Source organism: Gobio gobio (assembly GCF_949357685.1).
Source record: "Gobio gobio genome assembly, chromosome: 3".
NCBI lineage: Eukaryota > Metazoa > Chordata > Actinopteri > Cypriniformes > Gobionidae > Gobio > Gobio gobio.
Window position 1 is genome coordinate 44,300,546 of NC_137099.1, and position 144,179 is coordinate 44,444,724.

Here is a 144,179-nt window from a genome sequence, read left to right on the forward strand (position 1 = left end):
ACGTAAGTGATGATTATAACCATGAAAGATATTTTATTATTTATTTGCCATATGATGGTGATTAAAAGTAAAGTAAAAGTAAGAAGAAAAAAAACACCACCATGTTATATTTGTAATAAATTATATATTTGAATACATCAAAGCCCTCTGGATAATTTTATCCCTTTAGGGAGCCCTCACTCACAAAAAGGTTGGAGACCCTGCATGCCCTATATAGGATAAAAAGTGTTCATTTAAGGTCATTATTTACCATTGTTGTTCTTGCACTTTTGCCTTCTAGCTGTCTTCACAGTAGCCCTTGTCTCATGTTATCTTATTCCATTCCATTCGTTTTCATAACTCCTCCCCTTCTATCAATCTTACCACCTACTGTTTTTTTTATTCTTCACACAGGAAAGCGTTTCACACACCTATAGTGCCTGAATTACAAATCAATTTACAGTGCATTGAAGTAACATTAATACTTCCATTATATCTAAATGTTAGTCTTGAACAATAATAGTAGTAATACTAATAGTATTGTATTGAATACAGTATTGCACCCAGGCTGTTGATCAGCGATGCTGGATTTGTTCAGCAGGGTAAATGCAGATTATGAGTAAATTTTAGCATAAGGCAGCAACATAACAAAATGTTTAAAAAAAAATAAAGGGGTCTGAATGCACTGTATAAGAGTCGTTTAAGCAATCTGATCGATCAAGATGAATAAACTGTATAGGCCCTAAATTTAGCATAACTAAATTAACTAAATTCACTGCATCCCAATGACATAAGACTCAAATTTCTTGAAAGGCAGAAAGAAAACTGCCAGTGTAAACATTCTATTGACATGATAACTTTTCTTTTTTCACTTTGCCAGTCCACTCTGTTTCTCTTTCATTTTCACAACCCCTTCTACTTCTCTCAATTTTTTTCTCACGTTTTTTTCGCACATCTTGTTTAGTTATCCATCACATGTGAAACACCTTTAAAACAAATGCAGCCTGATGATAACAAGCTGCTTTTATTATATAGCATTATGCTGCAAGAAGAATTAGTTCATCTAATTTCTCATTCACTATTACAGGTAGACAAAAAATGCCAGAAATAGTGTGTTCACTATCAAATCTTGTTTATGTCCCTCTTTAGATGCTTAAATGTATAACAAAGTATTTAGGCACAGCAAAGTTAAAGTTAAAACAGAAAGTAACATTTTTTGGCCATGTTGTATCCTTAGTTAGTCTAATGCAGTGTTTCTTAAACCTCCAAGGGGGCTTCAAGATGACTTAAAATTATTTAAAATAAGACAAAACAAGCATTAAAATAAACCAAAATAACTAAAAATCAAGATACAGTATTTCGTATTATTTGGTTATTTTTATAACGGATATACATATTTCTAGTTATGTCAAGCTCTAAAATATTTTTCACGGCCCTGGTTGCTAAAAATTTGAAATTTCTTAGTTGACCCCTTAAAAAGCCTGCTAAATTATGAGTACTTTGGTCTATGTTGGTATTACAGATGAGATGCATCATTATGAAATAGATAGTCTTATCACTTTTGACCCAACAAAGTCCAATTGAGCCGCAAGTTTATCCATCACATCTTCATTAACTGACTGCAGCTTCACTGTAAACATGGGCGCCTTTAACCGTTGCACTCGCATGTCATGTCCTTTGCAGCGCCTTGCGCATGACACCGCATTCGAGTCGCGCATAGAACACAAAACTGATGGGAGCTGCTCCAGTGGAGAACAGTGACTTGGATCTAAAACCTTCAGATGACACACAGCTCATATCTCCCTTGCTGTAAGTAACCGAAAGTGAAACCACACACAAAACCCATTAGCAGAGGGGCTCCTGTTAGCAGAGGGAAAACTAGTTGTCCAATCCGGTTCCGTTCACTCAGTGCAAATTTTCAGAGAATAGGGTTGTGAGTACTGAAAATGTACAGGTGTGCGGTCGGTTATAGAATGCGGTTGTCACTCCCGAAAATAACTGTACGGTGTGTGTGGCTGTAACTGTATTAAGGACTCAAATACAGGACTGACAAACATTTTCTGCTGCTGTGTGAACGTGGACTTACTCTACAAACATACACACCTCATTACATTAGTAGACACTATGGGGAAAACTCCTTTTTCTCAGAATACTGAAGCCTTTTTTAATCATGCAGTGAAATGACCACTGGTTTGGCGATGAAGCCCGCCAGAACCCGCCAAACTGGCCGGGGCCATCTGGCTGTATAAGCAGGCATTCTGCCATAGGATTCAGCACAGGCATCTGAACCATGCCCTGAGACTGAGCTAGATGCGCACAGATCCTTGCTCCTCAGCCACTTGGAGTGCCAGGGTCAATTTTGCCAAAAGCTTACTTTGTCTCCCAGCCAGCGAATTTCGTTCCTGGGAGCATTTTTCAACTCGACCCAAATGCGGGCCGCTGTCACGTCAGAGCACGCTCTGAAAATACAGCAAAATTGGAGCCTCTCATCTGCTCAGAACATTTCAGAGGATGCTTGGCCTTATGGCCTCAGCTGGGTCTCATGCACATGTGTCCCCTCCAGTACTAGCTAAAACCTCAAGTTCCAGCCCATGCCTGGCATCACGGACACCTTCATATCAAGGTGAACCAGGCTCCAATTTTCTGTGTCGCGGCCCTGGCCGGGCTTTGACTTCTAAAGTTCAACCCACTGTGCCCTCCTAGTCTGGGCGATGTTTCGCCCCATTATCTTAGTACCTGTTGGCCCAGTGCCTCGTTCCACAGCCATAGCACACCGTGATTGTACTGGGTTCCCCATAGCGTCTAGCAACGCAGTACGGGTGAAATATCTAAAGGCAACATTGTCTGTTGAAAGATTGTCTCTGTTACTCACATAACCTCGGTTCCCTGAGATAACGGGAACGAGCATTGCGTCAGTTGATAATGCTTGGGGGGAAACTCCTGTTTCTCTGAAATTTCTCTGTTTCGCTGTGCATACCGATCAATCAGTGTATGACATTAAAGTACCGCGAGAGCGATTTGAAAGCGTACAAAGCCGTCTGCTCTCTAATTACTCTCACTGTACTTTGAAGTCATACACCTTTCGGTCTGTGCAGCTCCGCTTCAAGTCGAACACACCTATACTAAAGCCTGATTGAATCCTGTCTCATGCAGAGCATGCCGTTTCATTGAATTGTAATTGTAATAATGTCACCATGAAATCATAATTGACACTATACATTTTGCAGTATTTATTATAAACGTCTCGGTTACGTATGGTAACCCTCGTTCCCTGAAGGAGGGAACGGAGACGTACGTCGGACGTACCGACGAATTGGGATCACTTCTGGGAGCCCCTATCAGCTTCGAGCTATCTAGAACCGGCCAATGAACAATTGGCGTGCAAAATTTGCATCTCGCGCTCCGCCCCGCGCCGCGGGTATAAACAGGAAGCGAGAGCGAATGCACGCTGTTTTTCACTGAGGAGCCAAACGTAGTGGCTCAACCTGCAGTGATGGTACAGCAACTGTGGCGACGGGACGTACGTCTCCGTTCCCTCCTTCAGGGAACGAGGGTTACCATACGTAACCGAGACGTTCCCATTCAGTCGGTCACGTTCGACGTACGTCGGACGTACCGACGAATTGGGATCCCTATGGAAAACGCCATAGTTACTACCACTTCCAGCGCCCAGCGATGAGCCCCTCAGACCCCGATCTGATGCGGGCGGGAAAGTTCACGCAGGGAGAGTCCAAGCTGCTGTTCCGCAAGACCCATTCAGCTGACTGTATTGAATAACGCTGGGAAAGCGTGCCTGTGAAGGCCGCTGCGGAAGCCACATCATGCCCAGAGGGAGTTAACATGTGGAGAATACACGTATGGGCTGGCCGTGGGCAACACGTACCTGGGATGGCAGAGGAGACTCTGCCGAGGGAAGACACGGGCTCACCGTAGGGAGCCGTACCGTGGAAGAATACACACATGGGACCGCCGTGGGGGTCACTACATATGGAACCCAGCCTAACACAAGTTCCACCAATGCATACGAGTGTTAGACCTGGCGGGTTGCGGAGGACTCAACAGGGTTCGCCGTTCCGGGGAACTTGACTGGAGCAAAATAAGCGCACGCATCCGTCTACCATAGGGGAGGGAATGGCGCAGCAAGCGACCCTAGAACAGGCACTTCGGTGTTACTGACTATGGGAAGTGAGCACACAGGAAGATACCGGCTCTACACGGAGGCTATAGAATCTAGCGAACGTGTTAGGTGTCGCCCAGCCCGCAGCTCTACAAATATCTGTCAGCGAGGCGCCACGAGCCAGCGCCCAGGAAGAGGCAACACCCCTAGTGGAGTGGGCTCTTAACCCGAGCGGGCAGGGCACGTCTTGGGACTGATAAGCCAAGACGATGACATCCACTATCCAGGGGGCCATCCTCTGCTTGGAGACAGCCTTTCCCTTCTGCTGTCCTCCGTAAAAGACGAAGAGCTGCTCTGAGGTCCAGAAGCTTTGCGTTCTGTCCACGTAAGTCCGGAGAGCACGGACGGGACAGAGAAAAGCTAGGGCTGAGTCTGCCTCCTCTGAAGGCAGCGCTTGCAGGCTCACCACTTGGTCCCGGAAGGGAGTAGTGGGAACCTTGGGCACATATCCAGGCCGGGGTCTCATGATCACATGAGAGTTACCGGGCCCGAATTCCAGGCACGATTCGTCGACCGAAAATGCCTGCAGGTCCCCTACCCTCTTGATGGAGGCCAACGCAGTCAGGAGTATTGTCTTTAATGACAGAACTTTCAACTCAGCTGACTGCAGAGGCTCAAAGGGTTCTCTCTGTAGTGCAGTTAGCACCAGAGTTAAGTCCCAAGAGGGTATGGAGGGAGGACGAGGCGGATTTAATCTCCTCGCTCCCCTAAGGAACCTGACGACCAGATCGTGCTTACCTAGAGATTTTCCATCTACGAGCTCATGATTAGCGGTGATAGCGGCAACATAGACTTTGAGGGTGGAGGGAGACAGCCTTCGCTCCAACCCATCTTGTAGAAAGGTAAGCACAGATCCGATTGAACACCTTCAGGGTTCTTTTCGGCGAGAAGAGCACCAATCGACGAACAGGTTCCACTTCAACGCATAGAGGCGGCTCGTAGAGGGGGCTCTAGCGGAAGTAACGGTGTCAACTACCGCTTGCGGTAGGACACCTAGAACCTCTGCGTCCCGTCCAGGGACCAGACATGGAGTTTCCAGAGGTCTGGACACGGGTGCCATAGGGTGCCCCGTCTCTGAGTCAGGAGGTCCTGTCTCAGAGGAATGGGCCAGGGAGGTGCTGTCGCAAGGAGCACTAGTTCCGGGAACCAAGTCCGGTTGGGCCAATACGGAGCGACCAACAGGACCTGCTCCTCGTCCTCCCTGACTTTGCACAGTGTCTGCGCAAGAAGGCTCACTGGGGGAAACGCATACTTGCGTGCTTGTGTGCGTCCCGACAGCCGGCGTCCCCTGCTGGCGAAGGGAGAGGTACTTGAGGGTGGCGAGGCATGGGAGCGTCGACCACCACCAAGCACGCTCTCTTGGCACCCAGAGATATTGGAAACTGCTCTTTTATTGAAGTTTTGGCGGAACAGACAAACAAAAGATTCTCCCCCGGCCCTCCTCCGGGGGAGGGAGTGGTGCTGCAGCCATCTCCCGCAGAGCAGTTTCCTCCATCTCTGGGCGGCCCGTCTCAGGGTTGCTTGCGACGACGCACCTGGACATCCTTCCCACGGCCGGCCCCACGCCGTCGGCTGGTGTTAGGCTGCTGCGGTGCCTTGGCGGGGGTGGAGGGCGGCAGCGGGTGGACATCCTCGGCGACGAGTAGCCGGAGGCGGTGCCACCGGTGGCGGGGTGGAGGCAGCAGCGGGCCGCCGGGGCAGGATGTGCCTGATCGCCTCCGTCTGCTTCTGGGCGGCCGAGAACTGTTGGGCGAAGCTCTCGACCGCGTCGCCGAATAACCCAGCTGACGAGATGGGGGAGTCCAGGAACCAATATTTATCGGTCTCCCTCATGTCAGCCAGGTTTAGCCAGAGATGACGCTCCTGGACCACAAGCGTGGACATCGCCTGACCAATGGCACGGGCGGTGACTTTCGTCGCCCGGAGGGCGAGGTCCGTCGGCGTCCGGAGCTCCCGGAGGAGCTCTGGGTCAGGCCTACCCTCGTGCATGTCAAGGAGTGCCTGGGCCTGGTGGACCTGAAGCAACGCCATGCCATGCAAGGCGGACGCAGCCTGTCCGCAAGCCTTGTAAGCCTTCCCGGTCAGACCGGAAGAGAAGGGAGAAGGGAGACGGGAGACGTGGGTCACCGCGCCAGTTAGAGGCGGTCGCCGGACACAGTTGCATCGCGACGGCACGCTCCACTGGCGGGATCCCCACGTAACCCTTGGCTGGCCCGCCGTCGAGGGTAGTGAGGGGGGAGGAGTCACTCGGCCGGTTTCTGGCAGAAAAAGGTGCCGTCCACGACCTCGTGAGCTCCTCATGCACCTCCGGGAAGAAAGGTGTCGGGGCGGGACGCTGAGAACCAGCGTGACCCGCCCCGAGGAACCAATCATCCAACCTAGAGGGTTCGGGACACGGTGGAGGGTTCCACACGAGCCCAACCCTTTCGGCGCCCCGGGCAAGCATAGCAGCCATCTCGGGGTCCGGGGCAGCCGTTGCCACTCTCCCAGAGGGAGGCAGTACAACTGACCCTTCATCCTCCGAGGACTGAAACTCCCCCTCCGATGCAGCGATCGACATCTTTTCGTCCGCTGGAGCTCCAAAAGTCACCACTGGTCTCCCGTGGGAGGGTCCAGCGGTTTCTCTCGGAGGCTCTACCGGCTGCGGAGCTGAGGGATTTGGGGCCTGCGGAGGTTCGCTCGGCGGGTTTGCCCCAAACGTAATCCTCAGATCACCCTGGCCATCCAAAGAAGTTGGTCTACTTGGGTTAGGGGTAGAACTAGTTCGTGGGATGGGTACGGGGACTCCCCCAGCCCAGAGGTAGGAGAGTCTTGATCTTAACTCCGAGATAGTCATGTTCCCGCAGTGGGAACATGAACTATCCACAAACGCCGCCTCAGCGTGCTGTGTGCCCAAACACGTGAGACAGCGATTGTGACCGTCAGCAGGGGACAGGGAACGACCACATCCAGAAACGCACGGGTGGTATGACATCTTGAAAAAGACGCAGCGTCACCCGTGAAGCTTTTTTTGTTAGGAAACGCTCTGTGCTGAAGCACTCAGGGGGCAACACGACAGCGCACGGGGTTTAGTGCAGCCCGTGCCTGTACTCAAACAGGGAAAACGCCCACCAGACCAACAGAAATTTGTTGCTGTGAGAACAGCAGTTTTCTCTGTACTACAGAGGCAGCAGATGAGTCTTCCGCGATCCCGCTGGAATGTGCCGTCTCTCCAACACGCGTTTCTCCTCTTCTCCGGTTTCTCCAGTAACTGTCTTGCTGATAGCAGTTTAAACTCTATGTTGAGTCGTCTTTGATTCGCCGTTTGGCTCTGAAGTGAATGACAGCGTGCATTCGCTCTCGCTTCCTGTTTATACTCGCGGCGCGGGGCGAGAGCGCAAGATGCAAATCTCGCACGCCAATTGTTCATTGGCCGGTTCTAGATAGCTCGAAGCTGATAGGGGCTCCCAGAAGTGATCCCAATTCGTCGAACGTGACCGACTGAATGGGAATGATTGATTTTTGTTGTATCATTATTTTTGAATAACTTATGTTCCCTCCAAATCTTATCCAAACCTTCTTGTCCAAATTATATCTCTTCTCTGATGACGTGTTTACTGGCACGAGGGCGGGACAAACTGTCCCTTGCATACAGCAGTAGCAAACCACAACCATCCAAACATCCAACCAATTCCGATGGGCAAAACCAAGTCCAAGTAAACAAACATCTGCACACTGTTGATACTGCTCCCAAAGATTTATTAAAACATGCAACGTTTCAACCCAAAAGGGTCTTCGTCAGGCAAAACCAAGTCCCGCAATACATTTCTTCTTGTTCGAGAAGCCGTTTCACTCAGATACACGTCACAATTGGGAAGAAAAACTATTGCAACTTTTGTTTCATGCCACCTTGAATATAAATTTGTGGAGCAAATGAAGATATGTGAATGTATTATTTTGTTTTCGACAAACACTTTTAACCTATAGTGTGCGGCATAATTGCGAAAGATAAAATCTTTGTTGTTGTTGAAGTTGCGGTCAAAATGCAGTTGGCTCAAACATCTGATCACAGCTTGAATAGGCCTAATGCTTCTGATCTACTTACAAGCTTGCTCCTTTACCACACTAGACCGTTACTGCCATGTGGCTACAGATGCTGAATGACTGTACTGTTAGTCTTGTTTTTCAGAAAATGACTGCAGAGCGTAGGCCTATTATATTATTTTTCGTTTATATGTCAAGATTATGTTCTGTGTGTTTTAGTTCTGTTTTCCTGTGTGACCTGATTTCCAGTTTGCTCCCTTGATTATTCATTCTGTTCACCCTTCATTCAATGAATTAGCTCAATAGTACCCTCATCTTGTGTGGTATATATTCTCGTTTGGCTCAGTTCTTTGCACTGTCTTTTTAGTGTTTTACGTAGTATTTTGTTTCCTGAGTTTTCCTTGCCTGTTGGATTTCTTGAATTAAAGACTTTTTTTGCTGATCTCCTTCATCTTTGCGCACTTTGTACAGCCACACAGGACAATAGAGAATACTGGTAAAACGCTTGTTTTTCCTTTTCTTTTTACAACTCTTTTTACAACAGACTACTTTTCACTTTTTCTTACTGCTTTTAAAACCGTAATACATATTCAGCAGTCTTATGCAACCAACCAAACGCTCGTTTGCTACATTTGTTTGGTCATTTATGCTGTCTCTAATAAAGTTAACCAGGGACCTTATTTTCCTTCTAAATCCAATTTTCAGTCATTGATAGCTTCAGTCAGTTTTGTTTCTCTGTCATAAATCCTTAGTTCAATTAAGAACAATTTATATCAGTAATGACATATACATGTTTTATTGCCCTGAGCCTTCCCATGATCATCAATATTTACAAGCAAATTGGAATTTGGTAGTATAAATAAAGTATTAACAATGTGTACGTTTAGTGGCTGTAATCATGTGCATGGCAAAAGGGAAGTAACAGAAAAAATATTTATTGCTTGGAAAATGCAGGAGAACTCAGGCATCAAAATAATACACAAATAGGCTACATAATACAAAAACGAAACCATACAAAGAACTGAGAGGAACTAAGGGCTTAAATGTAGGCTACAGTTATTAATAGAACTATGAACAGGTGTGCTAATGGTTAACAAACTAGCAGGATAAAATCAAGGTACATTTACACGACAACGATGTAGCCTACTAAAAACAGAAAAGTTTTTCCTTTGTGTTATTTGAGTAGGCTACAGAAGACAGCGACAATCAAAACTACCGTAATTCCTGTTCAAATGGATCTGTGAAAGCGCTGTATTATGCACGACCGGCCAGTAGTTGGCAAGGTCACAAATTTGCGTTTTTTGTTGTTGTTTTTGTTTGCACAGAGACGTTTACGGTATCGTTTTCAAAAACCTGCACTTTTTTTGAAGCTCTTGTTCAAAAGTTTGCACTTTCAGGTCCCCAAAATGCTGTTGTCGTGTAAATGAGCAGCCAAAATGCATTAAAGGGTTAGTTCACCCAAAAATGAAAATTCTGTCATTAATTACTTACCCTCATGTCGTTGGACACCCGTAAGACCTCCGTTCATCTTCGGAACAGAAATGAAGATATTTTAGTGTAAATCTGATAGCTCTGAAAGGCCTCCATTGGCACAATGGCACGGTTCACTCTCAAGACCCTTAAAAGGTACTAAAGACGTCGTTACAAAGTCCATCTCACTACAGTGGTTCTAAAATAACTTTATAAATCGGCAAGAATAGTTTTTGTGCGCAAAAAAACCCCTAAATAACCACTTACATAGTGATGACGATTTCAAAACAAGGCATCATGAAGCTTCGAAGCGTTATGAATCAATGAGCCGAATCATGATTTGGATCGCGTGTCAAACCGCCAAACTGCTGAAATTTGGCGATTCAAACCGCTGATTCGACTCACTGATTCATAACGCTTCGAAGCTTCATGATGCCTTGTTTTGAAATCGTCATCACTATGTAGCCTAAGTCGTTATTTAGTGTTTTTTTTAAGCACAAAAACTATCCTCGCCGATTTATAAAGTTATTTTAGAACCACTGTAGTGAGATGGACTTTGTAACGACGTCTTTAGTACCTTTTAAGGGTCTTGAGAGTATAAAGTGCATTGTGCCATTGTACTAAAATATTTCTGTTCCGAAGATGAACGGAGGTCTTACGGGTGTCCAACGACATGAGGGTAAGTAATTAATGACAGAATTTTCATTTTTGGGTGAACTAACCCTTTAAAAAGATTATTCATTTTTCATTGAAAACTGTGTCGTGTAAACGGCCGAACATGCAAACCGCAACAGCGAACAGAATGAACCAAAAATACTCCTGACAGTGTTAGAAAAGTTCAGAAAAATTGTATCATGCAAAAACATTTTCATCGACTCCAAAAGTGAGTTATACTCTTCTACAATAGCTTTATATTTACAAAATAACAAACACATACAGTTGCATAGCTCCATTTGGGTGTCTACTAAACAATCATCACAATAATACTACTAAAAAAAAGAATACTACTAAACAATCACATTACTAATTGAATATTTTTTTTTACTAATTAATAGTTGTGTCAAGGCCATGCTAACATTGTAAGTATATAGCAGAATTTGAGTATTTACTTAGTTTTATTTACAAAAAATAGTAATTTTTAGATATTTGATCAGTCAGGCAAATAATACATTTTGACTGAGTTTAATTTGATTTGAAGATGATTATAAAATATTATTAATGGATAAGCTAAATACTGTTCTATGTGAAAGGTTCAAGGTCTAGTGAAAAAATGATAAAGATTATGACTGGTATGAAGTGCGATGAATTAATGACGAAATTAGAATGATGTTTTTGGAATCCTTCCCAAGTGCTGCGGTGGGCACTATTAACTGTAACGTTCAATGGAAAATGCTCCGGAATCAGTTGAAAACTTCTCATCAGGTTTGATTGACTGCTGGCTCTGGTCCCTGGTCTTGTACAATGAATTAGCGCTCTGAATATGTGAATCTGATACCTAGAAACAGAGCAAGAGAGAGGCAGTAAGGCCTTAATTGCCATCATAACTGGATAGATGTAATGTTGTAGGCGACTTGCTTAAATGCAAACCTCTTCAAATTTCTTGGCCTTGTACTGGTCAGCTCCTTTCAAGAAGTTAAGCAGAATAATATCACAAAGCACTGTACCCTAAAATAAAGAAAAAGTGTCAGTTTCGTCTACTTAAACAGGTTAACAGTTAAGAATTATTTTCTATTATGAATTAATTTCAGTATTAAACATGAACAATAATAAACAATAAATTATAAACACATTTCGAATACATATACATCCATTATCATCAAGCTTTCATGGAAATATATGCTGAAAATATTCGAGATCTGTTGCGCGAACACAGGAACCTGGTGCTCAGGCCCCTCAGCCATCTGGGGCTTTGGGTCAACTGGGAAAAGAGCAAACTCTCCCTTGTGCAAAGTATCTCTCGACAGGGACCCTCGGCACGGATGCGCTGGTACAAAGCTGGCCCCGGGGCCTACACAAATATGCGTTTCACCCAATGAGCCTGCTCGCACAGACTCTGTGCAAGGTCAGGGAGGACGAGTGTTAATTTCTGCTTTTGTTGGCTCATTTTGTAAACATAAGCAATTACTTTAGACGCGCAAACTGGGTACCAGTGTGGTGAGCTGTACTACTCGGCTAGATTCGCCTGAAAGTTGTGCATCTTCAGATGCGGAGCCATTTCTGGTAATGATAATTTAAAAATCATTTTGGCTTTCGTAAATGTGACTTATATAATGCATTTAACGTCAAATAATCTAAAAAAGAAAAGAAGTAGTAGCACTTAAAGGTTTCTATTGATAGATATATTTTTCATGTCAGTCTGTGCGTCAAGTATTCGCAGTGTTTGGTTCATTTTTGTTAGCCTGGTCCTACCAGACTCTCGTACATTTCATTTGTACAGAGAGTCTGGCCACTCTCCATTGACAAGCATTAACTTCCTTGAAGGCGGGTACTCTCTTGGAGTTTAAAACTATTGGATCTGCCCAGAGTCACTCTGGATCTGCCATAACCAATCACTAACGTTTGGTTGTGACGTATGTCATCTCAAACTAGCGCACAACATCTTTCTCAGCCACTCCCTCTATTCGCTGATTGGACCCGTTAAAATTTGACCGGAGAAAACAAGAGAATATACCGCAATTCCAGACGGAGTACTGAAGGAAAATGAAAATTGAGCGTAAGTACGTAGGAGGGCGGAGCCAGGCTACATTTTTGTGCACGTGAGCCAGAAAGATGTTCAAGGAGATGGAGACAGAAAAGCGCATCCTGTTGTTTTCTTAACTTTTCAAAGGCTTGACATTTTTTAGTCATTTTTAATGTACACAAATAAAATGACTATAAATAATAGTCAGTATTAAGTTGTTTCCACTGCTGAGGGAAAAATCCAAGTGATCGCACCGGCACCTCGCATATGTCAGTAATTTGACATCGCAGCCTGTTCATTATCAAAATAAAATACAGTCAACTGAACATATGCAAAGTTCTGTGGGCTTTATGTTTACAGCTGCTGAGCGCGAATTCCAGCATGACGCTTCAGTTAATGGTCATGAAGTGCAAGATGAGATGTGTAGCTAAACTAAACTGTGTTATGATAGAAGTTTTAAACGAGCGACAGAAACAATCAGTTTGCAAAGACTGTATCAACCAAAGCTCAGCTTTGGGAAGGGGAATATGCAGGTCAGGAAGGAGAAGGGGATAGAGATGAGAAGCAGGTATTGTGCTATTTAACGCAGATATACATATAATTAAATTGCTGACAACGATTTTGGATCGCTATAGGTTGGCCTGTATGTTTGGTATGGTAGGGGGCCCAACCTCATATTCTTTCATAGGGCCCAAAATGGCTAGCGGCGCCCCTGCCTGGGTGTTACATTTTATGTTACAAAAACAGCCTTCTTCCACCTTAGAACCATTGCTAAGCTAATGAACATGTTATCTGTTTCTGATGCAGAAAAGTTAGTTCATGCATTCATGACCTCTAGACTAGATTACTGTAATGCACTGCTAGCTGGCTGTCCTGCCTCCTCAAAAAACAAGTTAGTTAGTCCAAAATACAGCTGCTAGAGTTCTTACTGAGTCAAGTAAATATGATCATATAACACCAATTTGATCATTTCTACACTGGCTACCCATTAAGTTCTGTATCAATTATAAAGTATTGCTTCTGAACTATAAAGTTCTAAACGGTTTAGCTCCTGTGTATTTAACTGATCTTCTATCGCCCTACAATCCATCACAAAACTCTGGGCTTCTGGAAGAACTTAGGATATCTAAGTCCACTAAAGGAGGGAGACCATTTTGCATTTGGGTCTGGAATAGCCTTCCTGATAATGTTCGGGGCTCAGCTCCCAGTTTAAATCTAGATTAAAGACGCATCTCTTTAGCCAAGCCTTCACATAATGCATCTCATAACCTTGTACGCCAGTTATATCAGATCAAATGCACATGATTATTTTTGCTTAATGTTATGAACAGCAGCTATTCAAAATTTCCGTTTGGTTTTCTGTTTTATCTCAGGATGCCCATCCTGAGGTAACTAGAGAGTCCGTCAGCTCCAGTCTGGATCCAGCCTCTCATGAAGACTTCAGATGATCCAACACAGGTCTGTGAAGAGTTGACTCCAACTCTTGCGAGGACTTCAGATCTCTGAATCAAAATGCACCAATGCTAAATTGTATATATCCTAATCATTTGTTAACATGTATTCATTACTTCAATGAGCTCATTGTTTCTTCCTTAAATTAATACATTGCTAGCTAACTGCGTACATTTTTTAAATACATAATTTGGACAAAGTCACCTCTGATAACAGATCACTCTAAATTGTAATGCACACATGCATTTCCTGTAAAGCTGTTTTGAAATGTTATGTATTGTGAAAAGAGTTATACAAATAAATGTGAATTGAATTGAACTGAATCTTGAGACCCCGCCCTGGATATGTGCCCAAAATTCCCACCACTCCTTTTCGGGACCAGGTGGTGAACTTGCAAACGCTGCACTTGGAGGAGGCAGACCCAGCTTTTGTGTCACTGTGTCCCGTTTGCACCCTGGGCATTTACACAGACCGCACACAGAGCTTTAGGAACTCAGAGTCTGCTTTGGAGGTCAGCAGAAGGGAAAGGTGTTTTCAAACTAAGGTTGGCTCATGGATGTCATTGCCTTGGCGTACCAAATTCAAGGCATGCAAGGCATGTTACCTCCTTCTGTCTCGCTTGCAGTGCCATTCCCCTCTAACAGGGGAGATATGAGTGCCTTACAGACTCTCCAGGATGGAATTTCCTCCAAACATTCTTCGGCAGTCAGACGTGGCGGAGGTGTCTGACGCCAGGCCCAGTACTCGATATGCCCAATCGGTCAGCCCCAGTATTTCCATAGAGACCCCAATAGTAATCAATCAGTATTGGCATAATGCTGAACGTCTAACTGAAAGTGGTGAAAGTTATGCTTTCTGTTGCCCTCATTCCCTGAAGGAGGAAATGGAGACGCTCCCTCCTGCCACAACTCTGTGCCCCTTGCTGAATGCCAGGATCCCATCTCGGCTCCTCAGCAAAAAAGCTAAATGAGTGAGTTGCCAGCAAGCTTATATATCCATATATCCAGGGGAGTGGCTTGCCATGCAAATCTCACTCACCAATCTTCATTGGCCCATTTTCCTACTATCCGAAGGTGATTGGACTTCCTAATGAGACCCCAATACGTCAGTTTCGACGTAAAGTCTTCGTTCCCTCCTTCAGGGAACCAGGGTTACAAGCGTAACCGAGACGATCTCTAAATATTATGGTTACACCATTTACCTATTTTCCAGTTTAATTTATACTGTTGTTGATTTGTCATGTTTTATCTGCCATTTGGAGTTCACTTTCTACTTAAAATGATCCAAAACGACCCATTTATAATGTTCATGTTTAATGTTCATGCACACAATCTAGTAATGAAGACACATACCACACCAACAGAGGTGAAGGCAGCAACCATGTTGATTAGAGTTGGTATCATGTCAAATTTTCCAGCCTTTAAAGATAAAATGTAATGAGCAATTATGCCCAGATGCAGAAAAGGCTCAAAAACACACAAACATGTTAAGATGAACTCACATCTCCGTTAACCAGCACATCAAATCTGATGGCGTAGGCTTTCAGCAGAGTGCGATATTCAGTTCCGTTCTCCATTTTAAAATACTTTGCGTACCTAAGGACAAAGATTTAGACATGTTAGCAGATACAGTTTCAGTAAGGATTGTCCAACTTATCAACTTCGAATGATTTGGTGTCTTTTGTAATATTTTATAGTATGTGGCCACTACAAAAAGTCTGATAAACATATGGATGAAGTATTTGTTTGTGCTGTATTGCATACTGCAACATTCTTGATTCAACTTTAAAGTGGAAAGAAAAGGCTCTAGAACCTGAAGTTATATCCCGGAGACACAGTGGTCTTCTCTGACATGGCGTCCAGGCGAGTGAAGGAGTATGCAGGCTTACACTCATCATCTGCCTTGTCTAAATCACACACCCACGATATTTTTATCCCTATCACTCCCCCCTGATTGAAAGAGACAGAGATTACTTACACATTTGACTTAGACATTAGAAATAAAGATAATGCTGTTTTTTGAGAATTAAAAAAAATTGTCTGAAATAATTAGATAAAGCAGTTATTTTATACAACATGTATTTCTTTGGCCTCTTTTGAAATAATTTCCATTGGTGGATGAAAACATGTGAACTAAGTGACCAAACTACTTATGTTTATTAATATTAACTTATAGAGTGGTGCAGGTATGACGTCACTTTGTAGGCCAACCGGCAGTTAGCATCACACTGGTTCCCTCGACAAAAACCCAAGAGGATTTTTCCATTGGCTTTTGGATTATCGCAAAAAAACAAGCTCTGTGATCAACAAAAGTTTATGACACTTACACGTTTTGTCCATCAAGATGATTTTCACAGGTGAACACAATTTTGAAGCCTAAATGCAGTTGCCAGAAGTAAAAAGCTAAAGGTAGGTTATAAACGAACTACACCACGGTCCCCACGACTTCAACGTCACAATCCCTAAGCACCACTAAGCTAAGGAAATCCTAAAAACCAAACTCGTTTCCACATTTTGGCCTACAAAAGTGATGTCATACCTGCATAATTCTGGTAACACACTTTACAGGTTAAATTTGTTAATATTAGTTAATTACATTAGTTAACATTAACTAATAATACCCAATACTTTTACAGCATTTATTAATCTTAGTTAATGTTAATTTCTACATTTACAAATAAATCATAAGTTGTATTTGTTAACATTAGTTAATGCATTGTGAACTGATGCGAACAGACAATGAACAATTGCATTTTTATTAACTAACATCAAAGGTTATTAAATGCTGTAAAATGTGTATTGCTCACAGTTAGTTCATGTTAGCTAAAGCATTAACTAATGTTAACGGATGAGACCTTATTGTGACCTTATTCTAAAGTGTTGTTAACTTTTTTACAGATCTGTTGTATAAAAGCAATTTCACACTCAGCAGTCAATAACAGCAGTCGTGCTTTCGAGATATTTCTATTATCATTCTATTAGGAAAAAAGCAAGGGGGAAAAGTAACAAAAAAAAGATTTAAATAAACACTCACTTTTTGAGCAAGAGTGGTAAAGTCTTGTTGAGCAAATCGGATCACATCACCCACTTTGAATATTGGACAATAATTGTTACTCTCAAAGTCAAAGTTACATTTCTTTATATAGGAGCTATTGATGTTGGGCAAAAAGTTTCCCCTGAAAGCAAAAGAGAAATATTTAATCAAAACCATTATATACAGAAAAGCAGATCTAATTATGAAACGGAGGGTCATACTTCAAAAACTCAAAAACTTGATCAAAACTCCAAAAAGGTTCATTTTTGGATTTATGAATGATAATGCTATTTTTTTTAGTCTTTGTGTTCGATTTGCATTTACTTTGTGAAGTTAAAACGTGGAAAGCGAATGCTGTTCTTGATGAAGATGGTAAAGTTCTCCACCTCCATCATGGGGTTTCTGAGTAAGAAAAAAACTCCATCAGTCCTCTTATTCAACAGTCATTCACACATCTATTCATTTGTTTATTTAAAAGTGGACTCACGGTTGAACTTCATCAATCTCTGCAGGACACCATCCTTTGATCTCACAGGTTTTGTTGGTAGTATTGAAGTTCACACATCGTCCTGTCAGCAACCCTTCGAGATACAACCAACAGATAAGAGCATAACATAGACCGTACAATTTATTATAATGTTAGTAGGTTATTCCTTGACCATTTCAGGATAACAAAACAATCCACAATGAAACACTCAAACGGTTAATCCCACTGCAGTCAATAAATTCATCTTTGATAATCACAATGATATATTTAAAAAATTTTACTGTAAAAATTCTAATTCAATTCACACACCTTCAAACGAATGCAAGAGCACCCTCAGTTGAAATTGTAATAATATTATATTGACAATGTTTTACAATGTGTTTTTGCAGAGGTGAGCAATGTAGCCAATCACAGACATGTTTGTTGATCTCTTGAACGCAGTGGCCAATCACGGGGTGTCTAATTTAGTCAGAATTCACTCACTGGTTAAAACGGCAGAGTTTTTGTTCAGCACTGACGGTAATTGATATGATTAGCCTAAGAGCTAATAATGTGTTGCTAATGTTACACAAACAGCAGACTAGGAGGAAGAGAGGGGTCAGACAACTGCCTTCTAAAAATCAGCATCCCTAAAAATAATAGGTGTGTTCGACTTGAAGCAGCAGCAGTTATGAAGTCAGAATTGTGAGACAATTCTGCAATTCTGAGAAAAGATTGTTTATTTCATAGTGGAAACAAGCTTCCATACTGCACATACTGATTGGTGTATGACTTCAAAGTACCACGAGAGCCATGATTAGAAAGCATACGGAGCCGTCTGCTCTCTAATCGCTCTCATTCGTACTTTGGCCATGTCCCAAATGGCACCCTAAACACTCACGGTCTTCCTCTTCCTCAAGACCGAAAGTACATATAAGTGTGTCAGATTTGGGACAGGGGGGATCACGTGACGCTTCGTACGTGATGGCTGCCGATCTTTAGAGCTCCGAGCACGCTCCCTCTTTTATCAATATTTAACAGGTTAAAATTTACAAATCTAACAGTCTAAACACACCTTTAAACATGATGAATGCCAACAAGAAGGCTGCATCCTCGCCCGCGAAAACCCCGACTGGAAAACGGATGAAATCTTCAACGTGCAGTGAAGACATGGCGGACGCCATTTCTGTGGCATTAACGAAACAACAAGATACGTTGGAAGAAGTTGTCCGGAACGCAGTGCACACTGCGATGAAAGATGTGACACAGTGCATGCAGTCACTGACTGCCGAATTTCAATCACAAATGACTGTTGTGCGCGGGCTTATTGACAAAGTGGATAATATCCAACGTGAGACGAGAGGCCTGAAACAAGACGTAGTCGGCTGCAAATCAGATGCGTCTAAACTTCAAGCAAAACTGGCAGAATTGGAAGATCGAGAAAGACGCAATAATGTTCGAATTGTTGGTCTCGCACCAAACCGTGAGGGAGGCGACGCGATACGCTTTCTCACAGAAATGCTTCCAAAGTGGATCCCCTCGCTCTCAAACAGGCCGATAGAGATCGAAAGAGCCCACCGCATCTATGGAAAGCAGAGGTCCACGGAGACGGGTCGCACTATGATTTTTAAAGTGCTGAGATATCAAGACCGTCAATCTATCTTAGACGGGGCAAGAGAGGTGAGCAAGAGAGGACCAATTCTGGATGGCGAGAATCGGCTGAAATTCTTTGCTGACTACAGCGCCTACACTTCGCAAAGGCGGAAAAACTTTGCGGATACACGGAAGGAGTTGCGAGCTTCAGGAATCCAATCTTTTTTGATTTACCCAGCCATTCTATGCGTCATGCATAATGGTGAGAAACTGTCTTTCTCTTCGCCAAAAGAAGCAGAGGAGTTCCGACTTCAGATCGCAGACACCTCACGGGCAAAACGGCAGCTGACTTTCGGCGATGTCAATCCATACGAGATGGACACGAATCAAACTGATAATTAACCAGCCATCGGTATAACTTACTGGTAGGACTATCCATAGAAGTGAAACTGTATGGTTAAGGACACTACATTTACTTTGGATAAACATAGGCTACCAATAAGCTGAATGTCATTTCATCCTTAAGGTTATACTGCTCTTAAGTTTTTTTTTTTGTTGTTGTTGTTGTTTGTTGGTATTTTGACGTTCAGGACTGGTATCCTGATCTGGGCAGCACTAACTTTGAGAGTATTTAACGCATAAAGGCGTGCTTTTAGTTGAATGTGTAATTTATAGTTCTATTGTTCCTGTTAACCAATGTTTTTGACATTTACACACGGAAGGGAGCGGGTGAGTTTCGGATCAGTGGAACGTATGACTTTGTCACGGTACCGATACACAAGTTGGGGAATATCTAGCGGTCTGGGGGAGGGGGGAGGGGGGAGTTTCATCCTGCCATGTATCTCTTTGTATATGTTAGTAACGAAATGTGCAATCAATAGTCTTGTCTAAAATAACTCATTTTTTAGCCTTTAATATAGTCAAAGTTTACAGTATCTTTGATAATGGTTAATATCTCAATGATTTCAGTTAACATCAGAGGTTTAAATAGTCCTATAAAGAGAACAAAGTTTCTGCATAGTTTAAACAGGCACAACGTAGACGTGGCTTTAGTTCAAGAATCTCATCTAAAAACAAGCGATGTTGCTCGTGTACAAAATAAATTTTATAAAGTCATTGCTGCATCTAGTGATGGAACAAAAACTAAGGGATCTCTTATACTTATTAAAAGAAACCTTCCTCTTGTTATTGAAAGATGTAGTAATGATAAATCTGGCAGGTTGAGCTATTTCTGCACAAGTATTCAAGGCAAGAAAATAGCATTTGTCTCCATCTATGCCCCAGCAGTTTTTGACGTTAATTTTTTTCAGTGGTTAACTAATCAGTTGCTACTCCTGGATGAATATGCCCTTATTATTATTGGAGGGGACATGAATGCACTTGCTGATTTGATGCTTGATAAATCCACTGCTATATACTCCAAATCACAAGAGATAACATCAGCAAATTTTAAGTCCTTTATGCAAACTTTCAATCTCATAGATGTATGGTGTGTTCAGAATCCCTTGGTTAGAGATTACACATTCTTTTCTTCAAGGCATCAGATGCATTCTAGAATAGATTATATTTTATGTTCTCGTGAATTCAGGATGTGTTTTGAGAGCGTTGCAATCCTTCCTGCTGTAATATCTGACCACAACTCTCTTCTGACAAAGTTTAGTTATTGCTCACATGAGAGGTCTTCAAGATGGCAATTTAATATAACTCTTCTACAAGATTCTGCATTTTTAATAGATTTTAGAAATAAATTGAAAGACTTTTTGAGCATAAACCTCAATAGTGTGGATAACCATATGATGGTATGGATGGCTACAAAAGGCTTTATTAGAGATTTCGTTATATCGTTCTCATCACATTTAAATAAAGTAAGAAAATCAAAAATTGAGAAATTAGAACAAATTTCCCTCTCTCAAGAGAAAGATTTGAAGAAGAAATTCTCAAAATCAGTTGAAAATGCTTTAAAGAGTTCCAGGTCCAAGCTAAATGATTTGCTTAGAAGAAAAGCTGAATTCATTATGCATAGAGTCCGGCAGAAGTATTATTATAATGGGCCAAGACCCAGCAAGTTACTGGCTCTACAACTCAGACAAAGTGAAGCTAGGCTATTATTGATACCATTCAGTCACCTACAAAAGGCCTAGTAACAGATCCCAGAGAGATAAACAATACTTTTGCAGAACATTTTAAAGAGCTGTATCAGCCTAAGGATGGTACTGACAAGGTTGAATGTCATACATTTCTACATGACATTGATTTACCACAATTAACGCATAGTGAATCTGAACAAATGAGCCAACCTATAACTCTTGAGGAGCTGTATGCAGCACTAAAAACGGTAAAGAAGGGAAAATCACCTGGGCCAGACGGGATCCCCCCAGAATTAATCCTACATTTTTGGGATATATTAGGGCCAATTATGCATGCTGCAATAAACGCTGCAATCCAAAAGGGACACTTTGAAAAACAAATGAATACAGCTCTAATTTCTTTAATTCCAAAAAAAGATAAGGACCATACTAAATGTTCAAATTTTAGACCAATTTCTTTAATTAACTCAGATTTAAAAATATATGCTAGAGTTTTGGCTTTACGCCTTGGAAAATATATCTGTAATTTAGTTCATAGCGATCAATCTGGCTTCATCCCACATCGTTTGGCTGCAGACAATATACGTTGGTTGTTACATGTAATTCATGAAAGTAAAGATAGAAATTCCCCTTGCGCAGTTTTATCCTTAGATGCAGATAAAGCTTTCGATAGATTAAATTGGGATTATTTATGGATGGTGTTAGATAAATTCGGTTTTGATGAGAAATTTATTAATATGGTACAAATAATTTATTATAATCCATCAGCAATTATAGCAACAAATGGCTTACATTCCCAACCTTTTGATATCTTGAGAGGGACAAGGCAAGGATGCCCCCTCTCACCAATGTTATTTGCATTGTCTCTCGAACCTCTAGCACAAAAAATAAGACAAGACCAAATTTGTTCCATTTCAATCAAGGATACCCAACATGCAATATCTCTCTACGCAGATGACATTTTACTGTATTTTTCAGATTTCGACACAATCCAAAACATACTAGAAACATTCAACTTTTTTGGGAAATTTTCTGGATTCAGGATCAATTGGTCCAAATCATATCTTTTACCTTTAAACAAAAAAGCTCAGAGTACCCAGATACCATCAGTTATTCCAATTATGAATCAGATAACTTACCTAGGGATATTGATACGGCCCTCTCTAAAAGAAATTGTACATATTAATTATGATAAAGTGTTTCAAAAGCTTAAAAGAGATATTGACAGATGGAGGACACTTCCCGCATCACTGCAATCTAGAGTCTCGACTGTGAAGATGAATATATTACCTAGGGTTAATTTTCTCAGTGCCATGATTCCCTTGCCACCTCTTTTAAAATGGTGGAAAAGACTTGACTCTTTAATTCGCACTTTTCTCTGGAATGGCAAACAACCAAAATTAAAATTAGCGACGTTGCAACGTACTAAAATGGAGGGAGGTCTCTCCCTCCCCAATTTTGAGCTATATCATAAAGCATTCCAACTGCGAGCAGTCAAGACATGGTTTGACTCTATAGCCTCCACACCTTGCAGAGAAATAGAAGCAGCAATTGTCAGACCAATTAGACTTGAAGATGTACTTTTTTCTGGACTCTCTTTAAAGTATTGCAAGCAATCCTTCGGTCCCATTGTAACAAACACCATTAACACTTTCATAGCAGTGGAGAAATTATTAAGTTACAATAACAAATGGCACCTACAGACCCCCTTATGGCGTAATAGGAATATTAAATGTGGTTCTGAACCATTCACATCAGAACAGTGGTCAAAGCAGGGAATAAGGACTCTTGCTGACATTTGGAATGATAATGGGATGTTTAGTTTTCAAAATATAGTTGCATCTTTTAATGTACCGGCATCATCCTTTTTTTTGGTTTTGCAACTGCGTTCAGCCCTTAGAGCATATGGAGTCCCATGGGGATCTGCTCTTGAAACACATCCAGTTCATAGTTGGCTCTTTAATCCTTCTCAACAAAGGGTAGTGTCAGCTGTCTATCCTTACCTTCTTGAAGTTAAACAAAAACAATTACCACTGCACACAATTTGGATAAGGGAGTTATCTGTGGACCAGATTGATTGGGAGACGGTATGGAAAAATATTTTCTGTGCATCAAAAAATCCAAACCATCAGTTAATTCATTTCAAATTTTGTCACAGATTGTACTGGACACCAAAGAAACGCTTCCTCATTAAATTATCTGCCAATCCCTACTGTAGTTTTTGTCCCTACCAACAAGAGGGAACATTCATGCATATGGTCTAGGAATCTGAGAAGGTTTATGAGTTTTGGGAAAAGATCTCATCAATACTGTCTGATATGATAGGAAAAGAGATACCAGTTCAACCAGTTGTGTTGCTTCTAAACAATGACTCCAATTTAGGTTTCACCGAGCAACAAAGAAGGATTTGGCTGGCTGGGCTAACCTCTGCCAAAAAGATAATTGCGCAAAGATGGCTTCCTCCCAATACTTTATCTGTGCGACACTGGTTATTTCAGTTTCATGATATAGTAATGTTAGAACTTTCAACCGCCAGAATAAATAAAGCTAGAGCATCAACCCTTGAGGCTTGGGAAGCTGCGGCAGATGAGTTGACAGAAAAGCTTCAAGATGGTAGAATCTAATTTTGTGATATAGTGTGGACTCTCAAACCTCTGATGATCTTTACGTTACTCTACTTATCCTAAGTTTCTTATATTGCAGACTGTATCTGTATTTATTTATTTGTTTGTTTAATTTTATTTATTATTACAATAATTTTTATTTTATTTTACTATGCAGATGTATATGTGAATATTATTTAGTTTTGATTGCAATTTTATGTAAAGGATCAGTGGCCTGGACCTTGGGGACCGCTGAAGGGTGGGAGGGGGGGTTCAGAGGGTCACCTCTCTGTTTGTTTTATTCTGAAGGAAACTGTGGACAATTGTATGTGACCCTATTTATGCAAAAAAAAAAAAAAAAAAAAAAAAATTGATCCAAAAAAAAAAAAAGATTTGGGACAGGGCCTTTGATGTCATACATACACCGACTGCAGTGCACCGAGTGCAGCTTCAAGTCGAACACACCTATGATTGAAAAAAGCCCCTCCATTTTTGAGACGGTCTTTGGTACAGTGCAGTTTTAAAATACTCTTGTTGACTGATGAATTTTCACATGGTTTGTCTTAAAGCATATTAAAAACACCACAGACAAAACTGAACACTTAATTTTCACCACAGGGTTAAATTAAAAATAATTTCCATTTATTATTATTATTATTATTAATTATTTGTTGTAAAAAAATATTCTTTGATCCTTCAATAAACTTAAATACAAATATTTATCTCACAAATAATATATTTTTACCATTGCTAGATGGTTTTGACATCTGCTTCTTACAAGTAGCGTCACTGTCACATTTGAATTTCATCTCACTCTGAAACACATGAACACACACCCGGACAAGAATCAATAAAATGTGTGTACATTAATCGTGACAGATTGCAGTACTTCGACAAACACTATTTCAAAGCAGTGTGTTGTTCTCACTCACCTCTGGACAGTTTCCTTGAACTTGGTTCTCTGTCGTGATGAGCTTTGTGATGACGCAGAAAACTGACGCCCCCTGGTGGACACATCAGCACACACGCGCACACAGACATTTACATGTGTAAAAAAAAAAAAAGACATACTATAATCTGCTATTGTTTTTATTTATAATTACTAACTAAACTAAATCACACTCTAAATGAGTTTTTAACAAAGGGACATGTTTTTAAATTTACCAAATTAAGTTTTTGGATGCATCTTTCACGCTCTTGGCAGGCAGGCTGGACATATAATTACCTGACATGTTTAATCTGAGGGATTTATTAAGTTATTCATGCCTGTTTTGTGCAGCTATTTTGTATTGAAGTCTATGGAAAGTCTAGTTTATTTTCCCATAAAAAAGGGGCGGTGACTACCGGATGTGCCGGTAGTCCGTATATGGTAAGCGGCATGGAAGACGGATGAATGGAGTGACGTCAATAAGCAGAAGCCTACTATTCTTGTTTTGAATTTGTTTAATCAATATAAATAATACGAGCACATAAACCTTCATATGAGGTCAAATAAGATTGAAAATACGCATTAATATGTAAATATTCCTTAAATTGTATCAATGACACAGTACCACAACCAGGTTTTACGTTTAAGTGCCAAATAACAATGACTTCAATACAAAATGTGGTTTTAAAATATGAACTGTATTCACAGACATAAAAAAAATTAATAACGATTACTTTAACTGCGATCCACAACGGGACGTCTCTCTTTTGGTCTGTAAACAGAAACTTCTCATCGTGTTGTCTTCAATTAGGCCTACTTGTCAAAATCTCTCTGAAATCACACTACACTCGTAAATGTATTAATTATAACTTATTATTCAACATAGACAAACTAATGTTAGTCAGCCAGTAAAAACGAAATGACCGCTAATTTTAAAATTACGCGAGTGCGCGTCTTTCTGTGGAAAAAAAAAACGCGTCCTGGGAAAAAAGCGCGTCCTGGAGAAGTAGCTAATGCACAGTAATGAAATAGCCTAAATAAACCCGCGTGCTCTTTTCACTCTATGCTTAACCTTGGCTTGGCTTAATAGCCTATTTTTAGCTATCTGAAAATTATAATGCGTTCTGACTAAACTAGTTTATTAAAAGCTGCATTATAGCCTATATATAGGCTAGTTCATGAATAGTAGCCTAAATTAGCTACTCATTTCAGCATTAGAATGATCTCTGTAGCCTATTGATATCATCTGCAACGTTTTAATAGTTTAGCCTATGGCTATAAAAAAGAAAATCTAAAAATATCCTGCAGTGAACGTTCTCTTTGGGTTATAAAATAAAACCCCAAAATAACCTGCAGGTTAACCTTTATAGGTTACAAAAACACTACCAATAGAGAACATTCCCAGAACGTTTTTATTTGGTTCCCCCCAAAAATAACCAAACGGGAACCATATGGGAACGTTAGGGGAATGTTCAGTGTTTACTGGGTTGTTTCTGTTTCAGAACGTTCAGAGAACATTCAACGTTCCATTCATGTTTTTTTTTTCAAACGGGACATTTTGAATGCTCAGATAACATTCTGAAATAAGGTTTTCCTAACTTAATACGGGAACATTAGCACAATGTTCTCAGAACATATTTTTGTAAGCTGGGTCCTCACGTGTCCCCAAAGGGAGATTTTGTTTTGTTGACAATTTTGACATCAAACTATAGCACACGTGCTATGCTATGTAGGCCTACAAAAACATTAACATGCACACACGTGTAATAAAAATTGGTCACAAAAGATTATAGCCTATATATATATATATATATATATATATATATATATATATATATATATATATATATATATATATATATATATATATATATATATATATATATATATATATATATATATATATATATATATATATATATATATATATATAAATGTTCTAAAATGTGAGATTTACTTGAGTAGGTGTGACATAATCGGCTACATCCATGATCCGGTTGTTATATTCTCCGAAACCTTTCACTTTAGTCATCACTGATGACTCAATAGCTGTGTCTCGCACTTGATATGCTTTCTCGTACAAAAACACCCAGCTGAGAGAGAGAGAGAGAGAGAGAGAGAGAGAGAGAGAGAGAGAGAGAGAGAGAGAGAGAGAGAGAGAGAGAGAGAGAGTTAGGAAAACGGGAAATACAGAGCGACAAATAGGCTCCTTTTTACTTTCTTTAATGTAAAATGCTACATGTCAAAAATATGCACTTTTCATGCACTTGAGAACAAACATTAGTCTCATAAAACTTCGTTGTAGCCTACTTTCAATTATTTAATCACAAAAGGCTAAAAAAAAAACAAGTAGCCTAATTTAATTCCATAGCCTAATTTTAGTCCAACAGCCTAATCATTAATCAAATGAACTGCAATATTTTTTTTGGTAACACTTTACAATAAAGTCCCATTAGAATGCTATTTAATGGATTAGCAAACAACCAGCATTACATTTGATAGTCTTTATTCATCTTTGTTAATGTTAGCCTCCGCTGATACGCCTGTCACCGGTCGCGTCCGGTGTAGGCTATAGCACGAATTGTATTTATCGTGCAATTTATGCGCAAAAAAACATATAGCCTAGCTACACTACGCACTGTAAACCCTTTAGGTAGGATTAGTGGTGTGGGTTACGTGCGTATTCCACGCCATAAAGTGCGTATCATATGAAGACAAAAACAAATTTTTGCATGTAAATTGCACGATAAATACAATTCTTGCTATATACGCACTTTCATGAGATCGTGTTGCGTGAGTTCATGTTAGCTCAGGTCCATTAAATAGATGCAACTTTTGATTTTAATAATGTATTTGTAAACGAAAATAATATTAAGATTAGTTTTTAAACACAAACATGTTTTTTTTTGTTTTATTTTTTTTCTCTATTCCACCACCATTAATAAAATGTTTTGTCAAAACACTCACCCAATGAAATACGTTATGATGAGGAGTTGGACGACACGGTTGATGATGCCGATGGTCCAGCTCTTCACCACCACGGACTTGGTTGTCTCATATGTAAAGAAATCTGTTATACAGCCCCACATTTTTCCTGAACACTTCTGCATTCAAAAAAAAAAATTACACTGAGTGTATCAACGTATTTGCGTGAAACTTTAGTTATGCATAGACTATGCTGGCAATTAATCTGTCCAAATGCTTTATCCTTTGTCTTGTCAACAAAAGTAAAAGAAAAGAAAACTCTTGAGTAATCTTCCTTATTTGTTTCCTTGGTAAAAAGTCTCCAGTCCTTGAGACCAGATGCTTTCACAGAAAGTCCCCTGTATTCCTCCTAGCCACACCCTCTCTCCTCCCTCTTTTCTTATTCTTCCTCCTTTAGTTATTCTGTCCGTTATCCAGATATAAAATTTACATTTGACACTCTTATTTTAGCAGATGCTCTCTTACCAAGCAAATGCACAAATCAAATTACTGGCAAAGTTAAGGCTTAGACCCAAAGAAGTTCCTAACATCTCAACATAAGCATACACACAGTGTCCATAACAAAACAACAGAATCAGACATAGTGTTAGTGGTGCATGTAGAGATGTTAAGTGTGTGAGATGACTGGGATAGTTTAATCTTGATGACTGAAATGCACATTATATCATGACCACCATTAATTAGTAAAAAGCTGTTTCACATAGGAAGCCTCTCTCCAAAAAATAGCTTGGTGGTCTAACTTAAAAAAAAATATGACACCTATTTTCACACAGTTGAACTGATTTATTTGAACTTAAACTGGGTTAATTGCACTGATGAGTACATTTCATCCTAATTGAATGTGATGACCACACCAGTTTGATGTATTCTGTGAATGTTTCCGGAACATAATTTACTTTTGTGGATCCGACCAGTGCTGTTGCTGTTCAGACTGGTGCCCTTGTGCAGAGTTTTCTTTTTTTAAGAAAATGGAAAGACCTGTTAGAGTTTAATATTTAGTTATTTTGAACAATTTTTTTTTGTGTGTGTGTTTTTGTTACCATTGTATTGAAGAGTTGAGTTTGTGGTAAGGTTGTGAGTAGCTGTCGGGCACAGATACATGTTCCATGATCATTTGATTGCGAGGGGTAGAACGGTGTAAAAGATGTGCTGACCCTCAAACTAAATAATTGTATTTATTTCTATAAAAACTAATAGCTAACACGACACTTGTACACATGCCAAGTATAAGATTTGTAGCATGCATTTAATGATCAAGTAAAAAGTATTACAGTTATTTCTCATTGAGAACATCATAGACTTATTAAACATAACCACCCACAGCCATAACCACAAGGTCTACTCTTCACGATAACGGTAACCTCAAAAACTGACATAACATAAACTCTTTTAAATGTCAAATATAACGGAACATCAAACGTTAAGTGGTATTTCCCTTTACTAAAAAACACATTAAACAGCACTTCATTTCAACATTTACTCTCCTGATCCATCCCTATGCAAAGCATGCTGGGAACTAGAAATCCACTGCCCAGTTTCAGTCAATGCAACAGAAATGAATCATAGTCCCAACATAAATGGTTTATGTTAACTTAACAATTGACAAATTTCATTTCATTTAACGCAATCCAATTGAGTGTAAATGACAATTAAGTAAAAAACTAAATACTTGTGTTGTTTCAACTTATTTTATTTAAATAGACTGAGGAAACAGCTAGAATATAAATATTTTTTTGAGTATGTGGCATTAAAGATTTTCCCATGAGGTGATGGATTTTATAATCATTTGCAATATCTAAAACCTCACATTCTGAGTTCTGATAAGATTGAATGCATGGTTTTTACATTTATGCATTTGGCATTAGGCCCAGAAATAATATAATAATGTGAATAATATTATCGGTAATAATATTAGTTGTATTCCTTTAAAATAATATTTATAATATTAGCAATATGATAAAAAATAACCACAACAATGATAGGATAATAATGGTAATATTTTTCTTACCATATGGCAGGGCATAACAAATGGTTTCTCCTTTAGCTTAGATTTAGCACCCAAAAGTGGTGTTTGGGTTTGATTCCCAGGGAACACACTAATAAAATGTACTATAACTTGAATGCAAAATGAATCCAAATGAAATTATTTGGATACCTGTTTCTGCCAAATCAATACATGAAATCAAAATATAAATAGAATCCCTATACGGTCTCATCCACTAGCTGGAGTGCCCATGATACCCACCAGAGGACACTCCTCCTGACTCCTTTGCACCCCGTTATGAACTACATTCTCCATAATTCATTGCCTGGACTCATTAGGATTTGATTTCTCCCAACTGTGGTTGTTTTTGTTTGCCTATTTAAGCTGTGTTCCCCTTTGCTTTCATTGCGTAGTCTTGTTAGTGTCACCACTGCATTTCGGAGCACCTGTATTCTTGTCCCCTGTTTCCCATCACGGATTCCAGTGCTTTCAAGTCTGGTGATCGCTAGCATTGTGCTCTCTGTGCTTCCCAGTCTGGTGGTTCCAAGTCTACAGCCTCTTTACATCATGGCTGCCTCACCAGAGCCTCCAGCCGTCATGGCCGCCACGGCAGAGCGTCCAGCCATCATGGCCGCCACGGCAGAGTCTCCAGCCATCATGGCCGCCACGGCAGAGTCTCCAGCCATCATGGCCGCCACGGCAGAGCCTCCAGCCATCATGGCCGCCACGGCAGAGCCTCCAGCCATCATGGCCGCCACGGCAGAGTCTCCAGCCATCATGGCCGCCACGTCAGAGCCTCCGGCCATCATGGCCGCCACGGCAGAGCCTCCAGCCATCATGGCCGCCACGGCAGAGTCTCCAGCCATCATGGCCGCCACGGCAGAGCCTCCAGCCATCATGGCCGCCATGTCAGGGCCTCCGGCCGTTATGGACAGCATGCCAGAGTCTCCATCCGTCATGGACGCTCCACCTGAAAGTACTAAGGTGGTCCATAGACATTTGAGACTGGCTTCTAATTTGGAGGACCCACCACTGATGTTGGTGCGAACAGCTGGCATCTCAATGGGCCCGCATCCAAGTTCAATGGTCCCGAGTCCAAGGTTCTCAGAGGTCCTTCCATCATCGGCAGTTCTTCCTGTGATGGCAAACTGCCATCTTGCGTGTGTGTGGACCATTCACACTTCATCTACTCCTCCTGAGGTGGCAGCGTCTGAACTCTATCCATGATGACATGACCACTGACCCTGTCTCTGTACTCTCTATCGGCCCTGATATGACAGTGGAGGCTGCCCCTGAACTTCCTGTTTGCCCATATACGACCACTGAGTTAACATCTAAACGTTCCATTTGTTTAATCAAAATAACAATAAAAACAGCAATGACAATTAAGAATATTTATTTAATGTAAAAACGTTTGCAACTGTTTTACAATTTTAAAAAAGTAATTTATTCCTGTGATGGCAACGCTGAATTTTCAGCAGCCATTACTGCAATGTCACATGATCCTTCAGAGCTTATTGATATCAATGTTGATGTAATGTCTAGTGTTTTGGTTTTGTTTCATGTTCTCTGTTTGAGTTTTCCTATCAGGAAAGTTCATAAAGCTTGCCACCAGTGGACCAGTTGAAAACTAAAGCAGCTTAATATTTTTGTGGAAACCGTAATACGTTTAAAAATTATTACTCCCCCGCCACCCCCCTGGTAATGAATTCATAATCAAAAAGACAAGGCAGATATATCGAATTTGATGGAGAATGTTTGAAGCATGTTAACAAGCTGACATTTATATTTTATATTATAATTCATGTTTTTATTTATACATCAGTTCTTAGCACAGAAACATCAAGCTGGATGAGAGTGCCTGACATTAACTCTAATCTCAATTACACTTGAACCACAATTGAGAAGCAACATTTATTGACATGGTCAAGAGTGGAACCATTAACATGTGGTTATCTCTCTCTCTATAAGTTTAATACATCTGGGACTTGCTTCCCCACAAAAACACACACAATGCAGGAGTAACGCATGACAGAGGACCAAATCGAATGAGAGGCATGTGGGGCAACGCTCAAGTACTGCTGGAGTATACGAAGACGTCTATCAGTCAAGGATAATGTTAAGTGTTAGATGTCTCATGCTGATTTGATTGTCTTGAAACAGGATCTTAAGAAGAAGGGAGGGTACAGAGTGAAAAGCAGGGAGAGAGAAAGAGACTGAGGAGAGAGTGAGGAAATGGATGGGACTCAATACAAATTGGTGAACAAAGTCATTAATGCGCCAAATGCAATAATGAGCAAAGTGGTTTGAGAGCCATGATTGAGAGAGAGACAAAATCCACAAAAACGTAACAGATATGAATAAGGGGAGTGATATAAAAAAAGCAGACTAAAGGCAAATGATAGCACTGGGAAAGAGGAGGGGATAAATATAGGAATAACAAGATCAAATAATTTGGAGAAGTAACACAAAAGAAAGAAGTAGAGCCTAAATAAATGTTTTATAGAATATTTCTCAGACATTAAATATGTCACCTAACAGGATCATTCTCAGAATTTTGGCTAGCGTTCTGTCAAGGTTCTCTCAAAGTTAGAAACAAATGCTCATAGTAATGTTAATAGAATGTTTGTTCAACGTTATCTGGTCTTTATTAGGGCTCTCATGTTTTTTTCCGAATGTTACTAAAGTTCCAAAAATGTCTGCAGAATGATAAAATGGAATGTTTCCAGAACGATTGCATTACCAAGAAAAAAACGGTACCTCTAGAACAGGGATGGGCAACTTTGATAGTGACGAGGGCCAACATTTTTTCTCCTTCATACCAAGACTCACACCTTTTACACCGTCTTACTCATTTTACTTTTTATTAAAGGAAATCAATGTATAATTAATATAATTTGTTTTTAAAGATTTTAAACTTGTGCAATTTATACAAATGGGAAACTTTGTAGACAGTTGACAAGCAATATTAGCCTACCTCAAGCAAATATAAACATCTCAATTTCATTGTCTGTAAATTTGAAACAAATAAATGTACTATTTTTGATTACAAGCCTAGAGAATACTCAAATCACCCTCAGAGAATAGTTAAAAAGTGTTTATCCTCATGCATCTGTCAGTGGGCCTGCCTCGCAGGGATCTACACTCTAAAAAAAAAAAGGTTCTATATGGCACCAAAAATGGCTCTTCGTCGTAATCATAGAGGAACCACTTTTGGTGCTATATAGCACCATATCTTAACATGTTCTGTATATGGTAGCAGTGCTATATAGCACCTTAGTTAGCGGTGTTATTGTAAGGCCCGCTAAAATCTTGTTGCAATGCCGGTAACGAGCTGTGGTTGAAGGTTGTTGCGCGTTCGTATTTCAGCTGGGCAAAATGGATTTGATTATAATATTCATTATCTGACTCCATTTATCATATTGTCGAATTTAGGATAGAATGCCAATTGGTTGTTTGGTCATTTATATTTAAAAGTTAGTCATACATTTAATCATCCCGTTTTACCCTTCGTTGCCATAATCTACTTGAGGATTATAGATTAAGTCAGAATAGATCGAAAATGTAACAATTTATTAACAATCAGGTAAATGTATAATGTCAATTACATAATAGACAGAAATCTCTTTTAAATGGAAACACAAATTCCGGTTATGGTTACACTTAAAATAGTTTCAAATGGATGTAAACTTAAACCCTTAATTGTACTCAGTAGGCCTATGCATAGAATGTTACCTGTGAGAGAGAGAGAGAGAGAGAGAGAGAGAGAGAGAGAGAGAGAGAGAGAGAGAGAGAGAAAGAGAGCGAGAGATAGAGAAAAGAGCCAAAGAGCAGCACTAGACAGAGAAAAGCAGAGAATAAAAAGAGACAGAGCTAGATATATGACCCATTCAAAACTAACCAATCAGACCAAAACGTGAGACGTTTGAAACTAACCAAACATTTAGCCTGCAGGCCTTCCTTTGTCCTTAGAAATTCCAAATGGCCCTTCTGATGAGGTTAAGGTGGGGGTTGAGTCAATTTAAAATATCTTGGGTAAGACGGGGGTTGCCAACAGTTCTATTTCAAATATCTTTGATTATTTTCAACCTTACACTATATAGCACCTTAGTCAAAGAACCGGTGAAGAACCTCTGAAGCACCAAAATTGGTGCTATGTAGCACTTAAAAAGGTTCCCCTATTTATTTTTTATTACGAGCCAAGAACCATTTTTGGTGCCATATAGAACCTTAGCAGAACGGTTTGACATTCACGTCAACACGGCCAGCAGGATTATTGCCATCCAGACGCACTTCCTACAACCTGCTTGGAAGCCAGCATCTTTGGGTCCCACATGAAACTGTCAGAGCTCAACTTCCACTAGTTTTCAGCTTTCCCTGACACACAAGTGGTGCTTGGCTGCACTGACATATTCTGCCAGATTCCATCCTCTCTCCTGTTGTAGAGTGAGGTGTTTTCCACTTACAAATCTCATGCTACATTCAAGGCCATGATCGACAACCCCATGGTGCCATTACATTCGTGTCTGGTCTGTATGCAGGATCCATGAGTGACTGTGAGATCTTCAAGCTGTCTGGCATCACAAACCTACTTACACCGGATATGGCAATGGTTGACAAAGGGTTGACAAATGACAAATGGTTGACAAAGGGTTCCTTGTGAACAACCTGGCTCTGTGCAAATTTTCCCAGCCTGCCTTTCTCTCAAGAAACACCCAAATGAGTAGAGAGGATGTTAGGCAGACTCAAGACATTGCACGTCTGAGGGTCCATGTGGAGAGGTGCATCAGGGTGCCAAACTTTTGTGTGGAATAATAGTAAGTATTCAAGAGTACAATAATGATGCTTTGCCTATGGCAAGCACCACTAATTTATATTTATATTTTAAAATATTATTAATAAAAAATAACTTTGATGTTTAAACCTGGGCGGGGATGTAATCGGCTTGGATTGCATTTTCAATTCCACATTGAATTTTCTACATTCATCGCGGGACATTTATGCAAGTGTCTTAACTCTGTGACTAAATACATACCAAATAATTTCTGTAAAACATTTTCATTTTTAATTTTGCAATTTATAAAACATTAAAATATATATTACTGAATTTGAATTAGCATTTTGCTCCAAACGTTGCACATTTGGTATGGTACATTTAAATACAGAAATACATTGCCATTTTAAATATTACATTTCAAATGGAGTATTGCTTCCCATATGCTTCCACATCCTTGACGAGACGCAGCCCTACTTTAGTTTTATGTTTTCATGTTTTGACACAGATTTGGAAAATGTGTTTATCTGCATTAGAGTCGTTCACAAGCTGCCTATGCAGGTGCAATTTTTGCAGATTTGTTTTGGCTGTATGTTCATATTGAATTCTGTTTTGTTTTGTGTTACAAGTGAAAAACCGCTCTAAACAATTCACTGTGTGAGTAAACTCAGATCTTTTTGCTACCCCTTTTGTACAATTCATGGAAAAGAACCCAATTCCAGTGATTTTTAAATGAAAAACTTTTAATAGCTACTAGTCTAAGCAATTTATGCAACAGACCCAAGAAATGCCTTCTGATTCTAGACAACAGAAAATATGATACATGTCATAATTGTAGAAATGTGATTATTCATTTTTTTTAAAGGCAGTGAATTAATGGGGTCCGTATCCCAAGTGAAATTGGCTTGGAAAATTTGCGCCCACAAAATGATGGTGCCCTTGGGTTGACGACCATTATTAAATTGGTGGTTTTCTTTTTCCTTCATCACAAAATATACATGCTGATGTTGATATTCACGTTGTAATTCATAAGCTTTACAACTAAAAGTGAAAGGATGATACACTTTCCATAAAGTTTCGCATCCATTAGCACTCAGTCAATTGTTGGGTTTGTTGGCTTTTACTAATCTTAAATCCTTTTACTGGATCCACAACCACATTATCTTAAAAACCACAGTATTTCCGCTTACATTACAGTGGATGATGAGCATGTGCATGAGAATGAGAAAATGTTTGTGGGTTTTAATGATATGTAAATTGATTATGATATGATGATGATATTGATATGATTATTTTTTTTAATTATTAGAAAAAACAATCTTAAAAACAATAAAATGCTTTTAAAATGTAGATTATTTAATGAATCGACAAACGTGTACAATTAGTAATGTGTGCGCTAAACAACATTTCAAAATACTGTATAAAATAAATGTTGAGCTTGGATCAAAATCAAATATGTTTGATTTTAAGGTGAATACAAATGTAAAAAAAAATTTTTACATTTAAGTTATTTTTCTTGTGTTTCATTACTGTCATTCAATGCAAATACATATAGAGCAAGCTCAATAGATGTGTCAAAGATGCAGTTTCTGTTTGGAAAGCAGCATATCTCTGTACAAACAGATAAACATAGTGATCTGAACAAGTACAGGACAACATAAAATGAATACACACTAATTTAAAGGAATAGTTTACCCTTGTGTTTTTCCAAACCTGTATGAAATGCAGATTCTGATTCATGAAAGAAACATGTGAACTGGATCAACTGATTCATTGAAAAGATCCAGCTCAAAAGAATGATTTGTTCATAAATCAAATATAACTTCTTCTCTCCTGAATGAGCCAAACTTAGAGTGAATGTTAGGAAATGTTCCTCACACAAAACTTGTGTATAGCTCTGGCAAGACTTGGAATATAATGTCCTGGTTGTATGGGCTACCTTAATTATACCTTTATGGTGCCTTTGCATCTTTGAAAGCTCCAGTCCTCATTCAGGAAGAAAAAGTCATACAGGTTCGAAATTATATAAGGATCAGTAAATGACAGAATTGTCATTTTTTGGAGTGCTATTCCATTAAAGTCAACAATACCGAAGGTATATATACACAAGTGTTTTTGAATGCATGTACTATCAGGATTTCATCAGATCATGTACACTGAAATTAGTGTAAGAAAGGGTTTTCTTCCACTCGCCCCTGTCTGGCAGTGTTGTTCAATCTGAGCCGGACTCCTCAGAGCTTGGCGGTGTGCTGGCCACTTCCTCTTCATCATCAGACCCCTGTATAAAAAGAAGCAGAAAATCTATAAAAGGACAATAAAATCTATAAAATTATAGATTCAATAAAGTGGCAGGAATTATGGACGCTGTCACAATCTGTGTGTTTAGTTTCGTTTTCAAGGACTTTTAGTTTACATTCATCAGTTACCTGCTTGCTGTGTTTCCTTTGTTCCTAATTTCCCACCAGTTATCAGTTGTCATGGACACTCATCTAATCATCATACATGTTCATTATGTTGTCATTTTCACTATGTATTTTAGTTCCTCTCTGTGCTCCTTTCAGTTGTCCAGTTGCTGTTGCTACTCTTTGGATAGTCTCAGCCTCAGACGTCACGCCCACGGACCGTTGGCTGAACGTCGGATGCATATGGCACACTTATCTGTAAACACTTCAGGAGTTTCAAAGTCGTCACCTGATTGGTTGAATTCTACATGGTATCAGCGAGACGTGTGTGTTGCGTTCTTTACGGTCTGCCTGGAAACAACTCCCTCGTCAAAGAAGAACAATGTCGTGTATACAACTGTGACAATGAACTCTTACCAGGATCAACTAAACGCTGGATTATCAAAAGTATGTGAAGTTCGCGGCTCCATTGTTGCAGTAAACTTGATCAACGTTCTTGAATTAATAGTTTATAGATGCACGCTGGTCTGTTATTGCAGGGACATCGACTTTAAATTTTCACGCCCCTAAACATGATGCGGAACAAAACGAACTGTTAATGTCAGTCAAATGTCCTCTTGGGCGGTCCTTGACCAATGAAAGCTGCAAAAAAGAGTCCAGACCTTCTGCCGTCAGTCTGAAGGTCTGGCTACGCGAGACTACCCTTTTGATTACGTTGTTTTACTTTATTTAAGTCTGTAAGTTTTGCCTCTTTGTCGCCATCTCTGTTTGAACCCTGAAATTGCAGTTATTTGCGGAGTTATCTTTACGTGGGTTGTGCATCGGCACGGCTCCTCAGCGCAGAAGAATCTAATGTTTTGAGGTGTATGTGTGGGTTGTCTATCAACGCACCAGTTGTCAACGATGATTGTCGTTTTTAATTTTCTATATTACAAGCCTCCATCAAAATGACAAGTTTAATCACATTCCAGCTGCTGTAAGAAGAGGCCACAAACGATTCGCCACCTGCAGCATCCACACACACAATAAAGCCTACTAGCCCGGACTCCTTTATGCATACAGACGTGACGTAATGACACAAAGACGAACGGCGGAAACTCCTATTTCCCGCGGAAAGCTACCAGTATCACTCAAATTATAACACATTATTACAATGCCATAGCGCATTATTCGCGTCTAGCGTGACCTTTTCAACGTAATTGCGTTTTACGTGACGTCACGAGCGTGCATCAATGAACAGATCAAGGCGAGCATTTGTGCTTATAAAACTTAAACTTTATTTATTTTAAAAAAAAAGACCGATCGTTTCGCTAGATAAGACCCTTATTGATCGTCTGGTACCGTTTGATGTGGTTTAAAGCCCTTTTGAAGCTGTACTGAACCTCTCATTTGGACCTTGAACCGTATGGGGTCTATTGACTTCCATTTTATGGAGAAATATCCTGAAATCTTTTCATCAAAAATCTTAATTTCTTTTCGACTGAAGACAGAAAGACATGGATATATTGGATGACAAGGGGGTGAGTAAATTATAAGCAAAAGTTTATTTGAAAGTGAACTAATCCTTGAACTAAATAATTACTATATAATGTGTATCTGATATGAATAAAACACATAGTCAAATTATAACTGTCTGAAAGGATTGTTATTGCCGCTTCCATAGACATCAGTGTGTATTTTTTGCTGGTACTTGTGAGCATTTCAATGTCTGAAACCTAAAATAAACATTATGTGGTTAAAAACACTGAATAATTGTGATATGTGACAAACGCTGACCACGTCAGTCTCTGGCTCGGTGCCAGCCAAAGCGCAAAAGCACGTTTGAATTTAAGTGGCACCGAAATGAGGCACCGAAATCTGCGTTCTGATTCGGTCCGGTACATACCGGTTATATAGGTACCGGTGCCATATAGGTAACAGGTTTCGGTACCCAACCCTAATAATAAGGTACCTGAACTAATAATGAACAGTTGCATTTTTATTAACTAAAGTTGTATTGCTCATTGTTAGTGTGGGGAGGTGGACGAGCGAGAGACATGGAAGGAGCGAGCGAGATCGGTGTGTGTGATTGAGAATGAGCATCACCTGCAAGGCACACCGGTTTCGAGTCCTCTCATGAGGGAGCACGGAGGCATATAAGGACGAGCGACACGAGTGAAGGACGAGAGAGAACCAGGCCTGGATTTTAAGTTGTGTTTTGTTTACGTTTTGTTATGTGTGTGCGCGGCAGTCGTCCGTGAGGGGCTGCCGCTTTTACTTTCATTTTGTTTTAATTTATTTGTATTAAAAGTTGTTAAACGTTCGCCGGTTCCCAACTCCTTCTTCCCACACGACCTAACTCCGTTACAGTTAGTTAATGTTAGTGACTACATGAATCAACCTTAAACTGATGGAACCTTATTACAAAGTTTTACAATTAAATTAATCCGAGTAATACTGTTCTATTTTTTTTTTTTAATTCTTCTTGAGGTACATCTGGAAAGAATTCATTAGTTTAGTTCCTAAGAATTGGACAGAATTTTGCATTATGCTTTATTTTACAGTCAACAGTATGAATGTAAAAAGTCTGTTTGTAAGATTCGTTTTAGTTTGTAGATTTTGAACATCCTAGAGGACTGTTGGGGAGGTGCAAAAAAACAAACAACAAAACATAATCTTTGACATTTGGGCAATACTTTAATGTTGTTTGATAGCCTTGCTTCTCAGTATGTGATATACATAATATTGATGTTGTTTTAAAAATGTAAATTTTGAAAAAACAGTATTTTAGACCGTGATGGAAACGCAGTTCCGGATAATTTCGGTGGAAACGTGGCTCATGTAAAACACTGTTGCTGTGAATTCGTTACTGAGTGAAACTGTTCCCAATGCAGAAACAATTTTGTGAAATGTGTGTTAGTGTGTTACCTTGCGCTTCCGTCCTTTGCCTTTTTCTGACTCTGATGAGCTCTCTTCACTGGATATGAACTCTCGACTCTTAAAGCTGTCGTTGCCTGTTGCTCGCTCCTTCTCTTTTTCCCTCCCACCACCTGACTTCCTTTTCTTTTTTTCTTCATTCTTCCCTCCTTTCTTTTTGCTCTCCCTTCAGAAATAAAATATGAGAAAACAGTGAGACATTGTCAATTATTAATGTTGACGTCATAGTTTGGAACAACGTGATGGTGAGTAAATGACAGAATTGTCATTTTTGGCAATTTTGAATATTTTGACTACTTTTTTGAGCTGCCTGAGGATCCTCCACCACTCTCCTTGTACTCTCTCATCGCTCGCTCATAGTCTTTCTTAGCTTCCTCTGCTTTTCCTTCCCACTCCTGGTGGAAAGATCAAGACACAGGTATCAGTTTAAAGTGTACCAAGACAGTTAGACAAAGAAAACAATCTGAGGCTTTAACATTGTGGAAGGTCCATGTGCGAGTGTACGTCACCTCTTTCTTGTCTTTGCCAATTTGTTTCCACATTTCTCCAGCTTTTTTCGAGATCTCTGTGACAGAGATGCCTGGGTTCTCTGATTTAATGCGGTCTCTGCTAGAGTTCAGCCAGAGCATGTAGGCACTCATTGGTCTCTTAGGGGCATTGCTATCCTTTGCCTTTTTCTACACACAAAAACACATAAAGTAGCACTGAATTTGTAAGTACTTCTGCTTGTACTAAAAAAATAAATGCTAAGTAAATACAACCCCAAATCAGAAAAAGTTGGGACAGTATGGAAAACGCAAATAAATAAAAAAAGAAGTGATTTCTAAATTTACTTTGACTTGTATTTCATTGCAGACAATATGAACACAAAATATTTCATGTTTTGTCTGGTCAACTTCATGTCATTTGTAAATATGCATCCTTTCCTGTCATTCAGACCTGCAACACATTTCAAAAAAAGTTGGGACAGGAGCAATTTAGGGCTAGTAATGAGGTAAAATGGTTAAATAATGATGTGATTTGAAACAGGTGATGTCAACAGGTGATTGTAATTATGATTTGGTACAAAAGCAGCATCCAAGAAAGGTCTAATCCTTTAGGAGCAAAGATGGGCCGAGGATCGCCAGTTTGCCAACAAATACGTGAGAAATTATTTTGAAATGTTTAAAAACAATGTTCCTCAAAGAAAGATAGGAAGAGTTTTGGATATTTCACATTCAACAGTGCATAACATAATTAAAAGATTCAAGGAATCTGGAGGAATTTCAGTGCGTAAAGGACAAGGGCGCAAGCCTGAGCTGAACAACCGTGATCTCCGTTCCCTCAGGCGGCACTGCATCAAGAATCGTCATTCATCTATAAGCGATATCACCACATGGGCTCAGGACTACTTTGGCAAACCTTTGTCAAGTACCACAATACGTAGTTACATCCACAAATGCCAGTTAAAACTGTACTGTGCCAAAAGGAAGCCCTATGTTAACAGTGTCCAGAAGCGCCGTCGACTTCTCTGGGCTCGGAGGCATCTGGGATGGACCATCACACAGTGGAAACGTGTACTGTGGTCAGATGAATCAGTATTTCAGGTATTTTTTGGGAGGAATGGACGCCGTGTGCTCCGGACCAAAGAAGAAAAGGATCATCCAGACTGTTACCAGCAACAAGTCCAAAAGCCAGGGTCTCTCATGGTATGGGGTTGTGTCAGTGCCCTTGGCAAAGGTAACTTGCACTTCTGTGAAGGCACCATTAATGCTGAAAAGTACATATTTACAAGAGATTTTGGAGCATAATATGCTGCCTTCAAGAAGACATCTTTTCCAGGGACGTCCATGCATATTTCAACAAGACAATGCAAAACCACATTCTGCACACATTACAAAGTCCTGGCTGCGGAGGAAGAGGGTACGGGTACTTGACTGGCCTGCCTGCAGTCCCGACCTGTCTCCAATAGAGAATGTGTGGTGCATTTTGAAGCGCAAAATGCGACAACGAAGACCCCATACTGTTGCCCACCTTAAGACTTGTTTGCAGGAAGAATGGGACAAAATTACACCTGAAACACTTCATCACTTGGTGTCTTCAGTCCCTAAACGTCTTTTAAGTGTTGTGAAAAGGAATGGCAACATTACAAAGTGGTAAATGCTTTACTGTCCCAACTTTTTTTAAAATGTGTTGCAGGTCTAAATGACAGGAAAGGATGCATATTTACAAATGACATGAAGTTGACCAGACAAAACATGAAATATTTTGTGTTCATATTGTCTGCAATGAAATACAAGTCAAAGTAAATTTAGAAATCATTTCTTTTTTTTTCTTTTTTTTTGCGTTTTCCATACTGTCCCAACTTTTTCTGATTTGGGGTTGTAGTTTATAGAAACCCTAACGGTCACCCACAATTTATATAATTTCTCACCTCTTTCTTGCGTGGTTTTCTTTCTTTTACAATTTTAGCTTTCTTGGCCGGTTTCTTCTTCCGGTCTTCATCACTGTCCCCGCCATCAGCGCTGCTTTCACTGGCAGAAGCCTTACTGTCGTACCTGGCACACACACAAATATGACTTTATTAGTTATCAGATTTTTGGAAGAACGTGTAGGTTTGATTGCCGCTTCAACACTAGGGTGTTATGAGTGATTTTTAGTATCAAATGTCATTGATAGAATGTTCTGGGTGGTTTTATATGTGTTTTTTTTTTTGTGTTTGTTAATACTTATGGTTATGGTTTGTTCAAGTATGAACAATAGTAAAAGCGATTTTTTTCCTTAGAAAGCACCACTAATTTAAGCTGTTGCAAACAGATCAATGCAAATCCTCTTACTCCTCCGCAATATCGTCATCTTCTTCTCCAGGATTAAATGATTCATCTGAAAAAAAGAAAGAAAAAGAAATCAATTCAAATGTTGATTTTTCTCACACAAAACAATATTCTGGTCAGCCAAGCCAGTTTTAATTTATGACACCCAAATATAGTAGCACCTAGGTGTGGGTGATATAAACAAATTCTTATCACAATATGAGTCATTTTATTTCATGATAACAATATACAATGGCAATATAAGGGCTGCAGTATATATCACATGTGCATCTGCCACAGTCACATCGATGTGGATGTGCGATGTCAAGTGTAGCTATATAGGGATTGTAGTTGATCGCTTCCAGTTCGGAACGCATATGATTTGTGGATTAATTGCAAAATTTAATGGGTTCTGTCAGTTTAAACATCAAGTGCACACAGAGCCGCGCATACAGCACATGAGTGGCAAATTCTTTCTCTTCTTTTGAGCTTGAACAGACTTGTGTTGTAAACAATTGAGAAAGAAAATGGTGTATCATTATATTGGATCTATGATTTTGTCATAAAGTGACAGCAGCCTAATATATCCGCAGCTGTTTGTCACCACCAATGTTAATCAAACAACAAAAGAGAAAGAGAAAATCCCTTTTGTAGCTTTAACAAATATAAATTGTAGTAATTAATTATATTTAATTTATACAGTGAAGGCTATACATTGTTATTTTACATTTGATTATTCAATGTCTGTATCTGAAAACAGTTCGATTTACCTAAACATAAAGCACTACTTGTTTTATCTGTATCTTTGTTCTATTGTATTTATCTATGGTTGTAGTTTGCAATTATTTTCCATGCAGATACACTCTCCTACAAAATCACCACAATCATTATAGAATTATTAATTCTTTACAAATAGAGATATTCATCATCTTGTGAAACTGTTTTCATATCGCAAAAAAATGAAATATCGCAATGTTAGTTTTTTTCAGTATCGTGCATAAATAGCCTAAATAACATAAGTTAAAAGTCCTAAAGCTTACTCACCACTCTCGCCCTCTGAGTCATCACTGTCATTGGCCTCCTCACGGATCTTGCCCTCTTCTTTCATACGCTCCAGGTACGCATCATGCTGGTCGTCGTCTGAGTCACTGTACATGTTATCATTACCTTTCATACCCTGATAGAGTACAAATCAAAATTATACCAATGTAAAATTAACATCATGTCATTGCAAAATTTGTCTTTGTAACAAAGCGGACACAGGAAAGCCCTCTCCAAGCAAAGATTTCAAACCAATTCATGTTCCCTTCCTCACCGGCCTCTCTCTCTCTCACACACACACACACACACACACACACACACACACACACACACACACACACACACACACACACACACACACACACACACACACACACACACACACACACACACACACACACACACACACACACACACACACACACACACACACGTTCATATAAGCAATCAGTGTTAATTTATTCAAAAGCACGCCCTTGAGCAACGCTGTGTTCATAGCACACAGAATTGTCTAGAACACAAAATGTTTTCTTGTAAAGTAACCACAAAATTATATACAGATTTCAGACGAAATACTGTTGCAGTCTTATAATAAAAGTCTGAGTCATCTGAACACAGCGTTCACCTGGTCAAATCATAACCAGTGAGCCTTGCCACCTTTTGGTGGATGAGACATCTGCTTTAAGCCTTCAAAGATAAGAGAGAACACTTTTCACACACGGGTTGTGATTGAGACACGCAAACAAACACCATGCAAGCGAGTTATTGGAGCACCGACACCAGACCAAACCGCAGGGCAATACCACCAACCTTTTTCTACATGAACACAATACAGACATACAGCACAAACACAAAGAGTAGAATAAGTGTCCGTCCACTGTGTGAGGGGTCTATGGACATTTCTATGCAGATGAAAATAATTATTATGTGCTGCTTCATAGGACAGAAAAAGGACTGTAGGTGTACCTCTTTAAAGCCTCTGTTCTTGATGCTTAACTTCTTAGCATTGACGAAGTCAAAGAGTTTCCCATATTCCTCCCTGAAGAAGAAGGTAGAGATATATAACCCGTTCACACCAAGAATGATAACTATAACAATTACTATATTAGCATCCACAACAGCGAACGGTAACATTATTTTTCTAAGAGGACTGCAGTTATGTCGTCTGCCGCTTTAAATGTGCAGTAAGCAATTTTTGAGAAACACTGTTGAAAATTGAAATCAACACCCACACAAACAATTTTGTGAATATTTGCTAAATGTCTGCTCTCAGTGTGTACTGAAAAAAATTGTGTTTGTACATAGTCCTGGCTGAGTAAACTGGAGAAAGAAGTGGATCGGACCAATCAGACTGAGCACCACTCTTGCAGCCAATCAGCATTAGCAGTAGCTTTCCAGCACAGTGGAGTTACATAGAGAGCGGGAAGGCCTGAAAATGGACACCGTGGTCACTTTGTTTCTGCTCTTCTTGGTTTTGATATAAGAAACCAAGATATGCTGTTGTTGTAATATTTGCTATTAGGGATGTTAATGATTAATCGATGATCGATTAATTGTCGATAAAACATTTAATTGATAAAACCTATCGATCATCGATTAATCAGGGTCATGCGCGTGCGTGCTGCTCAACGTGAAATATGTAAATCAGACACGAGGAATAAAGCCTTGTTTATACTCGACGCGTCCGCAAAATAGACTGTAAAAAGGGTCTGCGCGAGGCAAAAATTACATCATCGCAGAGTGCCAAGCGGATGAGGCGCTATGATGCGAGCGCGCCGGAGCTCTGTTTTGGACCATTTTACAGCTAGAGTTATACCTTCATCTTGACTACAAGTTTGCATGTGCATTCACAGCCTTTTGCTTTGTGCAAATGTAAGTTGTAATATTGTGTTTATTTTCCGTGGGCCTTTCTATAGCTGATTTTTTAATCTCATATAGGATGCATCTGGTTAGGAATTAATGCAGCAGTGAAGCGTGCAGTGATCAGCGCATGCAGCTCCAACAGCAATGCACAACTTATAATGACTATGATTGGTACTGTCATGTTACACATCATTATGAAGAGAACAATATTGTAATACATCGTTGTGAATTTACTGGGTCTAGTTGGCGTTTTCAGCACGTTGTTTCAGGAAAAGCGCGCCCACACATTCTGAAGAGCATGCATCTGAGGTGGAGTTGGTGACATATTTGATTATTAAATAAGTAATTAAATTAAAAATTTCAATCACATCGATTCATTTTACAATCCTATAGCCCTTTATTTAGACTAAAAACCATTCTCATTGATTTGGTGAGGAATGGTGTCTTGAGCAGCGTTTGCACACCCTGTCATGCGGTCGGCTATAAGCCACTGCTGTAGGCGCATACTGCATTGTTAAGGATACCGATTAATCGATTAATTGATTGTTAATTTAAACAACGATCGATCATGGAAATTTGTGTAAATTGACATCCCTATTAACTATAGTAACGGAACAATCTGATGCGCCAGCTGTAAGTCATCGCATGTGTTGCATAGTGTGTTTGTTATTTTGGGGGTGGAGCAATGAGGGGAGGGAAGTGGTTTTTTGAGTGTCGATTTCAAATATCAACAGTTCCTCAGAAATTGTTTACTGCACCTTTAAATGCTCAATCTCTTTAAAGTTGGGAGGATTCTGACTGGCTAAGAATGTTTTTATCATTCATCAGCTGGAAATAATCATTCTTCTGTGTCATTATCATTATAGCCGTGGCGTGGACTTCCGTATTCATATAAAATAAAAGTGAAAATTAAAACTTTAAAGTTACAGTTAGTTATTGACGTTGATGTAAACGGGCCGGTACAGGATATTTTAATTGAAAAGTCATGTCAAATCACCTTTATATAGAGCTTTATACGGTCACACTTTAGATTAGGGTCCAATTTTCATTATTAACTGACTATTAACTATGACTTTTGCCTCAACAAACCCCTAATTACTGCTTATTAATTGTTAGTACAGTAAGTATTGGGTAGGATTAGGAATGTAAAATATGCTAATGCAGAATAGACCTTTCACACAATAACCGGAAATACGTAATCGTATTTCCTGTCAAGGGTCAACACATCAGAAAAACATACCCGGGCAAGAGAAAATGGATCAGAGAGTCTACACAACTTCGCTAACAGATTTGCCAAATATTACATTTGATGGAAATGAACAATTAGGACTATTTACATAAGTCTCAGATTACGTAGCTATGAAGAATCAGCGTTACATGACATGTCTTCCTTGGCCTGAATCAGTGTATCAAATCAGCGGTTCAGAGCTCCAAAGTCATGTGATTTCAGCAGTTTGACACGCGATCCGAATCATAATTCAACACACAGATTCGATACGCTCCGAAGCTTCATGAAGCAGTGTTTTGAAATCGGCCATCACTATGCAAGTCGTTATTTTAGTTTTTTTGGCGCACCAAAAATATTATCGTCACTTTATTATATTAATATTGAACCACTGTACTCACATGAACTGATTTAAATGTTTTTAGTACATTAATGGATCTTGAGAGAGGAAATGTCATTGCTGGCTATGCAGGTCTCACTGAGCCTTCGGATTTCAACAAAAATATCTTAATTTGTGTCCCGAAGATTAACAGAGGTCTCACGGGTGAGTAATAAATAACATTATTTTCATTTTTGGGTGAACTAACCCTTTAAACATCACGCAGTGTGCACAAACCTATTTTTTTTACATACAATATAATACTTTTTATAAAATTATAGATATTTGTATTTTAAAAGACAATCTATAATAATAATAATAATATATGTTTACAATTTTTTTTAGAGGAGGCATAGCACTGAATATGAATAAATGATAAAAATGAATAGACATGAAACTAAATATAATAAAAAATAATGTTGATTAACATCACGGTTATATAATTTAAAACAAAATATATTCACAATATGTATGGAGGCATTTTGCAAAAGTGAATTTACTTAATTTGACCATGTTAGAGTATACATTACACACACACACACATGGTGAAGTTCGACGGAAATGGATTCAGGCTAACGTTATCTGGCGGGATGAAGGACCAAACTTTCCTGCTTGTGTCCTACATCCCTTTCAGCGCAAAGCGGCATATGACTCACCTCTGTGGGGAAATATATATATAAATGACAGATATGGCTGCTTTTGGGAAAAACAAGAACAACCCCGTAAGGTACAATAACTCTTGCTCGTTGCTTGCGCCATTTGTTTACCTGTTGCCCTGACCGGGGAGGAAGAAGATTACCACAACGATTGCGTATTTCCGGTCACAAATACGGAAGTTGTGTGAAAGGTCTATAAGGCATTAATATGTGCTAATAAACAGCCAATATCATAGTAATATGCATGCTAATAAGCAACTAGTTAATAGTGACAACTGGACCCTAAACTAAAGTGTTATCCTTTATACAATACAGATTGTTTCAAAGCAGCTTTACAGTGATAACAGAACTGGAAATGCATCTTGGCTGTTGTTCAGCTGAAGTCAGTTCAGTGTTGAAAAAGTATCTTTAGTATGTTATATAGGGAACTTTTTTTCGTGAAAAAGTTTTTCTATATTATCTCATTGCGTATTAGATTTGAAGTGCAGTATGTTTGTTGTGTGTAGTGTTTTTATCGTTCTTCAGTGTCATTACCGTTATAGCGTTATATACAAAAAGAACGTACCAGAATTGTGAAAGAATATGTTAAAGGGATAGTTCACTCAAAAAATGACATCTCTGTCATAATTTACTCACTCTTATGTCAATCCAAACCTGTATGACTTTCTTTCTTCTGTGAAAATTGGAAGAAGATAAGTGTTTTGGACCCCACTGACTTTCAATGCATGGACAAAAACAGACAGTCAAACAGGTTTTGAACGACATGAGGATGAACTGTTTTGCAGCAACTGTTGTTTCAACCACACACATGTGATGTGATCAACTGATGCCTTGGTGTATTGATTGTCATAATATGCCTCCAAATGAAAATACTGTAATGTGCATTAAAGTAGCTTTGTTTTTTTCTCCTTAACATCTAATGTAGAAGGGGTCAGGTCACTAAAAGAGAGTTACTCATTTAAAATCACCACAAAGAGGCAGAGACTTTCTAGGCAGATTGAGGTTAAGTGCTCAAGGACATAATGGCAGGAAGTGCCTTAAAGAGGATATTGGACACTGGTCTTTTCATTACTGGTATGTTCTAGTTCCCACAAAGCTATGTTCAAGGCAATTGGACAAGAATAACATTGGTCTTATGGGTACCTCTCGATGCTGCTGAAGGTGTACTGATTGCCCTGCTTGGTCTCAATCTCGAAATCGAAGGAGCGGGTGGTTGTGGTACCACGGGCGAAGTTCACGCAGGCGATCTCTTCAAAGCGCAGGTGCACGGGGGGCTTGTGCACATAGATAAAACCTCTTTCCAAAGGATACAACAGCCCTGAAGTGGCCTTATATGAACATGTTATACATTGAGCTCCTGAGTGACTACAGAGAAGAAAGGGAGACATAATGACACTGGAAGTGAGCAGGGTTTATCTTTTTCCCACAAAAATACAGACTTCACAAAATTTATATTTATATTATGTTGTACTACATAATGTCAGAATATACACTAATGTTCAAAACCTTGGGGTCAGTAAGATTTATTTTGAAAGAAATTCATACTTTTATGCAGCAAGGACGCATTAAATTGACCAAAAGTGACAGTAAAGATTTATCATGTTACAAAAGATTTCAATTTAAATAGTTTTTAAATATAACTTTCTATTCATCAGCATGTTAGAATGATTTCTGAAGGATCATTTGACACTGAACATTGGCGTAATGGCTGCCAAAAAATTTCAGATTTGCGTCACAGGAATAAATTAAGTTTTAAAATATATTAAAATAGAAATTGGATGTTTTTTAAATTGAAATATTTCACAATATTGCTGTTTTTACTGTATTTTGATCAAATTACTGTAAAAAAATAAAAAAAATAATAATAAATCAGGAAGATGTGGTTCAATGGCAATATTTCAGGCACTAAGGATGGCCTTTTTGGTGTATATTTCATTATATTTAAGCATTTTCTATATTCTTTAATGTTTAAAAACATAATATTGTAACTCAATTTGTAAAAGAAGCTATACATTGTTTTGTTAGATAAAATAAAATTGTCAACATAAATTATGATAACTGATTTATCTATAAAATAATGTTAATTACATGTTTTTTTTTAAATAAAATATATTATTTTCTCTTACCATCGTTTATTGTCGTATTTTTAGTGTATTACTTATATATTTTGTATATGTGTTTTACCCTTGGAAATTTCCAGGCACTGTGATCTTCCTGTTGACCAGGGCCTTCATGACTCTGCTGACCATCTCATAGAGAGAGCCAGACATATTTTTATTAAGTTTCCCGTCAAAACGTCTCTCCACCTCATCCCTGCAGTACATAACAGAGAGAAATTATACTGTGAGTGGATCAGCAAACGACAGCAGAATGTTCATTTCAGAGTTTTCATGAACAATTGCTCCGAGGTTAAAGTCCCTGTAATAAGAGCACTGTAAGTTGCCTGGGATAAAGCATCTACTAAATGAAATAGTGTCATTGACCTTGTTAAAATTGAAAGTTCAGGAAGATTCATTTTTTTCTGACAAAACACTTCACAGAATAAAGCTAAACATTCATTTCTCTTTGGTATCTTTTAGTCTTGGCAGAAAATGTAAAACAGTTTATTTCTGACCCCAATCACATCCTTCACCGGTTTCATCCTTCACTCATTCTCTGTCTCTCTTGCTCTCACTCACTCATTCATGTTGAGAGTGAGGCTGATGTCCTCTTCCTTGGAGAATAGAAGAATGAGAAAATGGTAGCGGGTTTGCCCCTGTTTAATGGGCGGGTCCAGACTGATCTGAAACAGAAGGGAGGTTGCAACTATTAACAAATAACGTAATCAATCAGACACGCAACAAAAATAGTGAAAGTAACGTGAAGCCAAGTATGGTGTCCCATACTCTGAATTTGTGCTCTGCCTTTCACCCATCCAAGTGCACACACAAAGCAGTGAGTATTAAACACAACATTTCCTGCCAGTACCAAGACTCAAACCTTACAAGTCCGTCTCTCTAACCAGTAGGCCACAACTGCCCGTTGTGGAAAATAGATCAATTGAATAGACAAAGCCCTCTAATACTAGCCCTAAAGATGAATCAAATACTATTTTACAGACTATGATGCTCCACTCACCACAAAGAACATCTGCCGCTGGTCTTTATGAGGCAACAGGAAAAGGCGGAGCACTGTGGTGTATGGTATCTTGTAGTCAAACGTCTTACCATGCAGATGGAGGAATGTCGGATAAATACGGATATCGTACCTAGAGAGGAAAAAAAAGTGCTGCTACTTCACACTTTTTTTATTTTAAAGTGAAAACAGAAAGATTGTGAGATAAATATCTGTGTGTGTGGGTGTATGTACCTGCCCCTAGGTGTAAGGCACTGCAACTCTCTGAAGATACACACAGCATCTCCAGTAGCCTGGATGACATCTGCCTTGGACAGAACATTCTGAGCAAATGCCTAAAACAGCAGAGAGGAGTACTTTGAACTTTTTTATATTTCCGTTTAAGAGTGCTTTAAGGATGTAAATGTTATACTTTAGGGCAGGGGTTTTTAGACTGGGGTCTGGGGACCCCCAGGGGGTTGCAAGGAAGTGATAGAGGGTCTGTGGAAAAGTTGATAGAAAAACCCATGTAAAAATAAATGCATAATAACAGAAACAAATCAAACAAAAACAAAAATAATAAAATGATTAAAATAAATAATATTTAAATAAATCTCTCTGGCACCCTTCTGTCTCTAGAGACAATGGAGTCCGCACCTGAGTATTTATTTAATTGTGGGGCAGCAGCGCCGGCTGTGGCTGAACAAGCCGATGCGGGAGCTGCAGCTCCTGCCGCACTTGCTTCAAGTACTATTCTAAATAATACATCTATAATACATTATTTATAAAGTATAATTAAAAATAATATATCTAACAGTACCGTAATATGAATACGATTTTTCGAATCATTATGGTCACAACTTAGGTAAGGTAAATATCACCTTGCATGTGGATGATCATATATTTGGGGGTCTGTCGTGGCATCTAAAAGATTGAAACCCTTTCTTTAGGAGCATGTTATGATTGTTGCTTGGTAAACTACGCCATCTCCTGGTCAGTTTTAGGTAGGGGTAGACACACACATCTTTTTATTATACAAGATTTACTATCTTTATGGGGACCCTCCATAGACGTAATGGTTTTTATACTGTACAAACTGTATCTTCTATCCCCTTACATTAACCCAAACCATAAACCTACCCATCACACAAAATATTCAGCATTTTTACATTATAAAAAAAAACTCATTCTGTATGATTTATAAGCTTGTTTCCTCATGGAGACCTCAATTTAGGTCCCCACAGTGACACGAGTCCCCATGAGTCAGTGTGCATTCAGGTTAAAGTTCCCACCAGGATATAAAAACACACGCACGCACGCACGCACGCACACACACACACACACACACACACACACACACACACACACACACACACACACACACACACACACACACACTCACACACACACTTACCTCCACAGGGTCTGAACCCTCGTCTCCTGTGGAGGGTGGGACATAGAAGCGCACCTCCATGAGGGATACCTCTGTGTCATCATTCTGATGAAACTCCACAGTGACCTCATTCTTTCCTGTTGCACACTGGGATACACTGGAGAGTGGAATCTCAAATGCAGGACTGTCATTCACCTCAAATGAAAGCAATGGCCCTGAAAAGCCACAGAAGTGCAAAAAGCTTAACACCTAGATATGGCAGTGAAAAAGTATTTCCAAGCTAAGTGTATTAAAAATGCAAAGCTGGAACATGCAATTAGTTAAATCATTAAAAGTTTTCCATTATTTTGTATTATTTTGTGGGTCAACTGATATACACTATTTTGTCAAAACTTTTGGGATGCCTGCCTTTACTTTAATGAGATCCAAATCTTAATCCATAGGGTTTAATATGGAGTTGGCCCACCATTTGCAGCTATAACAGATTCAACTCTTCTGGGAAGGCTTTCTACAAGGAGCGCATTTGTGAGGTCAGGCCCTGATGTTGGACGAGAAGGCCTGACTCACAGTCTCCACTATAATTCATCCCAAAGGTGTTCTATTGGGTTGAGGTCAGGACTCTGTGCAGGCCAGTCAAGTTCCTCCACACCAAACTCGCTCATCCATGTCTTTATGGACATTGCTTTGTGCACTGGTGCGCAGTCATGTTGGAACAGGAAGAGGCCATCCCCAAACTGTTCCCACAAAGATGGGAGCATGACATTTTCCAAAATGTCTTGGCATGCTGAAGCATTAACAGTTCCTTTCACTGGAACTAAGGGGCCAAGCCCAACACTTGAAAACAGTACCGTCGTAAGGGCTGTGCCAAGCGTGCGACCGCACAGGGCCTCGCGTAAAAGAAAAGTAATGACTTGATGATATAAAGCCAATAGTTAGTTCATTGTCCTTCAAAATAGTTAATAGTTTAAAAACAAAATGTGTATCGTGATTATTTTACTTTATTATTCTGCTTGTTAAAAATGTATTATGCAGTTACTTTCAATAGCCTATTTCTCTGTGCGTGTGACAGTGATTCATGCGCATACATGTCAGTCAGCGCGGCATCGCACATCCGGCTTGTAGAGCTTTATCACAGTCCATTCAAATTCTGATTTTGGCCGCTCCTGAAATGGGTCAAACCATAGATATTACCTAAGAAGTTCAAGTAAATACGCTAGAAATGCGCGCTCATTCAAGGATATGCATTTATTGCATGGGCGGAGAAAGCACGGACCCCTCATTTCATCTGACAATACGCACAAAAGGTTTTTTATTTAACACTATTAAAGTTACATAAGCGTAGCCTAACTATTACTCACCTTTCGGAGCATCAGTGAGAGCAATGGCACTGCAGAACGAGTAAAGCGTACTCTATCTCTAGACGTTTTAAATGTTTTTAAATTGAAAACTGCAAAAAGTAACAAACTTGTCAGACATCCATTTAGCGCATGTTCACAGAGGAAATACTGAAAAACAGCGCTGGTCCTCTCAATACTGTCAGTTTATTTTACTGAGAAATGGCTTCTGATGATTCAGTGAGAGAGCAGTCCAAACTCATTCAAGTGGATTCAAGCCGTTTTGCAAACGCGTTTGACCCATTCATAATTTAGAAAATAATTTTAGCGTCAAAATGTGCCCAGTTCAGTTACACAGTTTAGCTTCTTGAACCTAATGCTGTTAAACTGAATATACAATTTTTTTTCTTAAATATCCACATAAACAATTATTCAAAATACAATTTTTCGTCACTATAGCAACAGTTGACCCCCATTAATATACCCCCGGGCCGCACACATCACGTTCGCACAGGGCCTCGCACCCCCCTTGCGACGGGCCTGCTTGAAAAACAACACCATAATCCCCCCTCCACCAAACTTTACACTTGGCACAATGCAGTCAGGCAAGTACCGTTCTCCTGGCAACCACCAAACCCAGACTCGTACATCGGATTGCCAGACAGAGAAGTGTGATTGGTCACTCCAGAGAACACGTCTCCACTGCTCTTAGAGTCCAGTGGCGGTGTGCTTTACACCACTGCATCCGACGCTTTGCATTGCACTTGGTGAGGTAAGGCTTGGATGCAGCTGCTCGGCCATGGAAACCCATTCCATGAAGCTCTCAACGCACTGGTCTTGAGCTAATCTGAAGGCCACACAAAGTTTGGAGGTCTGTAGCTATTGACTCATGTGTGACCCCCCTCTGAGATTTTACGTGGCCTACCACTTCGTGGCTGTTTTTCCCAATTGCTTCCACTTTGTTATAATATCACTTACAGTTGGTCGTGGAATATTTAGTAGTGAGGAAATTTCAAGAATGGACTTATTGCAAAGGTGGCAACCTATCACAGTACCACACTTGAATTCACTGAGCTCCTGAGAGTGACCCATTCTTTCACAAATGTTTGTAGAAGCGTCTGCATGCCCAGGTGTTTGATTTTATACACCTGTGGCCATGGAAGTGATTGGAACACCTGAATTCAATGATTTGGAAGGGGTGACCCAAAACTTTTGCCAATATAGAGTAGATTTTTTGGTAAATTATATCACAGAATTGTATTTAAAGACTGTAAACCACACATGTAAACCGACTGCTGTAATGAGATTTATATTTATTTTACATAATATTTACTAAATTAGAAATAAATACTTTGGAAATGAATTAATATGAAAACAAATAAAAAATAAAAAAAGATTTATACTTAGCTAGTGCATGATTCTGAAATCCTATTATATTTTTCACAAATAAAGTAAAATTGTAAAAAAAAAAATAAAAATAAGGAAGTAAACACTGTAACCACAGTCATTTGGTAAGTCTTTGTGCACTGGTAATCATATTTTCTCAGGTAGCACTTATTTGACAAAGTACACAGTGAACATGACAGTGAATAGATGAATATTGTACAGCATATTTTGGATCAAGTATGTAAAGTTGGAATATGAGAACATATCATAGTTTTTGCCTATTTTAGTAATAACACATTACTAACACTATAATACTTTTATGTACCATTATGTTTTATGTACCATTTACTTTCTTTAATAGTTCTAATAATCTAATAGACAGAACTGTTAAACAAAAAAAGTAAACTAATGAAAGTCCTGCTTCCGACACTTAGTCATTAAGGAAAACTTATCGGCCTATGTTGATAATTAAAACATGTCAAATATCTGCCTTTATATCATATACTATACTAATTCTTTCTATTATTTATTAAACAGTGTCAAAGGTCCTTCTTCTAATACTGTACCATTTATCTGACAGACCATAGAAACTTCACTCTTAAAAATAAAGGTTTCTTATTGGCATCTATGGTTAATGAAAGTTTTTTCCCCCCGAGCATGGCCCTGTATGACGTCATAAAGAGTGAAACTCCTTTTATGAGCACTTATCATTTAGTTTTTAGACCACGAAATCAACAATGTCACTAAAGAAGTGTGTTTTTGATTGTGACCTAGTTCAGCTTCCCAAATAACCCAGTGATAAGAAAACAGTGGATGCAGTTTGTTTTCCGGAGCAGCAACAGAGTTCTGCAAGTGTGTTTGTTTGTTCCCTGTCACGAGTCGAAACCGCAGGCGGTGAGTGAAACTGCATCTAATGTCTGTGTTTTGTTGGCGCGTAAGTGCATATAATGTCAACAACATGAACGTATAGTGAATTGAAAGTTATCCAGAGTTAATGCCATGATGTATTGTGTGTGTGTGTCATTGGTGTGTGTGTGCTCGTTACTCTTTAGCTCCACCGACTGCACGCCTCCACGAGCTTGGCTGTTTTCGGAAAGAATCGGTACAGCGTATCTGTCTTTAATAAATATGATAAAACCAAACGACTCTTCTGAGATATGAAGGATGCAATACTACTCTATAGGTACTCAAGATTAACATGAGACTTGCTGAAACTGTCTGTGTTATGTACCCTATAAGAACTGTTCACTGAAAGGTTATTTTGGGAACCAAAAATGGTTCTTCTATGGCATCACTACCCCTATTTGGAACCATTATTTTTAAAGGGGTACTTCAGTGCTGGGAAGATGAATGTGTCATGTTAAACTGGGTCATTTATGTAGTAGAAATGTGAAATTATTTTAGAAGTTGGTGCCTTCTAGACTGATGTATTTTTTGTCTCATGTGGATGAAAGACAACAACTCCCAGAATGCACTTGCTTCGCTGCCCAACGAGGCCACTCCCAAAGTCACGGCCACTGATTAAAACTTGCCCACCATTACACCGCCTGCACCGTCGTTTTGTTTTTCATAGTAATACAATAATTTCGTTCAGTTAGAGAATAAACACTACAATTAAAAACTGAACGTGTCTTTTTAATAACGTGTGAGTGAGCTGAATGAAAGTCACGGCACAGACGCAGCAGGAGTCAGATTTCATTCATCACGAGCAAAGACCGTAAAAAAAAAAATATGGACGACGCGACTTCATTGACTTCCACTGACCAGAGTTGAAGCTTTCGGAGGCCGCACACGGAGCTGACATCTTGGGACCGAGTCTGCGCAGTAGAGAGCAGGAAGTAGAGGCGCGATTATCAAAAGCCCGCCCACACTCTCACAGATGCATAACAATTCATTATGTTGGTGTGAAATAAACAGTTATGGAAATGTAGAAATTAAAGCTAAAGCTCCAATCTCCTCACAAAAATCCAGAAAAAAGTCTGTTAGTGCCTCAGTGACAACTTCACTCAGAGAAGCCGTCAATCTCAGCTGTCAATCATGACGTCACACCCCCCGTTTTTATTGTATCAAATAACTCACTAAAACTAAAAACTGCCTAAAATGACAGAAACCATCTTTAGGAAACAATTATTTGAAGTGTAATTGAATTGTTTAGCGTGTCTCGCGTCCATTCTAATACATGGAGGGGTGGAGTTTATGAGCTATACTGGGACCAACCACCGGGGGGCGATCGAGGCGCGGAGGCTTCAGTTTCTGAGAGGAGCACTACAGGCTTGATCACAAGTGAAGAGCTGAGCAGAGCTGAGGTAAGCACGGCAGTCAGTCACAGCGCATGTCCTGTCTGGCACGTTTTCAGATCGCATATGGAAGCTTAACTTTCATAAGGATTAATTGAAAAGTTGAAACACTTTGCTCCTTTTACTGGCTGTAGTCTTTAGCCTCTGGCCAAAAAAATCCTCAAATGACGCAAAATGACGATATTTGCATCATCTGAGGATTTTTTCCAGAAATAAAATGCATAATTTTCTCGTCTCAGGGGGATATGAGGGGGGAAAGTACCAAAATTTGAATATATTAGCGGGTTTCTACTGATACAAAGCTTAATGCTAAATCGCTGAAGTAACCCTTTAAGAGTGTTGAACTAAGGTCCATAAAAGATGCTATACAGTACATATCTCAGAAATAGTGTTGCATCAGGAGTGCACTGACCATTAAATTTAGCAGTGCCCCAATTCCAGCCCTTCACACACATATCTTTCTCCATCAGCTCCACTTTGTAGTTGGCTTTGAAGTACTCTGAGATCTTCTCATGGTCCTGTACATAAAGAGATGGATGGAAATGTAAAGCATGGAACGAAAGGGTGGAGCAAATGTATCTATTTTGATTGATTGAATTTTGTATCTCTGACTCACAGTGTCTTTGAAGCCATCATATTTGTAGATGTGGCCAGTGTTGGTGCACAGTTTGATGCCCTGACCCAGACAGACTCTCCTCCACTGGGCCTGAGTGACCTCGGCGACCGGAATGCTGTCCACCTTCCCAGTCTTACTGTTTTTAAACACCACTGTCTGCTTACTGAAGCGCAGACGGCCATCATTCTACAGAGAGAGGTCAGTCAGTCGTTTTTGTTCAGTGTTTTCTAGAAGAACTTCTCAGATTAGACACCAGACTGTTGCAGCCGCTACTCACCCAGGTGCCCTTGACCTCCTGATAAATTTCATTGAATTCCAGAGTGTCACTCATGTCAGCCACTCCAGCTTAGACAGAGTGAAACTGTGACGTTCAAAAGCTGCGACAGCAGGGGTAAAATCATAAATACACATCATACAGTATTCATATAGCTTCTTTATTTGTACACTGCATGTGGCATTATGAATTAGCCAACATTTCGAGAGTGTTATCAATAAAGGAAAGCTCCTAAATGACACTGTGCGGCACACTTTTATTGCAGGTGATTTGGATGTAAACATTTAGCTTTGTGCTGTAAAATAAAACTTTGAGAATCTAATTATTTTGCAGATGCACTGTAAATGTTTTTCTAACAATAGACAAAAAATTTGAGCTAGCAACGCTACCATATTCGGCCATCCAATAGTGGCTAGTGTTTTTTTTCTGTTTTGAGACGAACGAGCTATTTTACATTTACAGTAAATTTCTAACAGTGCTAGTTTATTTCGAACAATTTTATTGCACAGAAAATGAAACATGTGAGATATTTGAATCAGTATTACTGTTATTCGGCGAGAGGATCAAGGCCGAGTCCTGTGTGCGTAGATGTGCGGAGCGCCGCAGAGCTTATTACGTTCGTCATGACGCCATCACGCTCTGTGCCTGACCCCGCCCTTCCTATCGAATGTCAGTCTGTTTTGTAAACGACAGAACCACAAAGCGAAAGTTAAAAGGATTTGATGAAGACTGCTGTCAACATTCGCAAATAGTTTATCATCTGAAGACATTCTAGGAGCATTCAGGTATGCCGTGAATATATAAGGGGATGCACGTACAGTTTTGAAGAAGCTTTATACTCGAGATGGAAGCATTGTTCGGTCTATGCATTTATAAACGTCGCCTTTAATGCAATTCATTCTGAATTGAAAATGGAAATGCTACACAAAATGCATTGTTTATACTTTGTTATAATACATACATTAGTTTTTGGTTTAATGGTCGAGACAAGAGCATCTGATCTTATTAATAAAATTAATAAAACCCGAGTGTTGTTTACAAAACAAGACTACTTATTGAATTAGCATGCTGAAATACATTTACTAATTTCAATTATCTTGCTCAATGAGCACTGTGCTCCCCAATGAAGTGTATGACTTGATTATGAAAATAAAAAAGATTATTTTTTAATTTTTTCATTCAGCTTTCACAAAAACATACAATGGCATTTATTAAACAGAACATGGGGGATACAAACAACAGATCTTACATTGTAGAAGGTAAAATATTACATTCTACAACTCCCTTTTTTCAGCATGAGAGATGTTTTTAATGAGTCATAAAATATTTTAAGATCTTTACAGAAAAACCATAAAGGAGGGTGTAATAGAAATTACTTTAGCTTTAGCCTATGTATATGAAACTTCCCAAAAATAATTATTAATTTTAAAGTGCTATCAATTGTCTTGGAGTCAGCATTACAGTACAAGAAGAGGATCATAGCCTCATCTAATTTGATTGTTTTGCAGAATGTAAAAATTAAAAGATGATCTAACATGAACGTTCAATGAACAGTTTTTGTAATTAACTAACGTTAACAAAGATTAATATACTGTAACAAATGTATTTCTCAATGTAATAAATGGACCTTACAGTAAAATGTTACCAATTTCATTTTAGATATGACACCTAAGCGTGGCCTCATCACCGACACCTTTAAGGTTGTAAAGAAAGCAAAAAGAGGGGGCAAAAGAAACAAGTCGCCTTCCCCGCCAAAAGCAGGTAGGACAGTTTGTTTCTCTGTGTGTATGTGCATATTTAAATGAAAGCAGAAATCTGTAATATGTCATTGTGTTTCTAAACTGTGCAAATTATGCATGTAAATGCACCAGTGATTGTGTAACAGCATTTCTAATATGTTATTACTGATCAGAGCCTGAGCCCCCACAGTTGAGTGAAAGAGAAAAAGATCTACAAGAACTGAAGAAGTTTGATCAAGACTGGCGGTTCGGACCATGCACAGGTACATCATCAGTTTAATTATCTTTGTGCCGCTTTGCATAATGCTGTTTATGTCTGTATTTTTCATGTGGCTTCTGTAGCAATGTAATATAGAACTTTGAAAACTATCACTTTGAGATATCACACATTCCATTGTCGCAAGCGTGTGTGTTTACTTTAAAAAAAGCAACAACTGGGTAATAACTAGGTACAAGCCCTAAACCTAAACCTACTGCTAAACCTAATCTTAACCCATGTAGTTACCTTATAGGGCAAGATGACCCCCGCTTCTGGAATTTTTTAGATGGCACAAAATCTCATCTCAGCTCTTTTGATGAATGGCTGCGCTATTTAATTTTTAAAAAATTTAATCTGAATATCAACATTTGTGAGATTACGTCAGCCAAAACAGTTTTGGAGGTTAACTGATCTAATTTTGGTTCTCTGGAAAACAGTGATCTATGACATTGTTTTATATTAAAGTTTTTTGTGTCTATTTGTTAATGAGGGATTTGTGGACGCATCAATGTTTTTGGATTTGTGGAGTACAAGTTTTTACAAGTACAAGGTTTTATTTGGTAGTAAAAAGATAAAATTACACCCTTCGGGTAAGAGTTGAATTGGCAGAATTGGCACAGGAGGCACAGGAGGCCCAGAGTTGCATGCTGTTAGTGTTATAGTGATATTATTTCTAGTTACACTTTTTTGTGTCCTTGTTACATTGTAATTACATAATTAATCACTAATTAATAACAAATTAACTACATGAACTTACTATATAATTAGGGTTACGGATTGGTTAAGGGTTAGTTGCATGTAACCATGCATAATTGACTAATATTACTATGTACAATGTGTAACAGGGACACTGTAAAATAAAGTGTTACCTTATTTCTAAATGTTATTAGTTTATATAATCCATAAATTAGATGTACATCTTTGCTTTTAGTGAAATCATTCAATTTGATTTCACAATGTTTCTATTATGACACATCAGTTAAAATATGTAAATATTCATATGCCTGTATATATAAGTCATAATTTTACCTGTAAGATGAATCTCTTTTACTGGGATTCTGCTTTGTCTGTCATCGCTTTTTCAATAATACTTTATAATAAACATTTTAAATATAATAGTTGTTACATAAATGACACTTTAAAGATATATAATTACTAATAATAATTATATCAAAAGTAATCTATACATTCTGTAAAAGTTTATCCGGGCAGGGGGCAACTTACCCAAGCAGGTGCCATCTTTTAAGTCCCCCACTTTTAATATTTTACATTTTGTGCTATATAAATTAGCAAATGTTTTTTATTTATTTCCTTTAATAACACATTGGCTGATGCATCCTCATCCTGCACACTAAACCTATATCTAAATACAGTTTAAAAGTAAATTCACATTGTTCTCATGGGGGGCATCTTTCCCCATCTTACCCTATTACTTAGTACTTTCTTGGGTAAATACACTGTATGTACATTGAAAGTGCACATGCTGTAAAATAAAGTGTGTGTGTGTGTGTGTGTGTGTGTGTGTGTGTGTGTGTGTGTGTGTGTGTGTGTGTGTGTGTGTGTGTGTGTGTGTGTGTGTGTGTGTGTGACCCTCTGTGTATGTGCGTGTGTGTGTGTTAGGGATCAGTCGACTGCAGAGATGGGAGAGGGCAGCACTGCATGGGCTGAATCCCCCACAGGAGATTAAAGACATTGTTCTGAAAGAGAACACTGACCCAGAGTACACACAGAGGTATTACTAATACGTGCTCACATATTCTCTCTCTTCCTTTTACACATGCAGATAGAAACCACACAAACCAAAGCCATAAAGGCACTATAACGCCCACTTTTTTTCTCTGTTTCAGTCTCTGGCGTGACTATCCCCTCTGATAGGGTAACTGATAGAAACAAGACAGAAAGGGAAGAAAAGAAGAAAATACTTTTATAGTGTTTGATATGTTCTACTATGTTTGCTTTGCTGTTTATCACACTACATTTTATTAAACATTTTTCTATGTAAAATCATTGTTGATTCTCAGGCATTTATTAAATAATCGTGATTTACAATGCACATATCCATAAACTTATCAGACCCTCATATCCTTATATCCAATTTTTTTCCATTGAATCAATTTTATTAGTATATTCACAAATTATGTATCATCTGACAACATTGTAGAAGGATTCAGGTGTGCAGTGTAGTTCAAAGGTATGCAAGGGGATCCATATACATATACAATTTACAGAAGCTTATACTAGTTGGATGCATCCTTTATCGATCAGTTTTCAATTGAAAATGGGCAAATGCATTGTTTATACTTTATTATAATACATACATGTACTTGTTTGTGTAATGCTTGGAGAGCATCTTTTATGGATGAAGATCTCACTGTGATGTGAGCTGCAATATTTCCTATTTAACAACTTAAAAAACTACATTATTTGAATTCAGGGACGTTTCCTCTGAGGAGACAAGGGAGGCAGTGTCTCCTCAAAAAAACTATGGGAAAATAATCGATTTTATTCAAACAAAACAATGCAAATATTACAAAATGTGACATCAATAAAGTCCAACAACAACAACACCAGCAGGTAAAGTTACAGCGGGAGTCTGCATCTCTTGTGCCTCATTGACTTAAAAATTTGCAAAAATCTAACCTTTCATTGAAGTTAAAAAAATTATAGTGGGAGGGGTTGTGGTTGGAATCACATTATGAAATAAATGTTTTTCTCAAAAACACGTTGGCCATTGTGAAAAATCATATAAAAAATCAAAACCTGACAGCCTGTGCTAGAAACCTTATAATGGGCCATGTTTGGATCTTCCAAAAGGACAGTGATCCAAAAACAAACATCAAAATCAACTAAATCGTCTCTAAGCACAAAATGAAGCTTCTGCCATGGCCGTCCCATGCTGAACCCCTATAGAAAAAAATGAGTGGGCTGAACTGAAGAGAAGAAGCACCAATATGGATAACCCATATTTTCAATTATTTTACTTCAATGAAAGGTTAGATTTTTGCTATTTAAAAAAAATAAAATATCAAAAGGATTAAGAATGCAGATTTATTTTTTACAGCCATCTTTGATCATATATTAACAGGGGGGCAAACACTTTTTTACACAACTGTATGTCTGTGACCAGTGTGTACAAGCTTGATGACTGATGAAAATAATTTGACTAAAGAACAGCTGAACATTAGTTCACAAATAAAATATAGGGTAAAAATGTATACTGCCTTTAGTTATTATTTGGGAATAAATTTAAAATTGCATAAAACACTAACTTGATTAACTGTATTCTTGGTTTTAATAAATAAAACATAAAACATAGGCCTAGTAAACACACAAAATAGTGTAACAGGGACATGCATTTACATTTGATATACATATAATGCCTCCTCATTTTAAAACACCACCACTCATCACTGATTTGACAACACATGTTAGTGAGCACTCAATAGTCGACTGCAATTTAAAGTTTGCACAGAAATAATTGAGATTAACAACTTGAACCATTCTAGCTCTTTAATGGGTTTTACAGTATATGTAAAATATATCCTTACAGGAATTACAGCAGCTCCTCTTGAGAATGGTATTAATTAGGGGCAGATAATTATGGCAACAATTGAAATAGGTCAGATCCCTTTCTACCCCATCAGCACTCATGTTTGACTGGAATTCCCTTATAAAAGCTTTATAGTGGTGTGGATTATACATTTAAACAAATGTGCAAGTTCGTCTTTTCGACCTCTTACACTTGTGGCCCCACTATCCACTAGTGCGTCATAACACTACAATATAACTCCCTTGAGTGACAGATGGGTGCGGGGGAGGGGCTGGATTATTGACCCGAGCGACGTTGTCCCTAGAGTTGTTTCTCATTGGTTCCCAACTGCGTCACTTAACATTTGCGCAGTCGGATTGGTTTATGTAATTGTAAATTGTATGGCGTATACTGTCGCACGCAACGGTCACTGGTTAAACAGAAGGCACAATGCGGGTGGAAGACCCGCCCTCCTGCAGCAAGAACGAGAAGGCGGGGTTATCAGGAGAGGAATAAAGATGATTTGTCCAGTCCATCCGTCAGGATGATGTTTTGACTGCTCATTGGCTGTAGCGCTGCCCATCGATGCCTGCTACTCCAAGCACCTACGGTAATAATGTCGCCCAGTGACCTAGTATTAAATAAAGCGACGGTTATAGCTAACGTTAGGCGGTAGCGCGGATTATAGCATCGGCTTTGCCATTTTAAACACTACCGGCGCATTCAGTAAGAATCGACAGCGTCGAAAAATCCACTTAAGAAGTCAGTCATTCATCTTGCCGTGGATTTTTTTGGTATAATTTCCCGGATCATGCTGAAATTAGAAGGAAAACGCATAGCAGAAAATCATCATTTGCCTTGAGCAGCGCTGCAGTGCCATCACTCTGCCTCTCTGTCGTATTGGCTTTCAACGGCACGTCGCTCTACAATACCTCACCGCTTTGGGCTATAACTGGGATATTCTCTCTTGTCGCGGTTAAGTGTAACGGGTTTAGTATAACGGAAGTTGTCGGTTTGCCGAGGACTGAATTAAAGTTAAACTGGTGAGTAAGGGGTTGTGTCCGATAATACAGTAGATTGAGGGAATATCGATCCCTGTTGCTGCAGGATCAGTCATTTAGAGGGAATCTGATGTGTGTGCGGATTTGTTCAGTCAGCTAAAAGATACATTTGACAGCAAGATAAACGATTCGTTATTATTTACATTTGCATCGTCATTTGCAAGGGCATCACGCAGCTGAAATGTTTGGTCTCGGATGTTTTATAAATAATAATTATGATAATAATGATTTTTTTTTCTGAAACGTTTTCTTATGGTGTTCTTGAATGCAATTATTTTGAATTGTTTTCTTCAGAAGTAACCGTAATAGCCGAACTTCCAGGTACAGTAACAGGTGCGCCATAGTTTCAATTGAGCTAACGTTACATGACACTATTTATTGGTATGGTGCCCTTGTTACAGTGTAATAATACAATTAAGTAGTACTGAGTAATATTCATTAACTAGCACTTGCCACAGGGTTAGGATTGGGGTTTGGTTTAGGGTAAATTACTTGTAATTATGCATAATCAACTGTTATTACTATAGTAAGTACATGTAACGTGTGACGCTGATACTGTAAAAGTAGGTTACACTTTATTTTACGGTGTCGTTGTTACAGTGTAATTATATGTTTAGGTACTGAGTAATATTAATTAACTACATGTACTTTAGGGTTTGGTTGAGGGTTAGTTAGTTGCATGTAATTATGCAGAATTTACTGTTATTACTATGGTAAGTACATGTGACATATGTAACAAGGACACTGTAAAATAAAGTGTTACCTCTGGTTGTTTTGTTTTTTTCAGACAGGTAACCAAAACAAGTGCACACAAATGTTAGCTTACATTATGTTTAGGTTTTTTTTTAAGTTCCCTCTTGTTCTTGAAAATGAAAGGTATAGTCATTATTGTCATTATTTATCCCTCATGTTGGTTCAAACTTGTAGACGATGTCAGACAGTAAGACTCAGTCAACATTCGCTTTCAGTGCATCTTTTGTCCATACAGTGAATGTGAACGGTGACAGACTGTCTCACACTGTCTCAACAAAGTCTTACATTTACACGAGGTTGAGTAAATGATGACAAAAATTGAATTTGATGGTGCTGGCCCTTTAAAAAGCGTTTTTAAAGATATATTGTTCTCTTGCAGGGATGGACAATGCCCATACAAAGACGGTTGAGGAGGTACTGGGATACTTCGGTGTCAATGAGACAACAGGACTGAGTTCTGAGCAGTTAAGGAAAAGCAGGGACAGATGGGGGCCCAATGGTACTACATCACTTGTAAAAATACAAGTGTTTGTGCAATATGAACAATAAGTAATTTTGTGATGACATTTCATTTAGCCTTATGCTCATTTAACCTTGTCTTTTGTTTCTCCTGCCCATTTTTGTTTTATTTTGCTGTAACCTTTGCCACAGAATTACCTGCAGAAGAAGGTAAGGTCTTCCCTTGGGTTTGTGTAATTATTTGCAGATCTTTCATCATATTCTTTGTTGCATGGGAGATGCGGGTTGTGTAGTTAATTAGAGTTATTATTGTATTCCCTTGAGGAGGTTGGATGAGGTTTGCACTCTCTTTGTAGCTGAACAGATCTTGATTGAATGTTTCTTAGAGATGTATTTGTAAAGGTTTTCAATTGTTTACATGTTATACATTTTCTGGAGTTATTTTTCAGTTAATGGAAAGTGATCTTGTGACTGCCGTAAGTCTCTAATCTTTGTTTGTGCACGTGTTTACAGGGAAGTCACTATGGGAACTTGTTCTGGAGCAGTTTGAAGATCTGCTAGTTCGGATTCTCCTTCTTGCGGCCTGTATTTCATTTGTAAGTATAAATCAAAGGCCACGTTTAGTCTTATACTGTAATCAAGAGTAGTGCTGGCACAGAACAATAGCACAAGTGTTTCACACTTATATATTCCAAATACACATGCGACAATGCCATAAAACTGTAGCCTCAGCAAATAATCAAAGAATCTCAAATCTCCATCCACAAATACTACTGCCAAACGCATTATTTAAACATTATACATTTAGGCTTACAAATAAAAATTATAATTCGTTTTTTATCTAATAAATTAAGGATTTACTTCAGTGAAAAGAAAAACATTTGAATTAATCTTCAAAGAAATTGTATTACACTAATATTGCCCATTTCATATTAAACATATTTGTACTAGATCTTCTTTACCCATTCAAACTCTTGACATTTTTTCTAAAAAATAATAATGTTTCGAATATATTTTAAATGCATGATAAATCAAGTCTTTGTTATCCTTGTTTTTAAGAATATACCTTTCCAACTAAAATAATACTTGAGTTCAATAGTTTTTTTTTTGTGTGTGTGTATGATCATTCATTTTTAAGTTCTTGCACAATCATTTAGAAAAAAAATATTGGTTGCATTCATTAGCTGTGTGTATACTTTAAATTAAAGGGTTAATTCACCACAAAATTTAAATTATCCCATGATTTTCTTACCCTCAAGCAATCCTAGGTGTATATGACTTTCTTCTTTCTGCCAAACACAATCAGAGTTAATTTTTAACAATATCCTGGCTCGTCCAAGCTTTATAATAGAAGTGAATGGTAACATTTTTTGGAAAGCCAAAAAAAGTGCATCATGTCCTCAATATCCATAATTATACATTTATAAACTGTAATTAATAACTTCGGTAATGTCTGTCCTCACGAGAGTCGAGTTCTGGCATACGATGTAGGATGTATGAGTAGCGTAAGCTTAGTTGATAGTAAATGGCTCTCGCAGTTTAAACAAATAGGGCTGGGCAACAAACTCAAGCTCCTCCGACATATTAAAAATTCTCATTTTAGACTTCTAAATTGTGACCAGTGTTTTGTTTTTCTCTATCCTCTGCGCTTCCACGTTTGTCAATACGTCATGCTTTGGGTTAGAGGTCGCACTTTTGCCGGAAGCTAGTGAATATAGTTTATAAAGTTATAAATATGGCAAATTTTCTTTCAAAAACACATCGCTTCGATTCAGAAGGCCTTTATTAAGCCCTTGGAGCCGCATGGATTACTTTTATTATGGATGGATGTGCTTTTTTAGGCTTCAAAATCTTAGTTACTATTCACTCCCATTAAAAATCTTGGAAGAGTTAGGATATTTTTTAAATATAGCTCTGATTATATTTGGCTGAAAGAAGAATGTCATATACACCATGGATGGCTTGAGGGTGAGTAAATAATGGGATAATTTTCATTTTTGAATTAACTAATCCTTTAAGTATCTTTAATATGTACTAACATTTAAATGAATCATTTGATGCAGTGCACTTATTGTGTACATACATGTTTTTACATCATACTTATATTTAAATAATACCTGTGTGCAATTACAGCTGTAATTAATTTCTGTTATTGCATCTATAATTATACTGTTGACCCTTTCCTTACACCTACCCATACCACCAAACCTATCCCTGACATTGCCCTTATCCCACCTAAATAGCAGCAGCAAAAGTATTTTTCATTGTAACATGAACACAATAAGTACATTGTACCTAACAGTTCTTTTCATTTCCTTTATGTAAGTACGTAGTAGTTAAAGACTAATATTAAAGTCCTCATGAAATCAAAATCAGTCTTATTTACTTTGCTAGCACACATTACAGGTCTTAGGCCGCGTGTCCACCAAAGCGGCTAGGCGCTCTGCTGAAAACACCTCGCTTGAGAGCATTTTTGGCTGTGCAGCGTTTTTTTTAGTTGAGACTCTTTGCTTGTTATGATACGGAATATCCGTTGAAGTGTTACTAGTATCACATTTCACAGATAGTTTGTTTCTGTATTGATTCTATATAAAAATGCAGATACAATTGCTCTGGCTCTTGTTTTAAATGATTCGTTCCGTTGGTATATTGCTTGTTTTCGTTTTCATCTATTTACGTTGTACAAGCAGAATGTGGTGGTTGGTCGGTGTTGTATTTGTCCCGCCCCTCCTCCACTGTGATTGGACGGCTGGGTGAAAAGTGACAGTGATGAGCGCTGCATTTTACTCGAAGTTGAGCATTCTTCAACTCTCAGTGACCAGTAAAAAACGCTGAGCGCTCAGCGGTTGAGCGTGAAATACTTGCATCGTTACGCTCATGGCATTCTAAAAACGCGGCGCTCTCATTGAAAACAATTGAATACGCCAGCCAGCCACGTGAAAAAAAATGCTTTGGTGGACACACGGCCTTATGGTGAACAATTAATCCATGCAAGTTAATACACAGAAAAAAATAGTTTGCCGTGGTAATCTTTAATCAAAATCTGAAAAGTAACTTCTGGAAAGGGAATGTCGTTCCCTTTCCGATGACGGCAGTTTGATGGCTTGGGTTTGAATATCCTTAACCACTCCCCTCCAACCATTAGTCTGCTATGAGCGAGATGGAGAGGAGAAGCGCTGAAGTAAAACCCTGCCCTCTATTCAATATTCCGTTTCACTTGGAAATACGTCACAGCACTAAAATAAAATCAGTTTCAACTTCCGGTTCACTGGGACTTTAAAGACCCATATTTGTGCTTAACCTACATAAAAAAAGAAATCATGATTCATAAATATGTTTGCTCTAAATGTAAGATAAAATTTAGAACCAACACAAAGCTTAATTTAGAATAATTAGGATCTTTATATGAAAATGTATGTGTCGACGCAGCTTTTGTGAATCTGGTGGAAATTTTGCATGATAACCTTTTCTGCCCACATAAGAAAGTACACTTGTACACGGTTATTAATGAGTGGGAAATTGAAAACAGTTACATTATATTGTTACAATAGCTTTGACAAACGTTTGCACTGATCATATTTTGCATCACATTCTTTCTCTTTCAGACTCTGGCCTGGTTTGAGGAAGGTGAAGGAACCATCACAGCCTTCGTAGAGCCATTTGTCATTCTCCTCATTCTTATTGCCAATGCCATTGTAGGAGTGTGGCAGGTACAGAATGTGAAGTTTTTAAAAAACGTTAATGTAACTTAAATTATTTTAAGCCTGTGGATAAGGCAGTAATGCATTTTTGTTGTACTAGAAATTACATCTCACTGTGTGTCTGTTTCTGTTTGTTTTAGGAGCGTAATGCAGAAAATGCCATCGAAGCCCTAAAACAGTATGAGCCAGAAATGGGGAAGGTGTACAGACAGGACAGGAAGAGTGTACAGAGGGTCAGAGCTAGGGAGATTGTGCCTGGAGACATTGTGGAGGTGGCTGGTAAGAATGACAATTCCTTTTTTGTGCCACAATAAAATGCATTTAACGAGAGGTTTCTGTAGTTTGTACACTGATGCATTTAATTTATGTCCCTGTTGCATTTTATAATTTGTGTGCAGCTAATTAGTTTCTCAGAGGCTGGAGTTGTCAAAAATAAAGTGGTGGCAGTATTTCCGGAAAGAAAAAAATAGAGGTCCACTCTCAAAGGATATGACTGGAGATAATTTTAGGACATTGCTGAATAGAGATGGCTATGTTCTGATCGTTTGTTTAAGCCAATCAAAACTGGGTAGAGCAGTCTGCTGCAGATGCAGACATGCTGTAAGGATGTTTCTCAAGGAAATAACAGACTGTTCCCACAGTTACGCAACATATTGTCAAATATGTATTTGGCATAGTTTGATTCTTTCCCAAAAAAAAAAACATGACTCCCGTGAGATTGCTGCCCAAGACATCAAAAGTCCCCATCATATTTAGAATTTGGCATGTCTATTTGGTAAAGTTGGGTGTCCCCCAACTTTATGAAAAATTACTCATCAGATTGTTTAACTCTTTTCATTAATCAGGGGTTCAAATTGTGTTATGTTATGCGTCCCTTGTGAATAAAACAGTATCTGATTGAAAACACTGCCACAAATTCCAGGTTTATGACGTTTATGTTGATTAAATACTGTTTACATTTTTTAAATTGTGCTTGGGCTTTAGGCCGGTTGTGCAGTGAGCTGTCCTATTTAGGGCTGCAACAACGAATCGATAAAATCGATAAAAATCGATTATTAAAAGAGTTGGCAACGAATTTCATTATCGATTCATTGTGTCGGAATCATCGAATTTCCGATAGCACGTGAAGGCAGCATTATACAAAATCCCACTTTTGTTCCGTTTGGAAGTGAGGAGCATGACGTCCCTCCAGTAGCTCTTCTGGTGCTGGTTTACTCGTTATCCAGCTTGAAAAGTTAGCGTTAGCTTGTTAATAACAGCAGTAAAGCTGGGGTGGTATAGTTTGCAAGACTAAAGACACGTTTTTATTCACTTGCCTTTTTTGGCCCATTCATTTTTCAATCTGTTGCTTTGTTAATTTCGTTGACAAATAATTTGTCAATATTTTAATCAACAACATTTTTCACAGACAAAAACGAGACGAAAATCAAAACCAGCTTTGAATGACAAAAACTATGACTAATATCTATTGTCATTTTCGGTCAGCATTCAGTCTTAAAGTGACAGCAGTCCATTAACCTGCTTCCATTTGTGCTCTTAATATTAATCAAACAACAAAAGACAGAGAAAATCACCTCTTTAGTTTTAATAAGGATTCATTATATTTATTATACATTAATTATTTAATCCACATGTAATCTATAAGGAATGTTGTATGCAAGTTGTAAAGAATGCATATCATTCATTGAAAATAAGACGTGTTCTTCTTTAGGAGGAGTAGTTTTATTTAATTGTTACATAATATTTTTTAATATGTCACAGCAGTTAAATCTGTGTCTGGATTTAATATCATTCATATTAATAGGTAAAAACAGTAGATGTTTTCTCCAGGAGTATATAATGGGTTTGGACATTTTAGAGAAATTCTTAATGCATTACAATTTAACTAAACCCATTAAATGTTGTTTGTGAGTGTAGTGTAGAGAACAAGTTCTAACCTGTACATTTTTCTTATTAGTATTTTTCTTTATAAAAAAAAAAAAAAGATTTATAGATTTATTATAGCAATCTGTGCACTTTCTGAAGTTTTTTTGCACTCTGAATTTGCACTGTCAGTTCTTTTCTTAAATCAAGGATTGGAAATTAATGGTTTTTTTTTTTTATCCGATTCATCGATTAATCGAATAAATAATTGACAGATTAATCGATTATTAAAATAATCGTTAGTTGCAGCCCTAGTCCTATTATTATTAGCTTTGTTTCCATCCACCTATTTTAATGCGCATTTTGGGATATCGCATCAAAAAATGCAGAATGGAAACACCAAGATGCGCATAAATTCTAAAAATGCGCATACAAAACGTATACGCTCGTTTGAGTCAAATACATTTTCTATCCGATTCGAAAACATGAAACTACGATGGAAACGCATTTACCAAATAAATTCCTTGATGCGCATAAGGAAAATCATGTGACTTTCGCGATGTAACAGCATAACTGTAGCCTACTAACCAGCGGAAAAATCTTGTTTGCAAAACATCTGAAATGCTGTTTTGGTCATTCAAGTCTGTTGTCAAAGATGCTCGGTATATTTTCCTCCTAGAACCGTCTTACACGACTGTGTTCCCAAACAGCACATCTGCCTCTGAAAGCAAGACAACAGGTTTATTGAGACGCACAAGTTTCTCTGAGACGCAAATAATTTATTATATACGAAAATGATTATATATGGTGGCGTCTCCTATGTTTCTTAGTGATTTTTTAGTGGTAGTTTATCAGGAAGTGACGATTATGTTCTCTTCGACTTACTGGATGGAAACGGTGCGCATTTTTGCGCATAAATTATATTCGCAACTTTGGATGGAAAATAGCTATTGTTGGTGAGCGGTGCCTTGCTGTCACTGTTCCTTTCCGTCAATTACATTTTCACAGAATTATTAGGAAATGTTGTCTTTGCAGACTATTTCCCTAGACACATTAAATTGTGTTGCGTTCTGTTTAACTGATGCACCTGAAATTGGGGTGTCTTTAGAACTCTGTTGCTTTGAAAACTCACATGATCAAAGTCCTACTTGTCTGACCCCATTTATAGCTGCTAATTGGCAATCAACCTAATTTGTACATCCTTTGCAGCTGCATTTGTAATTATGATTTTGTTACTTCAAAGTAAATCTATTAGTCATTTAAATAAATGTACATACACCGGGATGGCCAAAAGTCCGAGATCACATTGAAAATCTAGGATTTAAAAACATCCATCAATCCATTCTCAAAAAAGCACATATTCTATGTAGAGTTGCAGGGATTTTAAACTTATAAAATAAATAAAATCAAATAAGCAAATTTGTGACATTGACATTGTGAACTCCTTTCAGTTCAGTCTTTCACTCAAATGATTATGCTGATACTATATTTGAACTGGAAAAAAAAAAATTCAATTAGAAAAATAGGAGCATTTTCATTAGGGGTCTCCGACTTTTGATCCCACTGTATGTATTTTTATTTGAAGCCGCTTCTGTTTTTTGAGATATTTAGTATCAGATTTGACAGAAAGGGTTAAGACCCAGTCTCAGAATTTTCTTGGCCTGCCACTCAAAGTTCTATTCTAAGAATCCCAAAGCTAATGAATAAAAATAAGGTTACGCTCCTTTTGTGTGTCGATCTGTATCTTGACTGACATTGGTTTCTAAAGATAGATTGTAAAATATGAGGTGCTAATCAGCAGTATTGTAGTTTAAACCTCAGAGCCCCACTGTAGCAAAATCACAGCTATTTAAAGCTATATAATCATACATTTCTTTCTGAATTCCCAGCATTCAGTGATAGAAAAATGGCAACACCCCAAGAATATCAACTTTCCTAAATTCCTAAATACACAAGTTTTGTATATTATTTTGTAAATATTATAATTCGCACAACAAAGCCAAATAAATAATAGATATATATCCCAAATATATATTTGATTCAGTCTTATAAAATTAAGTATAATATATTATAAAGGAAAGAGGATTAAAGATAAAAAAGCGATATCTCAAGATCTGTCTGTTGCTAAATATAATGCAATGTTTTAAAGGGTTAGTTCACCCAAAAATGAAAATTCTGTCATTAATTACTTACCCTCATGTCGTTCGACACCCGTAAGACCTCCGTTCGTCTTCGGAACACAAATTAAGATATTTTAGTTGAAATCTGATGGCTCTGAAAGGCCTCCATTGGCACAATGGCACTTTACACTCTCAAGACCCTTAAAAGGTACTAAAGACGTCGTTACAAAGTCCATCTCACTACAGTGGTTCTAAAATAACTTTATGAATCGGCGAGAATAGTTTTTGTGTGCAAAAAACCCTAAATAACGACCTATATAGTGATGACGATTTTAAAACACGGCCTCATGAAGCTTTGAAGCGTTATGAATCAGTGAGCCGAGTCATGATTCGGATCGCGCGTCAAACTGCTGAAATTTAGCGATCCAAACTTCTCATTCGGCTCACTGATTCATAACGCTTCGAAGCTTCATGAGGCCGTGTTTTGAAATCGTCATCACTATATAGGTCGTTATTTAGGGGTTTTTTTGCGCACAAAAACTATTCTCGCCGATTCATAAAGTTATTGTAGAACCACTGTAGTGAGATGGACTTTGTAACGACGTCTTTAGTACCTTTTAAGGGTCTTGAGAGTGTAAAGTGCCATTGTGCCAATGGAGGCCTTTCAGAGCCATCAGATTTCAACTAAAATATATTCATTTGTGTTCCGAAGACGAACGGAGGTCTTACGGGTGTCCAACGACATGAGGGTAAGTAATTAATGACAGAATTTTCATTTTTGGGTGAACTAACCCTTTCATTCATCATATTGTATTTTCTAAGCATTTGTGTTGATTTCACATGGGTGTTTCTGTAAAATATGTATATATTTTATGCTTTTGCTGCTTAAATTGTGCTTATCGCATTACATCCTTGACAAAAATGACATAATTACCTCCTTTTTCCTTTTCTCCAGTTGGTGATAAAGTCCCAGCAGATATCCGACTGACCTCCATACGCTCTACTACTCTGAGAGTGGATCAGTCCATCCTGACAGGGGAGTCTGTATCCGTAATAAAACACACAGACCCAGTGCCTGACCCCCGTGCCGTCAACCAGGATAAGAAAAACATGCTCTTTTCTGTAAGATTATCTAGATTGTAAATGTTTGTCTTCTGTCAACATGTGGCTGTTCTTTATGAATTTCAGGATTTGTTTTTGTCACCTTACATGATCAGGCATTGGATAAAACGCTGCAAGATGTGAATGTGTATTGTTTGTGTAGTGGATTATGTCCGGCAGTGGCGAGCCAGTGTGTTGAATAAAACATCACTCATATTGTTTGCTCCCACATGGCTATGGACTGAGTCATCACATCACACAGGCTTTGAGCTCTCAGATGGATAATGACCAGAGAGTACCAGCCTCAAAGACTCCACCCCCACAACCACACATGCATGCTTAAGCCTCCATTACTTTTTTTTCCTCATGAGAAAGTCTAATGCAGGGGTTCTCAAGGTCCATTTCGAGGTGCACTTTACTGCAGAGTTTAGTCTTAAGGATCACTAGAAACCTACATAAAGGTGAGTTTGATCAAGGTTGGAGCTAAACTCTGCAGGAAAGTGGACCTCGAGGGCCATAGTTGAAAATGCCTTGTCTAATGGATGTCTGGCCATGTAAGGACAGGAACATAAACCGTGACCTAGAACAATAAATGAAATGGCTTTAAATATCCACATCCAGCCTCTAAAATGACCTTTTTTTCTCAGCTGCCATTGGTGGGTGTGTTAAAAAAAAGTACCAGCCACACGTTTTTCTTGCCCACTATGAAACTGTATTTTGTTTATATAAAATATACAGATTTTTTTCCTACAACAACAAAAAATAATTAACAGTTTTTTGTATATATGCATCAAGCAGTGCATGCCAATGTGTCATTCATATATGGCGTGTGAAACGCCATCTGCTACAAAATTGCCTGGAATATGTTGTCAGTATATTGCCAGTTATGACAGTATATATTCAACTGAAGTAAAAGTTGAGGTACAAAGATAATTGTAATCTTTGATTTACATTACATCAAATGAAAAGTCTATCCTTTATACAATTTAAATAATGTATTATGTTGTGATTCCTTTCTAGCTGGCCAATAACTATTTTATTAATTTGCCAAAGGCAATTTGGCACTTGTGGAGTGCTTATTTTGGGACCTGGTTAAAATACTAAGCTTGTTATAACTATTGTTGGTGATCTTACTTATTTCCTTACTGGAAATAATGGAAATATAATCATCTAAATGTGTTTATGTAGGGGACGAATATTGCAGCAGGGCGAGCGATAGGTGTTGTAGTGGCAACAGGTGTACACACAGAGATTGGGAAGATCAGAGATGAGATGGCAGCCACTGATCCAGAGAGAACCCCTCTGCAGCAGAAACTAGACCAGTTTGGAGAGCAACTCTCTAAGGTAGGAATATTTTTTGTGAGCTCTCTTTTGTTTATTTGAACTTCTTTGTTTGGACAGTAACTATACTATACATTATGGAAATGTTCTGAATGCATACATGCAATACCCTACTACATTTGCAAAATGTGCACTTGATTCTCCATTTCGAATCTGACAAATGAACAAATTAAATGAGAAGTAAGATTTTTTTATATCTTTTTTTTCTTGATTATTGAATTTAACACAATGTAATTAAAAATACAAAATAATTATATTAATTTCTGAAATATGCCACATAGTAATGTCAACAATTTAGCATTCATTTATTCTTGCATGTTGTATACAACTTTTTAAAAATAGTTTTAAAAATGCCAGTATCTAAAGGCGTCATGACATGGATTTTTAATGATTGGTCATTGCATAGGAAACAGTGTCAATGCCCCCTCGCTATTGCACGTGATTAAGTGTTTTAAAAACACTTAATATAAATCCATATAAAACATTATCCATATCTGCAAGTCATTTACAGACGCATTTAAAGCATTATGATAATGTTTACTTGCGGTTTGTGAAGTAGCTGCTGTCAGATCCAATAAATGCGACTGCTTCATCTGTCAGCAAAAGTTTATTTGTGAACTCTCCATTACACTGTGCCCCGTTTACAAAACAATCTGCAGTCAAATGCTCCGAACAAACATACAATCCTCCTACATGATCTATGACGGCATTCAAAATAAACCATCCACTTGTTCTTGATGCTGGCGATCTTCTGAAGTCTTTAGAGCAGGGGTCTCAAACTCATTTTACCTGGGGGCCGCTGGAGGTAGACTCTGGTTCAGGCTTGGCCGCATCAAGTATTCCACATAAAAAGTAGCACAAGTGATCCAATCTTCTCAATCTTTATTATTAACAGTTCTTCAACATGAATGTTTCTTCTGAACATGAACTGTTCCTCTGAATTTGAACTAAATATAGCCTATAGAAATTAAATCATGTAATATGAAATAATGAATGATTTTAATTTTATTTTAAATAATATACTAATTCACAGCAAGGCTGTAATCAGGTCAAACAGAACACTGAGCGAAATTCTGGGTCTAATTATAGTTGGGAAATAATCTATTTGTAAACAATATTTGCATTAATTTGTCAAATATATTATTAGTCCCGATATTCTTCATATGAGTGAGTGAATAAATCCATAGATCCGCAATTAGCTTTTGAATTCCCAAGTGGTCTGGTGGTTGAATTTTTGTCAACCGTGTCAAAGGTTCCGGGTTCTAATCCGCTCTCATGTAGTTTTTCTTCATTAAAATCAAAGATGTTCATCAATCAGTACGTTTACATGGACAACAATACTCCGATATTAATCTGATTAAGACCATACTCTGATTAAGAAACTACCATGTAAACAGCAATTTCTAATTACCTTAATCCGGTTAAAGCCATACTCGAATTAAACAAAAATCGAATTAAGACATGTGGAGTATGCCTATTTTAGTCGCATTATCCAAGTGCATTGTAGACATGTACACACCTTAATCTAACTATTAACGTCGTGTATGAGTTTTCGCCGCATTTTGTGACAGGACACACACACCAGGCACACACACCAGGCAAGTGCAGAGGGGAGGGCTTTGGGGGCTCGTATCAAAAGTATATAAAGTGCCCCTCTAAACAATCATCAATAATATTGTGACAAATAAAACAGAATTTGGATTATAATTAATATAACCGCGCGTACAAAACAGTAACAATGCGCTCACATTCCCGTTTATCTTTTACGTATCTTTCAGTCTGAAATGTCGTTGCCATGACGTGTTGCTATGGTGCGTGACTGCGTGTCTTGCTTGACTGCTCACTCGGACATGGCCTCCTCTATAATTTTTTTCTTTGTGTTGTAATAATTCTGCTCATTGTAAAAGTAAAATACAATACGTTTGTATCTGTAATCCCAGATTCATAATTGTCTGCTTACAACAGCGGTCGGGAACCTCTAGGCTCGCGAGCCATATGGCCATTCAATGAGCGCTTGTGGCTCGATGGCAGAAAAAAACAATCCAAACAATCACGATTTTGAAACCTTAATTTTCATCATTAATCAAAGCTATTATTCGAAATGTTGGCTGTCAAGAAGGAGGCAAGATGGGCAGTGTCTCTTAAAAAAACTGAAAGACACAATATATACAAAAAATAAAACTATATATATATATATATATATATATATATATATATATATATATATATATATATATATATATATACGAGTGACTTTTATACTTTTTAATGTAATATATATATATATATATATATATATATATATATATATATATATATATATATTACATTAAAAAGTATAAAAGTCACTCGTTTTTATAAAGTCACACTGTCCAACAGCGACACCCGCAGGTAAAGTTACAGCGGGTTGCCTGAGCCCATTGATTTGAACAGACCTACGAAAGTCGCGCTATGATTGGACGACGGACAGCGTAGCGTGGCATGGGTACGTAATGACGTACTATTAATCGAGCTATGTTCTGTAACATGTAAAATGGGAACATGAACGTAATATTCTAAAAGCAACTCATGTAAACGCCTTAATCAGATTATTGTCTTATTCAGAGTAAGGTCAATAATTAGATTACTGCTGTCCATGTAAACGTAGTGAATGATTGTATAATAAGACCATGGACAAGTTTGCATTTTGTTTTGTGATTTCACCGGAAAGAATAGAGTCTCTCTCAGCAACGGGATAGATTGACGCGCTCGTCTGTGTGTGAAGACTGTGCAGTGTGCACGAGCCAAAAGAGAACGTAAACTCCGCCTACTTTGATTTGATTGGCCATCGCAATCATTTTGACATTGACGAGTGCTGTTAGACTACATTCGTTTTAACTGTCTGATCAGTTTCGTTCATTTGTTCCTGTCAATCACGCGGTGTAAACCAATTATACTGCACGAGGGAGGGGCGAGCCAACACTCTCTCTCACACACACACACAAAGGAGGCAGCAAGCGTGGCAAGCGCTGCATACGCAACGACTCAGCAAAAAGGTGCTTTTCAGAGCAATGCGTGGGCCGCACTAACACTAAACTTTGAAGTCAAGAAGGGGGCCACAAAATATCATCCTGCGGGCCGCGAGTTTGAGACCCCTGCTCTAGAGAGATGAGCAAATGAGCTGTTTAAACAGGATGCATCAAAGCCAATGTTCCTTTACACTTCTATTTACTCTTCTGTTTGTCCTGTTGACGGCAGACTCAAGCGTGTGGAGTATGTCATAAAAGTGATCGGGCATCTGTATACTGTATCCAGTGTACACCGCGTCAGTGATTTATAATTGGTTCTATTAGCTTGTCACGCGTCAGCTGTTAAGTGACTGAACGCCAGTGGGCGGGGCCTGTGGTGTGATGATGTAAGACTATTCGTCGATGTCTTGCTGTCACAAATCCCACAATATCCAAACGAGACATTTTTGGAGCTTGATTAAATAAATGCTTTGTTTACAATGAGGAGGAGTTTTAAACTACATATTTTGATAGTTCAAAGACCTCTTATATGTCAAAAGATCAAGATCAATTTGATTTCTCATGTCATGACCCCTTTAATATAAACTGTGCAGCATGTAGAAATACCTTGTTCCTTTCCACTGAGCTATATACGCAAACCCTTTCAAACTATTTAAAAAAAACCCTGTAGTTTATTTTTGCTATTTTGCATAATTTTACGATTTCCTGTTATAACTGAACTCAGTGCACGTTGTGTTTTTAGAACATTTAATTTTATACCTCATTATTGTACCTTATTTTGCACATTTTTACTTATCATTGAAATCACTACACCTTTTCCATTTATATACAACGTCATTTGCACTGTAATTGTCATCTGCCGTTTATACCTCATTATCACTGTACATTGCACCCTCTCTATTTTTATTCCTAGTAATTTGCATTGAACTAATCTCTTGCCATCTATACCTCATTCCATTTGTGCTTACACTATTATTTGAATAATATATAACTGTATTTTATTGGCTGTGTACTTGTACTTTGCCCAATGTCAATAAGAATTCATGTAATCTAATCTAATGTCTAGTATTCCACTACAAAAAGCCTATGTGATAAATAAATGAACATTAAAATACATTTACAAGAAAATTAAAGCAGGTTAATTTGAGCGCCAACATTTCATTGACAGACCCTCTCATCCTCTCCGGAACAGTCAGCATTCACTCTGTAACAGAACTTGTCAGCATTATCGTGTTTCAGAGGTTGAGTTGAAGTAGCTGTTTTGCATGAGTCATTCTTTTTTCTCTCTCTTTCTGAAGGTGATCACAGTGATCTGTGTGGCAGTGTGGGGCATTAACATCGGTCACTTCAGTGACCCAGTGCACGGAGGCAGCTGGCTGCGTGGAGCTGTGTACTACTTTAAGATCGCCGTGGCTCTGGCTGTAGCCGCCATCCCTGAGGGTGTGCAAATCTATTAACCTATTTATTTCTCTCTACCTACCCAAATTATTAAAAACTCCCTTGCTCAGGAACTCTGGTCATCCAGCTATATGTTGGGATCCAGAAGTCTGAGAGCACCTTGAAAATCTGGGATTCAAAATGAATTTAAAGTTATGACAAAATGAAAAAAAAAAAGATTCATCATGTTTTGTATGGTTATTAATGAGGACCTATTATGCTCTTTTACAAAGTCTTGTACTGAATATACTTTTATGTTAGAATGTTCAAAAAGCACCTAATTTTTCACATATTTAAAGCACCTCTCTTCTGTCAGTTCTGTCAGTCTGTCAGTAACGCCCTGGGCTGCTTTTCGCGAAAACATCATGAGCTAAGTTGATTGCAGAGACCATTGATGTCAATGGTTCTATGATCTACTTAGGCTTTTAGTTCCTGTCTCTATGTGTAACGTATGAGCAGGGATGAAGCTGAGTGAGAATCCAAGTGCAGCATAAACGATTTAATAACAAACAACATCAACAGAAAATCCAAGAACAAAGGTATTCAAAAACAGGCAGGAGCGCAACGACCGACACCCAACAACTGAAGCACAGAGGTTTAAATACACAGGTCAAACAAGCTTAATCATGACACTATGGCCCTGTCCCAAATGGCACCCTAAACCCTCACGGTCTTCCTCCGAGTCCGCACTTTCACGACGTAATGCCGCTTTGACTGCCGGGAAGAAGTCTACTGCGTAACCCGCACCAGTGCGGGCTCGACAGAAGTGTGCATCGAGGGCGCATATCGATCTCAAAGGGGGCGCTCACGAGCACCCTTCTGAGACCTAAAATGACAAATGGGAAACCCTGCGATTTTGTGGACTTAACGGACACGCGCATGTAGCGGCCATTGTAAGTCCTTAAGACGGAAAGTGCACATGAAGTGTGCCATTTGGGACAGGGCCTATTAAGCCCCTCCATCCGAAGAGCGTGTGTTGTGATTGGTCAACTGCTTTGAGCATGTTTCAGGAAATGGCACGGCCTTTACCATAACCGCAAGTTTCAACACACTACTAACACAAGTTTATTATTTAATTGAGGAATATTGTGATGTGTACATTCCCGGAAGAAAAATCAAGACCACAATTTAGGCAGCAGACCTTTTTCATGCGCAAACGCTCAAACAGTGACTTACATTTTTTTTTTTTTTTAAATGTGCGCAATAGAAACACTGATGTTATAAAATGTACTGAAATTGTAATATAGTTTAACTTCATATACATAAAAATACAGTAATTTTTGTTATTTAGCTTTTTTATTTTGAACTTACATTAACCACAAAACAAAAAAGTGTGAGATGGTGGTCCAGTGGGTTAAACCATGGAACTGATACGCAGAAGGTTTCTGGTTCGATCTCAGCGGTCACCACCAGTGTGTCCTTGTGTCCACCAGCAACTCCATGTTGCTCCAGGGGGATTGTCCCTGTAATAAGGGCACTGTAAGTCGCTTTGGATAAAAGCGTCTGCCAAATGCATAAAAATTTTAAAAAATATAAATATACAGACACAGCATATACAAAATATGCACAGTAATAATAAAAATAAATAATGATCATAACAATTAAATGAAACTAAACAACCAAAATGACAGCATAACAGATCATTCCTCTATTTTCTAAATAATCCAGAAAACTACCCCATCGCTGATTAAAGAATCTTGAAGTTTTGCCAGCAAAAAAAATTCAATATTTTAATCAAAATAAAACAGATCAGCTTGATTTTCATAAATTAAGACAAGATTTATAGAAATATTGTTTAATGTCTAATTGTAAAATAGCAAATGTTACCCCCTCTGTGCTGCACTCCTCTCTCTTTTCTCGTAAATTACTTGCTGATGTCTTTTGTTCTTTCTCAAAGGTCTTCCTGCCGTCATCACCACGTGCCTGGCGCTTGGCACACGGCGCATGGCCCGCAAAAATGCTATAGTTCGTTCCCTGCCATCTGTAGAGACACTTGGCTGCACCTCCGTTATCTGCTCTGACAAAACGGGCACTCTTACCACCAACCAGATGTCTGTCTGCAGGGTGAGAGAGACTTCTGTCCCACTGTGATTCTAACAGATGCATTGTGGGATTTTACTGTTTTATGGCAGCTAGGAGATTAATAACAGAATGATGTTTGAAAACCACTGATCAAACTTACTAATCATGTGTTTGTATGTGCGTGTGCATGCATGGCTGTGCATGTGTTTGTCTATGTGCAGATGTCTATTGTGGACATTGTCGCAGGTGAGAGGTGTTTACTGAACGAGTTTACAATAACTGGATCTACTTACGCCCCTGAAGGAGAAGTGTGAGTTGAATTCAAATCTAACTATACTCACATACACATTACACTACTAACTCTTCTGAACTAACCTGCTGTTTGGTTATGATGTCTTTCACAAGACTCAGATCTCTTTCTCTCACTTTACCCATTATTTTCTCCTTAATTTATGTATTCCTCCTCCAATTCCTTCCAACCTCTTCTCTCTGTTTCAGGTATAAGGACGGTGTACCGGTACGCTGCAGTCAGTATGAAGGGCTTGTGGAAATGGCCTCGATCTGTGCCCTGTGTAATGACTCTTCGCTGGATTACAATGAGGTACATCTGCACCATGCGCACATGTATGTACTCTTTTTATGTTATCATGAAGCTGTAGAGACGTAATTTTCTCTGTATTTCCTCTACCTCTCTGAAAAACATAGAGTAAAGGGGTGTATGAGAAAGTGGGAGAAGCGACTGAGACAGCTCTCTGTTGTCTGGTGGAGAAGATGAACGTGTTCGATACAGACCTGAAGGGCCTCGCACCTGCTGAAAGAGCCACTGCCTGCTGTTCAGTGAGTACTTGTATAGTTGGCCCGCACAGAATCTGCAATCATTGTATTTTACATGTAAAACTATTTTAAACAGCATTTTTCTAATAAAAAAAAATTAAGTATATAATTGAATATTTTTTTTATAAATCTTATATATACACACACACACATACAGCTCTGGAAAAAATGAAGAGACCACTTAACATTGAGAAGTGGTCTCTTAATTTTTTTAAGTAAAAATCTGAACCGGTCTGACTGGGCCAATATAAAAAAATTGAGCCCTGATAAGTTGAAGGGCACAGGTAAATGTGGCATTTTGTAACAAGGTATCCACTGGAGGCAAGTTGTTGGACCCAAGTGCAGTTTAATCAAAAATATCAAAATATAAAACAAAGACTTGGCAATACTCAAAACAAAGACTTGACATGGATAAACATAAACCTCCCCTACACAGCAGGTTACAATGACAATAACAGACCAGGACACATGGCAAACATGAGGGCTAAATACACAGACTAATGACAAGACAAGTGACACCTGTGAACAGTGATTAAACAATGAACCAATGACAGGACAAGACAAGACACAAGATCACCTGAGGGCATGGGAGTCACATGACACTGAAACATGACAAAACCAGGAAACAAGACAGTGAACACACTCAAACATAACGTGATAAACTAAAAACATGACCAAGAACAATGAACATGAACCAACACCAAAACACCCTGTGACACATTTATTACAGTGGGTTTATGTGAAGATTATTTTAGGTTCACTTAAATTAAAAGTTGTTATATATAGGGATGCACCAGTTGACCAGCCAAAATCCGGAACCGGTTTTCTTTGTATTTTTCTGCCGATTTTTCCGGAAGTGCGCCCGCGTGCACATACGCCTATATTGCAATCATTCGCGAACATGTCACTTGTGTGTTACAAACGGAAACTGGAGAACTGAGGGAAGAGACGAGATACGCTGAAGCCTGAAGGCAATGAAGAGCCGCTTTCCTGCGCGAGCTGAAGTTGCGCGAGCTGCAAGAGCGCAGATAGTGAGCGTTTGTTCAGCTCAGCTTCTCACTTGTTGGATCGGATGAGAACGAAACAGACTAAATTGTGACAATCTTTACAAATTAATCCAAAATGTATAAATTTTGAAGCCTAAATAAAGCCGTCAGATATAAAATGCTAATGGTAGGCTATAAACGGACTACAGCACACCATGGTCGCGGATCAACGTCATCATCAAGCTTCCTCAAACTTTATTTAAAAAACACGCTCGCTCATTATGATCTGCGCTGTGAATGAACGCTTATCCACTTTTTCATGAGAAATATTGCCCATTCGTTTTTTACAAAAATGTTAGAAACTTAGAAAATTTTGTTTATGTGTGCCTCTCTGAGATTTATCTTTTGTTAATGTTTTTTATGACAATATGATTATCACTGTGATAACATTAAATGACATGAAACACAACCCAGTCTCTTTTTGTTAAATGCAAGTTTATGTATGATCAATAATACAAAAGTAAAAAAGTAAAGTAAAATGTATAATAAGCTATACATTAAATAAAGCAAACAATTCAGTCAAACATTCAAAGTCAGTGCTAGTCGGCTAACTTACAACGGTAACGTACAGTTATAGCCTAAAAATAAACAAGTAATGAAACTTCACTTTGCCCTCAGCCTAAACGATTTGCCAGGGAACAAATTATAGATCCATGAGAGTATAATGATACAAATATGGGCCGTTAAATCTCCACAAGACGAATTATAGCTGGAGACGCCACAGAGACATCAGAGCCAGCGGCAGACGTCAGAAGGACTAGCCGAGGAAAGTCTACTCTCGCCGGGTAAACAAGCGCGGAGTGCTGCTGACCCACTGGAGCTCACAACTCCGAAAACACCAGATAAAATGTTCTAATAGGCACTCTTCTTATAAATAAACCACAGATTTGAGCTTTAAACAACTACATTATCGACTGAAAAAGTCTTAAAACTACGTTTTGTCACACATTAACAGTAGATTTTAACACAAAAAGACGTGTAAACACAGCCCATGTCAGTCATTTCTCATGAGTATGGCGGAAGCTCCTCCTATGAGGCGAATTCGTGTCTGTTTTGCAGTGAATGTCACGCGCGTATGAAGCGAGTAAACTCAAAATGTTCAAGCATCCAACTTTGCACGAATAGCGCGATTTATTCACGCCACATAAGTTCTTCATAAGTGAGGCTGAAACGTGGGCTAGTGAGAGATTTCCTGTTTGTCACAATGACGTCTAAAGTCCCCGCCAAAGGATGTAGTCCCTTTTAGCAACCACCGTTTTTAAGACACAATAAAGTAAAAAAAAAATCACAAGCAGGTTTTAACTAATGTGTTTTATGTCATAGATCAAAACGTGAAAATATTTAGAGGCTTTGTTAACCACAGACCTTATTTCAGGCGATTTAGCAAAAACCCATTCAAAAAACCCATAGACTTTAGGGCGAGGGAACCGGAAGTGCTAAAATGCTAACTCACTTCCGCGTTTTGGCCTACAAAGTGACGTCATAACTTCGGCACTCTATAAACATCTTGTTCATGTATACTTTCATTCTTTTATTGTGTAAAAAAAAAAAAAAAAACGAAAATCGGTATCGGAATCAGCCAGTTTTCTGGAAAAAAAATCGGTATCGGAATCGGCCATGTAAAATCCTGATCGGTGCATCATTTTAAAGTATAATAAATATTACAATTGATAGCTTTTAAATATACTGTATTGCTGAATGGCTTTAATTGCTAAAATTATAAAAACTATTTCATAGAGACAGCAGTAGCAGTATTGGTATCAATAATACTGGCCTTCTTTCAAAAAAATTATGCCATTAAAAATATTTTAAATATAGGCTACTGTCTTAATGTTGTTTCTGCATTAATTTGGAAAATTTTAAAAATATATAAAAAACTTAATGTTAGGTGCAATTAATCTCAATTAATTACAGAAAAATGTGTTTAATTAGTAATTTCTTTTTAATCGATTGACAGCATATACACACCGATCAGGCATAATATTATGACCACTGACAGATGAAGTGAATAACACTGATTATCTCTTCATCGCGCCACCTGTTAGTGGGCGGTATAAATTAGGCAGCAAGTGAACATGTTGTCCTCAAAGTTGATGTGTTAGAAGCAGGAAAAATGGGCAAGTATAAGGATTTGAGCGTGTTTGACAGGGGCCAAATTCTGATGGCTAGACGACTGGGTTAGAGCATCTTCAAAACTGCAGCTCTTGTGGGGTGTTCCCGGTCTGCAGTGGTCAGTATCTATCAAAAGTGTTCAAAGGAAGGAATAGTGGTGAACAGAGGCTCATTGATGCACGTGGGGAGCGAAGGATGGCCTGTGTGGTCTGATCAAGCAGACGAGCTACTGTCGCTCAAATTGCTCAAGAAATTAATCCTGTTCTGATAGAAAGGTGTCAGAATACACAGTGCATCGCAGTTTGTTGCATATTGAGGGTTACATAGCCGCAGACCAATCAGGGTGTCCATCCTGACCCCTGTCCACTGCCAAAAATTCCAACAGTGGGCATGTGAGCATCAGAACAGTATTCCCTGGTGGCTGTGGCGTCTTTCAGAAGTATAATGCACCTGCCACAAAGCAAAAATGGTCCAGGAATGGTTTGAGGAGCACGAGTTTGAGGTGTTGACTTGGCCTCCAAATTCCTAAGATCTCAATCCAATCGAGCATCTGTGGGATGTGCTGAACAAACATGTGTGATCCATGGAGGTCTCACCTCGCAACTTACAGGACTTAAATGATCTGCTGCTAACATCTTGGTGCCATATACCACAGCACACCTTCAGGGGCCTAGAGTCTATGCCTAGACGGGTCAGGGCAATTTTGGCAGCAAAAGGGGGACCAACGAAATATTGCCATAATGTTATGCATGATCGGTGTATATATTAGTGCTTTAAATCGATAAAAAAACGAATCACACATTTTTCTGTAATTAAAGGTGCACTATGTAAAACAGTTTCAGTAAAATATCCAAAAACCACTAGGCCAGTGTTATATATTTTGTTCAGTTGTGTACTTACAATATCCAAAATGCTTCCAACTATTTGTAAATCGTGAGAAATTGCTATTTTAACCAAGGAACCAGGACGTGTGAGGGAGTCGCCTGTCGATGGCATCATATCCGCCGAGCGAACGCACAGAGTAACGTCATAACATCATTTTCAACACACTCAAATGTATCTAATATGAGAATAAGAGCTGCTTTACCTCATACTCATGACCGGAAAAACGGAAATGGCGACTATGCCATAATAAAGCTCCCGCTGCTCGCAAGGCTTGAGTTCCACTCTTCTTATCAACAATCGCTCCTGCTTCTGCTTCATACTACAATAACGTTAATAATCACATCCATGAACATGATTTCTGCTCGAATCCTATCCCGATTCTTTTCCACCGGCTGTGAGGTGAAGACCACATGTCCCAAGATTCTGCGCTCAAACTTGGGGTCATCAAACTATGCCTTTGTTTTGAATAGGCGACCTCTAGTGGATGGAAAAGTTACATAGTGTAGCTTTAATAAATATATATAAATATATATATTACACACACAAATCACCTAAAACTTTAGTTTATTTTTATTTATAAATATTTATATTAATTATTATAATTCTTGTTTTTTATTATATGTTATTTGTCAACTAATCTGGCAGAACTCTGTCGACTTCTACAAAACTCAAATTTGCTTGGTTTAAAATATTCTCTTTATTCTATATAGTGTATATATCAAAAGTGGTAGATTAGCTTTTTTGTATGATACAGAAAAGTTTCTTTTGAAATGTTTTTAAAAGTTTACCCTCAAGGAGCTAAAAAAACCCCTACATATTTATTCCACCATCAGTAAAGAAAATGGTAAAAAAAAAAAAAAAGTGTGCAGATTTTTTGTGGGTCTGTTAAATTTTGCCATCTACTGCTTGTGAAAATTACAGTCACTAAAGGCAGTGAGTTAAAGAAACCATCTAAAATGTTTATTAATTACATTCTATTTCTCTCTCTCTCAGGTCATAAAGCAGTTAATGAGGAAAGAGCTGACTCTGGAGTTTTCTCGAGACAGGAAGTCCATGTCTGTTTTCTGCTCTCCAAACAAACTCACTCGTTCTGCTGCAGGTGCCAAGATGTTTGTCAAGGTCTGGCTTTCACCCTTCCTTAAAGCTTTTTCTTTTTCCATTTTTTTCTTTTTGCATCGTTGTTGGAGAGTCACTGAATAATTTATATACATAACCATACTAATCTTTGAACAAAATAGACTAATAAAAAAACTCTTATTTTTGCAAGAGCAGATGTTTAAAAAAGATGATGTGAAGTTGGCATTCAACAGGCAGCATTTAAAATGTGCCCTTTAAAATGATGCATTAGCACAAAAGTAGGGATGGGAATTGTTAGGAATGTAAAAATTGGGATTTTGATTCCAGTTCCACTTTACTGTAAATTATCTATATCTTCTAAATATTATTATTATTATCAATGTTGAAAACGGTTGTGACATTTAATATTTTTGTGAAAACCATGATATAGCCTATATTTGTTCAGGAGTCTTTGATGAATAGAAAGTTCAAAAGAACATATTCCCTTCCCATAGTCCCTTCTCGATTCTTGAAATGTATCCTCACTGTCCAACCATCTACCAATCTACATGCATTTTATCTCTTGATCCTGACCTCACAGGGGGCACCAGAGAGTGTACTGGAGCGTTGCCGCTGGATACGGGTAGGAGGTGGTACACGGGTGCCACTGAGCTCTGACCTAAGAGAGCAGCTCTTAAGCACAGTAAGAGAGTGGGGCTCGGGACGTGATACACTACGCTGCCTCGCCATGGCAACCAGGGATTCACCCCCTGACCCTCGAACCCTGAACTTGGAGAACTCTGCAGGCTTCATAGAATATGAGGTGAGCAATTTAGCGGAGATAACTGATTTGAAATCATGGGAATATGTTTGTGAATTCCTAATTAAAACCTATTATGCAAAATTCACTTTTATATTGTTTTTGAACAAATTTATGTGTCCGCAGTGCGTGTACACAACAACCCTATGGTGGTAAAAATCCATCTGCTCCATTTGTTATTTTCCCCATAAATCTGAAACAGCAATGTGCTCCAATCTGACACCACTTTGGAACAGGCCCTGCTCATGACTGGCACAGAATCTTCTCTATAGAATCACAGTCCGCGTGTTGTCTCATCCGGCTCTGATTAGCAGTGTAAACGCCTGCATTATTGTCAATGGACGGATGCCAGTTTTAAGAAGAAAATTAAACTCATTTAGTTGAACTTAACAATAAAGGTCAATATTTAAAAACGGTTTATTTAGAATTGCATGATATCCAACCATGTATGTCATGCCATATTTTATTGTGTAATATTATCTGACCACTATGATCATTTGTGCTGCCGGTGCTGCCAGTCATGAGATTAATGAGCAGCACGTAGCTCAAGTTATTGCCAGAGGAATAATTGGACTGAGTTAATTTTATTTTTAAAATCAATTTATTTTTGCATTATATTTATTATGATTAATCACCCATTTTTGTCTACAGTGTAATGCTATCTAAACATTTCACTCTTACATGGAGGATATTACTCGTTTAAGATGATCAGAACAGTGTTTTTTTTTTTTATAATTGTCCATGGCCTGGAAATATTTCTTTATTTAAACAACTTCAATTTGATCTAAATATTGATGACTGCATCATAAAGTAAACGCATGAAAAAATGCTAAAATAATATTTTAAGCTTTGTCTAATTCTAATGCTTTAATGTAATATGTTGTTTGTATTGTAATCTTGCAGATCTGTAATAAAATAAGGTGATCAGACTCTGAAGTATTGCGCATACACATACTGTAAGGCTTGCGTGGCTTTAAATCCCGAAATACTGTACTGTATATTACGCTGCTGTCACTTTAATACACAGATCTAATATACAAACTTGTTTACATGCTGTTCACATTCACAGACATAATAGACTGGGTTTATGTGAACTTTGCGTGTTTTTGACATAACCTTATGTGTATTTGACAGTTTAAGCTCAATAAGACGTGACATCCAGGTTTTTGTGCGTGTGCTATGGATGTGTGCGCTCAGAAAACCATATATCAGAAGTTAAAACTGATATGGCTTGCAGATAAACTTTCATGATGATGAAGAACTGCAGTGTCATGTGAGCGTGACCGCGATAGAGATGATAATCAAAACCAAACAGATGTTTTAGTTTTTGGCAGAGTATTCGAGGCACACATTTGCATTTAAAGATACATGCACAAAATAGTTTTTCCTTTCCACTCAGAAATGGGCATTTACAACATGGTATAATACATTATCTGTGAGGTATTATGAGCTGAGACTTCACAGACACATTCTGGGTACACCTGAGACTTGTATTACATTTTGTAAAAAGGGGCATAATAGGTCCCCTTTAATTGACAAAAGCATTTAAAAATGCATATTTTAGTGCTATAACTAACATTTTTCTTTGTTCTTCTCTCAGTCGGACTTGACATTCGTGGGCTGTGTGGGAATGTTAGATCCACCCAGGAAGGAAGTGCTGAGTGCAGTGCGAATGTGCAGACAGGCTGGCATACGGGTCATTATGATCACAGGTGGGTTAAACACATATGTTGCTGTGATTTTAAAGGGATAGTTCACCCAAAAATGAAAATTATGATTATGGATATTATCTTCCAAACCCATAAGACTTTGGTTAATCTTCAAAGCACAAATTGAAACCTGAGAGGTTTCTGTACCTCCATTGAAGGTCCAGGTAACCAAAACTCAGAAGATCCAAAAACGTCATAAAGGCGTTGTAAAATTAATCCATATGAATCGAGCGGTTTAATCCAAGTCTTGTGAAGAGATACAATCACTTTATATGATGAACATATATAATTTAGGCTTTTATTTAAAAAAAAGCACATCACATATGGTAAACACGTAGGCACATGTGCATCACATTCGCTCGTCACACATTTGAACAAACCTCATTGGTTCTAGTGCATGACGCACACCCATATGTGAAGTGCTCTATGCATGTGCGTTGTTCATTGTTTAGATGTAAATAAAAGCCTAAATTAAAATCTGTTTAAAGCGACCGTATCTCTTCAAAGAACTTGGATTAAGCTGCTCGATTCATATGGAATCGTTTCTTATGAATGTCTCATCACAAGTTCAGTGACAAATATAAGGCCAAATGCAAGACTGTCTATTATCTAACTGTACCCAGCCACATTAGGGCACAAATAAATATGCATATAAAGGAAGTCAATTTGAGGTCTTCTTCCTGTGTTGATTTGTGCAGGCGACAATAAGGCCACTGCCCTGTCTATTTGTCGTCGAGTGGGCATCATCACTGAGCAGGAGGAAGAGGAGGCTGAGAGTGGGCCGTATGGCAGTGGCCTCACAGGGCGCGAGTTTGATGAGCTGCCTACCCACCTTCAGCGAGAGGCTTGCCGCACCGCCCGCTGTTTCGCCCGCGTCGAACCAACGCACAAGAGTCGCATTGTTGAATATTTGCAGAGCCTAAGCGATATCACAGCTATGGTACGTTTTTCTAGTTATGTTTGAGTGCAAAGTGCAAAAAACTAAAAGGAATGAACCCTCACACTTGTTTTTCTGTCCAGACGGGTGATGGTGTGAATGATGCCCCTGCTTTGAAGAAGGCTGAGATTGGCATTGCTATGGGCTCAGGCACGGCTGTGGCTAAATCTGCTTCAGAGATGATCTTGGCAGACGATAACTTTTCAACCATTGTTGCCGCAGTGGAGGAGGGCCGAGCCATTTACAACAACATGAAACAGTTTATCCGTTACCTCATTTCTTCTAACATCGGAGAGGTAGTCTGGTAAGTACAGACAGAAATACAGACTCTTATATATCACTCTTACTCCTAATGCCCTGATATATTCACAGCAAAGTTATTTTTCCTTCTTCACTTTGTGGTAAAAAGAAGTTTGAAAAAACTTTGAGAGGTTATAATGTTAGTGAATAGCCTGAGGCTGTCGTTTCGATTAAATATGTTAAAATATCCTAAGTGCTTTCCTCTCAATAACAAAATAAACACACAACAAAAATGACAGCGATGAGAAAACAGCAGTAAAGAAAGCATTTGATCATAGTGATGTGGATATGTTTGTACAAGCTCTGTAATTTAACACTTTATTTATATAGCAATTTTTTTTTTTTTTTTTTTTACAACAAATTGCTTTAAAGCAAGCAGATTTACAGTATTAAACATGAAAAAACAGTATCAATGTCTCTTTCAATTAGAATTACAAACACATCAAAGAAGGTGTACTTATTACAGAATCGCCACAGTTTGAAGGAGTGTACCAGTCTGAGTGAACTATTGTGGAAAGTTCGCTTTCTCAAGCTGTTTCAAAACAAACAAACTTCATTTTAGTTTGATTTTGTTCTAAATGACATCTTGCCAGTTCATTCTTATTTACCAGTTCTTCGCCTTTAGGTAGTATTCAGAAGGCAGTGAAAAGCCTCCAAAACGTGTAAAGGTGCGGCATCATTAGCATCATGTGTGGGGGAAATCTTTCGCCCACACATAAAATTCCCAATTTGGACCAATTCCTATTGAAATGACTGCATTTCGCCCATAAAAATTTGTTGAACAACTGTAAATGTGACCAGCGGGAGTCCCTGCCTGTACGCAGAGTATGCACAGAGTATGCACACTGCATATCCTGATATCATCAGCATTCCGTGATTCAAAGAGGAAGTAATAATGTTTTGTGACAGTCTCTAATAATGTTTTAGTCAATCTACTACTGTAGTCCGTTTGTCTGTGATGAAAAGCAGTGGGTGCTGCACTGTCTATGGTAGATTAGCGTTTAGGTTGGGTGTTCACACAGAACGAACTGCATTGAGTTGAATGAACACAGGGGCTGTTTACACAGGATGCTTTTTTGTTTTTAAAATTGCGAGCTGCAGTCCAGTGAAATGGATACCTAATGTCATACACAACTTCTTGGCACACCCTTTTAAAAACTCAACAGTTAAGCACAAGTCATTGAAAAACAGTGAAATGTAGTACAATGGTTAAAGTGGGCATGTTTATATAGAATAACAATTTAAAAGCAGCACTAGAATGCAAAAACCCATGTTATGTGAAAAGTATTTCTGTTGAACAGTACCTGTTCTGGACAGTAGGTGGGACTGTCAGTTGGCAGGTTTCAACAATTCAAAAAGCTGATTCAAAGAGCTGAGAACATGTCTAACATCTATACTTAATAGATGTTAGAACTGTCTAACATCTATACTTAATAACTGCACAGTTTTAATTAAAATGGCTTTAGGTATACAAACCTTGACTACTGTAAAGTTTTTTTTCTTCTACTGTGTACCATGAATTTAAATCCTGTGACCGCACCTTATACATTGTATCGTTCTCTCTCTCTCAGTATTTTTCTCACAGCTGCTTTGGGAATGCCTGAAGCTCTGATCCCAGTCCAGTTGCTGTGGGTTAATCTGGTGACGGATGGTTTCCCAGCTACTGCTCTTGGTTTCAACCCCCCTGACCTGGACATCATGTCCCGTCCCCCACGCAACCCTAAAGAACCACTAATTTCTGGTTGGCTCTTCTGCAGATACCTCATCATTGGCTGTGAGTCATTTGTACACATCACTTCTTGTTATTGAGATTAAAATCATTAGTCATTAGTGTATATAAAATAATGTTATTAAAATGAAGGATTTATCTGGTTAGATAAGATGCTATGATACACAAGTGCAGTCTTTACTTTTGCAAATCATTTAATGACGTACAAAAAAAAGTTTTAGTGATAATTTATTGGTATCCATTAGAGTGCAGGGTTTTTCTTTGCTACAGAGATGAACAAGCTCTTAACAGTTATGCCACACAAGCAGTGCCAATGTGGAATAGATCCATTTTGTCTTCATGTGTCTAACATTTAGGGTTCTATTTTGCACTTAGGTCCGAATCCACTTTTAAGATTAAATCAATCCACTTTTAAGATTAAAAAAATGAAAGCTGAGACTTATTGAATGGGAGGTACGCTACAAGTAATAGTGAAGTTTTGTTCACACCTCAACAGAAAACAGCATAGACCAAAAGATCGATCTTGGAATTTAAGAATCGATATCGGTTCATCAACATGAAGATTGATTTAAAATCTTTTAATCAATATTGTCAACCTAGCTCTAGGAAACACTTCTGGTCACAAATCAAGATTACTGTCAAGAGGAAAAATTACAACAATCTATGTATGAACTTTCACACACTCTCTTTTAGATGGTAACCATGAATTAAAGTCAAAGAACCTATGAACTAACTCTGAAAATGTACAGTGGTTAAGTTGCATTTCAATCCCTTTATCTCTCTGTTTTGCAGGTTATGTAGGGGCAGCAACAGTCGGAGCTGCTGCCTGGTGGTTCATGGCAGCTCATGATGGACCAAAGCTCACCTTCTACCAACTGGTAATAAAAAATTAAATCCCAAAACACAATCACACACTGCAGTTTCTACGAGTACCTTTTTGAAAAGGAGTTCTGTATACGATGTTTTAAAAATATTTTTTGACCAAGTAAGCCAATTCTGTAAATACATTTTCCCTTTGTTGCTTTTTTTCTATAGTCTCACTATCTGCAGTGCAGTGAAGGTCATGCTGAGTTTGCAGGAGTGCAATGCTCAGTGTTCGAGTCTCCGTACCCCATGACTATGGCCCTGTCTGTGCTGGTCACTATAGAGATGTGCAATGCCCTCAACAGGTATGTGATTTTTAAGAAATGCTGTCATGACATAAAACCACTACTGGATGTTTTTTATGGGGAGAATAGCACATACGTGAAGTTTTGACTTGGTATATTCATGTCAAAGCTACAATCCTAAGTATGGGCTGGAAATATTACTTGCATCCATTTCATTATTCTCACACTATTTCATGGGAGGACAGAGACAGACAAGTATTTCCAATGTGATCTTTCAATTAGGACACAAAAAGCATGTCTTACAACTTTACCTTCTAATATATATATATATATATATATATATATATATATATATATATATATATATATATATATATATATATATATATATATATATTTCTGAGAACATGGAAGAAATGGGGGACTCTGCTCAGATAAATCCAAAATAATTCCTTGTTTCCTTTGTTGCCTAACTTATCCCAGTACTAAAGAATCAGTGTAAATTGAACCAGCAGCCATATCACCCGGTAGCCCAAGACTGGTTTCCCACTGAAGCTAAGCAGGGTTGAGCCTGGTCAGTACCTGGGTGGGAGACCTCCTGGGTAAACTATAGGTTGCTGCTGGAAGAGTTGTTAGTGAGGCCAGCAGGGGGCGCTCACCCTGTGGCCTGTGTGGGTACTAATGCCCCAGTACAGTGATGGGACACAATACTGTAACAAGCACCATCCTTCGGATAAGATGTTAAACCGAGATCCTGACTCTCTGTGGTCATTATAAATCCCAGGATGTCCTTCGGAAAAAGAGTACCTAATTTTGCGAACTACTCCCACGTTTTTTTTCCCTAATTGGAACCAAACCATTGTAGAAATGTTCTTTGGAGATAGACTTTCAATAATTATAAAAAAAAAATAATAATTTCGATTCATGGTCACTAAGGGGAAACAAACTGTTCAACGTGTCCCGGGCCACTTTTACTAAAATGATTATAACTTGTTAACGGAACGAGATATTTTTGCTAAACCCGGGTCACATGTCTATGAGCTCAAACATCTGTGACATGAATAAAATTGTGACGATTGGCCACTTGGTGGCGCTGTAAAAGGAAAAAAAGTCACGAAAATGGCTATTACCACACCCAACCATTAGTCTGATAATAATTGGCATGCAGTGTCTTTGTCCAGGGTGCCATGATAGTCTATGAGAACATTGGCGTATCAATGCCTTGAAGGAGCCTAAGAAATGTGACTCACGAGAGTCACCTCCTTAGACTCCTGATTCCTTGCTGAGTCCAACAATACCAAACATGGCAGGTTTTATCTAATGGTTTGTGTAATGGTGTAATTTAGCGCTTACAAAACTTTTGCAATTATCTTCTAAACCACTAGTCCAATTGAGACAAAACCACCACAGGAAATTTGATAACATAACCTGATGGTTTTCCAATGAGATGAATGGTAAATACTAGGAGGCAAAGCTGTTTTAAAATCTTCTTAGTTACCTACTAAAATTGTATTCCAAAAGTTTGTCTCTGGCACTGCCACCCTGTAAAGTTACTGTCAGTGTCATTGGACACAGACACAGACTTTCATGGAAGGTTAGGTCCTGAATATTTTCTTAAAAGTCATGGAAATTTATTGGTAGAAATGTGTATGAACCCTGACCTGGTCAATAACTTAAAAATTAAGTGAGATATTTATAACAAATTTGTTAGACAAATTGTTTCTTATAAAACAAAGCAGAATCTTTCACCGGTGGCCAATCGAAAGGTTTGTGCATTCTTATTATATTAGTCCTTCTATTTTTATTACAGTTTGTGAGTCATGTGGCTCTGTTCTTTACTTGATGCACGCAACCACAAGTAAGAACTATTGTTTGCACAATATAAGAAATACAGTGTTATGGTAAAAAAAATTTGCACATCTCTTAATAACTGACAAACCTCTTCCCATAACTGTTTGTGACCTGGGTAACCCTGGCCACCAGTAAATGAGTTAAACGTTGTAAAAAGTTCAGAAGAAGAAAGAAAAAAGTGTTCTAGAAGGGAAGGAGATTCACCCAATCAATGATTGTGCTGCGGTGACTGTGAGCCAATAGTAACGGTCCATTCAGTTCGCGAGTCAGATCACAGCAGATCAGACGAGAGAGCATTTCTCCAGAAACTCCCTATGCTGAATGTTAATCTAACAAAAACTGATTGAGTGCACATGGAAATTTGCACTTTTGATGCGTCTCCTGAACTGTTGTCGTCGCAGAGAGAGAATGAAGTGGAAATCGGAGTGAGACAGTGTTGTTAATAATCTGAAATAGTTCTGAAATATTTATGGATCACCAAAATGCTTTTGGTTTTTGTCAAGTTTACAACCAACCTATTATTCTGTACCTTCTTTGAACAATTGTAATTCCTCATCCAAAGCAGTACACAACTGCTTCAATTAAATATAATATTGTTTCATCTGCATACATGACTGTCCGTGCACACTTTAAAACAAGAGGAAATTTGAGTAATTGTTAAATAAAATTCTAACAATTTGTGCCAAGCAATCATCTGATATCTGTGGTAATGCTGTTCCTGTTGTGTCCCTCTCAATGGCCCTCATTTATCAAAAGTGCGTACACCAAATTTCCAGCGTACACCTGGCGTACACCCAAAACCACGGTGACTTTGAGATTTATCAATATGGACGTTGGCGTACGGCACGCTCAAATCCTACGCCAGCTCAGGAGGTGGTGTACGCACGTTTTGAGTTAGTGCGAAAATGCGCAGAAAAACAATTCCTAACACCACAAAACGCACTGACAAAGATATGCTATATTATGACCCACTGTGAAACAACAACAACAACTAAAGCCCTATTCGCACGGGATAAGTAGGCTATTATCTGGGGACCTCGTGTGATTTAGAAATTACTCCCCCACATCTGAATTTTGGGTGGCGCATTCGCACGGGATAAGCTGTGATTTTACTAGAATTTACTGACTTATCTCCCGGATATGATGTAGGCTAAAGACTTAAACATGTTTTTTCGTTATAGATATAGCTGTATGAAATAAACAGTCGTATCGATATCATTTTGATTGTTTTATAGTAATAAAAATAATTTAGTTCAGTTAGAGAACAGACGCAATTAAAAACGTTACTGAGCAATATAATAACAATACGACGGAAGACTTAGTTTCAAAGCTAAATGTAAAAGTGCCCATTTAAGCGAGTTGTCATTGTACTGTTCTGTTTTTGTGTTTTTCATTAAGAATAATATTAAACACACCATTCAAGCAATTTACTCCCAAATTGCACTCATTCTAAAGTGAAAGTATAATCCGTGCGGCCGCACAGAATTCATAACGGTGCACATTATATGCTCCATTCTTCGTGAAAGATAAAGATAGAAATGCGCACAGGACACAAAAACCTTGCAACAATTACATACGATCCGCCTAATCCCGGCCAAATCACAGAGATGCCGATTCGCACGGGACTAATACAGGACCTCTGTGTTTGGTGAAATATGGTAGGTCATTTGCGGGGGAATTTTTACTTTACAAATTACAGACATGGCCGATTCGCACGGGATTAAGATCACAGACATTCTCTGCAATTATTACAAATCACCAGAGGTCCCCAGATAATACTAATCCCGTGCGAAGAGGGATATAGCTAATTATAAACTTCAGTGTTTATTTTTGTGCAACATGGACTTCAATGTTTAATTTGTGTGACTTTATAAAAGTATTTGATTTGTAGGCATATGTATTCCTCCAGTTGCGAGCCTGTGCGCTTTACCTGACGTTGGTTAGGCCCACGGACTGGGACTGAAAATAATTCAGACTGACAAAATAATAAAAGTGACATTCTTCTTCTTTTAAATAATAATAAAATAAATAATAATAATAACGACATTCTTCTTCTAAATAACAATAAGCGTCATTAATAATACAAATCATAATAATAAGAAGAAGAATCTTACAAATTGTCATGCAATTATTAATGTGAATGAATGGTACTCCACATCACATCATCACTATTGTACACCCCAATACATGTGACGTGATACGAAATTAAATGCTTATTATTTCAAAACGTGCTGTAAAATAATGAATTGTGATAAGTAATTTCTCATCCAAACAGCTATTTAAACTGGATTTCCACCGTACACCTTTTTGTGGGCGCCTTTAATCCCACTCTTTAAACTCCCAAATAAAACAATTTAGTTTTTTTCCACTTCCCTGGTGATGGTCTCGATCTCCACGTCAGAGAAGTTTCGCTTCTTTGCCGTCTTCCGTGTGTCCATGGCGTAAAATGAGGGCGTGGGGGAGGCCGAGACTTGAATATATAGGGGCGTGTTATTCTAATGACGATCGTTTTCAGCCGCGGCATTTATCAAGGGCAGGTTTTGCGTACGCCTGGATTTCAGAGGTGCGCACAGCTTCATAAATCAGGCGGTGAGAGGAGTGTAAGCATAATCTTACGCCAATATATACGCCCGTTTCTACGCAAGATTGATAAATGAGGGCCAATGTGCATGCTGAAAATGATTAAATACTTAAATTTGCTCGCAAACTATTGTTTCCAATACTTTGCTAAGAACTGTTAGCAAACATATTGATCATATTTACATTCACTTATTTTACTGTAACATAAAACATTCTTTACTTTTTCCTATTCATTTAGTTACTTGAATTGACCTCCTAATCCTCCTTGCTCCCAGTTCTGTTTGCTGAATAACATAACCAGCGGCAGCCCCTCACGGACGACTGCCGCCTACCTACGTACAAAACAAACTTAAACAAAACACAACATAAAATCCAGGCCTGGTCCTCTCTCGTCCTTCACTGTCGTCGCTCCTCCTTTATACTCCCGTCACTCCTCCGTGAGACACGAGGCCGATGCGGCACGCAGCTGGTGCTCATCATCACTAATGACCACGGCCTCGTCCCGCTCTCACGGTCCCTCAGCCTTGCTGCTCGCCAAAATGTGCTTAAAGGCCTTGAACTGCACTGTATATAATTTAAGCTTTGAAGTAAAATGTCTTTCTGAACAGTAATAATTCTGGCAGGTCATTCTACCTATGTTTGGTTTTAAGACAGGGAAGCATGGACTGCTCTTATTGTCTTTCTGTGTACGTGTTTCAGTTTGTCAGAAAATCAGTCTCTACTCAAGATGCCACCGTGGTCAAACCCCTGGCTGGTGGGAGCCATCTGTCTCTCCATGGCCCTACACTTCCTCATCTTATATGTGGACCCTCTTCCTGTAAGTATGAATATGTGTGTCAGAGATTTGAAAAGATGATGCAGGTATATCTTAGAAAAATGTCTGGGCATAATTAAAGAGGAATGTCTGAGTTTGATTGGTTAGGCTTGTGCATGCATGTTTGTTGGTAAGCCGCTATGAAAGTGGTTTCCTAATACATCTAGGAAAGGGTGTATTTAGCTGCTCATTTCATTGATGATGAAATAACGGATATGACGGAAGATAAAACAGTAAATCATAACCACCTCAGACTTTGTGTAATATTGGTGACCTTATCAATAGAATTATACAATGCTAAGGAAATTGTCATCTTTAAGCATGTTTTACCATTTTTTTTTAAATGTTTTAATCTATGTGTTTACCAAGGCTGCATTTATTTGATCACATATACAGTAAAACAGTGATATTGTGAATTATTATTATTATTACAATTGAAAAACAATTTTAATATATTTTAAAATATAATTTATTCCTGTGATGGAAAAGCTGAATTTTCAGCAACCATTACTCCAGTCTTCAGTATCATACGATTTTTCAGAAATATATACTAATATAGAAATATAGAATATAGAAACTAATATTCTGATTTGATGCTCAAGGCAAATTAAATAAATGTATTTTTTCAGGATTCTTTGATGAATAGAAAGTTCAAAAGAAAGAAATATTTTGTAACGTTATGTATTTTAACTATGAATCTCACTGACCCTAACAACTTTTGAACAATGTTGTATGTCATTCCAAAAACCCATGTGACTTTCTTTCTTTGGACACAAAAGGTGAAATATATATCATCAAGCTTCAAAGTGACAAAAAACACCATGAAAGTGTCATAAATGCTGTATACGACTTGTGGACTATAAGTCCTCAGAAACTATACGATACCTTTATGTGAGGGACAGACTAAAACCAGAGGATCATGTCCCATTCCCTTTAAAAGCCGGCTGCGCTCGCACCATGGCGGATTCGCTATTTACATGCCGGAATTTGCAAGCGGAAAGACTGAATGCTGCTCCAGTGAAGAATCCTTTTATTTTTAATATTTAAAAATGCTTGTGTGCTGCTGCTGCTGCTGCTGCTGCTGTTTGTGTAATAAGCAGAGTGTATGCACACGCCTATAGGCGCATATTACTAATGCACACTTTAAATAACACAAAAAATACTGCGCTATTGACTTTAGATTAGGATTTTGTTGGTCAATGGCGCAGTCGTTTTCAGTTGCCTCAAAATAGCAACGCTCCAACAATGTACACCCATGGGCGAACAGGGCGCGATTGCATTTGCTGTTTAAACAACGTGGCACTGGACGTGAAAATGATAACTGCGTTGGGTTGAAACAAGCGAAATAAAAAAAAAACTTGCGTCACACCTGTATGACCCTTGTGTTGTTCATGAGAGAAAAATTATTCTTTGAGTTGAATCTTATCAATGAATCAAATTCAGTGCTTCAGTTTTCAAAAAACTTCACAAATCAAACTGATCTGGTTTCTGAACTCAATGAACTCGTTCAATAATCTAGTTGTTGTGGTGACTGTTCACTGAAGTTGTGTAACTGTTTATTACACAAAGCTATTGTTTAGCTTCATTAGCTTTTACTAGAAAGATAAAAAGCACACGCTATTGTGTTCCATGGAAGAAAGTTTGGAATGACATTAGAGTGAGTAAATGATGACTGAACTTATTAGCTAAACTATTCCTGGAAGTTATAGCTGTGTCTGTTACGTTTTTTTCTCTGTAGTTCATATTTCAGATCAGGCCATTATCTTGGCCTCAGTGGGTGACTGTTCTGAAGATGTCTCTACCTGTTATTTTGATGGATGAAGCCCTGAAGTTCTTGGCCAGAAACTACATTGAACCTGGCAATGAGTTGCAGCTGGAGGATGATGAAAATACTGCCAGTGGGGTGATTGGCAAACTGCAGCAGGCATTTAGGGGTGTGTCCTGGTCATTTGTGCTCATCTCTGCCCCGTTTCTGGTCTGGATCTTCAGCCTGGACTCAGACATTACCAATATCTTCTGGGATTAGAAGGAAGGAGTATGCGTGTGAGTATGAGTATGTATATGCGTGTGTGTGTGTGTGTGTGTGTGTGTGTGTGTGTGTGTGTGTGTGTGTGTGTGTGTGTGTGTGTGTGTGTGTGAGTCAGAGAGGGAGCCAGAGGAGAAAAGCGTCTGATAAACAGAAGCAGTTTACGGATCTAATGTAGAATGAATTTTGTGCTGAACGTAAAAAACAGAAGTACGACTGAGCAGTTACGGAGCCACTAAAGGGACATGGTGAAGGAAAAACGGTGATGCCAATGCTTTTGCGTTCTCTCGCAAAACAATTGCATTCCCTCAAGAAACTTTGCGTTTGTTTGCAAAACTTTTGGGTTGCGCAGAGAAACTTTGCCTTCGCTCGAACCATTGAACACATTTTGTCCATCACCATGTCCCTTTAGGGGCTCTGTACAAGGTAGAGCAAGACCAGGACAATCACATATAAATGAATGCTGGGAAAAGCTAGGGACAGACAGAGGGAGAAAAATTCATTTCAGTCTTAAAAAAAATGGCAAGTGATGTGCTCATGACCAACTACTTCAGCCTTCCCCGTGTGTCACTGGTTTTGCATTATTCTATCAGTTTTTTTTATTATTTTTATTATTTATTTTATGAAAATAAGTTAAAAATGCACATACGTCTGTATTCATTTTAGGCTGAAATTAATACAATTTAAAAAAAAATATTAGTTGCTTTTTAAAAGTTACCTGTGTAATTTTTGTATTACTAGCGACACCAAATGGAAATGTTTGCTTAATCAGCCCGACCAGGTGACACAACAACATTGGCTCAACCATTAGCATGAATTTAGTGGGACTATCCAGTTGACTGACCTATCAAAGACAGTAGAATCTTTGTTTGGTGCTGTTATTGGCACAGAAATGACTAGAAATATAACTAAAACACCCCCAAAGCATTGCAATTGTTCATGATTAAGGACATTTTAACCACATACTGCCACATACATTAAAATATGTTTGTTTGGCTTAAAAACATTTTTTATTAAATGTTTAGAGGTGATGTTTTTAAGTCAAAGCAAGTTGAAAAAGTAAATATCCCAGGAAGAGAGAGGTAAAAATGTGTTGTTGTTTTTTAAATACCAAGTTCCATTTGTTATTTGTTTAATGTATTTCTCTTCTGCTTGGGGTAAAATACTAATTTTTAGCCGAATACAATACTCGCGCTTTATGTTTATTATTTGTTTGGTACCCAAATCAGTTGTTTTTGTTTTTTTATCAAGTCACAATGTCAATCATCTCTATTTTGGCATGCCATTCATTGTAATTTCCTCAAATTCCCACATTCCAAGTGATGTGATGGTACAAAAACAAAGCTTTCGGTATCTTACCCGGAACACTTCCTTGTCATTGCATTACATTTTTAAAGATATTTTTTTGGGGGTATGTCTGCTATACTGGTAGTAGATAAAACTGGTCATACAGGTTGCATAACATGTGCTGTCACACTTCATTCCCTTCTATAGGGGGTTGTGGTTTTGGAAATCTCACTAATGTTGAATAATTTCTTTCAAAATTACGTTGGGGATTTTTTGACATTTTTTCAATGTTGACTGCTTTATTTGTATTGCTGTGCCTGTATGGCAGGACATGCCTGCCTTTATCCTTTAATACGACTCTTGTGCCCCGTGAGTCTGACCAGCTACTATACATTGGAGGCCATTTATTGCTTATTAAAACCAAACAACATTATCAGGTGTCCAGTTATCATATTCCTTTTATCAGATGGATGCTGAAAACGTTTGGCAATAACATCTATAATTGATCAGAGCCCAATTTTTTTTGAGTTTCAGGATCGGTTGCAGATCAATTGTTGTTAAGAACAGAGAAAACTAAGGTGTCAAAAGGGAAATGTTCATGTTCATAACCTGTTTATTTCATGTCTCTATCCTTTTGGTCATTGTTTCCCTCATCTATCTGAGTATTATTTTAATGTTTGCTTTTTTTCCATTGAAAACTATTCCACAAAAAGGAGCTTTATACAAGAATGAAAATCCTGTTCTTTCTATTTGTCATTTAGATTCTATTTATTTCCTATTTCTTGAAAAAGACATTTTGAATTTTGTAGTAGGCTATTTTGTTATTCATGCAGTTGATACCATAATTGTCATTTAATCGCTGTTCCATTAACAGGGAAATGGAAACTGCTTCATGAAATGGAAAATAAACTCTTGATTTAAAAATTCATTAGCTGTGTTTGTGTTTTGTAGCATTTATAAATGAAACCTATTCAATAAATACTACTGTAAATATTAAAATGTAAAACATGATTTTATTATTTTTTTTAAAACATGTATATCACAATAAAAAAATACATATTTGTATCAGAGGTCAGGTGCACAAACAATGTGTGAAACATATCATCATATAAAAACATATCAAATGATAAATAAAATATTAAATATATAAATATAAAAGTGGCAACATATTCCCAGCATGGGCGTCACTAGGCCCTTTTTAGGGGGGCTTTAGCAATATTAACAAAGCCGTTTCCTTCAGATTAGGGCTTAAGATTAATAGTAATAAATATGTGCATATTGTAAATAAATAATTCCATTTGTAACTCTCAGTAAATAAAAAAGTTCAGCTTTTTTCAGCTTGTATTGGGCATAAGATTAGTAATGAATGTGTGCATATTGTGAATTAATTTAATAAATGTAGTTAACTAGCTTTCCTGTTAGCCTTCGAAAATGATTCATAAAACATATAGTTATCAGAGAATAGTGAGCATATGTTTACTTTCTTCACTGACAAAATTGGAAAAATGTATCAGTCATATCTGCCCACTGACATGGTTTTCAAGCTATTGTTATCTCTCACACATGTATATTATAGAAATCAAAATTTTCTCGAGGGGCCATGCCCCTGAAACAAAATAATAAACAGCCAATATCCTAATATGCATACTAATAAGCTACTAGTTAATAGTGAGAATTTAACCCTAAACTAAAGTCTTACCAATTTTTTTTTTCATACCCTCACGGGCTGAGCTCCCCTAAAATGAAAATCCTAGAATCACCCCTGATTTCCAGTCCTTTTTAAGACACTAGCACACATATGTTGCATTATTTGCAAATTTTTCAAAATGGCCATCACAAAACCTCTACGGTTCTCCCACAAAGACTGTTGAGGGCACGAAAAATCTGATGAATTGCATGTTGTTTTTTCTTGTGAGCATTTGAGCATCTGCAAAAACAAAGAGACATTGCAACTCATCTTGTGTATGTGTAAAATTTGCATAGGTCCTGCATTCATCTATAACACTTTTCATTACCTTCAAGTTGCTAATTAGGCCTTTAGTTTCGGTCTCGATTTCATTCTGATATTTTTCGAATTCCAGCTTACATTTAGAGTAATCACCAATTTCCTGTAAAACGTCACACTTTGACTGAGAAAAGAATAAATGTACATCTTGTCAGATACAGTGCAGTGGCTATAAGCACTTTCAATGAACCAAACTGTACCAGAAAAGAAGCTGGTAAATGCAAAATGTCAGCCAGTAACTTACCATATGGTCATTTTTAGTAGAGATGACACTTCTTGCATTTTGAGTATGTGTGACCTAAATATTCAAATGGAATTATCATTAGATTAGATTGAAAATGAACTAAAAATAGATATATTAATGACACTTGCACTTACTATTTCAGTTTTCAACATTTGTCTTAAAGCGAGGAGTTGCATCTCTATATGTTTGCAGGTTTGTGGACTACATTCGACTGTTGTTGTTGTTGTTGTTGGTGCAAGGCTACCAGACCTCACACACAGCATCATTAGGAAGGCATAAATTGTAGAATGCACTGTAAAACAAAACCATCACATAATGCATGTTCATCAACAGAAAACGTATAAACTGACAAAGCAATGAAATGCCAAGCAAACTCTAAAGTAATTCATTCATTTACTCAGTGGTATAAAGTCTTACTTGTATCTCCTTGGTGTCAAATACAAAGTCTTAGCTGGCAGTGTTTTGGAGTTGGGTACCCTGTCCGACTTCTGAGCCACAGCTTCTGCAAATGTTCCCGAGTCTCCATCTTATATATCTTGAGGTCCTGTCCCCTTTCAACACAAACTTCCAGAACTTTACTCTAAACTTTCAGAGAAATCTTCTGAAGAATGGGAATTTTGTGTGGGTGTGTGCATGATCGATTGGACATGTCTCAACACTAATGTTCATTCGTTAGAATTTCCTTCAAGCAGCTCTCCTGTATGCTCACTGCTTGTCACTTCCTCCTGGGAAACTATCGGAAATTATGTCATTCTGTATATGGATCAGTATTCCCAGAACCTTTTAGCCACTTCATTTTGCCTATACTGCTCAAACAGGGCAGTGGATGACACCACAAATCTCTTGGACAATTGGTCAACTAAAGATTCTTGTTATTGATTCTTCCCTTAAAACTTACAGATTTTTACCCCCACATAGAGCAGGAAATTGGGCTTATTTAACAAGATACTAAATTACTTGACTGGCAGATCTCAGGTGGGAAAATTTTGCAACAGACATTTCCTGAATTTCAGATCTGTCTTCCGGCACAACTGTTACAGCACTGTAGCCTTTGTGAAAAAGCATGAAAAGGGCTGCACCTTAAGAAATACTTGAAGAAATGAATTTCTGCCACGGCACTATACAAAATCCCCTCACTTTTGACCATGATGCGCCAATGCACTGCACATTTTTATTGTACACTGTAAAAAAATTCTGCTGTGATATTACAGTAAATTACTGGCTACTAATTGCATTACTTTCACAGTAAGGTACTGTGAAATGGTATTTAATTTCACAGTAATTTCCTGTATAATTTTTTTTCAGTAAATAATTGTGAAAGTAATGCAATTAGTGGCCAGTAAATTACTGTAAAATCACAGCAGAATTTTTTACAGTATGTTTCTGTAGAATTACAGTGTAAAAGTAATGCAACTCAGAAACCAGCAATGTGCTCTTAATTTACACTTAAAAACGAACATACTGTAAATTTGACGTTTTTATCTGTTAACCCATCAGTAACCTATAACATGGAAAAGACATGTTAAATTCAAATAAACACAAAAACATGATAAATTTTACACATTTATTTTGCAGTTTAATAAAGTGTGTAAAATGTCCAGCAAATCGGTTCATACGGCTGTGTTTTTCTCCAATGAACCAGGAGACACTATAAGAACATATTCATTGACCATCTTACTGCATAAACACATCTAGCTTAAAGGGGTAGTTCACCCAAAAATGAAAATTAGCCCATGATTTACTCACCCTCAAGTCATCCTAGGTGTATTTGACATTCTTCTTTCAGACGAATAAAACTATATTAAAAATATAGTTATATTAAAAAAGTCCTGGCTAATCCAAGCTTTATAATGGCAGTGACTGTTGCTCTGTTTTTGAAGTCCATAAAAGAAAGTGCATCGATCCATTATAAAAGTGCATCGATCCATCATAAAAGTGCATCTATCCATCATATAACTGCTACACATGGCTACGGGGGTTAATAAAGGTCTTCTGAAGCGAAGTGGTGCGTTTGTGTAAGAAAAATATCCATATTTAAAACTTAAAAGACTAAAATAACTAGCTTCTGGCGGTCAGTGGAACGCGAGTCGAGTAGCGCTAAAAGAGTAACCCTTGAAACATGCGTATTGATGAACGCAGAATCGCAGACAGAGCAAAACAAAAACGAGAATTTTTAAAGAGAAATGGTGGAAGATTTCGAAATAAGAAAAGAGGGGCTTGAGTTTTGGTGCCCAGCCGTATCCGCGAAAGGTGTCAAAGCTTGAGATTCTCCTATACATTGCGTCAGTGGTTACTCTTTTAGCGCAAGTCGACTTGCTACTGCTGACCGCCGGAAGCTAGTTATTTTAGTCTATAAAGTGTTAAATATGGATATTTTTTTCTTACACTAACGAGCCACTTCACTTCAGAAGGCCTTTATTAACCCCCCGGAGCCGTGTGGAGCAGTTATAATAAGATGGATAGAATATTCATTCACCGGCATTATAAAGCTTTGAAGAGCCAGGCCCAGGACGTTTTAAATATAACTCGGATTTTATTCGTCTGAAAGAAGAATGTCATATACACCTAGGATGACTTGAGGGTGAGTAAATCATGGGTGAACTAACCCTTAAACACAAAGCCAGTGTTTGGTTTGTCCGTTCTGGCAACGGAACACTGGTTACACACTAGACTGACATCCATTCAAAGCCAATGAGTTTCCTGATCAGTCCACAAACTTGCTGGTTGAAATGTCCTGTCTGCCTCTTTTACTTTGTGACCGTCTCTGGAATGATGTCCAAGATGCAGCGGTGGGTATGTAGCCAAAATCTGTAAAAGTACAAGTACTTACGGATATATTTATTACTCAAGTAAAAGTAACAATCGTAATAGTTACTTGAGTAAGAGTAAGAAAGTATTCAATGAAAAAACTACTCAAGTTAGTTACTTTCGATCGGATTGATAAGAAGCGAAAACCCTGAATTTCAGACTACTTGGAGAGCTTTCACACACCTCTCCTTGAAAGTTTGACCTCTCCAAATATATATACGTGTGTGTGTGTGTGTGTGTGTGTGTGTGTGTGTGTGTGTGTGTGTGTGTGTGTGTGTGTGTGTGTGTGTGTGTGTGATTAATGGTTAAACAGTGTAAATTAATGGTGTGCTGGGCTAACCAGAGCTCTTTTTAAAACATACTTTGTTCTTATATATATTTTTTTATTATTATATTTTATTCCAATGACAGAAGCTGTTACTTGTACAGGGTTTTTTCCTTTAAACCCTCCCCAACCACCCCTGAACAAACTGCCTTAGACAAGAATTAAACAGTTATAGTACATGTTTACAAAGTTTAAATATTAGGAAAAAAAAGTAAAATAAATAAACAAAAAAGTAAATAAATAAATAAAAAAAGTAAATAAAATAGAAATAATAATAGATAGATAGTTGGATACCACAATCAAAAGGTGTAAAAGTGGTGCATCAATGAGCAACATACACCATGCTTATTTACAAAGGTACCAAGCATCAAACACCACAGAATCACCAAATAGGGAGGTGTATGAAAAAGAAAAGGTTACAGTATACATTTAAATATTGTTACTCATCAGGAAGTACATTTATGGATGAGAAATATGATAATAATGGTTGCCAGACATGAAAGAATTTCTGAGAACCTCTAATTGAATATTTAATCTTTTCCAAGTGTATGTACAACATCAAATCCTGAAGCCACTGAGATGCCTTAGGTGGGACTGCAGATTTCCAATGCAATAGAATCCTTCTGCGAGCCAATAAGGATGCAAAAGCCAGAATATTTAGTTGTCTCTGAGTCAGACTTGTTTTATCACCTGGGGCGCCAAAAATAGCAAATTCAGCACATGGCTTCAATTGTATTTCACATACTTTGGAAAGTGTGTCAAATATGGTTGACCAATAGAAATTAAGTTTGGGGCATGCCCAGAACATATGAGTCAGATCTGCTTCTCCATTGTGACATCTTATACAGGTCTTGTCGAAAGAAGGATTAAAAGAAGCAATCCGTGTTCTGCTTAGGTGAATGCGGTGCAGAACCTTGAACTGTATTAAATTCAGTCGGGCACAGGAGGTGCTACCGTTCACTCTACTTCGGGCACTTCTCCAAAATTCCTCAGAAAATACTGTGCCAAGCTCTTTCTCCCAGCCACTTTTAATCTTGTCCGTTCCTACACTTTTTAAAGCCAAAAGAATTGTATATATTCTTGAAATAAAACCTTGTAGGTGGAAGGGAACTTCAAACAGAGAGTCTGCAGGAGACTTGGATGGCGTGTATGGAAATGATGGGCGTTGGGCGTTCACAAAATGACGTATTTGAAAGTAACGAAAAAGGTCAGCTTGATTAAGATTGAACTTGGAACACAGATCATTAAAACTAGCAAAAAGACCATCAATATAGAGATCACTAAACTGAGCAATGCCCTTTTCTTGCCATTGTTTAAATGCAGAGTCAAGTTTGGCGGGGACAAATTTGTGGTTATTGCATACTGGACTTTGAGACAGAAGTGCTTGTCTTAACTGCAAGTGTTGGCGTAACTGAGTCCATATTTTAAGAGTAGAATGAACAACCGGATTCGATGTATATTGTGCTGTTTTAATAGGTAGGCTAGATGATACTAGGGCTTGTAAAGAGGTTGCTGTGCAGGATTTAGATTCTGTTTCACACCAATCATTAGTTCCTGATGAGTGCATCCAGTAGGCTATTTTTTTAACTTGAGCCGCCCAATAATAATATAAAAAATTAGGTAGAGCTAACCCACCATCTCTCCTATTTTCCTGTAAAAACTCTTTCCGAATCCTAGGAGTTTTCCCATCCCATATAAAACTGGAAATAGATTTGTCTAATCTATTAAAAAAGGCTTTGGGTAGAAAGATGGGAAGGCACTGGAATAGATATAAGAATCTTGGAAGAACTGTCATTTTAACACAGTTCACCCTGCCAGCTAGGGTTAGATGAAGGATCTTCCATTTTTGAAGATCAGATTTGAGTTTAATCAAAAGAGGAGTAAAATTATTTTCATATAGTCCTTTAAAGGTGTGTGCAATATTGATACCTAGATATTTAAACCCAGATCTAACCAAGCGAAAGGGAAACACAGAGTTGGGTATTTGCCTAGCAAGTGTGTTAACAGGCATGCATTCACTTTTAGTAATATTCAATTTGTAGCCCGAGAAAGTCCCAAAATTGTGCAGAATTTGGATAATATCATTTACACATGATAGAGGATCTGAAATGTAAAGAAGCAAGTCATCCGCATATAATGAGAGCTTGTGTTCTACACCCCATCTGTTTATGCCATGAAATGAAGGTGTGGATTTTAATATCAGAGATAGTGGTTCGATTGCGATTGTAAACAGAAGGGGGCTAAGTGGGCATCCCTGTCTAGTACCCCTTGACAAAAAAAAAATTTTGGAACGACATTTATTAGTAATCACTGAAGCAAGAGGAGAAGTATAAAGGAGACGGATCCACTCTATAAATCTTGGGCCGAATCCAAACCTATCCATAGCAAAAAAAAGGTAGTCCCATTCCACCCGATCAAATGCCTTTTCGGCATCTAGTGATATTACAATTTCGGGGGTGTCCTGGGATGAAGGGGTGTAAAGAACATTTAAGAGGCGACGGATGTTAGAGAAAATGTGCCGACCTTTTATGAAACCTGTCTGATTAGCTGAAATGATATTAACTAAGGGAGACTCTAATCGTAGAGCTAGTAATTTAGCTAAAATTTTAACATCTGCATTTAGCAAAGAGATTGGTCGATATGAGCTACATTGTGTTGGATCTTTCTCAGGCTTCAATAATAGTGTAATCAGTGCTTCAGTAAGGGACTTTGGCAGAGCTCCTTGAGATAGAGAGTGTTCAAACATTTTGAGCAGGAGTGGAGCTAATTTAGAAGAAAACTTCTTATAGAATTCAATCGGGAAGCCGTCGGGCCCCGGGGTCTTGCCACTTTGCAAGGCTGCTATGGCTGCAGATATTTCTTGCAGCTGGAGGGGATGATCTAAGTCTTTTTTATATTCTAATGAAATAGTGGGAACATTTATTTGATCAAAAAACTCTACCAATTTAGATTGATCTTTAGGGGTTTCTGATTTATAAAGGCTGCAATAAAAGTTCATAAAAATGTTATTAATAGTAAGGGGATCAATTGTTAGATCTCCAGTCTCATCTGCAATTTGGGAAATATGTTGTGCTGAAGACCTTGATTTAAGTTGATGGGCTAAGAGTCGACCAGCCTTGTCACCGTGTTCATAGAAAAAACCCTGTGACCGAAGAATAAGCTGTTCTGCTTGGCTTGATGAAATTAAATTATATTTGGTCTGAAGATCAATCCTTTCTTTGAGAAGTTCTGGTGTAGGAGAAGAAGAGTACTGACTATCAATTTTGGAAATTCTCTCAATTAGCTGTTGCCTTTTCCTTTCTCGCTCTCTGTTGATAAATGCTGTGTAAGATATAATGTCCCCCCTAAGCACTACTTTTAATGTCTCCCAAAGAAGAGTGGGGGAGATTTGCTCTGTTGAGTTAAATTGTAAAAAGTTGTCAATTGAAGAGGATACATGTTGACAAAATGATTTGTCTGACAGCAGTGATGACTTTAGTCGCCATATGTAGTTTGAGAAGTTAGATGGAAAGGAGAGATCTAACAGTAAGGGCGCATGATCGGATTCTACGATAGCGGAGTATTCCACTCCCTTTACTGAAGGGAGGAGGTTTTTGTCTATGAAGAAATAAGCAATTCTCGAATAGCAATGGTGTACATGTGAGAAATAAGAAAAAACCTTATTATGGGGATTGTAGAAACGCCAGGGGTCTACACAGCCAGTCTGGTTAAAAAAGGCTGACATTTCACTCGCCATTTTAGAAGGGACCTGTGGTTTCGGGTTGCAACGGTCCAAATTTGGGTCCATTACACAGTTTAGATCACCACCTAAAATCAGGTAGTGTGTGTTAAAGCTGGGTAAAGCTGCAATCAACTTAAGTACAAAATTCTTATCGTCCCAATTGGGGCCATATATATTCACCAGCAAGACCTGGGTGTTAAATAGTTTCCCAGACACCATGATATAACGGCCCTGAGGATCAGCAATAACATTAGAGGCAGAAAACTGAATTTTTTTGTGTATTATTATAGCTGTTCCTCTTGCCTTAGCATTGAATTTAGAATGGAAAATGTGTCCCACCCATGGTTTCTGCAACCGAAGATGGTCTGAATTGAGTAAATGTGTCTCTTGGAGGAAGATTATATCGGATTTAAGACGCTAAAGATGCAAAAATATTTTTGACCTCTTTACAGGACCATTAAGACCTTTAACATTCCATGATGTAAATCTAATACATGACTTTCCGGACATTCCTCTGCTCAAAAAGTTGGAAATAGTTCACTATGATGGGATGAAAAAAAAATAAATAAAAATAAATAAATAAAAGTCTAATGAAGAAAAACAAAAAACAAAACAAACAAACGATCAATGCGGCAGTTAACCAACCCATGAACATTAAAACACTCTTTCCTATGTTTGCCTCCCCAACTGAGGCAAGCTGCAGGACTCCTATCACCCAATTGCACTCCCAGTAACTCGTAACCAACTGCTCAACTGTTGAGCCAACCGACGACTTATCCTTCAACATCATAACAGTGTGTAAATATGAACTATTTTCTGACAGGCACACAGAAAAAAGATAAGTGAAATAGAAAGTAAAACTGAGAAAAAAGAAAAGTTTGGGGGAGGTCACTTATAGTCCATCTTCCGATGTCTTTGACAAAACGATCCCGAGCAAAACCGTAGACTGTCATTATCATTCCATTCACCGGCGTTTTTGATAACATTGTCCTCCCAAACAGTGACAAGTAAATACTCCGTCATAGTAAAGAAGAAAGAAAAAAAAACTGTCACAGCAGTAGACGTGTGTGCATACCTTTCATTCAGTCATTTAGCCTGTAACGTTAGTTATCAATGAATAACGTTACTCCCCGGCAGCGGCAGTCGCGTTTGAGAAAGTTTTTCGGCTTCAGGTGCTGACTCGAAAGTGAAAGTATTCCTCTCTTGTGTAAAGCATTCCTAGCCCTTTAAATCAGTTAGTTAGGCTGCAGTTAACAAAGATTAACGTTACTCGGTAGCGGCAGTCACGTCGATCCGTTGTTTGAAAAAGTTTTCGGCTTCGGATGCTGACTCGAAAGTGAGGGTTTCCCCATCGTGTGTGAATCGCAGGCGGGCAGGATAGAGAAATCTGAAATGGATCCTTTTCTGATATAACATTGTTTTAATGTTCTTGAAGGCAGCGCTTAGATCAGGGTAAATTCTGACCGTTGTCCCTCGGTACTGCAGTTCGTGTTGCCTGGCCCAGGGCAAAGCTCGTTCCTTCTCCTGGAATCGATGAAAGCAGACGATGATGGGTCTTGGAGGCCGGCCGTCCCTGGGTTGGGGCGCCAATGCGCGGTGTGCTCTCTCCAGTTCTGGTGGCTTCTCGAACACCTGGTCTCCCAGAACATCTTTTAGCAGATCCGAGGTGAACTTGATCATGTCCTTTCCGATTTCGCTGTCCTCGGGAACATTTATGATCCGAAGATTTGCCCTGCGTGAACGATTTTCCAGGTCGTCTAAGCGGTCTAACAGCGCTTCGTTGGTTGCTTTTAGTGCAGCGATGTCTCCGCTTTAGGAAGGGCCTCGAAGTTATCCCCAGCCGTTGTTTCCACGTTTGTGAGACGCCTTCCAAACGTATCCACAGTTTCTTGAAACGATTCTATGGAAAGCTGGATTGGTGCTAGGGAGGATTTGATTAACGCACTCATGTCCTCTTTGAGGTATTCGCGCTGTTTTTCAAGCTCCATAGTCAGCGTACTCATAGAGAATTCCTCGTTGGCCTCCGGTGCGGCCGCCGCCATTTTAGCTAATTTGCTGCTTATCGAGGTTTTCTTTGAATCTTGGTCAATTTTTGCTTTAGAGCTAGGCATTTTTGAAGTCGCACTTCTATTATAAACCCGTAGTGCGTGTCTGACCTGTTGTGGATTGCAATTACTGTTATTTAATTTAAAGTCATCGGGAGGCTCGTACACGCGCGTCCACTGTCTACATCACTCAAACCGGAAACCTTCTTATATTTTTATAAGTATATGCATTCTTTAGTTAGGAATAAAATACAATCCCGTTTTTATTTGTATTTTCTACACTTCAGACAGGTGTCTGTCCGGATTTGTGCATAAATGCAAGACGTCACATTAGGCTATTCAATTTGTTTCATTTTGTGAAAAAAAAAAAGGATATGTAAATGTGCAGATGGGAACGTTTGTTCGTGCGTGTGTTGTTCGGAGGATTCAAACGATTTGTCATTGCTTGCACAAGAGCACACATGAGGAAAACACTCGGAAAGTGTGTGAAATAGTGAAATAGCCCATAGTTACCAAATTACCATTAGTGTTCAAATATAGGCATCATTGTGACACTTACCGCTACATGTTTTTTTCAGGTTGAAGCTGGAATTCCTATGCTGAGATGTCAGTTCGTTTTGGTGCACACAGCATGCATCGCATTATGAAACTATTCTTTTTGACATCTTGGAGTGAAAACAGACTGAACTTGAGGCCACGGGTGATCTGCCTCCCGTAACTCACACACATCTTCCTCTGCTTCGGCCATCATCTTCCAACTAATTCCAATTCCAATAACCAATTCGTTACCCACATCTGCCAAGATGCACCTATAAACAAAAAGGGAGAGAGGAAAAAGAGACATTACTGTGGATCAGTTTAACCACAAACAACTGAAAAACATTTCTATCACAAACACACAATCAAGAACAGTCCTGCAACAAAGTAGAGATGATTTACCCATGACAGCATTTGCATACAACAATTTACATCATTTACATATAGGCTACTGTTTGCAGAGGATGGAGTAAGAGCTCCATCCTTTTAAAAACATCTTCCTCTCTGGTGTCAGGCAGACACACAAGTTGAGTCTGCAACACACTTGTTTGAGGAGTAGAAGAGTGGTTGTCACCGTTTGGCTACGTTGGTCCTGCGTGGTTCGCAAAACACATCCAAATATTCCTTCTTTAACCCACCAAATAAAAAAACAAGCCCTCAGGTACAATATGAATTTAGACATTACTTTTGGATAAATTCCAGAGTGCAAGAAGCATCTTCAGCATACTTCAAGTTGACGTTGTAGGCTACAAGCTAGCAAAAATGGCAGCCAGACCAGTTGTGAAGTCAAGGTGAGGTCCCATGACCACTTGAGCCTCCAACGACAGCACCCATGCCCTCAGCTTCATTGTGTCACCTGAAAGATAACCAGATATATTCATCATGTCCTACTGTTCAGAAAATGAATCGAGAAATTATAATGAAAAGAGTAGTGTTGTGGCATCTGGCTTTTTAAATGAAAGGCTGCCAGACAGACAGAGAGCTGGCCTTCTTGCTGTTGGACTAGTAACCCAGATAACAATTTTTGGTTACCAGAACGTTCCCAGAACAGACATCCTAACGTTCTCTATTGGTTAGCCAGGAAAGTTTTCTTTACGTAAATAGAACGTTCCCTGTTGGTTTGGAGAACGTTCCCCTAACCTTCCCAGAACGTTCTCAGAACGTTCCCGGAACGTTCCCCTAACCTATTTACTCCGATATCATTTACCCTGCTGTGCGTCAGTAATCGTCCAGCAATGCCCGCGTCCCATATGGTATAAGCGGCATGGAAAACGGATGAATGGACGTCAATAATCAGTAGCCTACTACAAACCATGTATTGTTTTGAATTATTTAATCAATAGAAATAATTCAAGCACATAAAATTAAAATTACCTTAAGAGTAGAATAAGACTCAACTGTTAATAATCTGTATTTGTGGTACAGTGTCAAAATTTGCACACAAATCATCCCTTGCCCCCATTGATTTATCTTAGGCTGGGTAAAGTTTAGATTGTCATCATGATTTTGGATTAGCCTATGTATAAAGCAACATTATTCAGTGTAATAAAATAAAATAAAATCTTCACAAAGATGGTTTCTGTCATTTAGTTAGCTCTTATCACACTGATGTATGTCCAAGTGTTTTTTTTTTCATAGATAAGTTTGAGTTATTTGATAAAACCGAGTTTCACGTCATGATTGACAGCCGACCCCTGCAACGGCTGCTCCGTAGCGCACACTGACTGTTAAAAGTTAAATTTTCGACTGTGTTGCTAATGCAACCAGTGACTCAAAGTAACTAACTTAATACGGGTCTGTTCATTCCAATTAGCGCGCTCAAAACCTACGCGAGTTCGCTCCAGCTACAAAAACACACAACAAAACAACTAACGCTAATTTGGTTCATACTTTTAAATAACATGCACTATCACATCACTTGGCCCTTGTCAAACTCGCTCAAATTCTTCCTCTTGCCCATTTTCCTTCTAACGCAGTGGTTCTCAAATGGGCACTCCAGGGGGTAGGTGAGATTTTAAAATATAGTCTACATATATTTAAAAAGTAGCATCCATGCAAAAATCCTTTAAAAATAATTATTTAATAAATATTTCAGGAAAATATAAGTTCATAAAATGAATTTTATATTCAGTAGGCTATTCAATTTCGTAATCCTAAAAAACCCAGAGTCTCCCCCATACCAGGATGGTTTGACCCAACCTGTCATATGCCGCCTGGCATCACCTGTCAATCACTTGGATCAACGATAGGGTGACCAGACGTCCCCGTTTCCCGGGGACAGTCTCGGTTTTTAATGTTCTGTCCCCGACTGGAGTTGTCCCCGGAAATGTCCCCGTTTTACAGCTCGTTCCAAACAACCCGCAGATTTATTGGAAAAAAGCGCCCACCCAACATACAGCTGCTACGCTGACTCTACTTGGTCACGCGCACGCGCGCCGCCCGCTACTCCTTCATGAAGAACGCACCCAGTCGAGAGCAGACAGAGCGTCATTATCGTCAAATATCAAAAGAAACCTCGTTGTCGCTTTCAAGGTAGTAACATAGGCTACTAACTATTCGTTTTTAATTTAAAGTAATAGGCTATTGTTTGTATGTGCTTTATAACAGAGCCTCAACAAGGTGGGGGATTGTTTTTGTCCCCAAAAGTTCCGCAGTCACAACGCAGTGATTAGGCCTACCACACATCTGAACTATAACTTAAATATAAAAACCCTAACCCCAAACAATTACACTTGAAACCAATTATACATATGCAGAATACATATACTTTCTGCTTAAAATAATCCTAAAATGCTAAATAACAAGACCAATTAAGGATAGTAAGAATAATTTTTAAGCATAGCCTAAACGTAAAACTTTTGAAGTAAAACAAGTAATTTATATAGTATAAACTTAAATACAATTATAAAATGTTACAATATTTGTTGAATAGTTTTATTTATCATATTTATTTTATTTTTGTAATGTGTTTTTGTTCATTCGTGTTACAATATTGTTTTGAACTGCTTATTTACAATGGTTAGCTTACCATTAACTGTTTTCATTGTTTGTTTGTTTTTTGTGGTTTTTTTATTGTATTAAATCCAGACCAAAAATCCTAAAAATCAAACTAAATCATAATACTTATTAAGGTTAATAATAATAGGCTATACTAATATAATAGGACTCCAAAACAACAACAAAAACATTCAAAAATGTATTGTCCCTGTTTTTTAATTAAAATATAATAACAAATGAGATTTGAGTGATATTTTGACCACTCAAATCGGAAATTTTTCCATTTCAGAAATATGGTCACTGTTTTCACATAGTTTGAGTCACTACATTTTAGTGATGAGAAATATTTGCAATACATTTAGTCATGGATTATTATCATTTAAAATGTTCGAAATAGTTTTTTTTTCTTCAAATGTTTGAATTGTGTTTCTTCAAATGTTTTGAACAATGTTTATCTGTTCCAAAGTTTAATAAATCAGACACTGATGGCACAGTTCTCTGTTTTAAGTCTTTTTTTTTTCAACCAAAAATGCTTTGCGCTGGTTAGGGGGTAGCCTACTTGGCTGAAAAAATATTTCACAGGGGGTACACCACTGAAAAAAGGTTGAGAACCACTGTTCTAACACATCAAAACATCAAAATAATTTGCCCAGGCTATATATAATAGGCTAGCCTATTTTAAATGTTTTAGGTTACAATATTACGACATTGAAAGTCAGTGGCAAAACAAAACATTTTACTATATTTAAGCACTCTTTAAAACATTTCTAGAACCAAAGGGTTCAATCAAGCACTTAATAGAAACTTTTAGGGGTTCCCATCATGCGATCATTAACTTTAAGGAATTTCGTTTGAATAACTTTTTTTTATTTTAAATAAATGTTATGAAATAAACAGCACATATGACACTAATAAACACTATTTTTTTGGAAAGTATAAAGCAAAGACATTTTTCCTTTAGGCATAACATTAGGCTAGTCAAGAAACCTATTGAACCTTATTTAAGAAATGAAAGTGAAAGGCTATTCTATATTATTTATATGTATACAGTAGTATATATATGGTGAACATACAGATATAAGATAAAAACGGTTATCTTAAAAACATTAAGGACACACATCTACACTCTAAAAAAAAGGCTCTTTATCATATAGGGGAACCTTTTTTAGTGCTATATAGCGCTTCAGTGGTTCTTCAGCGGTTCTTCAGAGGTGCTATATAGCACCTTAGTCAAAGAACCGGTGAAGAACCTCTGAAGAACCGCTGAAGAACCTCTGAAGAACCGCTGAAGAACCACTGAAGCACCAAAATTGGTGCTATATAGCACTAAAAAAGGTTCCCCTATGATTACGAGCCAAGAACCATTTTTGTTGCAATATAGAACCTTTTTTTTTTAGAGTGTAGGTCTATGCTGTTGCACAACAAACATATTTTTTATATTCTGTATTACACACTAACCAGCAAACATATCTTTAAATGTGACTAAGTCCAGTAACATATGTTGTTCCTGTAAGCGATATTAGTAGTTACATTCCACAGGATTACAATGCAGAGTTGGAGACTGTCATGCCGCCGCAGGCTGTAATTTTAGTTCTGCCTAATGCTCTCATCATCAAAAACAGCGCAAGTGTTGTCAACTATTTTCCAAGGAAAGTTTGAATTATTGAAATATAAAACAAAGGAAGCAGATAAGTGATAAATCCGTGGCAACACTCTGTGCAGCTCTCTCATTCACGTCTGTTAGGTGAGATTTGTGAGTTCGATAGACGCAGAGAGAGGTGTGACGGAAGGGGCCAGGGGCGCGCAAGCCTCGCGCTGGCAGGACAGTAGCCTACTGACATTTGTAAAGTTGCCTAACTGACGTTTGTCCAAAAAGTCGCTAAATTTGGCTAGTCGCTTTTTTGAAGAAAAAATAAAATAAAATAATTAAAAAGTCGCTAAAGGGGTCTGAAATTTAAGTGTACATTGGGGCTTGGTTTTAAAAGTAGCCTAATTGCAAAGTCCTCACAATTTGACCATTTTCTCTCAATTGCAAATGTATATCTCATAAATTCGGACTTTTTTCCCCCTTAGAAACACGAGTTTTCTGACGTATAATTTGTCCACAATTGGCAGTTTTATTTCACTTTTAAAGTGATTATTTATTCTACGGTTGAAAAATTCCAGTCTTCTGGTTTGTGAATGAAATGTTTCTGCAGAATAAAATTTAACAATGACAAAGAAATCAAACCGAGCAATGATTCTGAAGTAGCTTATCTGCTTTCACAAAAAATGTAGATCAGTAACAAACTACAACGGGGACGGTTGCAATATGGCTAATGGAGCAGATATGAACATTGAACACTTGTTCTGAACACACAGACAGTGTGATATCATATACATTATTTTAATCCACTCTCACAAATTGCAAATAATTCTGTCACACTCTCCATAGACATTATGATTTTTATACTGGTCAAAATCTATATTCTTTCCCCTTACACTAAACCTACACATCAAAGAAACATTTCTGCATTTTCACATTTTCAAAAAAACTAATTCTCTATGATTTATAAGCTTGACCAAAAAATGTCCCTGCAAGGATGAGGTTTTAGGATATTGCCGTCTTTTTGTCCCCATAATGTAGAGTTTACCAGGCCACAAACACACACCTTATAATCAAAGATAAATCGCAGAACATTTTTAAATAATTCATTTCATATGGTTATCCATTTCGGAAATTGCAAACAAAGTAGAAACTATGTCTATATAATCAATATATATAGAAATCTATTGGTGTACCAAATGATTAATTGATTAACCATTAAGATCAGTTGGATTAAATAAAAGACAAATGTATTAAACTGAACGAGAAGAGATGCAAATCAAAAGTTTGATAGTAAGAGCTTTATGAAAGGCAGTTACTGTGAACGAAACATTTATAAAGATGAAACACTTATTTTGTGTGCACGGAGACAAAAGACAAAACAGGATCAGACCAAAGTCATTACAGTCTGTGTGTTCAGAACAAGTGTTAAATGGATTAAAATAATGTACTATTACATCACACTGACTGTGTGTTCAGAACAAGTGTTCAATGGATTAAAATACAGTTTTTTTATTCGCTTTGGTACTATTTTCACAAGCGAGGTGTAGCCTACATTTTCGAAACTCATAGTGCTAACATCACAACAGATCATCAAAAGTGCACTTTTTTCAAACATTTCAGCATATTTTCAATTGTGTTAGTACAATACACAAAACCACAAAGTTTTCACTTGCGTGCTTTGTTTTTCTTGCGCATGGTCTGTGTTGACTAGTTGGCCAGGTGTTTCGCTGTCTTTGTGGTGTTTCCCCTCCCACTCATTATCCCTAATTCTCATTTGTGTTCACCGTTGCACCTGTTGCTTATTTCCCATCATTATTCTCCCATATATTAGATCCTCTCTTTCTCACATGTTTTTTGTCCGACCGTTGTTGTATGTTGTGCAATGCTTTCGCTCGTGACCGCCCTTCGTTATTGTCAAGTCTTGCCTTGTCGTGCTTTTCCAGACTCCTAGTGCTGTTTGTTTTCTTATTTAATATTCTTGGTTCTACCTCTCTCCCTCTCGCTCGCCAGACCCTTATTCCTTTGCTACCTGCCCAGGTGATCCCCGCTCTGTGGAAGCTCGGAATCATCGCTCCAGTTCCTCTCAGCGCGCTCACCGCTCTCTTCAGGGAATCCCCTCTCTGCGTGCTCTTCGCCATCATCGGGGAATTTCCCCTCTGCGAGCCCATTGCGCCCACCGCGCTCATCTGAGAACTCCTCTATATTGCGTCACGCGCTCATCTGAGAACTCCTCTATATTGCGTCACGCGCTCATCTGAGAACTCATCTATATTGCGCCACGCGCTCATCTGAGAACTCCTCTATATTGCGTCACGCGCTCATCTGAGAACTCATCTATAGGCTTGTTTGAGATGAGCAAAATCTGCGCAGAACCGATCACCGGTGATCAGCGCGAGATGCATTCCGGTTAGAAAAGTGTCCGAGGGCGGTCCGCCTTGCTCTGATGTCATGCTGACGTATGACAAAAAACTCTCGCGAGCGAAAGGCGGATGTGTCGGATTTTGCAGTCGAGCGCAGCTGCTCTCCACCGACTGCGCTGAGCAAAAGCATGATGGGAAACGACTTGCTGACGACACAGCTTAATGCTTATTGGTTTAAACAACCGTGATGTATGGTTCTTTTTTTAAAATGTTTGATTTTAAAACTCTGAGATCATGTTTTTATGTGTGAATATTCCCAAACTCTCTAGCAAAGGCGATCTCTCTGTGGGTTATGTGATTTTGTCATATTTATAAAATATATATATATAAAAACATGTATGTAGGCCTAATTAAAGTCAAAATGATTGATAAACACGTCTTTCGAATGGAAATAAATAACAACAACTTTGGGTGTCTTGTTCATAATATTTATTTTCATATAAAAGTAACAGAACTTAAATTACATCCAGTTTATCAGCAACAAAGCGCACGAGTGTGAATCCCGCGATATCCGCCTTTGATCTCGCAGGTGTCTGATCCACTACGAGAAGAGAGAACTGTCCGGCTTGCCTGCACTTTTTTCACTCCTCCCCTCACTGCAGCCGCCTAGTCTCGGCTGAATTTCAGGCGAGGCGAGGCGCATCTCAAACAAGCCTTATATTGCGCCACGCGCTCATCTGAGAACTCCTCTATATTGCGTCATGCGCTTATCTGAGAACTCCTCTATATTGCATCATTGGTGACGTTGGGAACTGTCCTTGTTTAGTAGTGCTCATCGGTGCTCATCATTTCCCTGTGTCCATTTCTGAGCTCGAAATAAACTTTTCTGTTACCTGCATCTGCATCCGTATTCCCTGACACAGACAGTGTGATATCATGGTACATTATTTGAATCCATTGAACACTTGTTCTAAACACACATTGTGATATCATAGTACATTATTTTAATCCATTGAACACTTGTTCTAAACACACAGTCAGAGTGATATAATAGTACATTATTTTAATCCATTTAACTCTTGTTCTAAACACAGTCAGTGTGATATCATAGTACATTATTTGAATCCATTGAACACTTGTTCTGAACACAGTGTGATATAATAGTACATTATTTTAATCCATTTAAACACTTGTTCTAAACACAGTCAGTGTGATATCATAGTACATTATTTTAATCCATTGAACACTTTTTCTGAACACAGTCAGTGTGATATCATAGTACATTATTTTAATCCATTTAAACACTTGTTCTAAACACAGTCAGTGTGATATCATAGTACATTATTTTAATCCATTGAACACTTGTTCTGAACACACAGTCAGTGTGATATAATAGTACATTACTTTAATCCATTGAACACTTGTTCTAAACACACATTGTGATATCATAGTACATTATTTTAATCCATTGAACACTTGTTCTAAACACACATTGTGATATCATAGTACATTATTTGAATCCATTTAACACTTGTTCTAAACACAGTGTGATATCATAGTACATTATTTTAATCCATTGAACACTTGTTCTAAACACACAGTCAGTGTGATATAATAGTACATTATTTTAATCCATTTAAACACTTGTTCTAAACACAGTCAGTGTGATATCATAGTACATTATTTTAATCCATAGAACACTTTTTCTGAACACAGTGTGATTTCATAGTATATTATTTTAATCCATTTAACCCTTGTTCTAAACACACAGTCAGTGTGATATAATAGTACATTATTTTAATCCATTTAACACTTGTTCTAAACACACAGTGTGATATCATAGTACATTATTTTAATCCATTGAACACTTGTTCTGAACACACAGTCAGTGTGATATAATAGTACATTACTTTAATCCATTGAACACTTGTTCTAAACACACACAGTGTGATATCATAGTACATTATTTTAATCCATTTAACACTTGTTCTGAACACACAGTCAGTGTGATATAATAGTACATTATTTTAATCCATTTAACACTTGTTCTGAACACAGTCAGTGTGATATAATAGTACATTATTTTAATCCATTGAACACTTGTTCTGAACACACAGTCAGTGTGATATAATAGTACATTATTTTAATCCATTTAACACTTGTTCTAAACACACATTGTGATATCATAGTACATTATTGTAATCCATTGAACACTTGTTCTAAACACACAGTCAGTGTGATATAATAGTATATTATTTGAATCCATTTAACACTTGTTCTAAACACAAATTGTGATATCATAGTACATTATTTTAATCCATTGAACACTTGTTCTGAACACACAGACAGTTTGATATCATAGTACATTATTTTAATCCATTGAACACTTGTTCTGAACACACAGTCAGTGTGACATCATAGTACATTATTTTAATCCATTGAACAATTGTTCTAAACACATGTATGGATTTTGACTTGATAGAATTTTCTCTTAATCCGACTATAGAGGTTTATGATCGCTGTAGGAAGAGAAACTTAATTCTGATAGCTGATTTCTTTCATATTAATGTTCCAAAAGAGTGTACGAAGCAGGTTAAAGAACAGCTCTTTGATGAATTGGTTTCTGCTGGTATTTTGCCTGGTCAATTAGAAGCACCTGGGGAGGAGTCCGAAGCCTTTGCAGAGACTTCTGAAGTTTGTCTCGATGAAGATGTTGCTTCAGAATCGTATAAACAAACTAAATTGACTGTTAAACTTAAGGAGTTAGATCTATTAATTAAAAAACAAGAATGCCAGGCAGGGTTAATTAAACTGCGCGTTGTCCAAGCAGAAACTGAGCGTGTAGTTAAGATGCGTCAATTGGGTTCGCAAACAGATGAGAGAGTGAGTAAACCTATTCCAGTGCCTCGTACTAAACTTCCTTCGAATGTAACGACAGTAAGTCCGTTAATTCCTGCAGAACGCCCTGACTTTGACGCAAGTAGGTATGTTAAACTTGTCCCTCCTTTTAGAGAGGCAGAGGTTGACTCTTACGTCATCGCATTTGAACGTGTTGCGGGGAAATTAAGATGGCCTAAAGATATGTGGGCTTTATTGTTGCAATGCAACTTGTAAGGGAAAGCCCAGGAAGTATGTGCTGCGTTGCCTGTAGATCAATCGCTTGATTATGAGATCGTTAAAGCGCCAGTGTTACGTGCGTATGAATTAGTCCCAGAGGCCTATCGTCAAAAATTCAGGTCTCATTCAAAGTATTCCAAAGTATTCTTTATTCCAAACAAACCTATGTAGAATTTGCTAGAGAAAAGAGAGTACTTTTTGAAAAGTGGTGTTTGGCAAGTCGAGTTGTTAATTTTGATCAACTCCAGGAGTTATTGTTACTGGAGGAGTTCAAAAATTGTATGCCGGAGGCTGTTGTAATATATTTGAATGAACACAAAGTCAGTTCTCTTTCGGAAGCCGCCGTATTAGCGGACGAATTTGTTTTGACACACCATACTATGCGGCCCGAAAGAATTCATTCCCCCATTGCTTATGCAGCGAGGGAAGAGCCGTGTGTATTTCCTCCACCTCTGAAACCAGCTCGTCAGTTTAATTCGAGACGGACAGATGAAAAAAGGGTCTGTTTCTTTTGTTTAGATTCTGGCCATCTAATTGCTAATTGTAAATCCTGGAAGCAGAAAATGGCTGGTAAGACTAAAAATGTGGCTTTTGCTCAGTTTGTCCCTGAATCTGATTCCACATATGGACCATTTATTTTGCATGGTACTGTGTCACTTGCAGACGGTTCAGAAACCAAACCAGTTTTGATTTTGCGTGATACCGGATCTGCTCAGTCCTTTGTGTGTGAGGACGTGTTACCCTTTTCCGATCAGTCTTTTACAGGGAGAAATGTACTTGTGCGAGGCATTGAGATGGGATGTGTTCACGTTCCACTTCATAGTGTTCAACTGCAATCTGATCTCGTTACAGGAGCTGTTGAGCTGGGTGTGCGCCCTAAGTTACCTGTTAATGGGGTTAGTATCATCCTTGGGGAATGACCTAGCTGGTGCTAACGTTTTCCCTTGTCCAGTGGTGGCTAACAAACCTGTTGTCTGCGATCAGCCTGATCTTTTTGTTCAGTTCCCTTCTGTATTTCCTGCTTGTGTGGTAACAAGATCACAATCAGCGAAGTTTAGCTATGTAGTTGACATTGCTGATACTTTTTTTGGTTCTGACCTTGAACCTAAAGAGGATTATTTAGCTGTGGAAGCTGAAATAAAATCTAGTTCAGAAGCTTTAACATCTGAAGTGCCTTTACATGTGGGTCGAGATCAGTTATCCCAAGCTCAGAAGTCTGATCCTACATTACAAAATTGTTGTGAGATGGCTGTGAACGTTAATGACATTTCTGACCTAGATACATCTTACTATTGGGATGGTGTGGCTCTTATGCGTAAATGGAAACCTCCACATTCTGATGCGGCAGACTGGCAGGTGAGATATCAGATTGTTTTACCAACTGGTTACAGATTGCAAGTCTTAGAATTGGCTCACGAACATCCTCTTTCCGGGCATTTGGGAGTCACGAAAACGTTTCAGCACGTTTCTAAGTACTATTTCTGGCCTGGATTAAAATCTGACGTCTCAGAGTTCTGCCGTTCGTGTGACGTGTGTCAGCGTGTAGGGAAGCCGAATCAGAAGATTCCTGTGGCACCTTTGTATCCCATTCCTGTGTTAAGTGAACCTTTTGAGAGATTGGTTATCGACTGTGTGGGTCCGCTTCCCAAATCTAAAGCTGGGTATCAGTATATCCTGACTGTTATGTGTTGCGCAACGCGTTATGCAGAAGCTATTCCGCTGCGCTCGATTAAAGCTCCTCTTGTTGTGAAAGAGTTAGTGAAATTTTGTACTACTTTTGGTCTGCCTCGAGTGATTCCGACTGATCAGGGGTCAAATTTCACTTCGAAAGTATTTGCACAAACGCTTGCTGAGTTGGGAGTAACACATAAAATGTCTAGTGCGTACCATCCCGAATCACAGGGAGCTCTGGAACGGTTCCACCAGACGTTGAAGTCTATGATCCGTGCCTTCTGTGTGGAGACGGGAAAAGATTGGGCAGATGGGTTGCCATTGTTAATGTTCGCCACACGTGAGTCCGTTCAGGAATCTTTGGGTTTTAGTCCCGTTGATCTTGTTTTTGGGCACACGGTTCGCGGACCGTTAAAGCTCTTGAGCGAGCAGTTGCTAAAGAAATCCAGTACACCTGTGTCCGTTCTGGAGTATGTAAGCTCCTTTCGTGAACGCTTGCATCAGGCATGTTCTTTCGCTAAAGCTCATTTGACGGACGTGCAATCTAAAATGAAGAAGCGTTATGACCGAAAAAGCGTGTCACGTAATTTTCAGGCTGGAGATACAGTCCTGGTTTTACTTCCCATCCCTGAATCTGTGTTCCAGGCGAAGTTCTTTGGACCTTATGTGATTGAACAAAAACTCAGTGAAACCGATTATGTAGTGGGCACACCAGATCGAAAGTATAAGAGTCGGATTTGTCACATTAACATGCTTAAAGCATATCATGTGCGAAATGTGACACACACCCCTTCCTCATCACTGCTTGCTGCTGCTGTCCTTGTAAATTCTGAGCAGGTTCAGGACGATGTGGCAGATGACTGTCAGCATTTTGGAGTTCGTCTGGAAAACTCAGTTGTGCTGAGTCAGTTAGACTCTTATCTAACACATTTGCCAATATGCCAACGAGAGGATGTGGTGAGATTGATAAGAAAATACCCCTCTCTGTTTTCAGATGTTCCTGGTCGCACTACAGTTTTATGTCATGATATTGATGTAGGTATTTCGTTGCCCATAAAACAACATCTGTATCGACTGAACCCAATGAAGAGAGCAGTGATGGAAAAAGAGGTTGAATACTTGATACAGAACAGTTTGGCTGTCTCCAGTCATAGTCCATGGAGTTACTCAAGAAATCTGACACTTCAGTCCGTTTTTGTATGGATTACCATAAAGTGAATAGTGTGACTAAGGCAGATTCTTTCCCGTTACCCCGCATCGAAGATTGTGTTGACCGCATTGGTTCTGCTACCTACGTAACTAAATTGGATCTTCTTAAAGGGTACTGGCAAGTTCCTCTAACAGCCCGAGCCAGTGAAATCTCTGCATTTGTCACTCCTGACAGCTTCCTGCAATACAAGGTAATGGCCTTCGGGATGCGAAACGCTCCCGCGACTTTCCAGCGGCTGTTGCAGAAAGTTTTGTCTGGAGTGACAAATTCCGAAGCCTATCTGGATGATCTAGTAATTTATTCGAACAGTTGGGAGGATCACGTGACTCGTTTGGACTTAGTGTTCAGGCGTTTGGCTGAGGCTTCTTTAACTTTGAATCTTTCAAAGTGCGAATTTGCAAAGGCAGTGATTACATATCTGGGTAAAATGGTGGGTCAGGGGCATGTGAAGCCTGTGATGGCCAAAGTGAGTGCAATTCTTGATTTTACCACTCCTGTAACTAAACGAGAGCTTAAGAGATTTCTGGGAATGGCCGGATACTACCGCGGATTTTGCTATAACTTCGCAACGGTAGTGTCCCCGCTGACTGACCTTCTTAGCACTTCGAAAAAGTTTGACTGGAATGCAGGGTGTGATCATGCTTTTACTGCAGTTGTAGCCGGTGAGGTGGTTACTGATGTAATTAATGGGCGTGGCCAGGTAGGGAGAGGGTTTTTAAGTAGGCACCTGAAGGGAGATCTAGAGACGGGGTCCGATTTGTTGTGTGGACGTGTGTGGTCTGGCAGCACTTCCGGGTTTTGCGCGGATGCGGTCTGGGTGAGCAGGTAGGCTGAAGTGAACCTCGATTTGTTTTGTCACTTATTAAATATTGTTAAATTAAATTAGGTGTTTTTAACGTAGATGCAAACATTGTGCTGTCCGGCAGTACTGCTGTGGCTGAGTGTGCGCGGACATGGTCTTGTGAGCAGGTAGGATGAGTGAATGGATGGGATGCATATCCATAAAGCCTTGTTTACTAAAATGAGGTATCATGTTTTAGTGCACTGCAGATGCAGAGAGCGTGGGTCTGCATGCCGTTAGTCACGCCCGTTTTCATGTGATCGTGAGTTGTTGGCCGTGTGGTAACTGCAGAAGTTTTTTATATAGTGTCTGTAAATGTTTTTATTCTTTTTTTTATTCTTTTATTCTGTAATTCGTTTTTCTCTTTATTTCGAATTATGTGTGATTTAAGCTGGGATTGTGTTGGGGTTTATTGAAGGTTGGTTGGTCATTGACATCTTTGAAGGGGGAATTTAACTTGTTGTATTTTTCTGTGTTGATTAAATTCAGTTTGTTATAATTATTTTTGTATAAATAAAATAAGTTATTTTTGTGAGATTCATGTTTTTTTTGGTCAGGAAAGTGGTCGCCCTTGGTTACACAGTGAAAGATTTATTATGTAATACGCCAATCCTTTCTGCTCCTGATTTTGCACGATCTTTTCAGCTGAGTGTGGATGCGAGCGCTGTTGGAGCAGGTGGAGTGTCTGGCATCGAGCATCCCGTGTGTTATTTTTCTAAGAAGTTTTCCAAATGTCAGCGCAACTACCGTACTATTGAGAAGGAGGCGCTGGCCTTGGTACTGGCGTTAAGGCACTTTGAAGTGTATCTGGGTGGTCATTGTAGCCCAATTAAAGTGTATACGGACCACAATCCATTAGTGTTCCTATCCCAGATGTCTAACTCAAACCAGCGTTTGATGCGTTGGTCACTCGTTTAGCAGCAGTATAATCTTGAAATCAAACATCGGAAGGGTTCGGACAACGTAGTTGCCGATGCGCTGTCCCGAGTGTGGGAAGCTGAGGAATAAGGTGACTTGGTGCTTCCTATTTTTTTTTTGCATTCCTATAGGTGCAAAAATTTAGTGACGGGGGTGTTACGTCCAAGGACGTATGTTTATTTGTTACTGCAGTGTGTCATGCATTTGTGTATGTGCTTGGGGGTTTTGCTCTCTTTGTCTCTTGTTCTCTCTTTCGTCATTCCAACAGGTACAACGACCAGCTGTACTCAATCTAACGGTGCTTGACGTGATTGGAGAATGAAGGGGAGGAGCTGAGATATAAGTTGAAGCGGATCAATTGAGAAGGGAGAGACTTTCTTTTGCCAAGATGAATTCTTCCTCCTGTCTGCCCAGACTTTGTTGTTTGGATTGTTGTCGTCTTGATTCTGATTGAGTGAGCTCAGGATCTTGTTGTGAGTTCTTTAGTGGGAAGAGAACTAAAGTGTTACCTTTGATTTAATCTATGATCTCATGTTAAGTATGTTTGTATATTCTTCTTAATTTATTTGTAATTTGGGGATTGTAGGGGGAGGGTGCCATTTATGTTTGTACTTCTCTTTTCTCCTGTTTTTGGGTAGGTATGGAGTAAGGGAAGTTTGATGTCTTTTATTTCTGTTATCTTTTTCTAGGACATTTATGGAGATTCTTGGGTTAGTTATCTGATGTTCTGTTTGTTATTTTGGCCTGGCCCTCCCCTGAAGTATTATCCCCTGTTCTTGATTATTTGTTTTTCTTTGAATTGTATTTTTGTACCCTTTCATGGGATTTTTGTATTATCCTTTATCTTTTCAAATTAAAAGATGTTAATTTGAACTGGTTGATTCTTTTCTGGGACAGGAGGTTGAATAATCTTGGTTCTCTCTCCAAGCTTTCTTTTTATTTAATTTTTACTTTTGTTTCATTGTTACTGACTATCAACCCTATACGGGTAGCTATGTAACAACACTTGTTCTGAACACACAGTCAGTGTGATATCATAGTACATTATTTTAATCCATTGAACACTTGTTCTGAAAACACAGACAGTGTGATATAATAAAACATTATTTTAATCCATTTAACACTTGTTCTAAACACACATTGTGATATCAGTACATTATTTGAATCCATTGAACACTTGTTCTAAATACACATTGTGATATCGCATGCATTAAAGGATTTTAATGCACGACATAGAGGTGAAGAACCACCCGACACGAAGCGGAGGTATTTTAGTGATTAACCTGTCTTGGTATTGCTGTTTCAAATAGCCAACCATAATAGTCTGAGCCTTTCAGTGTAATGGCAGTTCTGTCAGGACCACTATCATCAAAGATGATTAATACATTAACATATATTAGCATATAGCATATACTATTTAGCATATAGTTTGGATTGCCGGTATGGTTCTGTTCTGGGGAAGAACTCCCTGCGCATCCATGCAGCCTAGCATGGATAAGAGCAGGGAGAGCAGCAATAACCCCCCTTAGGGAAAACAGAACGGAACCAATATAATGTATTGCATCATCATTAATGTTTAAAATGTACAAGTATTCAGGAATTTTTGTCTGATTCAAGGGAAATTAGAATATCAAATCCTGACTGACAAGAGGAGGAGCTGGGGGTGGAGGAGGGAAAATTACCTCTGGAGAAACGCGATAGCAGCTGATAGTACTGAGGAGCAACAGTATATATATATCTGGTGATAGACGTTGTATACCTATAGGTAGACATGATCAGGTGACGTACAGCTGATGCGAGTTGACTAACGTGATCTGCAAGAACGTCTCGGTTACGGATGTAACCCTCGTTCCCTGAGGAGGGAACGGAGACGTAACGTTAGTGACTAACGAATGGGGGTTTCGCTTAGAAGCCTATCAACTTCGAGTTTTGAGAAAACGCCCAATGGCGTGCCAATGCCATGGGGCATGCGGAATTTGCATACGTAGCTCCGCCTCACTGCGTGAGTATATAAGGAAGTACGAGGCAATATCGCATTATGTTACCTGCTTGAGGAGCCAAGACTGAACTCCTGCGTTCCAGGCAACACAGCTCGATGTGGCAAGGGGACGTTACGTCTCCGTTCCCTCCTCAGGGAACGAGGGTTACATCCGTAACCGAGACGTTCCCTTTCGTTCAGTCACTACGACGTAACGTTAGTGACTAACGAATGGGGGTCCCAATATAATCCCGCCACTCAGCTGTCTTCCAGTGCCCTGCGTAAGTGTGAGTACCCTGTCGTAAGACTAGTACGGACGAAGGACTCCCACTTAACACAGGATTACCAAGGTACACTGGGAAGCATATCCCAGTGAGGGAATGCCAAAGATGCCTACCCGTGGGGAGGACTTAAGAGACACATATGACCCGGAGAGGGTTGCATATGGAAGATCTCTAGGGTACCAGCCGAAGGTGGATTTTTAACCCTAGGGGTGGCGGGGACACGCCAAGGGAAGAAATCCGCTCACTGCGGAGACTTACGGTGAAATACACATGTGGGGGTCGCCAGAGGGAACCATGCACATGGGGCACCTGGCCGGACATGAGGGTCTGGGCTCGAAAGGGCAGACTGAACTGATGTCGGCGTCGACAGTGCTGGAGGAGCTCAGGGCTCTCGGGGAACTCACCTGAGGAAATATTGCACGTATCCAGTCCGTGGAGTGGAGTGGCGAGCAAGCGAAGACACCTGAACCTGGTCCATCACCGGCCCCTCGGGGGGGCGAGTACATAGTCGGACACTGGCTCCACTCGGAGATTATAGAATCTGGCGAATGTGTTGGGTGTCGCCCAGCCTGCAGCTCTGCAGATGTCTGCTAGCGAGGCGCCATGCGCTAGAGCCCAAGAGGAGGCCACACTCCGGGTGGAGTGCGCCTTCACACCAAGGGGACATGGTCGGCCTTGCTGCTGGTAAGCCAAAGCAATGGTGTCCACAATCCAGTGAGACAGCCTTTGCTTCGAGAGAGCACTTCCCTTCCGCTCTCCACCATAACAGACAAAGAGCTGGTCTGAGGTCCTGAAACACTGCGTCATGTCTACGTAGGCGCGGAGAGCGCGTACTGGACAGAGCAATGCCAAGGCTGGGTCTGCCTCCTCCAAAGGCAGCGCTTGCAGGTTCACCACCTGGTCCTTGAACGGAGTGGTGGGAACCTTGGGCACATATCCAGGCCGGGGTCTCAGGATCACGTGAGAGTTAGCCGGCCCGAACTCCAGGCACGCTTCGTCAACCGAAAATGCCTGCAGGTCCCCGACCCTCTTAACGGAGGCCAATGCGGTCAGCAGAGCTGTCTTCATGGACAGAAACTTAATATCAACCGACCGCAAAGGCTCAAAGGGAGGTCTCTGCAGAGCAGTTAACACTACTGCGAGGTCCCAAGAGGGTACGAGAGGAGAGCGAGGAGGATTCAGTCTCCTGGCTCCCCTAAGGAACCTGATGACCAGGTCGTGCTGACTTACCTTTTTGTTCTCCAAGAGATCATGGTGGGCAGATATTGCAGCCACATAAACTTTGAGGGTGGAGGGAGACAGCCTTCGCTCCAGCCCCTCTTGGAGAAACTCAAGCACGGACCCGATCGGGCATTTCCAGGGGTCTTCTTGGCGGGAAGAGCACCAGGTGACGAAGAGGTTCCACTTCAACGCATAGGCATGCCGAGTGGACTCTACCCTAGCGGAAGTGATGGTGGCGACCACAGTAGGTGGTAGGCCACTCAAACCTGCCGCGTCCCGTCTAGGAGCCACACGTGGAGGTTCCAGAGGTCGGGACGCGGGTGCCAATGGGTGCCCCGTCTCTGAGTAAGGAGGTCCGGTCTCAGAGGAATAGGCCAGGGAGGGGCTGTCGCAAGGAGTATGAGTTCGGGGAACCAAGTCCGGCCGTGCCAGTACGGGGCGACCAAAAGGACCTGCTCCTTGTCCTCCCTGATCTTGCACAGGAGCTGTGCGAGTAGGCTCACTGGGGGGAACGCATATTTGCGAAGGACCCGCGGCCAGCTGTGCGCCAGTGCATCCGTGCCGAGCGTGCCCTCGGTCAGGGAATAATACAGGCTGCAGTGGGAAGAGTCGTGGGAGGCAAACAGATCTACCTGTGCGTCGCCGAACTGTTCCCAAATCAGCTGAACCGTCCGGGGATGGAGTCTCCATTCTCCCGGGAGAGGCTGAAACCGCGAGAGCTCGTCGGCTGCGTGGTTCAGGACTCCCGGAATATGGACAGCACGAAGGGACCTCAGGCGCTTCTGACTCCATAAAATGAGATGGCGGGCGAGTTGAGACATGCGGCGGGAGCGTAGACCGCCCTGGTGGTTGATGTACGCTACTACGGCCGTGTTGTCTGTCCGGACAAGCACATGTTGACCCTTCAGCAGCGCTCGGAAGCGGTGCAGGGCGAACCGTACTGCCAGCAACTCGAGGCAATTGACATGCAGGAGGCGCTGGGGTCCTGTCCATTGGTCCTGCTTGTCCATTGCACATGGCACCCCAGCCCGTGGCAGAGGCATCCGTCGATACGACAACATGCCTGGAAACTCGTTCTAAGGGCACACCTGCCCGTAGAAAGCTGAGGTTCGACCACGGGGTGAACGTCTGTAGGCAGGCCCGAGTCACTTGGACCCGGAGCGTGCCAGACTGCCATGCCCATCTCGGGACTCGATCGCAAAGCCAGTGCTGAAGCGGTCTCATATGAAGCAATCCGAGCGGCGTTACCGCGGCTGCAGATGCCATATGCCCCAGGAGCCTCTGAAATAGTTTCAGTGGAACCGCATTCTTGCTCTCGATTTGTCGGAGGCAAGTCAGCAGAGACTGCGCGCGCTCGCTCGAAAGCTGCGCGTACATGGCGACCGAGTCGATCTCCATACCGAGAAAAGAGATCCTCTGCACTGGGCAAAGTTTGCTCTTCTCCCAGTTGACCCGAAGGCCCAGACGGGTTAAGTGGTGGAGAACCAGATCTCTGTGTCCGCAAACCTGCTCTCGAGAGTGGCCTAGTATGAGCCAGTCGTCGAGGTAGTTCAGGATGCGGACCCCGTGCTGCCAAAGGGGCGCAAGGGCTGCCTCGGCGATCTTCGTGAAGACGCGAGGGGACAGAGATAACCCGAATGGGAGAACTGCGTACTGGTATGCCCGCCCCTCGAAAGCAAACCGTAGGAACGGTCTGTGTCGAGGAAGGATGGAGACATGGAAGTAGGCGTCCTTCAGGTCGATCGCTGCAAACCAATCGTCCGGACGAACGCATTCGAAAAGGCGTTTCGCAGTCAACATCTTGAACGGAAGCCGGTGAAGGGATCGGTTCAAGATGCGAAGGTCCAGGATTGGCCGTAACCCACCGGTTTTCTTGGGTACAATGAAGTAGGGGCTGTAGAACCCCGACCTCATTTCGGCTGGAGGGACAGGCTCGATCGCACCCTTCGCCAGTAGAGTGGCAATCTCCGCACGCATGACGGGGGCATGGGCCCCGGTCATGGTATAGCGGACTCCCCTGTAACGGGGAGGAGCCTGCGCGAACTGAATCGCGTAGCCGAGCCTGATGGTCCGGGCAACCCAGCGGGACAGCCCCGGAAGCTGAAGCCAGGCTTCCAGAGACTGCACCAACGGGGTCATACGGACGACAGACGTACCCTGGGTGGGGCAGCGAGGCAGCGTTACCGGCGCGGACAGGGGAGGCTGTTGGGCGTCCCCGGGTCGGAGCACAGTTAACGGCTGCGCCCTGACAGAGGAGACCAGGGAAGGACTCGCGTTCCACTGGGGTCTGCTCTGCCAGGGGGCTGGCGACAGAGAGGGACGAGAGTGGCGAGACCCGAGGGTGGCGCGCACTGCCGTCACCGATCTCTGGGGGCTCAGGGATGGGGTTGTCAGTTCTTTCTTTAACCACATTAGGGTGCTGCTGACCCGGGGGCCAGCAGCTGAACAAAAGATTCTCCCCCGGCCCTCCACCGGGGGAAGGAGCTGCCCTGCCGCCGTCTCCTGGAAAGAACTGCCCATCCCTGAGCCGTCCGCATCAGGAGCGCCGCTTAGCCTGGCGTTTCTTCGCGGGCTGTGGGGCTGGAGCGGACTGGGACGCCTTCCTGCGGCTGCCTCTGCGCGGCCCGGGTGGAGGCTGCTGCTTGGGTGGCGCAGAGGCGGAGGAAGCCGCGGGAGGGCGTCCTCGGCGGCGAGCAGGCTGAGGCACCTGCGCGGGCGGTGGGGTGGAGGCAGCAGCTGACCGCCGGGGCAGGATATATTTTATAGCCTCAGTCTGCTTCTGAGCGGCCGAGAACTGTTGGGCGAAGCTCTCGACCGCTCCGCCGAATAGCCCATCCTGTGATATGGGGGCGTTGAGGAAACGTGTTCGCTCAGCGTCGCGCATATCAGACAGGGTGAGCCATAAGTGTCTCTCCTGGACCACATTTGTGGACATCACCTGACCCAGGGAGCGTGCGGTCACCTTCGTCGCCCGGAGAGCGAGGTCGGTGGCGGCACGCAACTCATTGCTGAGTCCTGGATCAGCCCCTCTCTCGTGCATATCGCACAGCAACTTGGCTTGGTAAGCCTGAAGAGTTGCCATGGTATGCAAAGAAGCGGCGGCCTGCCCCGCAGCTCTATAGGACTTCGCCACCAGAGATGACGAAAACCTACAGGCCTTGGAGGGGTGCTTTGGGTCACCACGCCAGGACGAAGCGCTCTGTGGACACAGTTGCATCGCAACAGAACGTTCGACTGGGGGGAACCCAGTGTACCCATGAGCCGCGGCTCCATCGAGAGAGGTGAAGGCGGAAGAGGCCGCCAAACGTTCACGGGAAGACAACGGGGCCCTCCAGGAACGCGCAACCTCTTCATGCACCTCGGGGAAGAAAGGTATTGGAGGAGCGGCCGGACGGGTGTCCGGACGCGCCGCCCCCAAAAACCAATCATCCAACTGCGAACGCTCGGGCTGAGGCGGAGGGTTCCACTCCAGTCCAAGCGCTGCGGCGGCCCGAGACAGCATGGCTGTCAACTCTGGGTCCGACTCGGGCAATGCTGGCGCACCCGAAGGTGGCAGCACAGCCGAATCATCATCCTCAGATGACTCCAGCCCACCTTGTGATGCGGCGATAGACATCACTTCCTCCTCCGCCGCGCCAAACGCCACAGTCGGGACAGCAGGAGCCGGCCCCGATGTAGACGCCTGAGCGCGGACCGGGTCAAGTGCCTGAGAGGGGGGTGTGGGCCGAGGAACTAGCGTCGGAGCTTTGTTCCACACCGTCACCCTCAGATCACCCTGGTCACCAGCCAAAGTGCCGCCTCCAGAGGAGACCGCAGATTGGGGGGTGGCGGAGGGGACTCTCGTTCCGGCATCAGCACGGAATTCACAGAGTCTAGATCGAAGCACTGAGATGGCCAGGTTCCCGCAGAGAGAACATGAGTCATCCACGAGCGCTGCCTGAGCGTGCTGAAAGCCCAAACACGTCACACAGCGCTCGTGCCCGTCGAAAGAAAAAAGCGATCTACCGCACCCAGAAGTGCACGGACGAAACATCCTGAAAAGGACGTGTCACGTGCAAGCTCTTTTGTGAGAGGAAACTTTGCAGTCGATGCCGAAGCGCCCAGGGAAACACACACCAGCTGGATGCAGACCACTGCACAGATCAGCAGGCAGGAAGTATGCGATCACTGGAACGCGCCGTCACACCAACACCGACTGGAAAGCTGCTCGTCTCGAAGAAGCTGACAGAGTCTCAGAAGGCTGTAGGAGTGAAGAGGTAGGTAAGCAGAAAAGCAGAAACATAATGCGATATTGCCTCGTACTTCCTTATATACTCACGCAGTGAGGCGGAGCTACGTATGCAAATTCCGCATGCCCCATGGCATTGGCACGCCATTGGGCGTTTTCTCAAAACTCGAAGTTGATAGGCTTCTAAGCGAAACCCCCATTCGTTAGTCACTAACGTTACGTCGTAGTGACTGAACGAAAGGGAACTGACGCTATGCTTGAAATGCATTACTAGTTAGTTTCAAGGAAAATACAGTTGTTTTTTTCTTTTGTTTGCCAAATAACAGTATTTGCCCCCCCCCCCAAAAAGAGTTTTGTTAAACTTTTGCTTTAAATATATAAAACTTAATTTCTGATTTTTTTCTATAAAAAATTGTATAGTTTAAAAAAAAAACATGAAATCAACATAAATTTTTTCCACTTTACATTAACTTCCTCCATTTCTTCCACTTGTGTTTTAAACTAAGTTTTAAAAAGATTTTCCCTTTCTTGTTTAATTACATTATTATTTTTTAAATATTAATACATTCATTTATTTAGGAATTGTATAATTGTGCACACACTTATTATACATGCCATTAACATTTTAAAAAAATGCAGTTAATTTGGTGTTGCACAGTGAAATAGAAATTATGCACTTCACCTTGAATAATACCACAAGCACCTTTTAGTATTCTATGAAATATACAGCACCCCCATAAGTTCTCTCCATGCTTCCATTTTCCTCCGCAAAATTAACACGTTGCACATTCAGAGGAGCAGAAAAGCCTTTCCCGGCTGCATTGAGGAACTGTCACATTATTTGAATCCATTGAACACTTGTTCTGAACACACATTGTGTTATCATAGTACATTATTTTAATCCATTGAAAACTTGTTCTGAACACACATTGTGATATCATAGTACATTATTTTAATGCATTGAACACTTGTTCAGAAAACACAGACAGTGTGATATAATAGTACATTATTTTAATCCATTGAACACTTGTTCTGAACACACATTGTGTTATCATAGTACATTATTTTAATCCATTGAAAACTTGTTCTGAACACACATTGTGATATCATAGTACATTATTTTAATGCATTGAACACTTGTTCAGAAAACACAGACAGTGTGATATCATAGTACATTATTTTAATCCATTGAACACTTGTTCTGAACACACATTGTGTTATCATAGTACATTATTTTAATCCATTGAAAACTTGTTCTGAACACACATTGTGATATCATAGTACATTATTTTAATGCATTGAACACTTGTTCAGAAAACACAGACAGTGTGATATCATAGTACATTATTTTAATCCATTGAACACTTGTTCTGAACACACATTGTGATATAGTACATTATTTTAATCCATTGAACACTTGTTCGGAAAACACACACAGTGTGATATCATAGTACATTATTTTAATCCATTGAACACTTGTTCGGAAAACACACACAGTGTGATATCATAGTACATTATTTGAATCCATTGAACACTTGTTCTAAACACACATTGTGATATCATAGTAAATTATTTGAATCCATTGAACACTTGTTCTAAACACACATTGTGATTTCATAGTAAATTATTTGAATCCATTGAACACTTGTTCTAAACACACATTGTGATATCATAGTACATTATTTGAATCCATTGAACACTTGTTCTAAACACACATTGTGATTTCATAGTAAATTATTTGAATCCATTGAACACTTGTTCTAAACACACATTGTGATATCATAGTACATTATTTGAATCCATTGAACACTTGTTCTAAACACACATTGTGATATCATAGTAAAATATTTGAATCCATTGAACACTTGTTCTAAACACACATTGTGATATCATAGCCAAACAAAAACCGTAAAATTAAAGTAAAATATCTTAATTTAAACAAGGAAAAATCAGTAAAATAACAGTTTAACACTGTATAAAAAAAAGGTAAATGACTGGCAGCTACGGCTGCCAAACAAAAACCGTAAAATTACAGTAAAGTATCTTAATTTAAACAAGGAAAAAATCTGTAAAATAACAGTGTTTTTCACTAAAACTTTTAATGTAAATTTCTGTAAAATTATTGGTTTTGCACTTTATATGAATTAAGATATTTTACCTTAATTTTATGGTTTTTGTTTGGCAGCCGTAGCTGCCAGTCATTTACCTTCTTTTTACGATTTTTTTTTTTACAGTGTACATTATTTGAATCCATTGAACACTTGTTCTAAACACACAGTGTGATATCATAGTACATTATTTTAATCCATTGAACAATTGTTCTAAACACAAAGTGTGATATCATAGTACATTATTTGAATCCATTGAACACTTGTTCTAAACACACATTGTGATTTCATAGTACATTACTTGAATCCATTGAACACTTGTTCTAAACACACATTGTGATTTCATAGTACATTACTTGAATCCATTGAACACTTGTTCTAAACACACATTGTGATATCATAGTACAATATTTTAATCCATTGAACACTTGTTCTGAACACACAGAAATTGTGATATCATAGTACATTATTTGAATCCATTGAACATTTGTTCTAAACACACATTGTGATATCATAGTACATTATTTGAATCCATTGAACACTTGTTCTAAACAAACATTGTGATATCATAGTACATTATTTGAATCCATTGAACATTTGTTCTAAACACACATTGTGATATCATAGTACAATATTTTAATCCATTGAACACTTGTTCTGAACACACAGAAATTGTGATATCATAGTACATTATTTGAATCCATTGAACACTTGTTCTAAACACACATTGTGATATCATAGTACATTATTTGAATCCATTGAACACTTGTTCTAAACACACATTGTGATATCATAGTACATTATTTGAATCCATTGAACACTTGTTCTAAACACACATTGTGATATCATTTTACATTATTTGAATCCATTGAACACTTGTTCTAAACACACATTGTGATATCATAGTACATTATTTGAATCCATTGAACACTTGTTCTAAACACACAGACAGTGTGATATAATAGTACATTATTTGAATCCATTGAACAATTGTTCTAAACACACAGACAGTGTGATATAATAGTACATTATTTGAATCCATTGAACACTTGTTCTGAACACACATTGTGATATCATAGTACATTATTTGAATCCATTGAACACTTGTTCTGAACACACATTGTGATATCATAGTACATTATTTGAATCCATTGAACACTTGTTCTAAACACACATTGTTATATCATAGTACATTATTTGAATCCATTGAACACTTGTTCTAAACACACATTGTGATATCATAGTACATTATTTGAATCCATTGAACACTTGTTCTAAACACACATTGTGATATCATTTTACATTACTTGAATCCATTGAACACTTGTTCTAAACACACAGAAATTGTGATATCATAGTACATTATTTGAATCCATTGAACACTTGTTCTAAACACACATTGTGATATCATAGTACATTATTTGAATCCATTGAACACTTGTTCTGAACACACATTGTGATATCATAGTACATTATTTGAATCCATTGAACACTTGTTCTAAACACACATTGTGATATCATAGTAAATTATTTGAATCCATTGAACACTTGTTCTAAACACACATTGTGATATCATAGTAAATTATTTGAATCCATTGAACACTTGTTCTAAACACACATTGTGATATCATAGTAAATTATTTGAATCCATTGAACACTTGTTCTAAACACACATTGTGATATCATAGTACATTATTTGAATCCATTGAACATTTGTTCTAAACACACATTGTGATTTCATAGTACATTATTTGAATCCATTGAACACTTGTTCTAAACACACATTGTGATATCATAGTACAATATTTTAATCCATTGAACACTTGTTCTGAACACACAGACAGTGTGATATCATAGTACATTATTTAAATCCATTGAACACTTGTTCTAAACACACATTGTGATATCATAGTACAATATTTTAATCCATTGAACACTTGTTCTGAACACACAGACATTGTGATATCATAGTACATTATTTGAATCCATTGAACATTTGTTCTAAACACACATTGTGATATCATAGTACATTATTTGAATCCATTGAACATTTGTTCTAAACACACATTGTGATATCATAGTACAATATTTTAATCCATTGAACACTTGTTCTAAACACACAGAAATTGTGATATCATAGTACATTATTTGAATCCATTGAACACTTGTTCTAAACACACATTGTGATATCATAGTACAATATTTGAATCCATTGAACAATTGTTCTAAACACACAGACAGTGTGATATCATAGTAAATTATTTGAATCCATTGAACACTTGTTCTAAACACACATTGTGATATCATAGTACATTAATGGAAGCTTTAGCATAAGTTCTGCCGGGAAGACTTAATTGTCATGTCACTTTAATTTTATCTATCCAATCACATGCTAAATACCTGGGTATAAAAGATCGGTACTTACGCATGTTTGAGTTCGCAGATGCTGACGCTCCAATTCACCGCCATCCTCCCCACCACCTCCAAGTTAAATCCTTCCCTACATCCACCCCACCACCACCAGGATGGTCCCTTCCATACCTCACGGGGGTCGGCTGCGCCTCTGCCTTCGTCTTCAGGCAGGATATGCAGAGTCCGGACCCTCAGATTGCTAGCTACGGACGGGGCCTATGCCAATATACTTTATTGCTTTCTGGGTTGTTAATAAATGGATTATTGTCACAGTATTTAATCTCCCGAGTCTTTCTGGCAGAACTTGAATCCATTGAACACTTGTTCTAAACACACATTGTGATATCATAGTACATTATTTGAATCCATTGAACACTTGTTCTAAACACACATTGTGATATCATAGTACATTATTTTAATCCAATGAACACTTGTTCTAAACACACATTGTGATATCATAGTACATTATTTGAATCCATTGAACACTTGTTCTAAACACACATTGTGATATCATAGTACATTATTTGAATCCATTGAACATTTGTTCTAAACACACATTGTGATATCATAGTACAATATTTTAATCCATTGAACACTTGTTCTGAACACACAGACATTGTGATATCATAGTACATTATCTGAATCCATTGAACACTTGTTCTAAACACACAGACATTGTGATATCATAGTACATTATTTGAATCCATTGAACACTTGTTCTAAACACACACACATTGTGATATCATAGTACATTATTTGAATCCTTTGAACACTTGTTCTAAACACACATTGTGATATCATAGTACATTATTTGAATCCATTGAACACTTGTTCTAAACACACATTGTGATATCATAGTACATTATTTGAATCCATTGAACACTTGTTCTAAACACACATTGTGATATCATAGTACATTATTTGAATCCATTGAACACTTGTTCTAAACACACATTGTGATATCATCGTACAATATTTTAATCCATTGAACACTTGTTCTGAACACACAGACATTGTGATATCATAGTACATTATTTGAATCCATTGAACACTTGTTCTAAACACACATTGTGACATCATAGTACATTACTTGAATCCATTGAACACTTGTTCTAAACACACAGACAGTGTGATATAATAGTACATTATTTGAATCCATTGAACACTTGTTCTAAACACACATTGTGATATCATAGTACATTATTTGAATCCATTGAACACTTGTTCTGAACACACATTGTGATATCATAGTACATTATTTGAATCCATTGAACACTTGTTCTAAACACACATTGTGATATCATAGTAAATTATTTGAATCCATTGAACACTTGTTCTAAACACACATTGTGATATCATAGTAAATTATTTGAATCCATTGAACACTTGTTCTAAACACACATTGTGATATCATAGTAAATTATTTGAATCCATTGAACACTTGTTCTAAACACACATTGTGATATCATAGTACATTATTTGAATCCATTGAACATTTGTTCTAAACACACATTGTGATTTCATAGTACATTATTTGAATCCATTGAACACTTGTTCTAAACACACATTGTGATTTCATAGTACATTATTTAAATCCATTGAACACTTGTTCTAAACACACATTGTGATATCATCGTACAATATTTTAATCCATTGAACACTTGTTCTGAACACACAGACATTGTGATATCATAGTACATTATTTGAATCCATTGAACATTTGTTCTAAACACACATTGTGATATCATAGTACATTATTTGAATCCATTGAACATTTGTTCTAAACACACATTGTGATATCATAGTACAATATTTTAATCCATTGAACACTTGTTCTAAACACACAGAAATTGTGATATCATAGTACATTATTTGAATCCATTGAACACTTGTTCTAAACACACATTGTGATATCATAGTACAATATTTGAATCCATTGAACAATTGTTCTAAACACACATTGTGATATCATAGTACATTATTTGAATCCATTGAACACTTGTTCTAAACACACATTGTGATATCATAGTACATTATTTGAATCCATTGAACACTTGTTCTAAACACACATTGTGATATCAGAGTACATTATTTGAATCCATTGAACACTTGTTCTAAACACACATTGTGATATCATAGTACATTATTTTAATCCATTGAACACTTGTTCTG

General features: G+C 38.9%; 4 protein-coding genes across 5 annotated transcripts; 2 read left to right on the plus strand and 2 right to left on the minus strand.

The window, feature by feature from the left end:
- Nucleotides 1-8,960: 8,960 nt before the first annotated feature.
- On the minus strand, nucleotides 8,961-27,868 carry p2rx3b (purinergic receptor P2X, ligand-gated ion channel, 3b). Its single transcript, XM_079811861.1, has 12 exons — nucleotides 27,459-27,868; nucleotides 26,449-26,584; nucleotides 24,496-24,567; nucleotides 24,309-24,378; nucleotides 17,302-17,395; nucleotides 17,139-17,216; nucleotides 16,815-16,956; nucleotides 15,594-15,730; nucleotides 15,283-15,376; nucleotides 15,134-15,199; nucleotides 11,237-11,314; nucleotides 8,961-11,144 (listed from the first exon to the last, which is right to left on the minus strand). Exons 1-12 carry the CDS (start codon nucleotides 27,599-27,601, stop codon nucleotides 11,016-11,018), a joined length of 1,239 nt encoding a protein of 412 aa, XP_079667987.1. The 5' UTR covers nucleotides 27,602-27,868; the 3' UTR covers nucleotides 8,961-11,015.
- A 7,096-nt stretch (nucleotides 27,869-34,964) lies between these two features.
- Nucleotides 34,965-58,554, minus strand: ssrp1b (structure specific recognition protein 1b). The gene is made up of 18 exons (XM_079811421.1): nucleotides 58,447-58,554; nucleotides 57,905-58,004; nucleotides 57,628-57,813; nucleotides 57,424-57,529; nucleotides 52,016-52,209; nucleotides 50,857-50,957; nucleotides 50,626-50,755; nucleotides 50,187-50,290; nucleotides 49,693-49,821; nucleotides 48,652-48,873; nucleotides 44,352-44,424; nucleotides 43,389-43,521; nucleotides 42,369-42,414; nucleotides 41,966-42,089; nucleotides 40,062-40,229; nucleotides 39,850-39,947; nucleotides 39,544-39,718; nucleotides 34,965-36,512 (listed from the first exon to the last, which is right to left on the minus strand). Exons 2-18 carry the CDS (start codon nucleotides 57,956-57,958, stop codon nucleotides 36,447-36,449), a joined length of 2,109 nt encoding a protein of 702 aa, XP_079667547.1. The 5' UTR covers nucleotides 57,959-58,004; nucleotides 58,447-58,554; the 3' UTR covers nucleotides 34,965-36,446.
- On the plus strand, nucleotides 58,545-61,906 carry pold4 (DNA polymerase delta 4, accessory subunit). 2 transcript variants are annotated; one of them, XM_079811422.1, is made up of 6 exons: nucleotides 58,545-58,686; nucleotides 59,085-59,160; nucleotides 59,561-59,662; nucleotides 59,814-59,903; nucleotides 61,520-61,631; nucleotides 61,747-61,906. In XM_079811422.1, the coding sequence occupies exons 2-6, from the start codon at nucleotides 59,103-59,105 to the stop codon at nucleotides 61,769-61,771; spliced, it is 387 nt and encodes a 128-aa protein (XP_079667548.1). In that variant the 5' UTR covers nucleotides 58,545-58,686; nucleotides 59,085-59,102; the 3' UTR covers nucleotides 61,772-61,906. The 2 variants fall into 2 exon arrangements, with proteins under 2 accessions (XP_079667548.1, XP_079667549.1); XM_079811423.1 differs by lacking the exon at nucleotides 59,085-59,160 and having other exon boundaries at nucleotides 58,552-58,686.
- Nucleotides 61,907-64,005: 2,099 nt separating this feature from the next.
- Nucleotides 64,006-104,317, plus strand: LOC307123609 (sarcoplasmic/endoplasmic reticulum calcium ATPase 2). The gene is made up of 23 exons (XM_079812201.1): nucleotides 64,006-64,471; nucleotides 65,622-65,741; nucleotides 65,894-65,911; nucleotides 66,215-66,297; nucleotides 69,307-69,411; nucleotides 69,543-69,681; nucleotides 74,341-74,507; nucleotides 75,675-75,830; nucleotides 80,134-80,275; nucleotides 82,170-82,336; nucleotides 82,516-82,604; nucleotides 82,793-82,895; nucleotides 83,000-83,131; nucleotides 88,165-88,290; nucleotides 88,829-89,050; nucleotides 90,648-90,759; nucleotides 91,455-91,696; nucleotides 91,777-91,997; nucleotides 93,565-93,767; nucleotides 94,515-94,600; nucleotides 94,758-94,891; nucleotides 99,962-100,079; nucleotides 101,815-104,317. The coding sequence occupies exons 2-23, from the start codon at nucleotides 65,624-65,626 to the stop codon at nucleotides 102,100-102,102; spliced, it is 3,171 nt and encodes a 1,056-aa protein (XP_079668327.1). The 5' UTR covers nucleotides 64,006-64,471; nucleotides 65,622-65,623; the 3' UTR covers nucleotides 102,103-104,317.
- Nucleotides 104,318-144,179: the final 39,862 nt, after the last annotated feature.

Excerpts from the sequence above, each read along its gene's own strand:
- p2rx3b (XM_079811861.1), bottom strand. The coding sequence starts at position 27,601 with ATGCAGAAGTGTTCAGGAAAAATGTGGGGCTGTATAACAGATTTCTTT. Across the intron at positions 16,957-17,138 it reads CCACGTTTTAACTTCACAAA|GGGAAACTTTTTGCCCAACA; the intron begins GTAAATGCAAAT and ends TTTTGCTTTCAG. Across the intron at positions 11,145-11,236 it reads AGGCCAAGAAATTTGAAGAG|GTATCAGATTCACATATTCA; the intron begins GTTTGCATTTAA and ends CTCTGTTTCTAG.
- ssrp1b (XM_079811421.1), bottom strand. The coding sequence starts at position 57,958 with ATGAGTGACACTCTGGAATTCAATGAAATTTATCAGGAGGTCAAGGGC. Across the intron at positions 57,814-57,904 it reads AGGAGGTCAAGGGCACCTGG|AATGATGGCCGTCTGCGCTT; the intron begins GTGAGTAGCGGC and ends CTCTCTCTGTAG. Across the intron at positions 40,230-41,965 it reads GAAAACCACGCAAGAAAGAG|AAAAAGGCAAAGGATAGCAA; the intron begins GTGAGAAATTAT and ends TTTTGTGTGTAG.
- pold4 (XM_079811422.1), top strand. The coding sequence starts at position 59,103 with ATGGCATTTATTAAACAGAACATGGGGGATACAAACAACAGATCTTAC. Across the intron at positions 59,663-59,813 it reads GCCTTCCCCGCCAAAAGCAG|AGCCTGAGCCCCCACAGTTG; the intron begins GTAGGACAGTTT and ends ATTACTGATCAG. Across the intron at positions 59,904-61,519 it reads GCGGTTCGGACCATGCACAG|GGATCAGTCGACTGCAGAGA; the intron begins GTACATCATCAG and ends TGTGTGTGTTAG.
- LOC307123609 (XM_079812201.1), top strand. The coding sequence starts at position 65,624 with ATGGACAATGCCCATACAAAGACGGTTGAGGAGGTACTGGGATACTTC. Across the intron at positions 83,132-88,164 it reads GAGCCACTGCCTGCTGTTCA|GTCATAAAGCAGTTAATGAG; the intron begins GTGAGTACTTGT and ends TCTCTCTCTCAG. Across the intron at positions 91,697-91,776 it reads TAAGCGATATCACAGCTATG|ACGGGTGATGGTGTGAATGA; the intron begins GTACGTTTTTCT and ends TTTTCTGTCCAG.